This window comes from Grus americana, chromosome 3 (assembly GCF_028858705.1).
Source record: "Grus americana isolate bGruAme1 chromosome 3, bGruAme1.mat, whole genome shotgun sequence".
Lineage (NCBI taxonomy): Eukaryota > Metazoa > Chordata > Aves > Gruiformes > Gruidae > Grus > Grus americana.
In genome coordinates this window covers 60,745,838-60,890,016 of record NC_072854.1, presented here as the reverse complement: position 1 = coordinate 60,890,016, position 144,179 = coordinate 60,745,838, and the positions used below count along the sequence as shown (strand labels likewise).

The 144,179-nt window shown below is 40.2% G+C and overlaps 2 protein-coding genes across 15 annotated transcripts; one reads left to right on the top strand and one right to left on the bottom strand.

The window, feature by feature from the left end:
• Positions 1-13,405: 13,405 nt before the first annotated feature.
• SAMD3 (sterile alpha motif domain containing 3) lies at positions 13,406-54,748 on the top strand. Its single transcript, XM_054819614.1, has 10 exons — positions 13,406-13,493; positions 14,246-14,435; positions 18,883-18,993; positions 29,383-29,568; positions 29,870-29,954; positions 36,947-37,114; positions 51,709-51,912; positions 52,309-52,480; positions 54,149-54,231; positions 54,464-54,748. Exons 1-10 carry the CDS (start codon positions 13,415-13,417, stop codon positions 54,746-54,748), a joined length of 1,563 nt encoding a protein of 520 aa, XP_054675589.1. The 5' UTR covers positions 13,406-13,414.
• Positions 54,749-57,550: 2,802 nt separating this feature from the next.
• On the bottom strand, positions 57,551-141,015 carry L3MBTL3 (L3MBTL histone methyl-lysine binding protein 3). Of its 14 annotated transcripts, XM_054819610.1 has the most exons (24): positions 138,087-138,427; positions 137,223-137,446; positions 130,624-130,735; positions 118,402-118,513; positions 116,022-116,181; positions 114,877-115,015; positions 113,514-113,598; positions 111,117-111,208; positions 107,396-107,500; positions 105,615-105,750; positions 99,840-99,931; positions 99,136-99,287; positions 90,691-90,767; positions 89,177-89,262; positions 86,745-86,855; positions 85,016-85,130; positions 81,684-81,786; positions 76,513-76,545; positions 73,649-73,795; positions 71,630-71,794; positions 67,598-67,689; positions 62,087-62,250; positions 61,004-61,066; positions 57,551-58,578 (listed from the first exon to the last, which is right to left on the bottom strand). In XM_054819610.1, the coding sequence occupies exons 3-24, from the start codon at positions 130,723-130,725 to the stop codon at positions 58,435-58,437; spliced, it is 2,475 nt and encodes an 824-aa protein (XP_054675585.1). In that variant the 5' UTR covers positions 130,726-130,735; positions 137,223-137,446; positions 138,087-138,427; the 3' UTR covers positions 57,551-58,434. The 14 variants fall into 14 exon arrangements, with proteins under 14 accessions (XP_054675585.1, XP_054675576.1, XP_054675575.1 ...); XM_054819601.1 differs by lacking the exons at positions 137,223-137,446; positions 138,087-138,427 and adding an exon at positions 140,906-141,015 and having other exon boundaries at positions 57,551-58,466; XM_054819600.1 differs by lacking the exons at positions 137,223-137,446; positions 138,087-138,427 and adding an exon at positions 140,906-141,013.
• Positions 141,016-144,179: the final 3,164 nt, after the last annotated feature.

Sequence of the window (144,179 nt, the reverse complement as noted above, 5' to 3'; positions counted from 1 at the left end):
AGATATGTAGTTTAACTTTTAGGTTGCTCTGTGTGGAGTCAGGAGTTGGACTTGATGATCCTCATGGGTCCCTTCCAACTCAGGGTTCAAGTTTATTTTCTGAAGTAGCCATCAGGGTTTTACAAAGTTATCTAGATTTATTTTTTTTTTACTTTAAATAAATTTAATCCCTCCTCTGATTTTAACATAAGGAATATTTTGGGGTAGACATTATACATGTACTTTTTTTCAGATATAGAATTACTGGAAAAGGTTTGTGAAATATTAATTAAATATGCTATCCTTGGGCTGAAGGTAAATCACAATTTCTGATAAACGAGTAACTCAAAGCTGTAAAAACCCAGAGGCATTAGGAAGTCTGAGCTAGTAACAAATTGTTTTGACTGCAGTTGATGTCTTAGTATGCATATAAATAAATAAATGAATAATAGCAGCCCACTGAGATTATAGCAAAAACAGTTAATGCATAATTTTACATGGAATTAGGAAAATGTCAGTCATAGAAAGGATAACTGGCAAGTGTCCTGTATCAAAGCTTTAGCAAGCTGACAGATGGCTCAGTTAACATTTTCTTTTACCAGTTTACTGGACCAGTTCCCATGCCCCCCATGTATGTTAAGAACAAGTGTAACTAAAACTATTGCTTCACATATAGCTTTAACCATTGCAACCGATATAGTTATTGAACTAATCTCCATTCTTTCAAGTAACAGTTTATAGTCCTTTTATTGGACGAGCATAACTTAAAAGAAAGCTCTGCGCCAGGAATACTTAAAGTATGTGTATGTTAAAAGTTAGATCTTCTCTCCCTACTTACCCAGTAAGCATAATTATTGGGGCACCAGATACAGTTCATGCCACTGAAAGATTAGATTTGCTCTGATGCAGATTATTTTGGTGTGAGTTCAACTTTTCAAACAAAAGTAGGGGAGAAAATCTATCCCCATGGAAATGCTGTTATCAACTGCCATGATTTCACACTGAGGTGAACTAATTCACCACCACTTCAAGGTGTTACACACTTAACTCCTAGACAAATTATTGTGGCATAAAATCCCTAGTTCTGAGAGAGACATCCAGGTTCCCTATACAGTGAACATACCATGTTGGGTATCAAATGGGGGGATCTCCATAGACTGTCATCAGCAAATTAAAACCAGCAGCTTCATATTGCTCCTGGCCAAACTGGGCTAGCCTGACCAGAACGTCCCTTCAAGCAGTTTGTCTGTTCCTGACATTGGGAACTGCCCCAGTCTGTCTTACAGCAGAGTCTTCCCTTCCTCTTCTCTTCCTCCAGATCAATGGCATCTAAATGTACTTCTTTAGAGGTGTCTTGGGGTCCTAGGCAAGTGTCTGCAAGGCAGAAACCACCAATTTTGCCTAGCAACTAGAGCATCAGAGCCACAGATAAGATGCCTTGACACCAAGGTTGCATGTATACGCAAGACTGATGCCATTTTATTCCTCTTCAACTACAACGTGCAATTGCTACCAGCTCAAACCAAGCAGCAGAAACCAACCTGACCCTTTCTGAGCAGTGCAGTCAGGCTGCGGGAGCCCGTAGTCCAGGAACGGTGAGGAGCCAAACTGGAGCAATGGGAATACAAGCTGCTCCACGTGGTGCACGAGGCGCGGTCACAGGGACAGTCCCAGGGACTTCTTAACACAGCAATGTAGACATAGTCTTATCTCTGCCATGGAAACTACACGGTTTTACTTCGGTGTTGCCACACTAGAGTCCAAAGTCTCAGCTGTAATCAAAAACAGCCCATGATAGTGGTATTTTATTAAGAAGGAACCATCAGCTACACGCAGGACAGAGGCTAGCACAACACTTCCAGTCCTTCGCTCCCTTCTCTAGCACAGCTTTGTTTGAAGCCAGCATAGCGGAGCGTGGCTGCATCGCTGGCTTCAACAAGAGCTGACTGTGAAACATTTTGGCTAATTGACAGTGACAGTAACGTGGGAAATTTCACCAGAGCAATTACGCATTGTATTTTAAACAATATTTCTAAAATAAGGCCTGGTTTTCTGTCAGAAGAGGATCCAGCAGGCAGGTACAAGATAGTTTATTTTTTTGCTTGGAAGTCCGTGGAACCCAGCAGTTTATTATTGCTGTCACTTTCAAAAGACATAAGGCTGCCCTTCAACCATTTGATATCAGAACCTGAGGAAAATAGCTAGCAAGAATTCAATATCAATAAAAACTGCAATAAAACCCCTGTTTTGTTGCCACCTACATATGTTGAATAAGGCTCTTCGCTCCAACAGTGTTCTATGATACGTTTTACTATGCTGAAATTCTATAAAATTTGATTACTGTTTGGTCAAAACCAACAATACATGTAGGACATGCTTGGCACAAAGGAGCACGTTAACATTCTTGGCTATAAACTTTTAAAAACAGTTTTGCTCTGCATAGTTCTTGTAGTTCTTCTTTTTTCTTGTAGTTGTTCCTTTCATTCCTGTTGTCCTCAGCCACAAGCATTTCGCTTGTGCTATTTCAGCTCACGTACTAGGGTCAACATTCACATTCTCAGTCACCCAAAATTTCCTTTGACTTCAGTTCTTTCACTTTATCTTTCCAAATAGGGAACGATAGCCAGTTATTTCCAAAAACTCCTACTGTAAATAAGATTGTGTAACAATATTACATACACACACAAACACAGGCAGCTGGAGGGACCTTTAGGGATCTTTTTTCTGAAGTTTGCTGTCTGTACAGCAAATAAGGTTGAGGTGGTTGTGAAACAGTTCTTAAACTAACCCAGTTTATAGCTCAGTATTTTAAAGTAATGCAGAATTAACCGTGGGTTGCTTTCATAATTCACTACCCTAGCAGGGACATGCATTATAGAAATACTGATGAAAAGCTGTTAATCTCTTTGCAGCAGTTTGGTGTAATTCTTTAATGTCAAGAGATCCTAAGAGTCAAAACTAGGAATGTAGCTAATTATTTCCTCTCAGTAAAACTGGATTTGCAGACAGCTTTGCAAAACATAATTGATAATATACCTTGTATCTTTACAAGCATTTATAAAAATGAGATAATAAGTGTGATGGAAGTATTGCTCTATGGTAACATTTGAAACTTCATTTAGCAGTCACTGTGTTACCCTTTGATTGCCTTAATTACATAAGTAATAACAGTCAGCATTGATTATTTTTAGCCCTTTAAGATATAGCTGAGTTTTAAATACTTCATAAACTTTAAGGCTGTAAAGATACATTCAACCATCTAATCTTAACTTCTGTATAGCACTGGCAATTAAGAAAATGGACAACCTTTAATTGACGTAGGACAAGGCAATGTGAAGGGCAAAGCAATTCTGAGGTTGTCAGATTTTTCAATTTAAAAAAAAAAAAGAGGACCCAAATAATTGTCAGGACGCGTTTCGAGGCTGCTTGTGCAGCTGTGCTTTCCCCCCCATCTCCCCGCTCTGCGCCAGGCAGCAGGACAGAAGTGCTGCTCAGCTCTCCCCAGGTTCACCCCCAGAGCACGGTCTGGAGGATGAACCACGGCACCCATGGGTCATGCCAAATGAAGAGCAACCCACCTCCATATTCTGCAGAGACACGTACAGCCTTTTTACAGCCACGGAGAACCTGTCCTGTGCTATGCTAAGCTCTAGACACAGCCTTGCACGGTGCTGGACTGGCGTGAGCTATGACAGGACGTCTGAGCTCCAGCACCACAGCACCCCAGACCTCATGCTGTGGCAGGAGGAGGACTCGACATTTTGAGGATGTTATTAAGATCTTAATACGTAGGCAAGAAGGTATGAAAAAAGAAACATCTGTCTGCTCTTTTAAGGAATACAAGATTTGCAAGTGTAATGTGAGAAATTCCGAATACCAGCAGTCTTAAATAAATCGAGTTGCCTACGAATGTTGATTTCCCCCTTCTCCCCTCACCTGTTGCTAAAGATTATCTCATCCACATCAAAATGGTAATGAAACCTGTGTGCCCACCTTTAGTACATCAGTAAGGAGTCCAACAACTTAGATTAACAAAGAGGATTTAAGCCCTGACTTTTTATTAAAGTGGCCATGAATGCATTCTCTTCTAGTGGCTGTTTGAGACTGGGGAGTAATGAGCTGCCAAGCAGCAGTAAGACACCCCCGAAGCACTGACTTCCTACGTGACTGCCCCTGCCATTTCTGCTGCAAGCATGGAAAGGGAGCCCCACGGACTCCCATCGAGCCTGAAGACTGAACCTGTTCTGCTCTGAATTTGGATCTGATGAACATTCAGTTTTCACAAGACTGAGCCTGAGCAAACAGCACCAGCGTTATCACCCTCAGAAAAACAGAGAAACCATGGTACCAGCCATTGCCCAGGACTCCAGGAGCAGCAAGGCATGGATGAGATGAAATGTCTGATTTGTAAGAACTGCTGCAAATATGGAGATCAGTGTGACTCTAAAGATGACACTCACCCACATCAGAGTCATTGTGAAAAACAGCTGCGGTGATTTAAGGCATCCTGCCTACTGTGCCAGTGATTACCTACTGCATAGCTAAACTGGCATACAGAGTACCCAAACAGCTTCATCTTAACAGCCTTCCAGCCGAGAAACAATAAGCAGCTGGAGGTAACTTCACATCAGGGCAGCTCTTTCCAAAATGACTGTTTGTCTACATCCTTATTTAAATCAGGCACTAGTTCAATAGATATTTTAAGCCAACACTGCTACTGAAATGAAGAAGTCTTCCCCCATAAGCAAGCCTCTGGTAGCTCACTGCCATCTTTGCGCCACCACCTCCCTTTCATCAGCACAAGTGTGCGTACGACTGTACGATGGACCAGACGGGCGACCAGATGTGACAGAAAACTAACCAACTTCTCCATTTTCAGTGGTTTTGGTCTCCTGATCTTGTTTGCATGGCCAGAGAGCATTTGTGCTGGCAGGAGCGGTAGGGGCAGTGTGAGCAGGAGGATGAGGAGGTAGAAGAGGGGGCAGGGACAGCTTCTCGCAGTGGCAGTGGCTTCTCAACAGCAGCCCCAGTGCTTACATCAGCTGAGCAACAGAGCATCCAGAAGGGAGCTGCCAGCAAAGGGACTGCGTAGGGCTTTTGCTGTAATCAAACAATCAGAAAAGGGAAGAAGAGGAATTTTTTTTTTTTTTTTAATGACACAAATTAATATAAAGTTTTGGACAAAAAATCATGTTCATGTCTGAAAGTTTTTTTGATTCTATGGTTTCCACACCATATCATAAATGCCCAGTTTTAAGTATTCATCTAGGCTGTATTTGATAGCTGCATTAGTAATATCTCAATATATCCCTGAATAGTAATGAACCTAGTAACAGATACAGTGAAACATAGGAGTAACAAATCCCAGGCAGTTTACCTTCTTACATAAATTTAATATAGTATTTTTAATTAGATCTTGGGTGTTTGGGGAAATGTTTATTCTGCTCTTTCATTTGAATAGGAAAACAAAGCCATTTTAATAGGTTTTCTTGCATTCTGATCACAAATGCTACGATTTTACAGTGTCCAGAAGTACTTATTTGAGTGTGCATCCTACGTTTATATTACTGCGTCCATAAAAACTTACTAATATATCTGTGTGTGAGTGTATACGTACTGGCTGTGGGTAAGCTGTCTGTGCTCTCTTTTGGTATGATCCCAAGGATGATGCAAATGAGAAAACAATGGCTGGAAATATGAATACAACAATATTGTTGTATATTTATGGAAAGAAAAATTATTCAAAAAATTTAATTTTCCTGATATTTATCCAAGAAAGGCTAAATGCAGAATATAGCAACACTGACCGTCTGTCACAGAAGCACCCCTGTGCCATTTGCTGGGTAGAAAAGCCAGCCAATGTGACTTTTGGGGGAGAAAAAAGATCTTGGTGTACTGCTTATCCTAGACTGCTGAACCCTGTGTACCAAAGTATGGTTTTTTTGTATTTGCCCAGTGTACATAACTAAATACAGATAACTTGCAATGTGTGTAGCTGTTTTGGCTATGCATTTGCTTAAAATTATTAGCATTTTAACAGTGAAATGATGTTTTGACATTAGCACTCTACTTAAGACACATGCAGAAGAATTTCACACCTCTTTTGGTGTTGTATTGCTTCAGTCTGACTCTCTGCAATGCAAACAAGACCTACAGTCAGAAAAGATTTATTTAGAAAATGCGTAGGTTTAGGAGCCACAGAATGAGTGAAACAAAGCTACATCAGTGAACCCTTACATATTCTTATATATGTTGTAACCACCTGAGACTGAATCACAAAGCTGATTTCTTTTGGCTATTCTGGGAAAACAAGTTTAACTTCATTAATTCAGCATACAAGCATAACATGAACATTATGTGGCTGGTTTGAATGCACTATACCTACCTATCTTCAGCCTGGAGTGAGGCGTTTACTTTCCCTTGAGATCCTCACCCCTGGCACCTCTCCTGGAGAAGGCATTTAAGATGAGGTCCGTCCTTTTCTGATATCCCCTCCCCTCCAAACGACTGTCCCACCCCATTCTGTAATGGATGACAGCCTGAAGGTGTAAAGCATATTCCCAAATCCCAGCTCAGCCTAATCTGAAGACTGAGATGCGCGATTGTTTGTTGCAGTCCCTGTGAATCTGGAAGGACAGTGCAAGTAAGAAGTTCTGAGAGACAAATCCTCCTACACATTTTTTCCTGTATTCTATAGGGGAGCCAAAAGCCTCTGGGACAACCCACAGTGAATATCTCAAACTGAGGGGTTCCTCTTTGCATAAATGATTCAGAAGTCCTGAAAAGCGCAGATTACAGCAATCAACTAGAATGTCAGCTTGCTAATTGACAGACTGTCTAAGGATACCGTCTCAGTAGATCTTTAGACTGGGAAACTTAGACCCTTGTCACTAGAACACATGGTTATACATACATAGGTCCTTATGTGTTTGGGGTGGGGTTTTCTTCAAGGCATCATAAATTAGCATAGATGAAAAAGGGGCAAAAACCAGGATGAATCAGTCCTCTGAAGTGGGCTTGTGAATTATTTTACTTACATCATGATTACACTATCACAACAAAATAGGAGTTTACAGATGTTCAAACTTTCTCGTTCCCTGTCTCCATCAGGCACATAGATTATTGATTATCTTTCATTGGTGGTTTCAACTAATGTTCTTGTCTTGGATGTGCAGTGTTTATATGACTTCTTCATCTGGATGTGATGAGGAGACAGTAACACACAGGCAGTGGGCAGTAATGACCAGTTTGGTGTGGTAATATTGTAAGATACGGACTGTAAGATATGGCCCTAAACATCAATGAATTAAATAAATGCAATCACTCTGTAGGGCCATCTCTTTTGGATTAATATTTTATTACTTAGTTCATCCTTTAGAACACCTTGTACATAAAGAGTTAATGGATACCAAATTAGTTAAACTTCTGCTTCTAGTGTATAAAACAGGCCTATGAGACAGCCTGGTTTGTTTTTACCATCTAGCTCAATCATACCCACCTCACCTGGCTTCACATGCCAACACAATTCCTTAACACAAAAATCCACGATTGACTGGATCCGTCATTATGAATTAATAGTACAAAACAAAAAATGTGCATCATGAAATGTGTTAAAACTTCATTATTCGTCATCATCTCCATACTCATGTGATGGATAAACTGGAGGAGGAGTACTGTCAGTGGTTAGTAACCATATAATTCAGCAATCCTCAGTCATGCTAAACAGCAATCCAGAGGTGCTAGGCAGTGGTGTGCAAGACTGATTGGCTTTCCCAGACACATGGCCGTGCCTGATGATGGTGTGTTTCACAGAGACTAGTGGAGACCCTTCTCAGTGAGAGGTCAAATCCCAACTTTGGCCACAACTGAGTCACTGCTTGACAAAATCTTGCGTTGCTGCAAGACTTGTTTTAAAGAGATATGCAATTGTTTGTTGCAGTCCAGTGCAAGCAAGAAGTTCTAAGGGACAAATCCTCCTACATATTTTTTCCACTGTACTAGTGTGTTGCTTCACTGTTTAAACATGGCTGAAAAAAATTGACCACAGTTATACAGAATAAGAACAATTAAAGCATGTCAACAAAATTCAAGTGACATATTTTATAACACCTCTTGTGTACTGAAGGTGTAATTGCTGTGTAGATCACTTACTTGCTGGGAAAACCATGTAAATGCTGTGTATCACGTGGTTCCACGTGGAGCCCCAACTTCTGTCATAGTTCAGCTATGCAGACTCACTTAAAGATGTGCATCACTTTCTAGATGTTACCCAGGCTAAAAAGGTTTCTGTATCCATCCCCTAGGAACAACAGAGAGCAGCTTTGTCAAACATTAGCGCCTTTGAGGATCTGCCAACTGAACCACTTATAAATTGCCAACAACCCTTTTTCATGAGAATAGACTTGGTTAAGCCCTTATTTTCAGCTACCCTTACCCATTTTTTGTAAGGTCACTCTGACTGCTGTTTCAGCTCTCTGAAATGGTTTATGATTCTAAATCAAGAGTGGAGCAAGCAAATAATATAAACTTGCACCCATCCTTCTCAGTAATTAATGGATTAGCCTTGTTGTTATGAGTATTCTACAGCTTATTAGCATGAGTCTTATTCACTAGGAAAGCTTGAACGGGCTTTGAATGGGAGCAAGAGTAACCTTGCAAGAAGAAGAGCCAGTATAATTCGAGCAAAATGAGATATGGGATAGGATAGGATAGGATAGGACAGGACAGGACAGGACAGGACAGGACAGGACGATATGATACGAGGGACAGGATATGGGTTCATTTCCCAGGGTTTTTTGGAGGTGGAATAGTTGCTACTCACAGTTTGGGTTTCTGGCCTAACTTTACAAATCAATGCTCCATTATGATAGAAATTTTCATAGTTATAATGCATTGCTTATCTCTGTGCCTGCTTGATGAATCTGGGGATATGGTTCCACCATCTGCTTTCACCCAACTGGCCAGGGCGTTGGCTAAAGGCACTGATCCATCCAACATGGACCCATACCAAAAAGAGGGCTGGATTATGACTGCTGGGATTTAGGCTACTGTGGAATTGCGCTGCAGGGCTTAAGCGTCAGAGGTCTCTGTGCTGCTCAGTGACAGGAGCTGGAGTCCTTTGCTAAGCCGATGAACAGTGACATGATCAAAAGTACTGGTGGTCCTGGTGAGAAATTTGTACTTCTGGGAAAAAAAGAAAAGTGAGTGTGGTATCACTTACAGGAGGAAATTACTTTTTTGTTTAGTTTTCTGAAGCAGTGCCTGTGTTGTACTGAAGGCCTTCAGCCTGATTGCTTTCTTTGTGGTATATGGGATTTCATTTTTGTTATTCAGGAATTTTTAACCTTTACTTGATTTTTTTTCCTGTTCTCAATATCCAGTAACCTTGTATTTTTAATTTGACACAGTTTTCTTAAAGTTGAATATAAAAGGCTTTCATTTTACAGGAGCTTAATTTCCAGAAGTTGGGGTCTTAAAAAATAAAGGCATTTTCTTCTATAGCTAAATGTAGTATTTCAGGGCTTCCGCAGTTGCCAGTGATAGCAAGGACAGAGTCTCATCTGCATGACTATTAAATCACCTTAAAACACAGGCAAATTATCTTTCTTTTCTTCCTTTCAAATTACCAAATAACTTGTACAGCTGTCAGAGAGAGAACTTGGTACTTGGGCTGAATCTTGTTGCTGAAGTGGGACAGTTAATTCTTCCAGTAGCACTGTACAGATGAAAATATTTTTCAAGTTCATATAGTAAAAACTTGGATACTAGAAACAGCATATTCAATCAGAAGCACATGTATTAAGGAAAGAGGGGGTTTTTTGCATAATAATCTTCAGAGTTAATTCCTGCAGCAGAGGTATTTGTCTGCTTGATAAGCTCAATAAATGGGCATGTTCAGAACCTGTGATACTCCCCTTAACTCCCATTAACGTTTAGAAGGGCTGTCTGGCTTCTTTTTCTTTATCTACATCTGGGTAATGGTTGCGCATGTTTTCTTCTTATATAGCCTTAGTCCTAGGTGATACGGATTTTCTCTTGCATCCGCTGTACGTTTGTATGTCTCCTGATCTTGCTGCTGCATGTGTCTTACTCTACAATAGCACAGAAATGAGAAATTAAATGTGCACTTTGAGGTTTGCTCCTACACTGGTATTCGAATTTTCTTTCCCTCCCCTCACAGTGCTTCTTTCAGCTGTCTCTGTGAGCGTTCAGAGCAATGCTTCGTTCCGGCACGTGCCTGATAAATGTGAGCAATAAGCTGTTGGCATTTTCTTGCGGGGAGGATTTGCTCTCTTACAGTATTTCCCTATATGTTATAAAAAGTTTTGTGGATAACTAATGTTCTTTTCATGATAACTCAGCACTGGATCCAAGATGACATATTCTGCCTTTTATAAAGTTGCTTGAATATATTTTTAATTATTTTTAAAATAGGTTGGTAGTAAGTGGAAAGAAAAAAATAAAGTCTCTGTAATGCATACAAAGTTAAAAAGTTAAAACCAAAATATGATAGCATCAAAAAAATGCACATAGGATACTTTGCTTATGTCCTTGGTATGAACCAATTTCTACTCATCATACTTGCAACTTTGAGATGTGGCCCTGTACAAAATGCGCCACATAGCTGTGATGTATAGACATGCACACATCACATTCCTCACTCTTGTACTAAAATGTGCTAAAATTAACCTGAATTCCAACCTCAGTGACATCCATATAAAGGCCGGTTAAAGGCTGTTGTATTTGTAGTCTGTGATGCCATACACTCTTACACGCGTCAACATGTAAAGTAGATATAACAAGTCACTTTTCTTGTCAAAAATGTTTTGACATATAGGTTTATTCATTTAGAAGTGTCACTTCAAGTTGATGGTAGCTCATTATATCTTCTTGTAAAACAAGCTGCATGGTAAATTAGTGCATGCGCAGTATGGATCTGCCAGCACAGGCGTGCTGGTCAGGAACCTTGTCTCTTGCTATTGTGTAACCAACTACATCAGCAGAAATCTGTACCATAGATCGGTCTTTAGCTTGATCTGATTAAAAACCAAGATTTTCATCCTTCGGTGTTGAAGGATTTTACAGTAAAAGCAAGCGTTGCCCTGAGTCATCCTAGGGAAAATTAATTTTCATTAATTTCATTTCTTAATTTCATTAACCAGGGCTGGTTAAGTCCTAATGATAGACATTCACCCTAGGTGTTTGAAGAAATGGGTCCCAGTGATTGGCTGTATTTATTAACAGGCAGGGATCACTCACACTTAGAACTGTTCTGAATTTGACTTGAAGTTATGCTGCAAATTGCTAAAATACTGTCTGTCTTTAAAATGTTGCCATTGTGGGGTTTTTTTGTTGTTCTGACTTTTAAGAGGTGATTAAAGAATATAAATATTCACATGATTTACCACAGTGAGCACAGGGAACCCTTCACTGGATAGTCTTTTAATGGTACTACAATAGAATCATTAATGAAGACAAATATCAGCATCCATGCTCAGTCTTTCTTCCTGCCTCCATAATACTGCTAGAAGACTGGTCTGCTCTTTTCCTAGCTCCTTTATCTATAATATATGCAAGTAAGTGAAATCATTTTGAGAAGCATTTCCAAGTATTTGTGTGTAGTAACCCTTAATACACATAATCTGATTTTTTTAAAACTGCCTCTAAACTGTCGCTTCCTTCCCTCCCTCCCTAAAACGTACAGCCTGCATTTCCATGTGGAAATGGACATTTTGCTGTAGAGTCAGCCACACAGGGCTAAACGTGCATATTGCTGTGCATGGCTGTAGTTTGCTTGACACTTTTTGAAACATTGGTATCTGCAAGTCTGCATTAGCAGGACTGTTCTGGGATGCTAGTCTTATAGGATGAAGCAGTGACCTTGCCACCATTTGAATGTATATCTCTACTTTTACACTGCTTGGTTGTTGAGGCAAGTATCTTTCTGCTTTGCATTTGGTTTTATCCTTCAAGTTTTTTGGAGCTTTTTTTTTTTTTTTTGCCCCACTCTTTACAAGGAAGTAAGAAGTGTGACAAGAAGGTGTGATTTTTAATTTACACCAGAGTTCTCAACAAATAATGACTTTTCACACCCTGTTATTGCTGCTTAGCCTGGGGGAGGAGTTGTATGGCTACTGTTGTCATATCAAATTAAATCCGCTCTTGTAATTCAGATAGACATTCCTCTTAAACTTAACCCTTTTAAGTTGCTGAAGTCTACTGGCACAAAAGCATGAGCTGAAGTGCACTTATCTTGGGGGTCTCTGCTGCTGAAGAACGAAAATGGAAGTGTTTCTATTCAAGGATGGTGTGCGGGTTTTTTGTAGTGCAGTGGAACAGATCCTGATGAGGTTTGTGTGGGTGAATCCTCATGTTAGCCTGGAGTTCACCGCAGGCTCAGGGTATGTTCGTGGATGTATTTTAAGCAGGAAAATGTTTGGCCAACAGTGCCAGACACTCGTGTTCTCATCTGACAAACTTGCTCGAATAATTTCCTGTAAAGTTGTTTGCTATGGATTGCGAGCATAGCTATGCGGTAGCACTAAAACACGTTAATAAGAAAATCATCCTCGGAGAGAATTTTCTGCTGTCAAGGAGCTGGCAGAATAGGACAAGCTTTGTCGTTGTAAGTGATCTTCTCTTGAGGAGGTTGCTGTTGATTTTGGTATGCGATGTACCCTTTCGAGATTCCAGCCAGTCCTTCGGGGAAGGGGCCCACGGCACGTGCTGGACTGATTCCCCCGGGGGTCGGCGTGGCGTCCCGCCCCGGCCCCCGGGACCGGCTCCTGGCGCTGCTCCTTCCCTGCGCGCCCGCAGCGTCTTCCCGGGGAGCGCCGGAGCCGCAAGGAAGGGACTAGCGAACAGCAGTAGTCCCCTCCCCTCTCTTTTCCGGGAGCTTTATTGCCCCGGTTGTTGGTAACTGAGGGTTAAGCACTTGCTGGAGTACCTGCGTGGTGGTGCACAGAGGGTTAAGGTGCTTGATTTACTATGAGCATATAGTAGACAGGCTCTTATCTGATGGTGTGGTGGTTTTTTGGTTTGTTTTGTTGGGTTTTTTTCTTCTTTCTGTAAAATGTCAGCCATTTCCTGATGAGCGTGGTGGTGGTGAATTTCACACCTTTTTTCCTCTCTGTGTGGAAACCTGGGTGTTAATGGTAGTGGAGCAGGTCGTGTTTTATAAGGAATGAGGCTGCCTCTTGGAGCAGAGGGAAGGCAGGGAGGGGAGAGGAGGTGAAGAAAGGGATTCAAGGAGGTTGCCACTTGCAACAGGCATTAGTTGGATTATTTTGCACTGTTTTTATGCAGAGCATGTAAGTGTAATGTTATTTGCTAAGTGCATTTTTTCCTATGAAATGTTGGAATTCAGTGTAGAGTTCAGCATAAAAATAATCCTCTTTTCATTTCATGGTGAAATTTAGCATTGCAGTACCTGAAGATGGAAAATTGGTCGGTTGATCAAGTCTGCAACTGGTTGAGACAGAGTAATTTAGGAGAACTAGTTCCTAAGTTTCGTGGTAAGCATTTTTGTTGTTTGTGTGGGGTTTGTTTAGTGTATCTTTCTATGCCTTTAATTGGCACTGCCTACCTTGTTTTGGGACACGTATGTATATGCTAACTTCAGATTCGTATAGAAATTTATTAGGGTGAGAACTGCTGTGGATCTGATAAATCAAAATAAGTGTGCAGATTTATTATCAAGTCTCTGAGAAATGTTGGGGGATGAGATTAAGCCTGTATATAAATAGATGCACCTTGAATCAGAGCTGGCAGTTTAAAAGGGTTGACAGGGCCTATTTTATATTGTATAAATCTTTTGAAATAATGCAACTGTAGCCTGTAAATGTTTTATGGTCTGAGTATATAAACACTCTACAAAAGAGTGCGTGAGAAATGGTTAGGTGAACAGGCTATTTGTTGTGTGCTTTCTTAAAAAGCTTGCTTTCTTTCATTAACAAAGTAACAGTCTGCTGTGGTCTAAGCAAGGCCTGATTTAAAAGTATTAAAATAGTCAGCTCCCTGCTTCTATACGTTTCAGACTTGGCTTTTTGTCAGAGGAAGGTGTCTGGCCAGTGACTAGGGCTCCTGGCACTGTTTGGGAAAGGACAGTAGCTAAAACAACATCTTTCTAGCTGTTGAAGATCAGCAGCAGCAGAAAGCATCCTTGCCTTTGACCTGTCCTCCATCATAACGTTTTTTAGGCTTATAGAATGCTACTGTAACTATAAAGTTATTTTACAGTAATTCTTTAATCCCCTTCAATCTGCAGAAGAAGAAGTAAGTGGAGCAGCTCTTTTGGCTCTTAATGATCGTATGGTACAGCAGCTGGTGAAGAAGATTGGGCACCAGGCAGTGCTGATGGACCTAATTAATAAATACCAGCAACAAAAAAGTGGGCTAGAATCCCTTACATACTGCTGTGAAACAGCTTCTCCAAAATATCCAGAAGTAATCAGTGGGTGAGTTTGTACATGGCACAGAAAATATCGGTCTGGGTATAGTTGTATTCTTTTCACAGCATTTTAAAACTGGCATTTACTATCTTTTCAGCTGGAAGTTGTAACTAATTTTTATACTTTGAATATCTCTAACAACATGTGAAATGCAAAATAAGGTTATTATCTTGTGGTTTTAAGTGGGGCCTGAACAACACCATTAATTAATTTAAACTGCTTGTCATTTTCAGTTCTAGGACCTAGTCTGCATTTGCATGAAGCATTGTCAAACTTTCACTATAGCTAAATTTGTCTGTATTTGTGATATTAAGCTTTTGAAGCACTTTAAAAAGTTTGCAGGTCTTGGAGTAAAATAATGATTTAGCCAGAGATAGTGTTTGTGTCACAGGTGTATTTAAATTCAATCTCTAAGGAAGCTCTGAATTTGATCTAGATGTGGGCGTTTTATAATCCCACTGTGTGGAACTAGAGAGATTTTTTAAAAAACAAATGCCACAGAGAGTGTTTTCACTGAGCATGTTCTGGCTCCTGGTTGAGCAGAGTTTCTTTTTCTGTTTGTTTGGGGCTTCTTGTGGGGCGGGGGGGGGGGGGTGAGGAGAGGTTGATGGTGGGATTTTTTGGTTGGGGGTTTTGGTGTGGGTTGGTTGGTTTGGTTCCCCCCACATTCTGATCTATTGTAAGTCTTGCAGGATTACTTTTTCTAGATGCTCCCAGTAGTCTCTTCTAAGCCCAAGAATCCTGACAGTAGAGAATGGCTTGCCATGGATGTAAAATGCACTTTTTCGAAGGAGAAGACTCTAGCACTAAGCCTGCAGTAGTACACAGTAGTAGCCCAGTAGAAGTAGATCTGTAGAGTATTCTCTGTAGCATTTGCCTTCATCCAAAAGAAGTCCTGGTTATGTACTCTGAGATGATTCCACAGTGCAAACCAAAGCATGGTAAATGGTGATGATTGGGTTATTTCCAACCAAATTGCACTCATGAGCAGAACTAAGGTGTAGCCTGTTGTCTTTGTGGAAGAATTTATGAAATCCCTTGGGGAAACGGTCCTGCATCATTGGAGGGGAAGGGGGAGGGGAAGTGCAGGAAGAGGACCATGTCGGCACATGTGTGATTTGTCATAGACCTGAAGTATGCAATCACAGCCAGTCTTGGTTCTCTGCACCAGGGTCCTGCCTCACTTGATTTATAGGAAGCTCCCTCTTTGCAGGTGGTAGAGCAGGTGTCTGCTGTGAAGAAGACTACTGTATGTGGGCCCTGTACTTCATCCAAAGTGCGGCAGATACATAGTGATTTTAGCAGGGGGGTTCAGAAGAAAACATCCTTATGCTTAGGGCAGTTAGAATGCTGCTTTGAATATTTCAATTTCATCTTTGTCAGGGAGGTTTGGCAAGACTGGGTCTCAGGTGTGACTGTTCCCTGTGTACTTCTCCAGTCCTGCAAATCAGGCCTTACGGTCCCACAAAGAGCACACAGTAGTGTGAGGGCACAGCTTTTCTGTGAAGTTCTGCAGACTCCAGGAAATCAAATGCTGGAAAGCTCAAATATTAAAGAATGTAATTCACCTTAAAATCTTTCCCTGCCCAGTCTTCTTGCCTGGAAAATAAGATGCTGGTATTCCTCTATTTGTAGGGAAGATAGGTGAATAACCTGCTGTTTCTGAAACGTTTTCTGTGTCAGAGTCAAGAACTACAGAATAAAACTCAAGCACGTGTAAGAAATGCATTCAGTCATATATTTTAGGTTGAGTAAAAAATCAAGATATTTCATGCACTTTGGGGTATAGAATTGATATCTTGCATCGAATTTAAAAGTTAATCATGACTCTGTAGTTAAGGATGTTACAGATAGTTGCTAGGTACTGCTAAGGACGGCTATTGTATGGTCCTGCCCCTGTGTTAGTTGATGTCCATGCAAACAATGTATTAATTAAGGAGTGATTGTCAAGAGGTAGAAGCGTAACTGATGAACTGTTAGTTGATCAGCAGACCCTAAGGAACCATTTAGAATTACCAAAATTATTGGGAAACTAGGGGAAAGGCAATTCTGGCAGGAGGATCTGCGACCCGTGAGCCCCCTACCCCAATGATACCACCTATTCAAAAGATAAAGGCGGACCAAGAACTGAGCATGGGTTCTAGTTTACATGCTAGGCAAAGAAACCTGACCCAGTCATTGTAACTGGGAGCGTACTACCTTGTAACGCTTGTGTATAAATATGACAAGAGCACCGGCACTAGGTGCGCTTGATTTGATGGAAATCCACCGAGCACCCAGGCCTGAATAAAAAGCAATATCTCTCCTGTGTGTGTGTGACAATTGGCTTATTGCACACTGGGCAACGAATCTGCTTTTTTGGACTACAGAATGATGAAAAAGCTCCTACAGTAAAAATAGTATTTTATTATAAAACTAAAAGCTGTATCCTCATATGCAAGTAGCTGTAACTCAGCTCTCAACTCTGGAGTGCTTGTCTTAGTGATGTAGTTTGAAATGATTTTGTCTGTTCGATACACCTTGGAAAAAAAAACCCTGTAAGAATAATTTCTTTTGACTTAATTCAACGACTTATGACTAGAATAAAGCGTACGAGACACTGTTTTGAAGTAACATAATAATTTTTTTTAAGTTGCTTTGATACAGAGGAACAGAGTACGTGACAAAAAAATCATAGATCCACAATATATGTGAACTCATGTTTCCTTTGTTGCTCAGTGATGTTAGGCTGGATTGCAGTCTTGGCCATGTGAGCAGTCACCGCACTAAGGTTCACAGTAGCATCCATAGCTGGGTGCGCAGCCCCACGGTGGCAGGGGACAAGTGTGAAAACTGAGTCTGCGTGTTCCTAGACCTTTTCCTGTGGTGCTTGAGCCCAGGTGAAAACCAACCACCTCTTCTGTTTTGCAGAATGATTTCTCAGTCAGGCCATTTCCCACAACCAGCTCATCCTGCCATTACCTGTGCCAGGGTGGAGAAGGCGTTGCTCAGCCAAAGGGGCAGAGGACAAAGCAGCACCATAGCAGTGTCCTTCTGGTTCTGCTGAAACTGCTGTGGAGCTTCCAAGAGCTGCCAGTGGTATTTCCCTATGCGAATGCTATCCCCAGCGCTTGGTGCACTCCTGGCTGGCCACTTCTTTATCCTGGTGTCCTTAGCACACCTTCTAACTGTGTGTGAATTGTGCTCAGCTCACCCCTCTGCTAGGAACAGAAATGAAATTGTTGGTTGGACATGGAGTTTTGAGTATGGTAGGTGAAGGCCCTCTGTGTGGATGTAACGTGCTTTTGAAGGAACATGGAATGTGACTTAGATCTCCAGCCATCTGGACTAGGACATAGAAATAGCATCTTGTGTCTGTCACTGGTAAGGTGGAAGCATTCTGGGTCATGCGATAGAAACTGTGTTCATGTGCATATGAGGAGCTCACACGGAGATTTACCAGGTAAATATCAAGATGCTTTCCAATTCCAAGACTGATTGTTTCTAGGAGTCACATAGAGAACACACTGGGTTTTTCTCCTTTAACTGGATAGCTGAAAAAAGAGATGTATTGATTCATGAAAAGGGGAAACTCCCCGTATAAACTTGGCAAATGTTAATGTCGCTTCCAATGATAGCCTTTCCTGTGTGAGTGTAGCCGAGGCTGGAACAGTTTATAAAGCACCTTTGCAGTTCAGAGGCTCTGAAGAGATGGGGTACAGAAAGGAAGCTGTACCATCCCCAAAAAAGACTTCCAGGTGTCATAACTTGGTGGAGGCATAGTTCTTCAATGTGCGTTTGCATTTCCCTAAGCCTAGTTCTAGCAAGCCTGGAGAAGGCTTCGGCACCAGTGCTTGCAATAGTGAAAATTCTGATAATGTTACCTTAGTGGCCTGATTAAAAACATTTTTGTGCTGTTTCCTAATCGATTCAGTTAGAAGCTGGAGAGTCTGTTGGTAGAGTGAAGTGAATCAGCGTTCTTGAACCCAAAGGTTCAAGATGGACTTAACCCTCAGAGAAAATGCATGTTCAAGATTCTAGTTTAATAGAAACCACCTTACCATACTCTAAATCTCCTCCCATCCTTGCATATTTTAATTAGTTATTCCCAGAGATTAGGACGTGCCAGGCTATGAAGATGGCAGTTATCCTGCAATGCCGAGAAGGTTTATTTTCTCGGGGTTTGTAACTGTGTAGTAATTAGAATATCACTAGGCAGTATTATTTACAGTTTTCCCTTTAATTTGTCAGAGTTTGATACAATTATCAAATGAGAGATTGATTAAGAGACATCAGCATCACATAAAATCATGACTGTTTAATATGTTAATTTTTCTCCTTTTCTATTTCTGCCACCGGTATTCTGGAACCCTAAAATACCTCTTTTCTATATGCGGCACAAAACTTGACAGTGAAAATGCTTTTTTTTATTTCCTTTTTTTTTCTCCTTTTTTTTTCTTTTTTTTTCTTTCAGGGTTACTGACAGACAAATGTTACATTCTGCTTGTCCTGTGGAGCAGAAAAAATATCTGTGCTTGACTAAAAGTGAAGGAGGACTAATTGATCACAGAGTGCTAAAGCAAAAGTGAGTTTATAATGCATTTACTAAATTTATCTTACCATTTGAAAGTGACATAAACACTTCTTTTTGCTTTGTTAAGACTAAACAGATAATTTGTAAAAAGCGATCTTAATTATTGGAGGCCAGGTTCAGGTATATTTATAAAACATCCAATTTATTAGGATTCAACTCAACACCATAGTCTAATTTTTTTTTTTCTGCTCTCCATCCTCAGTCCTTGCTCATTATCTCATCTCGCCTCATGCAGAGGGCGAGATACAAGTTTATCTTTATTTGTCTAGTTTTTGAAAAACCTCTTTTACAGATGTGTTTTCAATAGCAATCTGGCAAATTAATCATTACAGAGGGGAATATGGCAATAAAAAAAATCTTGCGCTTGAGGCACCTTAAATATAGCACTTGAGAAGGTAGGCATGCTGGTTCCATTTGCACGCTTATTTTCCTTGGGTATCAAAATGAGTTGTCTTAAAAACTGGAGGCAAGGGAGGAGGTTTTGTTGTGGGTTTTCTTTTTTCTTTTTTTTTTTTTTTCAGCACGTGCTTTTCCCCTTTGAGATAGGCAGCTGGCGTTTAAAGAGTCCTGTTCCTCTTTCAAGGCAATTGTTTTCTTTTTTTGCAAAGCTTTCTCTGCTGGTCATTACCTTTCTTTATTCCCGTCTGCTGGAATTTCTCTCCCATAGATGTGACTGATGGTTTCATTATCAGTCTGATATTATGAGATAAGGGGAGGTCTTTCTGTAAAAATGTCTATTTTATCACTTTAAAAGAGGTAACAGGGAGTTAGGGAACAGAGGACAGGGCTTGGTGAATCACATAGTTAACGCTTTTAAAATAAAGTCCTGCTATGAGCTTCAAAAGAACAAAACAAAGAACCTAAACCCAAAGATTCTGTCAGCATCGTTGCCAACGAAACAAACCCAAATAACTTTAAACCCTGAGAACAAACCATTAAAATGATCTTGCAATGATGGTTTTTAGCCTGTACTTCTAAAGGATGCTCATTTTTAATTAATGATGAGTAATTTGCCTTGTGCTGTATAAAGACTTTTAAATGGGTGGTGTGATTCAGCATAACCCAGAATAGACACTGGCTTTAGGAAATGCTGTCAGCGGTAGCTTTCACAGGCCCTGCTAAGGGAAAGGGACTGGGAAGGAGCAGCGGCAGCTCACCTTGGGGCAAAGGAGCGGGAGAGGAGGGAAGTCTGCCGCTGTAAATGGAAGTGCCCCGCGCAGTGAAGTAGCAGATGCCCTAAAAGTCAGCGGAACTGTGATGGCTGGTAGTCTTGAAGACCTGAGTAAATTTTATGAGGGCTTCTCTTTAAAGGTCAGATGAGAAGCGGGCAAATGCCTTTCTCCAAAACAGCTGTTTTAATTGACTAAGACTGAAGAGCCCTTGCATCCATTAACTGCTGCACTAGCCTGATCCCTAGCTATATATTATTTTTGGAGGTGAATGCTGCTGTTTAGATATGTCTGTGACTTGATCCACACTGATAAATGCAATATTATAGAGTTTAGGGTTGATATTTTGGGTTTTTCTCCTTTTCTTCCTGACTTCCTTTCCCTACAGCACTCACTCACTGCATTTTCAACAACTGATGGAAAAATTTAATGTTCTATAGACAGCATAAATCCCCTCAAGCATATAAGCAGGTTGTGAAGGGTTGAACAAGATGTTTGTTTTAGAAATTTTATTATGGAAACAGAAAAAGTTGCTTTGACTATAATGTAATGATAGATTCTTAGCCTAGAGTATAAAAGTAACCCACCTGCCTATTCAGTTAATGTACTTACTTTCAAAGCTAGCTTAGTTCCAGTCTATGGATTTTATGTGCCATGGTGAAAAGTGTTTTTTTCACATCAGATTAATGGTGGCTATTTTTTGTATTTTGGCATAATGTTAATCTGATATTTCTGTTAGATCAAGTAGTGGGTTTTCCCCATTGCTTTAAAGTTGGAATGTTTAATGTCTATGCATTTCTCTTGCCTCCCTGCTGCCTCCCTTCCCTGCCCAGGGTCTCATCTTAACTAATGGGGAAGGGGAAGCTGCAGTTGTACAGGGAGGTGGTTCTGCAAATAAAACACTCTGGACTGTCATCTTCTGAATAAGAAGAAGGATAGGTACCCATTTCTCATCAGCCAGGCCAGATTTGGAAAAGCAGCTAAGAACAATGACAACTTCCACTTTTCTTTAGTGGGGGTTCCCACCTCACCCATTTATTTCGTGGCAGAGCGGTTCATATAAGCACTTCAAGAGGCAATTCTGCCAGGGGTTAGTTTAATTCAGTGGGGTTGGTTTAAATGTACAGTTCAAGTGGTTGATATTTGCCAGAGTTACACTTGTAGCCTCTTGTCTCCCCATTTATCCCATCTGAAAAAGAATTAACTTTTTGTGCTCCCCTGCCTCCCCATTCCCCAGACCCATGCAACTACAGCTTCAATAACTGGCATAGTTTTGCTTGAAATGGATTTGTGTGTGCTTTTATGGATTATTAGCACTGGTGAATTGGCTCAAAGTTTCTCTGTATCTTTCCTGTGTAGATAGTCCTAACAACAGCGTTAATGCACTCTTTTATATTCATATACTCTTCTGCATTACTAAACATCACAAAAATATCAAAGAAGAGTGTTTAACTACAAAAATAGACTAAGTGGATGCAGCAATTGTAGAATTTTCTTTTTCATGTATTGATATTATGATTATGTATAACCAGATGAGGTTTGCAAGTTACCTTAGTGGAATTACTCCCGTGGTTGCTAGCAAAAAGTTAAAACAGCCAGTCTGTTAATCTCCCAAGAAGGTTAATCTTGAAGCAGAGCTTTTCTGTGAGGACAATAGGATAGCTACAGGGGACGATTCAATAAATACATTTCCCTTATACCTGCTTTTCTTTATCGGAGTACCAGCAGTTTGATGGCTCCTGGCAGCCTGGTGTTTATCTCGTTGCTAAGACAGAGGCTGTCATTACTTGTAAATACCTGACACTGCTGTGAAAAACCAACCTTTTATTGGTTGGTTTATACATCTTGTCTGCCTTTCCTCAAGGTGCTTGTTTATCAAATGACATCCCCAACGTATCCCTTTCTCACTGTTTCCAATATGATGGTCCAGCTGTTTTCCTTCAAGAGTGATGTCCCGATACAGGTTTATTTGTACATTTATTCTTTCTATAAAAATGTGTTCTGTAGTTCTTGAGTGTTGTGTAACAGATTTACTGTCTGAACGCTTTGAAGTAATTTGCTCAGAGCAGGCTTATGTGCACAAGCAGGATAACAGATCTCCTGGCCAGCCTTGATGGCCTTGAACTTCTCTACGTGCTGCGAATTTGGAAGGTGTGGCGGTCAGCGTTCAACTAAACCCAGGCCTGATAAGCGTTCCTATACCAATAAATCTATTGCCAGCATTGGCAATATATTGGTGGTGCTGGTGTCCATGTAAATTTGGGCAGATACCAAGGCCAATGAATTGGAAGATTTATTTGAAAATAAACTTGGCTCCCATCTCCAAGATGGCCGTTCTGGCCTGCGTGGTTGCAAGCCATTCGTTTGCTCAGTGGAGCCAGCTCACCTGCCGTAAAGCCCTCTCGAGATCGGGCACCCGCTGGCGTGCACTAGTGCGACGTTTGAACTGTTAACACTCTGCTGATAGGGACTGGAGGTGAGCAGAGCACGGAACCACGTTAACGATGCTGTACATCTCCCTCGCTGGGGCAGTCTCACATCTAGTTCGGTCGGGATGCAGGCAACTGCACCGACTGCTGGGCAGCTGCACCTGAGGCCTGCTTTAGTTTTGACACGTCATTCTGCTAATCATCTTTATAGAGCTCCTTCCTTTGCTTCCCCGTTACCCATACATCAGTATTGTTGGTATGTGTTTAATGTGTCTTATCAGAAACACGCTTATGCCTGTGCTTTAAAAAGAAGGAAAAAAAAAAAAAAGAGGAGAGTAGCTAGTCTGAAAAATTGTTGCTTAGTCAATTATTTCATATTATTTTACTCCCTTTACACAAGAGAGCAAATATTACTTTTACATGTATATATACATACAGCTATAGTCCTACAAAGAAAATCTCAGCTGGACTGTGTCTTTACAAACTTAAGAGTTTCTTAGTTTCTATGCAGAAACCTTATTGTTGATAACATCAGAATTATTTCTAGTAGATGTGATGATTTTTTTCTTTTTCAGTTAGTTCATACGGACATGAAAAGCAGCCATAAAAAAATCCCATGTTAAGTTTTTGACAATGGTCAATAGTAGGAGAAAAGAAGTTCTGTCTGTTTTGCTCAGAAATCCAGACATCAGATGCTTCTTTTGATTATATCTTTTCAACAACTAATGTTTAGAGATTGAAACACCATAAATTGCATCTAGCCCGTTAAGTGACTGATTGAATCTTTCTTCTATGAATTTGTCTCAATACTTCTGAAGCTATTTATTGTTTCAATAGTAGATTCCCCTGTTGAATTATGTATCATAACAGAAAATAATGTCTTTTTTTTATTTTGATGATTCCTGATCACTTCATTTGGTATTCCATCTTCATAAAAGCTGTTCTATCTGTGGGGTTTGATTTCTGTAGGGTTTGTGGGAGATTCTTTAGAATTAGATTTTCAATTTATGTGGTTGCAAGAATTTCTGCCAACTTTTTTTAAGTCAGCATTTCATGTCTCTGTTATTGCAGCAGGAAGCTTAAGAATACTAACTTAAATTAAAAAAAAACAAACAACAGAACCTAAACAACCACATGCACAAAAAAACCCACCAAAAAGCCAAACACCACCCCCCCAACAACACAACACAACAAAATCAAAACTAGAGGACTCACAATAATATCTTCTCTCTGCTTGTTGCCTCAATGGAAGTCGAGGCATCTGGGCTGATGGTTTTGGAGCACTTGAGATCAGCAGAGCTGAAATTACTGTTACTGATACGGTGCTGTGAGTCTTCCACAAAAGTTGGGGGGGGGAGGAAGTTAAATCTCCTTTCTTCCACACCAGAAATAAGCCACGTCTTACATATGACTTGCAGGAGATACTAACTGCATTGCCTTTTTAAGGTCTAGCAAAGTCATAAAACCCAACAACAACAAAAAAACCCCAAATACATGAATTTCTTTGGATACAGTATAACACATCTTACATGGGTCAATGCAAATAAACTCTATTTCTTTAAAATGGCCTGATTTAGCTGGCAGTTCTGTCAGTCAGATTCCCCGAGGAACATTTTTCTCTCCCCCTGTGTGTAACCTACAGCTGCTGCCCTTCTATGAGACAGAAGTGCAGAGCCTTCGCTTAAGTGATGCAGCTCCTCAGAATGGAAGCTGTCAAAACCATCGTGACTCCCTCTAGAAGAAGGTTGTGTCTGCATCTCGCAAACTTTTTTTTTAAAGCTGATTAATTTTGTCTGTATCTTTGTGCTCATACTGAATGTGATGATTTCTGTAGGAAAAGCCGAAATGGGAGCTGCTCTGGGAAATGGGCAGCTACAGCGTGTCTGTCAGCTCCCGTGCCCTGGCCTTGCTGGAGCTGACGCTGCTGTGGGCAACTTCTCGTTCAGTCTAAAGCATCCCTGCCCCTACGTTTAGTGGGAACTGAGAAAGTAAAAGACATCATCGAGCCCCAGGTAGACTGCAAATCCCAGGTTCTAGGGAATAACTGGGAAACAGCGTTTGTGCTGGAAAGTAGGAAACGGCAGTGAAGCACATGAAAAGAAAGGCATGAAAATCTTTCAGGCACAGATCTCGGAACTGCGAATAGAAAAGAGAGCCCTATTTTATCCTACTATTGAGAGGGGAAAAAGAGTTTCTTCTGATATTTAATAATCTGTCATCATTTCTTCCTTTTGATGGAAACAACCTTTACAACCTTAAATATTGTCATACAGTTGAAAGCATATTATACGTGTGTTAGGGAAAAGGAACATTTTCTACAGCTGCAGACTTTTCCTTCCTTCACATCTGCAAGTTCTAGGTATTCTTTTCTCTTCTGTTTCTTCCTTGGCTTTGCAGATGTGGACTTCTTTTCCAGCCTACAAATCTTCAGACAGGAGTCTCTTGCTGATGTTTGGTGTAGACATGTGAAAGGCTTGACCTTCACCTGTGAAAAACAGGAATCTGTTGAGGCTCCACCCATGTGCCGAGTTCTGTCTGGACATGCTGAACTTGGAAACCCATTGATGTGAGCAAGGTTCTGCTGAACTCATGTTCCTCTGAGTTACCGGGACCTGAGCTGATACAAGATGTAGCAATGGGTACCACAGACTCATGGACTTCAGTAAAGTAGACGATAAGAAAAGCATGTGGCACACAGCCTGTTTATATGTGTGCTCAGCTGGCCTTTAAGTCACTTTTTTTCCTAAATGAACTAGATGCAGGAATCTGATCCTTCTTACCAGTATGCTCAGAGCCTTAAAACTGACAAAATCAATCTTGTATTTGAATCTGTTTCTAGATATCTACTGTACTTTGCACAGCTATCTTGATCGAGCTGTCTATATCGATGACAAGATTATTTTTACTGACTTGTCACAGCAAATTCAGTCTGCCCTGTCTCTCTGCGTGAGGTTGCACAGACACTGAGCTTGGAGACCACAATGCTGTGTTCACCCAACACTTCACTCCAGTGCAGTCTAAAACCTTCATAGAATGTTCTGGGTGATGCTGCAAGTATGTAAAATCTTTGGGTTTTTGACAGTAAAACAAGATATTCCTTGGGATTAGGGATCCCAGAGGTTATACAATTCAAATAAGTGGGGGGCTTTTATTGGGTTTGTTTGTTTGTTTGTTTAATTTTGGGTTTTTTCAGGGTTTTTTGCCAGCTGAAGAAGACAAATGGCTCCTCTGAAAATGATGTTACTTTATAGTTTCGTGTCTCAGTAAACATGCTGTGTGTGAGCAGTATAAGGTTGTAATTGAGCCAAAGAAAGAAATGGCTGTGTGAAACAGTGCTGTGACTTAGTACAGTAAGTAAAGTGGGCATCTACGAAAGCTGAGTGGTCAAAAGCTCCGTGACTAGTTGTGTCCTTACTGAGGAAACGCTTCTTAGGAGGCAGTTCCGTGTCGCAGCTGAACATAACGAGACCAGCTTGCTTCATCTGCACTGGTATTTGTTTCACCTCATGGGGAGCTATTTTGGGGACCTGAACTGTGAGAAAAATAAACCAAGAAGGAAAATGAGGACTTTCATCACTGTAGCTTCTTGAAGTAACTTGCTGCAGGGTTAGAGGCTTCCCAGTACCAGTAAGAAAGGGATAAAGACATGTGGCAGTGGGGGGAGAGAGGGACTGACACTTGGCAGCAGTTGGCCATCAGATTGATTTAGCTGCAGCATCAAATGTCTTGAGAGCTGAGAGAAGAGAAAAGATGTAGTAATCTGTGTTTTGGGATCTTGATCTTACCGCTGTCTCAGGTCAGCTAGAAGACCAGAGAGCGATGGTTAGAAACAGGCTCTATTGGTTTGTACCTAAATCTCTAGCTGTAATGCTGTTCTCCGCAATCGAGGAAGTTCGTGGCTATGTGCGTAAATCACGGTGCACATACAGTTTAACTGAGCTGTTCTGTTAGGTAAGCGAGTTTGCATGTGAGCATTTCTGGGGATAAAGTTTAGTGTGGAGTTGTGTCTCTTTTCAAACAAACTTGTATTTAATTGTAATATATGACTGCATGTATTTAACATGACTGCCCAACAGCAATGATTTCAGCAAAAGCTAGTAAAATATTTAATCTCTTGTACTGTGGAGACTAAAAGAATTTTTCGATCTTGTTTGGACAGCAAGGAAGTATTTTCTGTGTTGGGTAAGGCTGAAGAGAAATGGAATTTGTAGTATTTTTGTTGTGCTGGCAGATGTGAAGAGACTGGTGGAGGAGAGAGTTATCATGCCTCCCTGGCTATTAGCCATCCCAACTCCAAGAAAATTTTTATTTTCTTCAAGGAAATGTGTGCCTGAACTGAGCCTGCTAAGCCCCTCCACTTTTTGAAATGGCAATTCAACTTCACTGGTATCAGCAACAACAGGAATATCAGTGCTGCTCAGCCACAAATTACTGTACGTTTTTGAGCTAGTTTAAATGACAGCATGTTGAAAATAGTATACACAAACTTGCAGCCTGATACATCACTTTCATCAGTAAAGTTGGTGAAAGTACAGGATTCAAACTTCATAGGCTGCAGAGCTCCTCATTGATGAACATCTGCACTTTATTTGCATAGGAGGCATTTCTAAGCGATTTCAGAATCTGGATTTTATTTTCCCATTTGTGTATTAATTTATCACCAAAAAAGGACAAGAATGTGTCTGTGTGGATTGTTTGTCACTTCTTGCACAGATGTTCCTTCTTTTGAGACTGCAAAGTACTAATAGAAGTTCACTGAAGTTTGCACCTACTGTTAACCATCTGTGTCCCATAAAATCTGGTGAGCTTGGAGAGACAGCAGCCCTGCCCATTTTGTACGTGTTTTGCATGGGGAAACAGTAGTGCTGTGAGTACTGCTACTACTATTAATATAACTATGAGGATCAGATGACAGTTCCCAAATTTTTTTATTTTTTTTTCAGTACTGCATTGCAGTTTGTGGTAGTGCTGGGGTTGGTGGAGTTATGTCATGGCTGTAGAGCTTTTGCCAGCCTGAAAGCTACCAACCTATTTTAAAAGATACCGAGATGGTGTGGCAGCATAAACAGGTCAACAAGGTTATGAGAGTTATAGGCTAATCTATTCAAGAAGGTATTCAGGCTATAACTACGGCTACAGGGGCCCAAAATAATCTGACTCACAGATATATAGCAATCTTTCAAAGTGCTGTAAACAAAGCTATTGCAAATGTTCTTCCATTGGTCTTGCAGCTGATTTTGCCAGCCTAAAGATATTGGCTACCATGGGTGGGTTGGTTTTTTGATTGTTTTGGGTTTTGGTTTTGGGTTTTGGTTTTTTGTTTGTTTGGTTTTGTTTTTACTTCCTTATCTGAAAGAGGCTGGATAGCAAGGTCTTCATTGGGAGGTTTTGTTAAAACTCTTCACAACTCTTATTTATATACGTATTTGTTGTTTGTAGGCTACCACAGAGACCTTTAGGAGTGAAATCTTGTATGTTGACTGAAGTCTAGTAGTATTTTCCTCCATAACTTTCATAGACTTAATATCCAGAGCAGCTTGGAAGGGACTCCAGAGTGTCTCCAGTGCCTGGTCCAGCCACATGCCTTTGTGTGGGAGCTTTCACCTACCAAATGGCGGGTTCCTAACTTGGGATATATACGGTGTAGATTTCAACAACTGTGGTAACTGTCTTAATTTCCTTCATAATTAGTGGAGAGAAATACATGAGAGAGAACATCTGGTTTGATTTAGATGTCTTCTTGTTGTTCTGTCATCCTTCAGTGGTGTCGATCTCTCCTCAGTGAATATAAAGGGAATGCAGATGATTAATTCAGATATAGATATCTGTATATTTATACAATGTAAGCGTCTCCATTTGTCATTTATAATGACAGCATTTTATCTTAAAAATTCTTTTAAAAGTCTGCTAGTTGTTTCCAAATTGCTTTCTGCGATTTAAATTAAAGAAAACATAAATTGCAGTGATACCACCTACATAACAGGACTCTTTAGTTATCTTTGGCATCTCTCATTTGAAATGTCTTTACTGACTCTGGACGACTATGACTGGGAAGCTGCCTAGGGCTGCCAGAACCACTGCCATCTTTTAGGTGGCTCTTGATTGACTTCCAGCTCAATTTATGTCTACTTTTCCCTGTTTTCCTTCAAAATTAGGGTTTGGTAGGCTGTCTGGAGGTGGGAATGCCTTGGGTGGCCAGTGGTGGTATCCTGTCTCCGGCTGGGGTGTGCCCTTTGTGCGTGGTGCTGATGGTCCTCTTGGGAGAGGAGCTGCGGGCACTTACGGGCTGTGTCTGCTTTGTCTCCAGCCATCTTGCTGGTGATAACTGCCTTCATCCCTTCGCTGCTTTCCCCTTTGGGAGGACAGTCTTAGCTAATGTTGTGTATAATATTTTATTCAATTAAGCTGTTTGGCTTACTCTCACTAGTAAGTTAGCAGAACTGGTAGGAAACAAATAATAAATGATGACAGATAAAGTTATTTTGCAACAATAGCAAGTCCCCAGTCACTTCCTCTGCTCTGTCTTCTGCTTTCAGTTAGTGTCCACCTTATAGTGCCTGCTGATTAAAACATTTCACATTTGACATCTGGTTTTAACCCCATATGTTTTGGCTGCAGCGTTTGTGAGTGTTCTTTATGTAGAAACCAAGAGAGCAAGCCTTGAATCTCTATAGAAATAACTTTTCTTTGTGTTGAGTTTTGCTTCTGTTTTTCTTTCCTTCTGGCCTGCATTCCCATTGAAGAAGAATGTGATCATGATGACATAATCTTTTCTTTTACAGAAAAAATCTGAAATCATTTTTTGCAAGATACAAGACATTGCAGTGGACAAGTTCTTATGCTTTGCCAGACTTCCCTTATGATGTCAAATGCATATTAGCAGAAAAAAAATGCCCTGATCACAGTATGAGAATAAGGATTATTGAATTTTTGCAAGCAGACATGACAAAATACCTAGGAGGATCACTGTGAGTAAACATTGTTAGATTTATTTGGGGACATTACCTGTTGGCTGCAGAAGTAAACTTTCAAATGAATGTAAAGCCATTCTCTTCAATATGCTTGCTTAAATAGAGGAGGCTGAGGGCCTGAAACCTGTTGAAGTCAAACAGGAAGTTTTCATGCAAGCCTTAAATATTTGCTATTTGGAGGGGACTCGATAGCCTTAGAAACAGGCAGTTTAATGTATGTCAGTATAGACTCTAGGCAGTGTCCAACACTGTCTGGAATACGAACTATTTCTTTTACATCTCCATCTTGTTTGCACAGGTATCCGAACAGTCAGCAATATAACATTGTTGTCAATGCTCTGCTGCAGGCGTACCCATTCCTCGATGAAGATGGGAATGGCTTTGTAAGTATTGTAAAATTGAAAAATACGGAAATAATTTTTTTTCCCCACATAATCGATCACAAGAATATAACCTAGTTCAGAGGAAATCAATATAAATTTCTTATATACTGGCTCTATTCAGAGCTGTAAGCTTCACTTTGACATATTTGGCAAATCACATTCTTATTTCATTATATTAATTAAAGTTTAATCCAGTTACAGGCATTCCTCAAAGCCACTGTGAAATCATGCAGACCTGTACATGAAGTCCCTGGTTGCTTGTTAGGTACAGTTTCTTTCCAGACGGATTTTCCCCAAAGGATAAATTTAAGTAAATGTGACTTATTTTTGTTTTTAAAAACAAAGAAGGGAAACCTTTAGAAAATTGTCTGTATGAGGACTAGCGTATGAGCGATGCTCTTGCAATGCAATATGATCACTTGTATGTTAGATAACTAGCTTCATCAGGTAATAATACTACTGGTTTAGGTATGTCGGGAATCTAGGCCTAATTATTTGGGGTCCCAGTAGGAATACAACAGAAAGCAGTGGAAAGAGATAACTTAAATTTGAACTACGTTTTTTCACTCTCGTAACCCAGAATACATATCTGTGGTCTCAGAGGACAGTGTTCACCTTTTGACTTCACATCATTGCTTTGCCACGTGATACTTTTATAGCATCTTGTAAAAGCTTGTGAGACTCAGTGGGGATTGTTAGCTTTAAACATATATGAATATCTCTCTCATCTACAGTTCCTGCAGAAAGCAAAATAATTTTGAGAATAAAAAAAAAAGTGAGGCTTAAGGGGTGGCTAGTTCTCCCCTGAGCCAAGGCATTGTAGGAGGGAAGAGTCTAAAGAAAACAAACATCTCAGAAAGGAGAGAGGGAGCAGAAGGATCAGAGAGCGATGGTCCACCCTTATTTTCAATCAGGATTCCTCTCTGAATACCCCAGCAGGGGTCCCGGCCGGGGTCCTGGGTAATGCTACGTTTCGTCTGGCTCCCTTTGCCAAGGGGAGCTGGAATGACCTTCAGGGCATCTCCGAGGACCTTTTTACAGTCTTTACTTTTTAAAACTGTTTTAAAACAGAGGTTCTTAAGCTAGGTTTTCAAAGGGCTTTCAGTGCAGCAGAACTGTAGACTGAGTGAAACTACTTATAATTCCGTTCTTTGGGAAATGGCTCATCGCTTTCCAGATTGGTGCTAGAATTGGTGCTGGAAGAAACTATCTGGCAAGTTGCGTGATGGGGCAGAGACATGAGAGTTGTTGTTCTTTATCTTTTGATGTTTCTTTCACACTTACGAGAAAGAATGTCTGGAAGAAACCACCATAAGGGAGCGAGGAAGCTGGAATTAGCAGTTTGTGATATTGCAGTCTAACAGTTCTGAGCCAGCCCCTCTCCATTGCCTGGACTGAGGCACTAAAGGTGTAGGTCTGGATACTTAATTCATCCTCACCTCCTCCTCCAAACTTATTTTTATTGGCCCTACTGCTAGACATTCTGTTCTTCCTTCATGATCATAAAGGCTATAAATACTTTTTTTTTTTTTTGATCTGAGATAGTTCTGTGTTGCAGCAGCTTAAAACAAACCCTACAACATATGCACAGCTACTTAGCGTGAGGCTTGCAGTAAATCTGAATTCATATACCTTTAAGAAACAAATGAACATCGACAAAAAATGGCTAACCACCATTCTTTCATCTTTTCTCGGAAAAAGTGTCTTCAGCAGCTCACAAAAATGAAGTTTTTGTAGGCTTTTCTTTTAAAATTGCCTCAGGTTAGCATGGGACTATAAGAATTACAGCTTGTTGTTCCTGATAACAGTATTGAATCACAGGTCTTGTGAGTTGTAAACTATTGCTTACTGAGAGGTTTTGAATACCTCACACTTGTTTATTTATAATCATTAGACAGTTGTTATATTTTATTAATAGTACATTGAAAGTACTTAAGAAAACTATCATCAATAAAATAATTCAGAGGTAAAGCAGAAAGCTCTTTATTTGGGGACTGATAGCTAAATGTAGAAAAGGAAAACTGTAAAATGAGAGTAGTATTTTAAGCAAAAATGCTAGTTACATTAGTTATTAAATAACATATGTATAACCTTCTGGAGATTCGGTTCATATAATGTGGTTTTGGCGTCTACATTAGGAAGAGAGGAATAGCATTGCGGAAGTTCTTGTTTCTTCCTGCAGACTCCAAAGGGAGCCTGGGGTGGCCAGCTGTGCACAGATGTCTGTGCCCCCTCCTTTCGGTGTCTTGTAAGGCTGGAGAAAGGGACACACTGAACGTGGCAATTCAGCTGGGCAGGCCTCTCAGAATAATGGTTGCCAGGACCAGTAGACTAATAAAGCTATTTGAGTTTATTTAGAATACTAAACACCACATTTTCAAGTCTTTGGACTTTTAATTTCTTGTCAAAGTTACAGCAGAAAGAAATAGTCGTATGCATTTCAAAAAAACAAAAGGGATGAACACAGTTTGGAGTACTAAGTCTTGCGTTCCCTCTGGCATGCTGGAGCTCACTTTTGCCATCGGGTGTTTTCCTTTCTGCTACGCAAAATGCTCTATCCACTGTATTGTTAATGGCATTAATTTATTGCTCTTTACTTATTGCTGTGCTATGTCTCAGTTCCTAGATTCAGTTAAACTCTAAATTCATGCTTCAAAGGAAAGGAATTGCTTACCCTTTGGGGTGGAGGAGCAGCCACAGCATCTGCTGGGGTCCGCAGAAGGCTGCAGCAGTTCTTAATGCGATGCCCCGAGGAGGTCTGCCAGTGGTCTGATTTTATTTTTAACTCATGAATCTTGTGGTTTGGAGCCCTTCACCAGAAATGGATGCGTCTTGGCTGCTGGAAGGATGCTGTGGAAACTGTTCTGGGTTCTTCCGCCGCCAGTGTGCATGCCTGTGCGTGGCGTGGGTGGGCAGGGGCAGCCCGTGGGGCGTTCTGGCTGGGAAAAGGGAAAGGTCATCCCATGAGAGAGCTCCACATTCCAGAATTAGCTTTTTGCTTCTGACCAAGAACAGAAAATCAGAACATAAAGATCTTGATGGAATGAAAAACTTGGAGAAACTTTGAATTGGAAATGTCGGCACTGCTGTTGCAACATTTTCATGGAAATGAAATGGCTTGGAAAGGGGAAAGATATGCTGGAAAACATAGAGGAACAACAACAAGAAAACAAAGCTAAGAGTGCCTAAATTCACACCACTATTTTCAGGACAGGAAAAAAAATTACTTGCAAAACTTTGAACATGCCTTTTTTTTTTTGTTTTGTGTTTGGGATGTTTCGGGTTTTTTTCCCCCCCAAAACACTGGACACTTTATTTACAACTCTAAACTATTTTAAACAAGTAATTTAAGCAATGCGTGCATTACGTAGAAATGTAGTCTGGTATTTTCAATCATCTCATACAGTTGTGATGAGAGGTCATTAAAAGGTTAGTGTTTCAAGATTTATTGGTAGATTTAACCAAGAAAATAGAATTATGGATAAAGATTTGCTATTTAATTTTGCAGTAGAGAAAAATATGTTTTTGTGCCATTGGCCCTTGAAAAGGATATCTGATGGAATATAGTCTGAATGATGATAATGATCCTAAATTAATAAGTTTAAAAATAAGGTTACAAATAAGCTACTTATATACTATGAATTTAAAAAGAAGGTTATTTAGTATGTCATTATAGAAGCAGGAATTAAGAAAGAATTATCTGAAATCCTAAATAATAATTTAAAAAATTAAATCATTTTATACTAAGAGCAAAACTCATTTGAGGTCTGTGGAGCACTTGGAATGAAATTAATTTCCCCACCCTGTTCCAAGATTAGCTTTTGGAAAGAAGTGCTTTAAGGTGTTTACCTAAGGAATTTTTCCCATAATGTTTTCTTCTACTTAAAGAACAATGTTATCATAAAGTAACACATTCAACATTTTAAAAAATGAGTGTCAATTTAATCATGAAATAGATTATTAGATTTCTGGTCTATAACGTAACCAATGCAACATTTCTAAGTAGTTACAGACAAATAGGCTATATAGAAAAAGCCAAGATCATAGTTGCAGCAAAATTAGCATGACACCGTTTCTCGACCGCTTCCAAGATACTATTCTATTTGCATTTATTTCTTTTACAAGGGTTAAAACCAACCATTTGGAAAGGGTCACTGCCCTTATTTCATTTCATCTCAGACAACAATTGAAAATTGTGTGATTTCAAGACAGCCCTACACGAGGAGGGAAAGACGGGGCGCTCCCACCCGCACCGCGTGCCGGGGGGCTTTGCATAAGCTGCTCCCCTGAGCGCGGGGCTGCCGAGCGGTGCCGTGACGCCGGTGAAACCTGGGATCCCAGTGCTGACATGCCTTATTTATGTAACCGCTGCACGCAAAATGATTATTCGCTAGTAAATTACTGCTTTTTGTCTGCGTGTAATCCTTTCCCTCCTGTGTCAGACAAACACAGACTAATCCTGCTCTGTTACAAGCATTGTAAACCTTCCTGGAGTGGAAGTGAGCTTTTTTTTTTTTTGGGAGGTGAATGTGAATGAATAGAAAATAAAGTTACCAGCTCAAAAATGGTAATGAAAGCATCCTTTTTAAAAGATGCATTACCCACTAGGGAAACCACATAAATGTATGTGCTTGCAGTTTCATTCATGAAACAGGCATGTGTGAAGGGACTTGCATAAGCTTATGAGAATCCTATTACAGAAATAGATTTAGTTAAAACTCTTAATTTATCTGAGGACAAGAAGATGAAACAGCTGAATGTTTTGAACTTTGAGGGGATATTTAAAGCTCTGTATAGGTGTCAGCATATTCTTTCATGTGGAAGAATAAGCAAAAATGTCTCCTAGCCAAACAAAGGTTTTCAAAAGAAAGAAACTGCACAACACTCAACTCAGGGGATATTTAAATTGTCAGCTGGTAATGTATTCTGGGACAATAGTGTTTTAAAATATTTTAACATCTGTTGAACACTTCAGAGAAGCGTTAAACTAAAGGGTTTTTTGTTTGCTTGTTTCTTAACAGCCTTAAAATAACAATATTAAAAAAAAATTTTGCTAAGCACATAATGCTGGGGTATTTGCATCAGGGCCAGAATTGTAAATATATTTAGGAACCTTAATGGGATTTTCGAGGCATGTAGTCACCTTACTGCTTTTGAAAACAGCGCTGGGGTGTAATACTCAAACTGAGGCTGTAAATATGCCTTGTGAGTAGACCGGGTGAGCAAGTTGTGCTCTACTTCTCATCGTTACGTTTAGGTTGGTGACGACGTGACCCCTGCTTTGGCAGAACCCAAAGTCTGAAGTTTACATACTGGAAATGCAGATGGGTTTGTTTTCTTTCCAGTTCTCAGATGTTCACATGTGACTGGCAGTGAGAGGATACTTCTGTACGAGCCCGTAGGTGGGTGGCAGAAAGTGTCCCCCCCGGGGAGCACACCTGCCCTGGCCAGCCCAGGGCTGCCCAAGAAGAGCTGAGGTAGATGCCACAGGGGCTGTATTCTCATAGATCTTCTGCTCTCATTTTTCACCATTATTGGAGGCCTTGCTTTTAGGTTTGAGGACCTGTAAGTCAACCCTAGGGAGCTGGGAGGAGTATTTTGAGCAGGAGAAAGGCAACATAACGCTGCCCTCAACACCATCCTCGCCCTCCCATCCGTACCCTGTGGGCGAGAACAGCAGGTGTGTCAGGCTCGCTGCAAGGAAAGATACTGTACTACTTAGTCCACTTTTACTGAATTCTGGTTTACACTAAATTTAACCCTTAAAGTCATATGACCTTGACTAATAAAGGACATAATTTTGGTAAGAAATTTGGGGTAATGATTCTTCTGTTTATATCGTGCTTTAGTATGTCAGTGAGTACAGGCTTGAGTATAGTGTTCAGTAAGAGTATGGTATTAAGTGAGTATAGTATTGGAGTCAATTTTAGAAAATTAGGTAACAGATGTTTTGAATATCTCTTGCTACATTGTCATCTACAGTCACTTTTGTGACTAATTTTTGATGCCTCTGACTGTTGAAAACCCCTCAATAACTGAAATAAGAGGTTGCTTTTGAGGATCTGACAAAATATTTTCAATATTCACAGCTGCAGGTTTTGCCTGCAGACATGTTTAGCAGCCTCGGCTTAGTAATTGCTTCCCGGCTTGCCGGTAGTTACATGGCTGGGTCCCGCCACAGGATGCCCAGCCAGGGACTGCAGGCGACCGGCCGTCTGTCCATAAGGATGCACGAGGAAGTTCAGCTGCCAAGGAGCGATCAGCAGCTCTGTTAAACAGGGACTGCGTCCACTTGTTGTGCAGAACTGCCTTTAAGTTGCAACTTGCATGCCTTAAGGAGTCTCACAAATGCTAGGACCTACTTAAATGACCCTCTTAATTTGGCAGTTTTGAGTTCAGTTTAATAATACACTTCATCCAGTGTAACTGTAGGCTCCCTGCAAAAGGGAGCATCCCACTGTGTCTTTCCTGCTCCCTTGTGTTAGATGTAATAATGATACAACTGCACAACCAGTCAGATGATGTTCAGAGGCCGGGGAAAAATAATCCACTCAAAAAACCCCAAACCAAACATTAGTTTTCTGTAGCATCAGTGAGCTGATCTGATTCACTGTGTAGTTTCATGACCTGATGTCATGGTGGATCCCAAAGTAAGAGCTGAGAAAAGGAAAGCAAACTGCAGTTTCACTGACAGCTCTGGTTATATTGGATAAATCTGATCCTTAGGTTCAATTACTGCTATCCTTAATGAACCACACTGGTGCCAGTAGCCCTGCTGTTTAGTTGCCGTAGAGTCATATACCACAGGTGCTTATGTTTCCTTCAGTCCTGAAGCCACCAGTACACTGATGCCACCCTATGAATCTTTTTCTGCTTAGTGGCAAACACTTTTTAATAAAATAGGGTTAGATAAAACAAAGTGACCTTCTTTAGGAATGGGGCAAATTCTTGCAAGAAATTGGTAATGACAGATTTCTTTTTTCCCCATGCAGTTGCTATGGAAAAGGGCCCTTAAAGATCGTTTCAAATATGTGCGAAGACCCATTGAAGATGATGAGCAAGTCCTGAGGAACAAATGCAAATTTGGCCACAGGCGAGGACAGACCAGGAAATCTTCTTGTGCTGAAAACAAACCTGATGACGTCCGGGTGCAAGTAGAGGTAAGATTTTTGGCACTTAACTGAGTTCCATGTCTTTTCAGACAGTAAGGCCACCAGCCAGAAAAGGATCGAATGAAGTGATTTCATCCTACTTAAAGTCATTTTGTATAGAGTTTGTCCTATAGCCAGACCCTTTACTTTGTTTTGTTTCTGGATAACTAAGTATCAACAGCGGATACTGGATGCCTTGCACATTTGTTGCCAGTTGGACATAAAATTCTATTTTTTTTTAAATGCCCATTCTGGCATTTTTGAAATTCCCATTCTGCTTTAGGTTATACACCTCCAACAGAGGCTTACATCTAAGAGCTGAAACCTCTGTACAAATAAGAATGCAAAGCACTATTTGAACTGGTAGCAAATGGCCGTATCCTACTGGCACATTGCACTTTGTTATGTAAAAGCTCTTTGTGTTCATGGTGATGATATATATAGGGATGCTTATGAACGTATGCGTGCAGTTTCTGTATTTCCCTCTAGTTAGAGAATTCAGAGAGCCATCGCTGTTCAGCAAGTGTTTGAAGCATACTAGTTAATTTATACACTTTCATAAAAACATTAAGGTTCCAGTTATGCTTTGCCAGCACTCCTCACACTACCTTCAGTGCTGCAATTAAAATGTGGTCAAATTAAACAATTGTAAGAAAGTGATAAGATATTAAAGCAGATATTTGACTTTAGTTTACATATGTCCATCCTGCCTTTTACCAGACACATGTCTTTAGGGGAGCAAGTGATTTACTGGATGCATTTCTACATACATCTCCCTTGTGTTTGAAGGTAGCTGTAGTTTTCTACCCAAAAAGGAGATATATGTTTTTGGTTTGTTTTTTTAGAAGCTCTAGTAACTTCTGTTTATCCCCTTTTGATTAATATGTGCAGGAGTAAACACTTCCCTCTTTTTGCCTGCTTTAGTTGAACAGTTTGCAGAACGTATGAAGTAAGATACCTTTAATTTGGTTGAAAACAATAAACAGTCTCGCATGCAGTAAAGGAGACATGATAGACTCCTAGTTTTGTGTATGTATTGAGTTAGCCATTCTTTATCTGCTAATACTTGGAAAGAGCAAATGTGGGTCTTTTTTTTTTTTGTCACATCAGCTAGTTGAGAAGGGTTTTGTAGTGATCCTGTAGGGACTGCATGATCCACTTTTTTTTTTTTTTCTTTTTTATAGAGAAGGTGTAACTGCACTGTGCCGTGTGTCTGTAAACTGCATTGCCCAAGGCCATCACTGGTCATCCCTTGTTTGCTTTAGAAATTGAAGAAGAAAAAAGTACGTTCCATCTCTTCTAAAGTCCTAGGCATTTTCTGCTAGCCTTAAAGTGAATGAGTGTTAAACTGAAAGGAGCTGACAGGATGCTGAGTATCCCTGAACAACTTTTCCTTCCTCTCTTCCTCCGTCCCTCTCTTCCTCTCTTCCTCTTCTTTCTCCTTCTCTCTCTCTCTCATTTTTCCTGTATCCTGAACAAATATATAAATATAAATGCAAGAATTAACACATATGAAGCCTATTAAGTCTTAAGAATGAGTCCCACAAAATTGAGGGAATCATAACTTTCTTAGTTTTAAATGTGTTTCTACATTGAAAGCAGGTATGCCTGGCTCTGAGATCCTAAATTATGTCACTACAAATGTACACAGCTGAACAAGTCATTTAATATTCTTTTAAACAAATGCAGTGTGGTGTTTTTCATTCTGTATATTTAGGAACACACATAAAGGCACCTTTCTGCCAGTCCTTGGCACCAACTATTTTGTGATAAATTTAAACTGCTAAATGAAGAGTTTTAGTGTCAAAAAATAAATATTTGGTCTAGAAGTCAATACAGAGGCAAAACCAAATGATATTTGAATTACCATTAGGCAGATCCCCTTGTCTTCATCCATTTTCCAAGTTTGGAAGAACAGGTCAGCCTTATGTGAACTCTAGAAGCCAATAGAGTTCCAGGTTAAGGAGACCTTTGGAGAATGATCAGTCAAGGATTCCTAGCCCCTTTGTGTCTCCACACTCTCCCTTAAATAGGCAGAGTAGGACCTTTAGGGCATGATAGGTCAAAGCCAACTGGCAAGCAGTGCAGATGAGAGAGCACATCTGTTCCCAGCAGATGACCTACTTACCAGCCGCGCAGCTGACTTCTGTGTTGGGCTTTAGTTTCTGAACAGTCGTAAGATGTAACTCTGTCAGATGTGCTTTGCGTCAGTATAATCTTGGATTGTTAATGGTATGAAACTGATAAAAAGATTATTTACTAATAGGAAATGCCTTGCTGGTATACCTGGCAATTTTTAATGTAAAAAGAGTAATAAAGGTATTACTACTAATAAAATCCTTGACTCCTCTCCATTTCATCATGTGAAAAAACAGTTCCTTGCCAGGACAAGCTCCCTGTGATGTTTTGGGATGTGCTTAGAGCCACAGATGATGTCTGTCCAAGCCTGGTTACCTGCCAGCAGGCATTCCTCCTCCAGACACAGCAGGAGCGTTACTTGGCCTCCTATGCGGGGCACTGCTTCCAGATGCAGCATCTGGCTTTCTCCTCCAGTTTCTTTAAAACATCTGCTGATGTGTTGCTCATTACAGAGCATTATATTCAAGCAGGACTGAAGAGTATACTCATTTTAGAGTGGCTAGCATTACAGGAAAGGTCTTGAGCAAGTGCAGTGCCTGGGGCTGTAAAATGATGATGAAGTAAGCACGTAAACCCATGCTGGAGCTGTCTGTCACTGAAGGAGACTTTGCTTGAAATGATGCTCTCTACAAATGTTCATCAGGTTGAGCCACCATCAGAAAGAAACTTGGACTATGCCTGACATAGACATTAATATGAGCCTCCATGCCTGAGGGATATTCGGAACTTGATCAGGAAAGCCTCCTTAATTAACAAATTTTCTGGCTATGGAGTGAGAATCCTCCTCAGTCCTTTTCTGCAGTCAGCCAAATATCCTGGAGCTGCAGTAATCCAGGGAAGAGTGCTTTGTAATGGTAATGACCTTCATCTGCTGCAAATGGAAGATACTTTCCATGAAAGGGTGATCATAGCATGAAAATAAATCAGAAAGGCAAGCCAATCTCCCCTCTGCAGCCAGGGTGGGATTGCTGCTAAGGCAGCCATGTAGTGGCTTGTTCTGACTGATCTCCTTATTCTTTTTTTTAACATCAAAATGGCACCATAAAACCCTTCTTCTGCCCTAAGGAATTATTTGGCTTATGGTCCTTCAGGCTAAGAGAGAAACCATCTCCTGCAAGTTGTAACAGGAGGAGCCCTAGACTTGGGGGAGCCAGTAGGAAGATAGAACACTCTTGGTGTGCATCTTTGGCCAGAGGATTATCAAAAGGCAAAAGGTGATAAAGAGGGAAATGCAGTTAGAGCTGGTGATTGGCTTCCATATGATGAAAGCATGTGGTTCAAATACTAGCATAGTCATCGCTGAGGTGGTGACCAAAGAGCAAATTGTCCCCTTCAAGTTTTGAAATCTTGTCAGTCTTGAACAGTGCTGTCCATGGAAAGCGTGACATCACAATCAATTCAGCTAGCTGAAGACAGACATAAAAATGCCCACAGATGTCCTGCATGGCTCCACCTGCCAATCCAGAAGGGCATGAGTCTCCCATAGGTCCTGTGTCATATTCCACTACTTCCAGAGGTTTCTGGGATACCCTTATGACATCTCAAATGCCACTAAATAGCTATATCTATGCAACTGAATCAAGCTCCTTCAATTCATCCCAGCTGTTGTATGAGAAAACCTGTCAGCACAGGAACTATCTTAAGGATATCTTAAGTTACCTGAATTTTAAGGGAATATAACAGGCTAGAAGACTGTTAGTAGTTCATGATCTTAAACAGAAGTGGAGAGAAAGTACAGTACCTCTTCTAATGCCTCCAGCTTCTTACATCCTATGACAGCCTGTTTGTGAGGTCATCAGGGCTTCTTTGAAGCTGTCACACAAGTAAATTTGGAGTTAGGTGTGAAAAGGAGAAATAGGCTGTGACAAGACGTCAGTTAAGATAGCGGTTGATGTTTTCAGATAACTGGGTATATTTGTCACACCCAGTAGAACTGGGAATAACATAGGCAAGACAATTTATAAAGGGGGCACCAGCAGACCATCTCCTATCTGTGGGAAAGAGGTAAGAAATGTTTTGGTGAGTACTTTGAGAGAAGCAGAAGGATTCTGCAGAAACTTAAACCCATTAAGTTGGACATCTGCTGATATTATTCCTGTACAGGGAAGATAAGCAGGAATGTTGAAAATGGTCAATGTGCAAATCCTCTGCCAAGAGGACCAGATGAAAATCAGGGAAGACCTCTGTGCTAAGAGGACCAGATGAAAATCAGAGAAGCCTTCTGGCCCAGGAGGCATCCAGGTGGAAGCTGGGCACAATGTGTCTGCTTTGGTGGTATCATGCAGTACAAGAGCAGTGAAGCTAGTGAGAACATTCTTGCTGTAAGGCTGAGGCTGTCCCTTAGCTAAAGAAGCTCAGAGAGAGCTTGTCTCGGAGACAATGGATGGGCCTCCTGGCTTTAAACAGGAGGAGGGTTGTTGAAAAGCTGTGTGATGGGCTTCCTGAGTTTGGCCAAAATCCACGTTAAGATCACCTTGGGTGCCCAAAGCCAGATTTAATGATGAGGCCTGGAAGGCTTAACCTGCACAAAGTACCTGTTTCAGGGCAGATGTAGAAGACAGTCCCTGTACCAGCCAGCACGAGGGAGCTGATTGTTGAAGGAAGCCAGTCATTTAATGGGGTGAAGCAGATGATCTATGCTGTCTTTTGCCTTTACCCTTCCTCAGCTTGCACAACCTTTTGCCCAGGTCAGACTCATACTGAAGCTGGGAGTCTGCTTGAGCCTCTGCGGGGGGTCTTAGGGCTAGTTGTGAGGAGAAAAATGGTGATGGTGATGGAAAAGTTGCTGCTTTTAGGTGCTTCACAGAGGTTTACCCCATTGGCTTTATGCTCATCATGATCTGGAAATTGTCTTTGATGAAAGGAGGAATCAGGATTGAGTGATGGTTAACCTGTGAGCTGGAGTTTCTTTTTTCTCGAATTAGGTAAATTAGGCAAGTTAGACATTTAATAGGGATATGCTTTTCTTTGAGGTGATAACTAGTTTCATGTTTGTCAATGAGATTATGCCACTGCAGGAGTTAGAAACTTGGAACAAGGTTTCAAGGAGTGCAGACTGGATAGGATTTGGGAGGTGATGGCTGGACTAAAAGGGAGGAATGAGGAGGGAAAAAAAAGTCATCAGCAAGGGCAAAAGGAAACCAAATGAGTCAAATGTCTATAAAATTCTCAAAGGATGAACAACTTGGGCATGAGATGCAAAAGCTCATTTGGCTCAGTCTTGTGGTTGAGAGGCACTATTGGGCAGGTACGGCATTAGGTACCATCTATACTGTGAATGCTGTGACAGATGAAGCAGGGGTGATAGCCCCTTTTCCTCTAAGGTTCCAAAGGCTCCAAATCAAGTGCTTGAATGTCTGCACAGCTGGAATGTGAGTGTGTGTATATGAATGATCATTCAATGGCTGTACTGTTATAACTTGATTTTCCCACTAAAACTTTGATGTGCATACATAGTGTGGTGTTGCTTAGCCAACATTTTAAAATGCTTTTAGAGTCAAAGCAGAAGCTTTAAACACAAATTCCTGGTGTACATCTTATGCTTCACCTTCTTATTTATGTCATTCAGTATCTCTGTTGTTCTGTGAGTTAACATAAAGGGTGAAATATGGGTTGTCCCTTGGTAGAGGAAAATAGATTTCATCCATTTTGCTTATGCTGTGTGTTTGGCAGCTGACAAACCAGAAAGCAGTTGTGGTCAGAAATAAACTGACTTATGTGGCTTTGAAAGTTTGCAGTTAGCATTGGCATGTCAGTCTAGCTCTGAGAGTGTCTGCCTGGCTCAAAACGGTAATTATGTTTAATTAAAGCGGAGCCTGCTTTAATTAAACATCTCATTTGAGTCCCAGTCAGCATGGATCCTGCAGTAGGTTACATGCTCATTTTGCATGAAAGCAGTCTGCCCATGCTGTTTTGGCTGTCTTTGTGTTCAGTGTTTGGACATGTGAGGTGGCACAATTGCGATGCCACCTCAGTTCTCCCTCACCCTCTGGGGCGAGAAGATGGTTCCTGAGCAGTGTCCAGCTTACTGCCTGCCTTTCAGATTCAGACTTGTTCCAGTTCTGTCTTGGGTGTTTGGGTTGGTTTTTTTTTTTTAGCAAATCCTCGCTTTCTAATGATCATTATTTTGTTTGAAAGTTCCTCCTGATATAAATGCCCCAATGCCGAGCATACTAAAAGTCACCACAGAAAAAGGGCTGTCCCTTACAATTGTGGTATTAAAAACTGTTCTGTGCAGTGTGTTTTTACAATGCTTTGTGTCTGTATGTATTCCAGACAAAATAGGAACACTCACTTTTCACTACTCAAAAATCAAGACACAAGATTCAGATTATGCTCACTTAACTACCTGTGAAAGCTGGTTTTCATCCTGACGAAGTTACAAAACCCAATTAATGGAAAAGATTACCCCAAACAAGGGTCCCACCATACTCCCCAGTGTGAGTATGCTGGCATCATACTCTTTGTTTAGGCACAGAGAAGACACTAAAACTGCTACTGTTAAGCTTTCTTGCATAAGTACCTTGAGCATTGATGCCACCTCTGATGCAAGTCTACTCAGCAATCAAGAAGTGTTAGCAGCATCAACGCTCTAAGCAATAACATGACCTGGAGTATGCATGGGCATCTAGCAAGGCAAAATTGAAATGTTTTTCCAAAGGAAATATTAGCTGCTGCTGGGAGCTGACAAGAGCAGCTATAATCAAAGGCAACGCAACAGCTGTACCAACACTGCTACTCATCAGCAACCCAGTCCCAGTGCCAAAGTATGGTGTAAAAGGAACTCCCATTCAGTGCTGACACCACTGAACCTGTCTATGTGGCACTGCTGTTTCAGGAGATGGTTCTCATTACCATTGCATGGTTTCTACCCTTTCCAGCAAACATCCAAAGGAATTCCCTCAAAGGAATATTCCCAGAGCATCCCAGGTGAGGGACCTGAACTCATGGCTGGCAGTGAACAGACCAACAGCATGCAGTGCTGTGTCCTCATGTCCATCCCTTTAACTCTACTAGTCCTACTTGAATTAACTCTCTCAAACTAAGAAGTCAGTAGGTCCTGTTGGCATTCTTGAAAAAGAGATCTTGATCTTTGTCGTTAGCAACAGCTAGGCTACATTTACCATTCAGGAACTGGTGTAAAATCTTGTAAAGAGCAAGAGGTGCCTTCTGTCCTCACCAGAGGAGCTTTCATCACTCCGTGATTAGGCAGTCATGTTACTTTGGTGTTGACGTTAATGACTTTTAGGATTTATGATGCTGGCTTTCAACCGTAACTGAAAGCTTAGACCTTGGAGATACACATCATGCATAAGAATTGCTCCCTTCCTCCCCACAAGGAGATGTAGCAGCTTTATTTCCTTGGCCGTGGCAGTGACTCATAAAAGTGCCCTGCTAGCTGGGGCTTTTCACAAGAATATGGTAATATAATCGCTAGCTGCATCTTGGGAAAAATCAAGATCCATCAAGAGTACTTTAAGGATTTGGGCCTTTATTTAAAAACCTGTCTCCGACCAAATGACTATCTTCTTGCTTCAGGAGATGGGAGACATGAAGGATCTGGAGTCTAGTTGTTTTATGTATGTATGTATGTTTTCTTGCTTTAATGTGAGCATCTTAACACAACCTACTTATATATGGTTCCAAGGAGAACTGTGAATATCAATTGGGGGTCACTGTCAAAAGGCATCTGGAGCATGGGCAGAGAGCCCTACAACCTGTGTGACTCCTAGATCTAGTGACTTTAGTCACAGGTGTCCGAGATGCCAAGAAGTTGAGGGTAGTTGCGGTCACGCGCACTCAGGGATGGGCTCCCTATTCCTGTCACACTTTGTGTGTAAATCCAGCCGAAGGGCTAAGAGCCTTGGCAGGACCGTCCCTCAGGCAAGGTCCAGGTTACACTGACTTACAAGCACTGGATGTCCTCTGCTTACCTCATTAACTTCCTTTCTGCATCCTTTTGACCTTTTTCTCTGTTCTGCTGTATTTCTCAGGAGGTTGTGACAAAAAGGCAGCTTTTTTAAAGGCATTGAGGTAAATTCTTGTTTGTTCCAGAAATATTTTTTATTAATAAATCAAACTTTTATTATTTAAAAAGAGAGGAAATTCTTTACATGATAAACTAAGTATTTATATTGCTAAATAAGACAAAAACCTATATACAAAAATAGTTAAAGATCACCAATTAACATTCTCCTTACTGCTGCAAGGTAAATGGATGTTACTGGTGACACAATTGAAAATCAGGCCAGAGGAGGTTGGGTGACATCAGGAATGAAGGATTCCTCATTTAAAGAGGCTACTGTTTTAGATCTGTCCTGCACACATGCTGACCTGGTAGCTTTGGCTTCACTTCTTCAGACATTGATACAGAGGATACTGGTTTCAGTGGAGATGGGATTGCTTTTCCCCAGTATTGAAATAACTGAGGTTTAACCTCATTGTCAAAATTTTACTGGAATGTTGCTGTGCTGTCAATAGCTTTCTCACTTTGATGGTTAAAGCGGAGAGCATCTAGAGTCTTTCCTAAATTAGCACGGGGTGCAGTAACCAGCTTTCCAAACCCAGCTTGTTCCTGTTCACACCAGCAATGTCAAAGTTTGCTATAAAAGATTTTAAATCACAGTTGAACTCATTCTCCAATAAAACTTAAAATACATTGCAAAATGGTGTGCCCCTGAGATAATGTCTTTCCCCCAAAAGAAAGAAGCCAACTCTCAGTTACCTTTCTATCTACCTTAAAAATCAACTTGTTCACAAACTAAAAACTAAAAGGAAAAAAATGAAACATCAATCATGCATTTAGGTGTGACTGAGTTAATATTCATTGTACTTTACTAGAAAAAAGGCAAATTTGCAAAATAGGAAGAAGGTCTGAAGATAATGGGAATTGAGTTATAAAGCAAGTTACACACAGAACACATTCTGCTACAAGGATGGTATTTTTTAATTTTTTAATAAAAGCAAAAACTTCTTTTGCTGTTAGAATCTAATAAATCCTGAGGTCAGAAATGATTTGTGAAAAAAATCAAGTGATGCCAAACTTTCCCGCTCTATCAAAAACCTTCAGATTTTAGTTGAATGAAACTATGCTTAGAAATAATGAGCAACATAAATCAGAATGCTTTTACCCTTTGGATTTTCAGCTAGGTTGTCTGTGAAAACAACTACTCATCCAGAAACATCTAAGTTCACTATTCTCTAATTCCACACTGATTCTGCTAAAGATTGTCGCTGCCATTAGACTTCATGTACCAGTGAGGTCCCGTTGCTCTGTTCTGTTCTTGACCAATAAACGTACGCCACTTGCATTAAATCAGTTGGAATAGAGAAACATGCAATGATGCAGTAAATCTAACCTCCCAGTTACCAACTAATCTATATTTACAGAGCTCTATATACTACAGCATATTGTTTGTATTCCCCAGTAGGAAAGAAACTGTCCAGAGACAAAATGATGAGATATAAAAGGCACAGACCTGTCACTGTATATAGACAAGGAGTCACCCAAATCATAGCAACTTTGGTCGCTAATGCCTACCTTAGAACTTGGTATTTGCTTGCTCTTTCATTGCAAGCAGCATTGTTTTACAACACCCCAAGTGTTTTATATCATACTTACTATCGCCCATCCTCAAGGTACATAAACTTTATTTGTTATGTTTCCACTGCACTTTAATGAATGAGAAGTAATCTCTGAAAAAGTGATGGACACTAAGGTCAGTAGAAAACTGTCGTTAATTGGTATCTGAACGGTGCTACCATAGACTTGGTACATTTCTGGAGGTCTGTTATTTGACTGAAGTTTTAAGATGTGTTTTATGGCTGGGTACATATATCCATTACATAGACTGCTAGTTTAAACAAGCTATGTTAAAGAGCTTAAAGTTCAGAACTACCAACACCTTTCTTCAGCCTAGAAGTGCAGCTTAAAAAGATGAAAAGATTACAGATGGTGATTGCTCTAATCAGGCTGAACACTGCAAGAAAACCAATTCTGACATTGACTTTTGTTTGTTACTCGTATGCAATGGATGATGTACACAACAAAGTTTGGCCTTCCATTATTTTTTTCCTAGTAGGTAAGTATGACAGCAATTGTTCCTTATACCACTGCCATACTTCTATTGGTAGCTTGCCATTGATGCTTACAAAAATGTCAAATGGGCTCATTTAGCTAGTTAATAATGTCCTTAGCTCAACTAGCTCTCAAGGGTAGAGCTGACTAGATGGCGAGTGCATCAACTCGAGCAGTGTTTGCCTTGACAAGGGGGATGGAGATAAGCTGGAGTAAAGGTCACAACTTGTTCTCCTCGGTGTTTGTTTCTAAGCAACCCAGTCAGTTTGTCCGTGGTTACAGCACACTGGGTTGAGTTTGCTTTGCTTTCCTGCCTCTGCAAGTAAGGAACTGATGGTGATGGCCCCTTTGGAAAGGAGCTGCTGTGCTCCACATCAGGTGGCTGAAGAAGCTCCTGATCTACAGGCAGGAGGCTTGGAAGAACACCCACAGGAGAAGCCAGTAGTAACAGAGCTTCTTTTGCATCAGAGACTTCAAACTATCTCTTGCCCAGAGTATAAAACATAAATACAATTAAAAAACCCTCAAACAACAATCCAAGTTTGTGTGGGTACATGTGTGAGAAAGCATGAGCATCTTGAGACCGACTGAATGGACCAATGCTTGTTTTTGTGCAGTGGTCATGCTGAAGCAAGTCTGTCCAACTTAGTGCAAGTTAACAGGTTAAGGAACAGCTGAATGGCTCACTTCGGGATGGGTGAATACTAGAATGGTATTAACAGTCGGTAATCAGTATAAATTAGATACCAGAAAATACCAATTACTAATGCTTGCAGAGATGAGGTATGCCAGCAGCAAAACAGGACTCAGATGACTGTGAGCGATCTGCTGGAGATTTACACAGAATTGGTTTTGTGGTTTTTCTGCCTTTTCTACGCTGGTTATAAAGGCTTGTTCAAACAGATGAGAAGCAGGAAGCCTGCCAGAGCTTAGGGACAGGAGTGCTCAGGGTGCACTCTCCAGGTGCAGGAGCGCTCGCAGCACATAAAGCCATACGAGAACAAACAGACAGACTTTGCTTCTCAGACGAGGGCATTCACATTACTAGGACCGTTCTTCATAGGCAATGTCAGGGCATCCGTCTCAGATCAGTGCGTCAGAGCAGAGGTTACAGAATCATATACTAAAATGAGCAGTAGCAAATTCCCAAGACCAGATGATATTTGTGCAAAATTTTCAGATGTGTCCAAGGATAAAAATAGGTAATTTTCTAATTGTCATGTGCAATTTCTCTCATGAAACATGATACTAGAAAACTGGAGGTAGCAAATTTGATGCCAGTTTCTAGAGTTTCAGGAGAGAGCTAGGGAACACATTGACCCTCCCGTCTTTACTGGCCAATTGGCAAGAACTCTAATGCAGACCGAAGAGATGAACATACTGGGAAGGAATCAACAAAGTTCCTGTCAACAGAAGTAATTCTTCATAAATTCATTAGTTCTTTGAAGTATTCAGCAACCCTGAGGACACGGGAAATCCAGCTGATATAGTTTAACTTCAGAAGAGATTTCACCACATGCCTTTCAAAGGCTCTTAGAGGATATAGTCTGAGGGGATAAGCAGGAAGGTCCTTGCATGGATAAACAGCTAAAAGACAGAACAAAGAAGGCTAGGGAGAAATAGTTGCTTTTTACAGTGGAAAAGATTATTAATGCTTCGTTTATGCAGTTCAATATATTTCTAAATGATGTGGAAAATGGCTGACCGCATTTGGTGATGCTACTAAGGCTACTAAAGACAAACAATGAAGAATTGCAGAAGGATCTCATGGTACTGAGCGACAGGGCAAAAAAACCAGCAGATAAAATTTAGTAGTGATAGATGTAAAATAAGGCAAGGAGAAACACCAGTCCTAACAACATTCACACTATGGGCACTGAGCTTATTATTGCCATTCACAAATTACATTTTTATACTATGCCAAAGAAAATTTGGCACAATGCTAAGCAGCAGTCCAAAAAAGTGTATTGAATACTCAGAATTACTTAAGAAAGAAACAAAAGGGAGTGCGTTATTCAACTATATGCACCTGTGGTGTCCCAGCATCTCAGCTAGTATTTGAAGTTTTACTGTGCTCACTTCATAAAGGACATAGTGAAATTAGAAAATCATAGAATCATGGAATCATAGAATGGTTTGAGTTGGAAGGGACCTCAAAGATCATCTAGTTTCAACCCCCCTGCCATGGGCAGGGACACCCTCCACTAGACCACGTTGCCCAAAGCCCCATCCAACCTGGCCTTGAACACTTCCAGGGAGGGGGCAGCCACAGCTTCTCTGGGCAACCTGTTCCAGTGCCTCACCACTCTCACAGTAAAGAATTTCTTTCTAACATCTAATCTAAATAGACCTGCCTTCAGCTTAAACCCATTACCCCTTGTCCTGTCACTACACTCCCTGATAAACAGTCCCTCTCCAGCTTTCCTGTAGGCTCCTTTAGATACTGGTAAGCCGCAATTAGATCTCCCTGGAGCCTTCTTTTCTCCAGGCTGAACAACCCCAACTCTCTCAGCCTGTCCTCACAGGAGAGGTGCTCCAACCCTCTGATCATCTTCGTGGCCCTCCTCTGGACTCACTCCAACAGCTCCATGTCTCTCTTGTACTTGCCGCAGTACACCAGAGTGGAGTAGAGGGGCAGAATCACCTCCCTCGACCTGCTGGTCACACCTCTTTTGATGCAGCCCAGGACACGGTTGGCTTGGCGCACAATGCTGGGTAATGTTGAGCTTCTCATCAATCAATACCCCCAAGTCCTTCTCCTCAGGGCTGCTTTCAATCCATTCCTCGCCCAGCCTATACCTGTGCTTGGGATTGCGCCAACCCACGTGCAGGACCTTGCACTTGGCCTTGCTGAACTTCATGCAGTTCTCATGGGCTCACCTCTGCAGCCTGTCAAGGTCCCTCTGGATGTCATCCCTTCCCTCCAGCGTGTCGACCACACCGCACAGCTTGGTGTCATCAGCAAACTTGCTGAGGGTGCACTCGATCCCACTGTCCATGTCGCTGACAAAGATGTTGAACAGTGCCGGTCCCAGTACTGACCCCTGAGGAACACCACTCGTCACCGTTCTCCACTTGGACATTGAGCCGTTGACCATAACTCTTTGAGTGTGACCATCCAGCCAATTCCTTTTCCATTTGAGTGGTCCATCCATTTAATCCATGTTTCTCCAATTGATAGACAAGGATGTCATGTGGGACAGTGTCACATGCTTTGCACGAATCCAGGTAGATGATGTCAGCTGCTCTTCCCTTATCCATTAATGCTGTAACCCTGCTGTAGAAGGCTACCAAATTTGTCAGGCACACTTTTCCCTTAGCGAAGCCATGTTGGCTGTCACCAATCACCTCCTTATTTTCCATGTGCCTTAGCGTAGTTTCCACGAGGATCTGCTCCATGATCTTGCCAGGCACAGAGGTGAGACTGACCAGCCTGTAGTTCCCTGGGTCTTCCTTTTTTCCCTTCTCAGAAATGGGGGTTATGTTCCCCCTTTTCCAGTCAGTTGGAACTTTGCCGGACTGCCAGGACTTCTCAAATATGATGCAGAGTGGCCTGGCCACTTCATCTGCCAGTTCCTTCAAGACCTGCGGATGCATCTCATCAGGTCCCATGGACTTGTGCACCTTCAGGTTCCTTAGATATTCTCGAACCTGATCTTCTCCTACAGTGGGCGGTTCTGCCTTCTGTGACCTGGGCAGTGTGGCTCAAGGATTTGCCAGTGAAGACTGAGGCAAAGAAGTTGTTGATTACCTCAGCCTTCTCCATATCCTGGGTAACCAAATATGCAAAGACAAGGATAATTGAAAGTATGGACCAGCTTTTATATATGGAATGATTAAATAGCTTAGGACAGTCTTGGCTGGAAAAGAGGTGGCTGAGAACAGAATATGACATATCTATAAAACAACATTGGCAAGGAGATGGTGAGTAGGCTTTGAATCCAGTATGATAATTAGAAGGCAGAAGCAGCCGGAAAAAACAAACAAAAGGTGGCATTTCTTCTGACAGTGCATAGTTAAAACTGCTGAACTTAACGCAGGATGTTGTGGAAAGTACGATTTTATGAGAGTTGGAAAAGTGACTGGGAGAAATAATGGAAGGAAAAAAATCTACTGAAGGCTATTAAATATAAAGACATAACCCATGGGAGTCGACGAACACCAGTTCAGTGGAGTCTTACTTTATACTTTATACTTTTTCCCAGCACCCCTCTCAACCGGGTAGAGGAGGGTATGGCATGACATCGTGTGACCCACCACCTCTGTTCCTGTGCAGTGAGGAAGAGGACAGGAATCCCTACTCAAGCTGGTCACAAACAAACATTACTGTTGTAATACAATTAAGACTAGCTGATTTGTTACCGTTCTGTCCTTCATTTCTTGATAGGAAGAACCTGTTCATCTTGAAGGCAGTGCAATGGATGTGAACATTAAGTGGCTTAAGCAAGAATATATGAAAACTCAGAGAAACTGGAAAGAAGTGGATAACAGAATGAATGTGACAATAGAAATACGGAGGAAGATGATCAGCGATAAGGCACCTTTAAAAGACATTCTTAGACTATTTCCTTTCTTAAGATGCCCTTATCAGGTAACAGAGCTATTTTTAATAATGACATCATTGAATTCTATGCTACAGATGTGACACAACCGTAAACACGTGTTTTAGTGGATGTTTCCATTGAAGTATCCATCGACATTGTCCTCTTTAATCTAACTCATGTTTTTGGTGCTAACCTCACTTTAAAAGATTCACCAGTCCTGTGTTACAACATGCCACACACACCACCAGTGGGTTTTCTGAAGTGCTTTGGTGTTACTTGATGTATTGCTCCCCTGCTTTGCAAAGAAATTAAACCACCCCCTCTAGTTCATAAACTTATTTTACTGAGCTAGTCTTATCCTGTCTTCAAAGTGTGCACCTCGTGTTGTTTTCAGTTTTGGTTTTGAGGATTGCAGTAATACCCAATTTTTCTTTTTCTTTTAGCTTTTTAGGGAGTTCCAGCTTCTCACGCACATGGACATTTATAAGAAAACAGTTGAGATTTTGGAGATTTATTCGGAAAACATATTATCTTTGTATGCGGTGAGGAATAATCCAATTAACATTATGCTGCAAGAAAATCTGAAGCGGCACACAGAGGAAGATATTCTGAAATGTCAGTACAAATCTTCTATGCTCTGAATATCAGAGTTTTGTTGTAGCTAATTGTTCTTACTTATGTAACTAAACTAGCTCAAATTTACTGCAAAAACATTTTAAAAATGTCACAGTTGCTTGAAAAATATATAGTGATGGGGAAGCATTAAGAATAAAAGCTAATAAATTACTAGGAAAATTAAATCAGGTATTAAAACTATGTCTTTCCTAGTAAATAAAGAGTGCAGGTTTGATAAAGTTAGTAACTGCCTTAAAATAAGTATTGATAAATGAGCAGAATTATGTGTCTCTAGGTATGTAAAAGAGTGCCTATTGTTTTCTAAAAATACATGCAGAAAACTAATTTTCTGTTTTAGAAAGAAATAGTCCCATATAAAAGAGACGATTTTCCTTTAGAAAGACACTGTTTCTATGGCTGAAGTCTTCATCCCAGTGAAATAAAAGCAGCAGTTTCCACTAACTGTGTTTCACATCAGCGCACAGCTGGTGCTGCTGGGGAGCAGGTACCCCGGCCATGCGAAGAGGTCCACATACCTGGACGCGCTTGGCTCGCCGGCTGTGAGGGAGCGAGCGCCTGCTGCCGCTCAACTTCTTTCAGTCCCAGAAATCCTGGGAGTGCGGTTCTGCAGGGGGAAAAAACCTTTGAAGCAGTTACTCAGAATCATTTTTTCTTCCCAAACTGCAGCTGTCGATGCCTATGCCGGAGCTTAGCTCTGACAGAAGTCATCCTTAGACTGTCCTTCTGTCAGAGAGGTGTAATGCCAGGATGTCAAGTCAAAGGTGACACAGAATGAACACGTGTGTTTCCTATAGCAGTTTCACTCCTTTAATAACCAGGGTATTTCTTAAAGGAACAAGCAGAGTAGGTTAAAAACCTGAGGTTTTCTTTCTTTAAGCTTAAAAACATGGGTACTCAATAGCTCATGACAGATTAAAAAGTGTCAACGAACAGCTTAATCCAGAAACCCTTTATGACTTTCTACTCATACCTTTGGCCTTAGAAAGCTACGGACGTTGTAAGTAATTTCCCCTTTTCTTACACCATATGCCCACAAAGATTTTAACTCATACCTTAGTAAAGTCCCAAGGCCTTTACTTTCCTGTTTTTCTCTCACAAACAACTTGACCTGGCAGCTCGGTAATAAATGCCTGACAAGATAGGTTCAGTGAAACACGCCACCAGAAGCCTGATCTGCAAAAAAGATGCCAGGGTCAGTAACAGCTGAACCAGAGGGGTGACGGATACCACGTCCCAGAGGTCCTGCAGCACCAGCTTGTACCGCAGCCTTCAAAGTGGAGTCCTCTGGCACAGGGCTCCCCGGAGATGTCCGATTTACTGGGGACAGAGGGGTTTGGGGACAGGCTGCGGGGGTGGGAGGGCTACTCAGCTTGCAAACTCCACTAGAAGTAACACAAAGGATTGCTTACTTATTGTGAGACATTTAATTGTAATATTGAGTAGCAGAGTGTCATGAATGATTTGATTACTACTGCCCACTGCCAGGCACCTAAACCTTCACCGTGGTACAAACTACCCTTTGAAATGGACTGAACAACAGTTCCACTGCTGAACTGTTTCATAAGCCACAATCTGCTTTTCCAGGACGACACTGCAGTGCCAGAACGTTTTCATTTGTAATTTAGCAGAATTCCTTGCCTTTGACAGATATGAAAATGACTGCTGCGTGTTTACTCCTGCCAGATGTCTTTGGAGACGATTCCAGTCTGTTTGTTGCAGTGAATGAGGAGGTAGGAGACAGAGCACCGGCAGTCTTGGTCTCTCTTCCACATCACCTGGCCTTTCAGTGGCTCAGCTTAGTTCCTGGAAAACGATGACATTAGCCTGCCTTTTGGGGAGAAGGCAAATATTGATAGAAATACTAGCTAAATTCAAAACAGTGTTATTACACTTACTTGTTTGATCTGTTCACCAAAGCGATGTTGTGACATCATTTGAAATATCCTTCTTTTTTTAATTTAGGTGAAGGTGGCGACACCGGTGTTGGAAGTCAAAAATCCCTTCAATGTGAATTCATGTGAGTTTGCACTGTACATAGAAAGAGAAGAGCTAGCCCAGCTCGATGACTGCACCATGGCCCTGGCGGCGCTGGTGGCTGCATTCCACGTGTTCGACATCCCATGCCCAAAGAGAATCCACAGGACCCTCAGCTTCCTGGAGTCCCTGGTCTTTGAGGTGAGGAGCCCAGCATCCCTGCCCACCCAGGTCAAGAGAGGGCTGGAGGTACCCGTGCATCCCAGTATCTGATGGCATACATGACACTCCTCTCAGGAGCATCTGACATTTTGTCAAAATAAAGCCCTTTGTTGTGAAGATCAATCAGTGCCATTCTTTCTGGTGAAAGTGTATGTATATTTGTAACTCTATTATGTTAAATAATGCCCCCTGTTTTTATTGTACTGGCTACTTTTTAAAAAAATTTAAAACCCAAGTATTTTCATTATTGTAAATGGAAATTCTAGAGCAGTCTAGAGGCATTAGAGATAATAAAATTTTCTAGATTACTGCATGTGTCAAATTATTTTTCTATATGCAACATTTAAAAGATTCAGATAGTCTTTTGACTGTCAGAATTTAAACCCCACGCTTGTGAGTTAATGTGAGCACTTGCTGCTTCAGATACTAACACATTTAATGTTTTGAAGTGGCACAAATTAGAGATTTACTTGCTACCATCATTTCATTACCTCACGATCACTGAAAGCCAGCTCTAATAATTTTTGTGTTTAAAATGGTGGGCCTGATTTATAATTTACTATTTTCTCCATGCATGAAACTTTTTTTTTTTTTACATTAATCCTGAATTTGCTAAATAGGGATTCTGAGATGAGCTCTCAAAGTAGCAAGAATTACTTCTCTGGGATACTGCCATGTGCGTTTGTAACCACAGCTTTGGCAACAGGGAGAGAACTCTCACTCTGAATTTGTTCCCCCGAACAAATTGGCCTTCTCCACCTGGAGAATCTCCGATCTGCTCACACAGCATGGAGGCCCTCTCCTCTCTTCTTCTACAGCCTCCTCTTCTGCCTAACGCTCTCCTCTTAACTCCCACATGTCCGGAAATCCCAGGGATTGCTGTCTGACGGTGCACGACTTCGGGCAAGCACCTAGTAATGGACAGTAGCAGCAGCCAGCAAACATGACTCATTACATTAATGAGAAATTAAAATGGCTTTTTATTAAAACACTGCATTCTATTAAAGAGATCAACCTCCCACCAGTTCTAAAAATGCCCACATAGGAAAAGCAGCATTTGTGGTGACGACGATTCCTTAAACTCTCAAACACCGAAGTTTTGTTAAAGCCTGGCTGTGCGTGGGTGACTCCAATGCAGAGATTACGGTGGGAGCCCCTGCACTGTGAGGGGAGATCGCTGCATTTAATGGCCAGACTTTCTTGCTAAAGTCTTGGGATTTTTCATACAGCTTCCATGGAATCAGGGGACAACCTTTACCTGTGTGACAGCTGGGCTACCTCCAACACAACATACAAAACAATACCAACTATCATTTTAAAGATTTAGGAGGTCTCCCAAGTGTTTTTAGTTTCCGAGTGAATTTGTTGGGTCTAGTTTTTGTAACAGAAGTGGCTACACCCTGCTATCTCATCACACGGGATACAAAAGTAAGGATTATGCACGTCCTCACTGTTGTGAGTGATAGCTCTATGAATAAAAAGTTAGGTTCTGTAACGTTTAAGTGAGGTTTATTCTACATCTTGTAAACAGAATTAATTCAACCCCATTTATTAAACCACAGTACTTTGTAAGCAGGTAGATAAAAATTCAGGGACCTGCTAACATCCCCAAGTAATCTCCTGGCGAGCAGCAAATCTCTTCATTGGTTCTCACTGCAGACTACAGAGCTGGCACACAAGACAGACACAGAGGGCGAGGGGAAATAGACTACATGGAACGACTGAAGGAAAGAAAGCAGAAGAATTTGATGTTTTACTGATTTGCACGGGCAACTTCAGTTGCTGCCAGTGCCAAAATCCAAGTCCATCAATGGGATTCTGATTGTGACAGCAAGTGCCTGTGAGCCTTAGGCACAAGCGTTTTGGGAGAGGGCAGGCAGCAGTAGCCAAGCTGCTCTTTTATACTCACGGGCACATTGAGCTACGGTGAGGAATGACTCCACACCACCCTGGGGAACAGCCGGGTTCATCTGAGAATCCTGGGCACACACAAATGTAACAGACGGCTCCAGTTCAGGTTTTATTTGTATTGTAGTACAATAAGAGTGCAATTTGAATGTACAAATATTGAACAAAATGTAAAAATATTATTTATGCAATGCTATGGAAGGAAATTAACAGAGCAATGCAACTTACTTCATACTGACCCTGTTTCACCTCATATTATGGCAGGCACCAGTCACCTACATCATCTGGAAGGGGCACAGAGAATTCTTGAAATCTGAAGGAACTCCAGCCAAAGAACAGCCTAGCAAAATCTGTGGGAAGATGTAAAATTCTCCCAGCTCCGTGCAGCGGAAACGCTCTGTTTGTTCTCAGCTCTAAAGACTGAGCAACTGCCCACCGCAGCGCTAAGGGCTGCCAAAAATCTTGATCCAACTCTCTCTTCTTGCAAACGTAACATTCTGGAAAAGTCCTCAGTATACAGGTAGCTAGGCTTTCTCGCATTTAAAGTGCATCTGGTTTACATCTTACGTACATATACCAAGTACAATGACTTTCCCTGACAAATAGTTACAATAATCCTCCAAGAAAGAAGGATGCCTCACCTAAGTACCTGCTGGTGGCATCCCTAGTGAAACGCATGCATTTTAAACCTAGGATGTGCCGATGCACTGTACGCATTTAAGTATACTTTTCCTCCGTGCTTCGTCTTTCCCCCTGTGCCTTATTCATTTATAAATCAGACTTTCCAACTAGGAAGTGGTGGGTGAAATAATTCTCCCACCATTGGGCAAACAAACCTATGTTGGATATAAAGCCAAAGCAGCAGTCCTGACTTTAGCACACTGTTTTTCTCCACTGTTGTGGTAACTATACTGGAGACTGCATCTGCAGACATGAATGAATAGATTTTCTTTTTTGCTAATATCCTTACCTCAAAATACACACATTTTCCTTCGTGTGCTGAAGGACTGTAGCAGGCTCCCACATAAAAGGCTGGGACTCTATTGTGCAGCATGAACAAAAAGTATTCTATGAAGTCAAACTTTATTTTTCAGTTGCAGCCTTCTCTATACCGATCTTTTGGTAAAATACATTAAAGATGCTGGTGGAAAAACTCACATAACATTTTTGTAATCGTGCAAAAGTAAAAACATTCAGTTATCAAAAAAGCATTGTAATTTCAACCTCAACAAGGTTTGTTTTGTTTTGTTACAAGCAAACAGACAGTTTTATAATCTGTAAAGTATATGCTGTAGCATAAAGTGTCACGTATGTAACATAAAGTGTTTCATTTCTGAACTATGGCACAAATACGTATTAGCCATAACAGTCTCCTCTGGCTACCTGTAGCCTAATTTTTGGCTAATCAGTTTTTATTTTGATAGTATGAAGTAAAAGCTTCGGAAAAGTACAATGGATACATGAAGTAGAATTCAAGAATTCTTAGAAAATATTAAGGTTCCCTTATATAATACAGCATAAATAGGTTTTCTTGATGTCCAGAGAAAGTTAGGGATCCTAACCATCCATGGAGAATTAGCGCCATTAGTTTGGTAAATAAGACTTAGCTGACTCGGTTGTTACACAGTACATTCTCAAAAGCTTGAACACTTCCCAGAAGGATTCAGATGTGTACCGGCTCTAGGAGAATATAAATAGTCCGCCAGTGCTGAACATACGTTTCTTCCTTTCTGAGAGTCCTTACTCAACAGTTCCAGCGAGTCTTTGTGCTTTGAATAAAACATGAGCTCCAGTGGAGAAAGCTGGCTCGTACACATTTTCCATTATCTTCAAAGTTCATTGTGTGAGTTTTTCTCTGCAGCTTTGAACATCAGAATGGAATTAAAGATTTTTAGGGCTGGTCCCAGTTTAATGCTCATTATTTTGACTATGTCTGATTGGGTCATTAGCAGAAATGCTTCTCCATCAATTTGCTTCAGAAGAAAAAACACATAAAGCTATTAATAGGTCTGACAGTACAGCAGTATAGACGTTTCAGAAAACATGAAAAGAAAATTCCCAGCAATTTCAGACAGTGTAAAGGAATGGCTGAATACAAACATTTTCAAATGCTTTCAGGATAGCTTTGATTTCAACCTTTTAGACAGATCAGCTCGTCCAAAAGAACAGGATGATGATGATCTTTCTGCTTGAAAACAACTGTCTGGCTAATTTTTAGCTAACCAGTTCTTATTTTTATACTGACAGTATAAAGTAAAAGCAAAATGGGTAAATGAAGTGGAATTCAACTGCACTGCAGCACCATAATGCTTTTTAAGAACTTAGCTACTCCTTTCATGCAAGACTCCATAAGAAATCTTCTGGAGTTCACTCCCAACTGAAGAACTGGAACCCCCTTCAGGGCCACCCCTTTCTATTCATTAAATAGCAAATTAAAACAAATTTGGTCCCAGACATAAATGGGGGCCAGGCTACATAAAACTGCCATTTTGACACAAACCACAACTTTTTGAAACACTACGTATTTTTCCTGCCAGCTTTGCAGTGTTGCTATTTTAATAAACGTTACAAGTGAATATTCTCCTGTAAGCAAATCGCTCTGTCAGCAGGAGTGCTAAATCTGAACATGAAGAGCCACAAGGCAAGGCTCTCACTTCCAAGGGCTTCAGTGGGGCAAACTCTTCTCATGTAGGCTTCAAAGAACTTCGGTATCTGTAGTAAGTCTTCAATGTAACATAAGCAGGACAGCTAGGCCTAAAAGCTAACTATAGTTAAATCAGGAGCATTGCCTAGGCTTAAAGATACTAATTTGTAATTAAGTTTCTGTAGGACTAGAACACAAGCTTTCTGAATCGGACACGCTGCAAAGGAAGACACACAACGTCCACCCCAGCACTGTAAGTCGAGGGACACTGCAGTGAGAACAGCATCACGCAGTTACCACAATTACTTTGTACTCATGTCACGCACAAAGCTGGGCTGGGTGGGCTCACAACCAGAAGCGTGCAAACACGGGGGTACCCAGCTTTCTGCAGCATCTTAATATCAGCAGGATGAGGGTTCATTTCCACAGCAGAAGTTTGAATCAGTATTTTCTACCCACTGAAAGACCTACTCATGCCAGCCAGTCCATGCCGGTTGGCCTCGCTGGGAGGTTTAATTTACTACTTACAGACAAAGCATGAGAGGCTGAATCTTAAAGAGGGGAAGTATTTTCTTACACCTCTGAGAATGAAAGTGTTTAGGATTCATCCATCTCTGTGGCACTTCCCACCTCCTGGCTTGATCAGCAATATGCCAGCTTTTATTGATCTTAAATTCATTGGTGAGACACTCTTCAGTGACATGGGATGATCTAGTCCTGCATACCTGCTGCAACTCTAAAATGCCTAACATCTAAACAAGTGCAAAATGCCCAGAGATGCTGCTTGTCAGTCCTTTGATATGCAACTGTAATAGTCATTACAATCTATAGCACAGCCTGAAAACTTTTGTCACAGTAGATTAGCCGGGCCATCTGTATGCATTTTCCTCAGGAGGTCCCCTCTCAATGTCTACGTACGACAATTATTCTTCACTTGAAAGGCTGGCTGACTTAGGATATTACAGCATCAGACTCTGCCCGTTCAGGTGGTCTGGCTGGGATAAGCACCTGAACTATTCACTTCGACAATTTGTGATAAAATAGCCTTCTTGAAACTAAGCATTAACAGGAGTAACAAACCTCTGAGCGCAAAAGAAAAAGCCAACCCAGCTTATAAAGGAGTATTGTGCCTAAAAGCCTTATCACTTCCTAATGACAACTTTGTCACAATAATCTTCTCAGACACCAGAAAAGCACACCTGGCATGCTAACAAAGTGAGTACACACTCCTTTGAACCTCATCAGAAGCCTTCAGATTTCTCACTTCCCGCTCACTCAAATCACATTCATAAACTGGCTATATCAGGAGGAAGAGCATCAAGAGCTAAGTGTGATCAGGCAAGATGCAAAGAGTTTTAAGAGGTGGTTAGCTTGAACCACTGCTCTGCTTTATTTTACTTATTAACATCCTGCAGAACTACAATAACATACTTACAAATTTCCTCCAACCAGATTAAGAGAGAATAGTAGTAAATCACAAAGTTCCTCCTCTTCTATTGTTAGTTCTAAGTAATTTCAGTTGCAGTAACAAAGCCAGAGAAGCATGAGACCTGGCTGACCCTTAGCTATTTTTATCCTCTTTACTTCCTTCCCACTCTATGACCTGCAAACCAGCCTAATCTTTCATACATTTACGTCTGACTTTAAACACACACATCACCCTACTACTTTATAAGTATTTTTAATCATGACATAAAATTAATCTTTCCACCAACCTTTGTACTCTGTGTCTTTCTGAAATAAAATTCACCCACCTCATCTTTAAACACCTTGCCATGTTCTTCACATCCTGGTAAACTCCGTATAAATTCAGAGACCTGCCACCAAAGTATACAACAAAAGATTTAGTAAGACTGGTGTTTTCTCAAAACAGTCTTAAAGATTGACAGTTTTTTAGCTATTGTTTTTATAACTTTATATTCGGTGTTCCACCTTTTTCTCTAAGTGTGTGGAGTCATGCAGCTGGGTGTTTAAGGACAGGATTCACAAAATCTGCAAACTAATCTCCATGTGCCACTCTTGTCCACAGGACACCTAAGAGTGGGATATGGCTTCTCCCTCAAAATTACCCAGGTTATTCTATCCATGCAGATCCAGACCATGAATCTTCTCTTGGTGAATCACTTCTCACAAACCAAAATGGTTGCTGCCTTCCTCTTCTTTATTCTGTACAAGCATAGAGATTAGCAAATCCTTTTTCAAAGTTCATCCTTTTTCCTCTGATTAGAGATCTGACTGTTCTAGCTGCTGAAAACCGCCTTAGTCATAGTAAAGCAGGGACTAGACCCTGTCTGTCCAAGCATTACTACATACTTGAACAGTGACAGGGCTCTTACCTTGAAACCAGGTGTCATGGCCTGACCATATCCATACCATTCCTCTCTGCACTATATTCTCACCCTCCAAAACAACGTGACCCATCCAAACTATGCACCAGGAATAGTTCTTTGGTCCATGCTGACCCCTAAACCATTCCTCCAAGATGTCTGTGGGTGCTAGATGTTATTAGTGTAGACCCTGAGCACCTGATCTACCGGGCCACACATTTAGCACTTTTCTTTCCCTTTTTAACCCCAGTGAATATATATATACACACACACAGAGATACATATTTATATCTATGCCTATCTATACACATATGAATTAATACTTACTGCTTCTAGGGCTGGATGGCAGCTGAACGGGCATTTTGGGGATCTGTAACATTAGGTCTGGCTGACTTTAATCCTCTGAGTACTAATGCATCCTTGTTCATTTATGGGGTTAATTTAAAGCTCTGAATCAACCAAGTCTTCAAGGGAAGAGGCAGTGAGACAGAAGATACAGGGGAAACCTACCTCATCTGTACTCCACTTAGAAACTTTACTGGCTGGGATCCCAGCTACACTTGGAAGGAGCTTGCTCTGCTGTTCCCAGCGCAAGGGTAGGCCAGGGATTTGCAACTTGGAAGACACAATAATTGGTTGAGAAAGAAGCCTCTGTGTGTTGGGTTCTTCAACATCTTTAAAAAACAAGAATTAAATCCCTCAGTCAGCGATGAGATCAGTCACAGTAAAAGCACGCTCATTTCTATTGATATATATGGGCGTCCCTACACAAGCAGTACAGTTTTGGTTACACCAGAGTTAGAGGACTACCATGACTGTTCTTCCACTAGTGTGACTGTGATTACATTGGCTCTACATATATGTAACTACTCATACAAGGGAAGAATCTCTTCCAACACAATTCTATGCCAACACAACTGTTGGCATACCACACCATAGGTCAAATAATTTTAAATATTTTGATACAATAAATCACACCCACATTTAATAGTTGTACAGCAGTGCAAGAACTAACTTAATTTCAGGGTTGAACTGTTATAACTTCATCAAAAGCAGCACTGCAATGCTACAAAATTCCAAGTGAATCAGTTGTACAGTTCCAGCCCACACAACATTTATGCCTCATCCACAACAAAATGTTTTTCAGTTCTTCTGAGGAAAAACCACAAATGTCTGCAAATTCCCTGCTCCCACTTTAACCGAATGTTTTATTTGGAAAATAACATTTAACTTCTCTGTGGTGTTATGGGGGTTTTTTGCAAGGTCGTTTCTCTTTTTATCTTACTTATCCATAATGGAAGGAATGAGCTCCCATCCCACCAGCGTCAAAGGTAATGTACTGGTGGGAGGGCGGCTTCAGCCACATGCTGCTGTTGCTGCTGCTCTGGAGAGCAGCAGCAGTTGCAGATGTGTGTAGGTGGAAAGAGTGAAGAGGCGTGCCTCGAATGATGTCAAACTTCGTAAGACATCTATGTTCATTTAGATCCATCGCAAATGAAAAGCAACGTGCCTGCTATGAACTCAGGCCTGAATGCTTCCCAATTGCCGACTAAAATTGTGAAAAACCTGTGGAATTAATTTCTGAATGAAACAAACAACAAAAACACTATGCCCAATACTTCTTACTAACATGGCTTCATGCAATCACTCACGAGTCTCTGTGCTATTTTTGTTTGGATCGCTCACTTCTATTACAGCTCCATCCTATTTCCTTTTTTGGGAAGCTGCTATTATTCAGTTCTCCCTATCCTTACGGTTCTAGTTTTCATACATTTGTGCCCCACAACTAGGGCACAAATTCCTATTACAGATTTTTGCCAGCACAGTGGGACTGGTCTAGAATATATAATGTGGCCAATATAGGATGTGATTACATTTGTTTTGTGTTGTTCTGCTCCTCCAGTTTAAATTTTTGTTACTTTCAAGACCTACCCTAATTTTATATCAATGCCTATTATTCAGAAGTTGACTCTTAAGCCATTTAGTCAGTATTGTCAGCCCACTGATTAAATTTTTAAATAGACTCCTTAATCTTTTCCTAACATCATACTCTTACTCTTGGAAGTGAGTTCCCTACATGTCTGTTTACACTTCACTGTTGTTCTTCAAATGTTCCTTAGACCTTCTACTACTAAAAATCTCCATGAGAAAGGAGTCTTGTAAGACAGCAAGCGTGCTGAATGTAAAGCCTATTTTCCCAAATAGTATCTTGCTCACTGTTCCCTTGAATCTCCTCCTCACCCTTATCTCCTGATCTTTTCTTTCTAAAAGAGGTCTCTTAAGAGTTGAAAATGTAAGTATTTAGCTATTATTTTTGTTTTCCAATTGCAAAGCATGTGATACACTGATACTGTAATCTAAATAGCAGATGACAATACTGTGTGAAGAAAATTCCAAGCAAATTGCACTCCATTTATGCACGTTTAAGCATATGTATACAGAAGAGCATATTGGTACACGCATAGCGAGTAGCAGCAATGACAGCTAAGGTTACCTATCTATCCCATATGTCTCTATTTTCAATAGTTTACAGCTGTGTCAAATCCTAACAGTTCCAGACGAAAAATCTGTGCTGTGCATCTCTCCATGCTGTTTTCTTGGAAAACTTCAGGCAAACACAGGTCAGCTGGTTATGAATGAGGTTAGTAGAAAATAAGTTCACTAATGTGACACTGCATAATGCTAAACCTTGTACTTCATCTATTCACATTCAAGAGCTCTATTTACTGACACAGAAAGGAATTCAGCGCCTAATGCCTTTGAGGATGCGGGCAAAAATGCCTCTCCTTCTCACCCTGTGTCCTATCTGCCTCACAGGTAAGATGAGGAGCACAAAAATGAGCATGTAAAATGCTAGTTTACCCAACCAGATGCAGGAAAAGAAAAAAACAAAAAAAAGGCCTCAACCCCGCAGCAGGTATAACCACATCCCTGACAAAGGGAAGTTCAGGTTTACTGTGGGTAACCTCTTGCAAAAGACAGTGCAAAACACAGTATTTTGATTACAATCTATGTCTGTTGTATCAGACATCTAAAAGTTCTCCCTACCCTCATGTTCTGGTATTCCTTGTTCTGCAAGCCCTGCTTCCCATAGAGAGGCAATCTGTATTTGCGGGCCAGAGAAAATACGTGATGTACTCCAATTTAGGTCTCAATTTAGACATTTAGGAGAACAGTAACTGGAGGTACACCATGGGTTAGCCAGTTTCATCGCAGTGCCACAAAGAGCTCACTGAACCACGTAAGTGAAGAAACAAAATCTGCTTGCCAGCTCCACGTGAGATAGCAGAACCAGATGCACTAAGTTCAGACTCTAAGAACACTGATCAGTGTTCTTCTCTGCTGACATTTTGCTTCAGCTTTAGCCCACCTGCCTCTACATTCTTCTTCATACTTAATGCAATTTTGTTATCTTTTTCCCTGAACCATGTCTTCCTTAATTCACGTCTATCTTCTTAGTGAGTTACCTTCCAACAAAATACAACCTGAAGTTTCAAAGAAGCTAAATGGCAAACATTTTTCGGCGTTAACGAGAGACCATTAACACTGTTCATTCCCTCCCGCATGTTCTAGCTCCTAACACGTATCAGCTTTTTAAACACAGGTTTTGTGTCCGCAAAAAGAGCTAGTATGAAGGGGCCCTGATTTCAGTGCAGTTCTTTAGCTTCAAATAATCATTCTCCAAAAAAAGAAATATAGCAGTACACATTTTATGAAGTATCGGTAGAGAACTGGTCACATGAGTATGGCAAAAGTAGGTTGAAGAATAATAATGTGACATGAAGAAAAAAATAGGACAACAAGCACAGGTACCAGTAGTCACAGTTCACAAAAGTCTGCACAACTGCAATTATTTTAGCTTGAGCTTTCCATGACTATGATAGCAAGAACTCAATGATCCATTTCTATCCTGAAGATTAAGCATTATGGCACATTTAAACAAATAATGGCACAAAATTATGTGTATAAAAAGGAGGTAAAAAGGATAACTTTGTTAAACAATAACGCAAGAAAGTGTTCTAGTTTTATAAATCTAATTCTGCAAGACCCTACACAGAAACGCATCCTAAGTAGTAAGCAGAGCTCATGGTGAAACTTTATCCAAATAGTATATACTGACAAACTCAGAAAGCTTCACAAAATCAGGCTAGTTTTCTTAGAATAAAAGAAGAACTGCAGATAATTAAATGTTCCAAACTACTGGATTTTAATTTTGTTGTACTGTGTTAGATAATGCAAAGTCAACAACAAAACAGTATGTTTCCATTCTGCTGAAACAAAATACTTCAAATGGCCAAAAATTCTCTTTCTTTCATCTGCTTTAAAGAGAGTCTTCTTTTAATGCTTCATTTTCTCCAGAATTCTGAACATCATGTTTCAAAACACTGTAAAAATCTGAATTTTTTTACATCTTTTGCACAGCTCTTATAATAGATGGAACCTTTCATACTTCACAAGGTTTTCAGAGTGCCTCTTAGATCTATCTGAAAACTCCTGGCAGACAAACAATGTTTTAAGATAAAAAGAAATGTATCAGAGGTAAATACTTAAAAATAAAACATCACCTTAACTTTATGCAATGCTCTACTAGTCTAGAAGAATTTCCAAGGTTTTACAATGATGAACTCACTTAAAACTTAAGAAATGTAGCCCTTGAAGAACCACAGTTACTCAAGTCTCAAGATTTCTGATGAAAACCTTACAAATTTTGTTGCACAACAAACTGAAGGAAAAAATCTAGAAATTTAAGTAATTAAATTATGAAATTAAGATGTTTAGCTTCTCACTCAAGTTGCATGAGTTAATGAAAGTATTGCAGCAAAAGCTGCACTGAAACAATGCACTGACTCAGTCCAATAACTAAATACCCTAACATACTAAGTTTCACACATGCAAAATAATTATCAAACTTAAGACTGTGATGTTCTGGAATTGTGTTGTATTCTTTCTAAACAATGAGGATAAAAATGAATAATGAACAGCTACCTCAATCTGTCCAACTGGATCAGTGAACAGCCAAGAGTTTTGACACAGCAGTACGCATGACCACAGAGAATCACTGAACCAAAGAAAAGTCCACGTTGGAAGGTACTTTTGGAGACCCTATGATGCATTCTTCTGTTAAGAGCAGGGAATTAGACTAAGTTATCCAGGGCCCTGTCAAGCCAAGTCCTAAATATTTCCAGCAAGGGAGATTCTACCTCTTTTCTGGACAGCCTATTCCAGTTCTTCTCATGGTGAGGAGTTTCTTCCTTATATTCAGACAGAATTTCCCCTGAAGCAACTTGTGCCCGTTCCCTTTTTTCCTACCACTCTGCAGCCTGGAGGAGAGGGTGCCTCCATCTTCTCTGTAACTACCTTTTAGTTACTGGAGGACTGTGACTAGATTCCTCCAAGCCTTCCCTTCCCAAATTCCTTCAACCTTTCCTCCTATGTCAAGTCCTTCAACCACCTAATCATTTTGGTTGCCCTCCGCTTGACTGTCTCCAGTTTTTCAGTGAAGTACAAATTTCAGCCGTCCCTCTGTACCACTCATGAAAAAGAAAGGGCTCATTCTGCATAGGGGCTGCTGCAAAGTATCAGACTGCACAACAGACCGAGGTTGGGTTGAATAAATCACCTTACCTTTGCATTATGCCTGTAATGTGTAAATGCTAAAGTCTGCATCTTTAACTTCCTTTCAATACCCTTTCAAAGCAACAAATGAACATAATACCTTTACAACTCAGCCTGGTTTAATCACCTATTTTTAGAAGTCAGTGGAAAAATATTATTGAAATGAAACTTTTAATACCAGTATTCATTTTGCACTCATCTTTACAACTGCAATAAAGTTGTTGGCAAAGCCTTTGTTGATTACAAGATAAAGAAACACAGGGTTACTGTTAAGAAATTTGTGAGCACAAGTAGTGAATATAGAAAACACGTTGCAATGCAGTTTCATAAAGAATTTCAAGGAATATCGCACTTCTTTTGTTCTGCAGATTTTAATACGAAACAAATGAAGTACTGCCAATTTACCTTTAATTTCATTTGAAATGAGCAGCTTATTTTCTGTCTCCTCTTCCTCACTCTCTTTGTTCTTTATAGAGTCCTTTGTTTGTAGTACTCCACTGAGGAAAATAAGATGTTCATTTTTTATTAATACATCATAAAAATCACTAAGCATGATGACATCTCTTGCTAACAATGCTATTAACACTCCAGGATTCCCACACAAAGGATGCTGTATCATCATAAAGTAAAAAAGAGGATCTAATTTCTGACTTACACAGATGGCGTAACTACTGACATGAATTTTGCAATGAAGGCTCAAGAGTAGTGTAAAGTAAGATCACGTAAATTGTAGCAACACACTTGACTTCGTAACTGAAACTGGAAAATATACAAATGAAGGTAGTGGATGTATCCATGGCAGAAGATGGGAAAAATGAAAAACACATACATAGCTGCATCTGCTACAAAGCCATAATGGTTATCCAGGCCATTTTCAGGAGCTGTCTGAAACAACATCTACTCCCTTTTCTCTGTCTGGCCTTCATCTCCAACTCCTGTACTATACTGACACACTGTCGTGCAGCTGTTCATAATCCCAGTGAAAAAAATCTGTATTCTTTTGTTACTGTTTTCATGACTTCTTACCCAGCTAAAAGAGCTGCTCTGTGCCTGCTGCCTGTGGCTGCTCCCTCAGCTTTGCCAGCCCAAACATTTGCAAAGAGGGAACGCCTCCCCCCCATCAAGAAAAACGGGACAAGAGAGGTGGGAATAAGAGAACTTCTAACGGGGTGGGTGTATCTTCATCTTAAAGCCAGCCCCTGGGAAGTTCCTTTTCAAACTCCACCTTCAGAAGGTATTTCCAGCCTGGTTTCTTACAAAAATGAAGCTTATACAAACTCGCTGACATTATGTGTGTATTTATTTCCTTCTGCTTTTAAGAACTTGAGAACACACTGGCCAATTTTTACTAAACCATCACAGATGCAGAGCTCTCAGAGACAGTAAGTACATAATGAACATTTTCTAAAAATAGGCACCAGACAGAATGATCTTAAAGTCAAGACTACAAGAAAGCCCACTGCCTGAACTCATGCTTTACTGTCTACCAGCAAAGCAGTCAACAAGAATCCCTTTATAAAAGTCTCAAACACAGATAAAAAGCCAAACTAGAACTAACACCTTGCTAGACATCAAGATTAGCTAACCTAAAAACACAAATCCACAGAAGAGACAGCCTTGTTTAATTCCATTGTTTACATTTATAGTATTAAATACAATTTTTATATTAAATACTATTTATGCTACTAAATACGAGTAAGCATTTGGGAATAAATCAGCTAGGAGCTGCAAGGTCACTGACGTCAACAGAAATATATTTAACACACTATTAATGGTGCAAAATGAACACAACAAATCAGAAAATCCAGCCTTTGTAGCACGGTAGGACACACATAGTAACGGCATGAGAAGCAATGCCAGTGGAATGCATACGGCAGGCATCGCTTGTCATTGCAGTCCTTGCCACAAAGGACTGCTCCACAGTATCTTCCTCAGAAATATCACCTGCATTTTTTACTTAAAAATTCTTTGCCTAACCTCCACAAACACAGCAAACTTCTAAAGTAGGATGCTACAAAGTAGTGCAATTAATTCCAAAGTCAAAGAAAATGAATACTGTAATTCAACATAAGGAAGAGAGATCACCAACACCTGTGAGGAAGCATGTATCTTCCTATTTTCTTGAGGCCAATTTTCATAGTGACATACATCCAGAAATTTTATCTTACTAGTAAAGTACAAGATAGTATCATAAATTGAAGGGTTTGGGGAAGGGGTTGGAAGATAAATTTAATTTTCTTTCAAGAAGTAATGCCATTTGATTCCCAAGCCTGAGGGTTCACCTTCCTTAATTGTAAATATTTCCAGAGTGGAAATCCTATCACAGTGAAATTCTTTTGCTGCTCTGAAGACAGTATAAAGATACGTTCAAATTAAAATTGAATATGCTGTAGGCATGTAATTTTTATCTTGAATTTTAATCTCAGGAACATTCCAGAGGGACAGATTGTAGTGTTTATACACATATTTTTGCAAACCAAAATTTTCTAGTGCAATTGTTTGTATGCACAAGTATCTCTTACTAGTTTAAAAAAAAAAAAAAAGAAAGAAAAGGAGTAAGTGGAACTGGAAATTATCTGAGTACCACTTAGATTTAACACAACAAAATAATTCTCAAGGTTGGCTCCGTATGTGGTTGGTTCCTCAATCAAGGACTTCTATGAAACAAAAGATTACCTGGAACATGAAGGAATAGCCAACTGTAAAAAATAATTAAATCCATACTATGAGCTCAGTAGCTAAAGAGCACACAAGTACATGTATCTGTGTCTTCAATTATGCATGTGTACTTTGAATACACATCTAAAAAGATCCACTGGGTATTGCAATAACCAGATGCTCAATATTTTATAACTCTAGCAGTTCATATATACCTAATGTTGTGAATGCTATTTTTCATGCCTTTTTAAAAGGAAGTTTATTCAACTAAAAGTCCTCTGACTATGCTGGATACATAGAGAATGTGGAAAGCTAGATGATAAAATGCAGAAAGTCATCAGTGTATTCATACAGTTCAAACACAAACTGCAAAGCCTCTGGATAATTCAAAGTTAGCATGAGGCTGTTATTCTCTGAATAAAAATGACTCACTAGAGTGAACAGATAGCACACGTATTACTTATTTTAGGGCTTCATAAAGGTAACACCCTCTAAAAAAATGAAAGACCAATTAAACTGTTCTTCAATTAATTTTAAGAGATATTGTATAAAGTCAAAGTTTATTTCTAAAAAAGATTAATTTACTACAATTATGGTTAAAATGATAAATGACATCTATCATTTAACACAGGTTATTTCAGAATTATGCATGAAACTGTCTTCTGTCTTTTTTTGCTGTTTAAATTCACTTGAGTATGACTAGTGAATGCTATTTATTTGTGACATGGGAATTATATCAACAGTGCTTGATGCTCCTACTAGATTTTTTTCAATATAACTTTAATAATATCACCTAATTGAAATGTGAAAGAATGTTCTAAAGAAAAGCTGACCAATTTTATAATATGCAAAAAGCTAAACATTCCAAAAATATCTTTTGTATTTTGTTGCATATGTTTTTGGAATAAAGGAAGCAACGAATACTAGTTCATGAAAGAAAAAAAAAATCTAGTGGAAAAAGGAAGGGCAGTCATAATACACTGCTAGATCTGGTTAACCCAATTTGGAAAAAAGGTACAATAAAAAATCTTGTAGAGAGTTTACTGCTTCTTAATAAAAGTTACATTTCAATCATCAGGTTTACTGTGAGGTATTTACCATATAATACTAACTCTCCAAAGTCTCTCAAGACACTGTTATTACTAACACTTACAGTTCATGTATTATGAACACAGGAGGATGTAGCTGACATAAATATATAACAAATGATACTTCTTGTTCCAGGGTGTCTTCTATTTCTGTATGAAAACAGCCAACAAAATAATGCACTGATACTGTAACTAATTAAAAACGTAGGGAAGGCTATTGCCTCACATGTCCCCATGAAAACAATGAATTGTATCTTTTTAGTCTCAAAGATAGCCTTTTTATACCATAAGTATTATTTGTCAATGCAAGCTTGGGAACTCTCTCATGTAATTTTTTGTCAAAAAGATATTCCAAATCCTGAGAGTGAAGGAATTACTTTTCATGTTTAGATGTATGCACATATTTGCACATGTACAATAACATATTTGTACACAGAGGCACGGAAGAAGGATCCCAACTTCCAATAATTTCTCTGTTTTGTAGAATTTTTCCTCTCCTCTCCGATACACGTTTTTTATTTCTTAACTACATTATGAAACTCCCTTTACCCTCTATTTCTAATATAAAGACCGCTGAAGAACTTCCATCTCCTTCCCACTGCTTCCAAGAGCTGCACGGACAAATCACTGTGCTGCATTTTAAACTGACCATCTCCAAACAACACACACTTTGAAAGGAACCGATAGTTACCCAGGTGCCCTCTTTTCTTTCACATCGCAGAACAGGGGTTTCTTGCAAGGAGATTTGCTTTCTGCATCTTCCAGCTTAGTTGTTTCTGATACAGTTTTCCCAGACGATCGATTGTGAGCTGAAGATTTCATACTTAGGTGACCAGGGCTGGGGCATTTTCTGTCACTGTTTAAAACAAATTAACAAAATGTTTAAAACTGAGAGCAGCTGAGGAGTTGTTCAACTTACTTTCTCTGTCAGTAAAGAATCGTTAGTGTAACTGAAGAAATACATGGTTTTTGTTTGTTTTAAGAAATGCACAGAAGTTTCTTACTTGCTACCAACAAAATATGAAGCTGACCAGAGGGCTGGAGCACCTCTCCTATGAGGACAGGCTGAGAGAGTTGGGCTTGTTCAGCCTGGAGAGGAGAAGGCTCCAGGGAGATCTAATTGCGGCCTTCCAGTACCTGAAGGGGCCTACAGGAAAGCTGGAGAGGGACTGTTTATCAGGGAGTGTAGTGACAGGACAAGGGGTAATGGGTTTAAGCTGAAGGAGGGTAGATTTAGATTAGATGTTAGACAGAAATTCTTTACTGTGAGAGTGGTGAGGCACTGGAACAGGTTGCCCAGAGAGGCTGTGGCTGCCCCCTCCCTGGAAGTGTTCAAGGCCAGGTTGGATGGGGCTTTGGGCAACGTGGTCTAGTGGAGGGTGTCCCTGCCCATGGCAGGGGGGTTGGAACTAGATGGGCTCTGAGGTCCCTTCCAACCCAAACCATTCCATGATTCTATGAAAATTGTATACCTGGGATTTTCAGAAATCACAATACAGAACTCTCTTCTCCATGAAATCAAAGGTAAAACTTTTAGGCAATTCAACAGGAACGGAATTTGCTTAACGTTATTTCTGATAATAAGCTATCCACTTCAAATATTTGTAACACAAGAAAACTCTGAAGCATTGTTTGCCTCCTATCCCTTCTCTCCCTTTCACAATATACCGTTATGCAGTCAGGACCCTTTAAAAATGTTATGCAGTCTCTCAATTAGGACAATGAAAAAAGTAGCACTGGACACAGTTCCTATCACAGAGAACAGTGCTCAAACTGTTACTGGCTTCACTGGGACGCTACCTGGGCTGCCTGTCAGAGGGTGATTAAGTCACTTCAGATTTCCAAAACCCTACACTTACAAGAACAATCGAACCAGGCAGCACTCTCTGACAGCTGAATATTTTTGTTTGTAAAGCATGAAGCTGAAACTGTCTCCAAGAATGTAATTTAAAATACCATCTATTGAAAATATGTGTTCATTACAGCAGGAACTGGAAACCTTCATTACAAACATTCGCATTTTCACATTTACATTAATGTAGCCCTTGAAAAGAATGGAAAGCCGCTCCTTTTTTCCTTTCCTTCTTTAATTCTCTACGTATCGCCACAGCCCAAAAAAAGCACAGGAGTTGGTGTCCACAATTTCTGATAGAAAATCATTATCTGAAAATCATCACCTTGCTATCACATCCCTTTGTTTTTCCTAGTGCTCCTGCTAGAAGCTTCAGCTACAGACGTTAGCATCATTCTTGCAAAACTCACTCCCAGTAATTTGATTCTCCACTCCCACAATTAGAACAGAATTCACAGTGGCTATTCTTCAGAGAGCAACATTAATTTACAGTCACATCAACAAGGCCACCCCAGCAAACAAAAGAAACACAAATAAATCATTTTCTTCAGTGAAACCAACTGGTAAACAATCCATTTCAAATTCCAATTAACCACTTAGTCGTCTAGATAGTTACACGGAAGATGAAACCGAACTCTTGTTAAGTCATACATAGTAAAATCAGTATCAGTCTTTGACAGCTTGGTGACCTTTTCGATAAGTGCTGATGAAACCATTCCTTCGCTGTAAATGAAAATGGAGATAAATAGGCAAGCCTTTCTGAAACCATTCAGCCATGACACAACTGCAAATTACACTGCAGCACACTGAAATAAAGTACTACTGTTAGTCACAGACATCGCTTCAATCATTAATTACTTGATTACTGGAGAGGTGGATCTTTCATTTGCTTCCACTTTTCTGTTTCTGGGGACAGGACTGGCTGCTGGCATCTCCCCACTCAACCGGTCAGGTAAGAGGCTTTCTTTGTTCAAGTTCATCTCTGAATATGGGCAGCTGACTGCACTAGAAGTTGAAGAAAAGAAATGCCTCCTTATTCTCAGACACTTTACTGACACAGTTCAAATGAAATGACAACAGAGACTAGTTTTCTAGAAGCAGATGCAATCAATCAATATGAAGAAAATTAGAAAAAAATGCAATAAGTAGTCATGCTTTTAAATGTTAATAAATCCACTAATTAAAAACCTCAACCTGAATGTTTTTCGCATTTCCTTTTGACAGCAACTTATGTAGCACAAATTGTATTAATTTATATTACAGTATACATTCTGGAAAACTGCTTGATGAGTATTTAGCTTGTTCTCTCATACTTTTAATGGTATTTTATAAATAATATACAGGGTGCCTTTGACTATACTTACCTGTCTCCAAACAAAATCATATTCCCACATTTATTTTTCCAGTAAAGGAGAGGTACTCCTACTATGTATGTAATGCCCACACAGAAGCTGCATTGCAAGGGCAGAGTATGAGGAACAGTGCACATCCTCTTACTGCAGCGAATGCCCTCTCTTTGCAAATGCCGTTTTGTCATATTCCATTAAAAGATTGTGACATTTTCAGTCCTTCCTATCATTCAACACTCCCTATTTGACCACACTCCAAGTAGAGAGAGAATTTGACACCATACTTTGATAATGACTTGTAACTATTACTCTAACAAATGTAAAAGTCATACCTCCCACAAGAGGTAGGAAAGGGAAGAACAGCAACACAAAACATGCTGGGCTGAACTGGGATTTTGTCTTTACAAGAATGCCATGCAATGTTCAACTGATTAGTCAGGCCACATACTCACACTTCAAAGGTAATAACCCAAATTCTGAAAGGTATACATTTGCCACAACAGTGAATAACAACACACTCAGTTTTCAAATGTCTATTTAAGATACAGGAGAGGCTGTACTAAACATAATGGTCTACTTGTGGTTTGTGAGCCATGACTAACTATGAACTAAAATTGTGATTTCCTACTCACTGGTATTATTACAAGGACCTCTAGAATGGTAAAATGTAAAAACCCCATGTTCTGGGATTTTGTGTATTTTCTTTTCAAGAATGTAACTATCTGCTTTTCCATAAACTACTGCAATGTTGTATTTGTTTCACTGATTGTTACATGCAGGATTTCCAAATACAACTGTCTAATATAAACAAGTCTACCCTGCCACCTCCAAATTACAAAAACTAAATAGAAAACCAGCAGACTTCATTATCATGTTCATTTTACAAAGCACAGAATAAAAAAGGCCTTTTATTCAAAATATGCCATACATTTGCCTTTTCCCTTACCAATGAAGTTCTGGATTCACAGTGTGTATGTATCAACTCCTACAAACAAGACTGGACCAATATTAGTAATCTAATTTTGGTCTTTCCAACATAAACAAGAGCTTGGTGGAAATTTACATTTCTCTCAGCACTTAGCATAAAAGGAGAAAACTCCTCAAGGCTACACAAGCTGAGTCAGTCACTCCTTGCTGGGGTTATCGACACAGGAGTCCAGCAGCATGTCTGATTTTGTCAGTCGATTCATTGGAAAACAAGACAGTATCAACCTTTTTTTTTTTTTAATCCTTGTATAGCTGTGCTGAACTTGAATTATGGAGGAAAAACATGCCCGCAGAATATGATTTCTGCTTTTCTAATCAAGATGAGGTCCCTGTTTAAGGCCGTTCTAAGGAGATGGTGTTCCACAACAGCCTGTACAGCGTTTGCAAAGGACATACAGCCATCCACCCCAGAGGATCTACACAGGACAGTTATCTTTGCCTTCTTCTGAGGAACTGGGTGGTAGTTCCAGCACCTCCTCTGAGATACAGGCCCGGAAGTTCTCTGCCATGAGAACCTTCATACCCGAAGTTTACATAGCAGAATAAGATATAACCAGATGGGTGGCTGGACACTAAAGCGCTACACTTGAAATAGGGTATTTTTTTGTTAGCGAAAATGTTTTAAAGACATGGAACACAATATACAAAGAAAAAAATAACCTGGAATATTTAACTTCTATTTCTGATTTCTCTTAAGCAGAATTTGGCATTTTATTTTAGATTTATTTATATTACCTCTACTTACATTTATTTTTCAACCTACTAGTTTTGTCTGGCTTAGGACTAGCCTCTGCCAGCGTCTTAAAAGGACAAAAAAACATGAACTGAAAGATGGGGAAGAAAAGAGGAACACTAGGAAAGATAGGCAAGTGTTTTTATATTCTCAGTTTCTTATATTGTTGCATCTATCACAATGATGTCTTTTTTTTCCCTTTCAAATTAACTACAAGATAAAAGATACTGGCTTCTATTCAGAAAAAGGTTTTAAGGAGCCAATGCTAGTGGGATTTAAGTTCTTGCTGTGACAAAATCATACCACTGTGATGAAATACAGTTATCAGACACTCAGGAATATATTGGTTAATCTCAGTTCTGCCACTGCTATAAGGCAAAGCATGTAATCTTCTTTTGGCTTCCTATGCTCACAGAGGTGTTCTGAGGCTTAGTGTTTTTAAGCTGATAGAGGGGCTGTCTCAAGGAAACACTAAACACTACCAATGAGGTATTTAACTTCAATTGTGTATTACTAAACAAGCCTTACACCACAATGAAATCTGACAATACAATTTCATCTCCAGCAGGTCTTCTGTTTACCAACACCATTAATATGTTTGAAATTAAAAAATACAAAAAAACCTCAAAATTCAGTCCTTCATCAGAACTTGCCTGTTTACATACTGCTTTTTCCTTTCGCATTTTCTAGAAAACAGAAGTTGAATGACAATTTCAATCAACAGTTATAATATTAATGATGCTTTAGAACACTAAATTCCGCTGAGTTTTTCCTTGCGATTAATTATTCAAGTTGTTGTATCATTTTTAAAAACTCCTTGATAGCCCTTTGATGTTACTATTACTTGGGGCAACAAAAAGAACCCTCATGGTTTCCACTGTTGGCTTTGTTTCAACAAAACACGGCATGAATGAACCTGTGCATGAGTTACATGGTTTCGGATCAATCAGTAAATCCTCCTGAACCTCAATGCCTCCAGCCTTTAGTTCAGTTTAGCTTGCCTACTACAAAGAATAAAAATTTAATCTTGTTATCCCTACATAATAGAAGTATTTGATTTATACAGGACTGTAAGTTTTAGAGACAATTCATCTCAAGGGCTCAGAAGTCTTGATGTTTAGGTTATTTAATATTAAATTACGATTTTTAACTCTTCTGTCAATTTAAACCTGGGTTTCTGCTCCAGCTTGCAGTCTACCTTAGCAGAGTATTTTGAAAACAGCAGAAGTTCAGAAGCCAGTTTCCAAAATGATCAGATGTCCTTGACTTGAGGGTACCAAGGTCTGCCAGAGGCACAGGGAGTATGGCAAGAAGCAAAAGCAGCAGCAGCTACCCAATTTGAAACCTCTACTATACATCTGACAGGGCTGTACACCCTCCAGCGCTGCTTCACAGCTTTGAAACCAGTCCAACACAAAGCTACTGAATTATCATCTGAGCTGCCTCAGTAGGCTCAACCCATGTTTCAGTAAACAAATATTCACATTAACGCCACCCGACCCCCCCGCACAGGAGAGTAATCAGCCATCTCTAAACGTTGGAGGATCAACATAGCACAGCAATTAGCTACCTGCTGTACACTTTGCATCCTACTGAAATGGCAGCTGAGTGGTTGGCAATACACGTGTCCATAATGCAGTTTTTTGAGGAAAGGGAGCCACTGTTTCCAGAGTCCTGCATAGGCTGAGTAAAAACTGAGCATTAAAATACACTTCTGTTTTTATCGAATCAGGAAAGATCAATAAAGGAAAAACCCAATGCACCAATTACTACTTCTTGTATACCATTCTGAAGAATTCCAAGGACCACAGGCCTGGGATTTTCAAGTCAACAGAGGTTTTACATAATCAGCTCTTTCCAGAACTGCCCAATGGAACTAAAGCATCCAGACAGCGTATCCCATTTGTGGTTACTTTGCGACTGCTCTTCTATCACTCTCAGGATCTATCTCTAGTACGGTTACACACATATCTTTTTCTCTGACGTTCAACGGTAGCAGGATAAACTGGGCTACTGATGGGCAGGCATGGAACTTAAGTCTTCTTCAGACATCCGGAGATGCTCCTATCTTCTAGTAACATGCAAAGTTTCTGAAGTACAGAGTCCAACTGGATTACTCAGCCTCAGCTATACCTAATGTCAGACCAGAACATAAGCCAGGATTCTCTCTTAACCTGAAGAAGACGACTAAGGTGGTACTCTATTTGGTAAAAGAAAGTTAATGCTAAAGTATTTTTTAATATAGATTATTAGGCTTTATGGCTGCTAGGAATATTTTGCAAACCTGTGTGAAGCCACAGACAAGTCTCCTGGTTTAGCTGTACTGATTGGAAACGTTACCAATGCCAGCTCCTCACTGCCTTTCAGGTGCAGGTTAATGCCAAGGGATGAGGCTGTATGGCAGCTCCAGGAAAATTCACCCAGATTTGCTCAAACTATCTTCCTTGATGGGTTAAAGAAACAGACTGGACTAACTCACGGATTAGACTTTATTTAGAGCAGCCTATGTCCAGATGACTGCATCTGCTGGTTGTGATATGTGATTAGTAACAAACCTCCAGCAAAAAGGTCCTGACAACATCTGCGAGATATATGCTTTTTATCTGCTTGATTTTTGTTGAGTGATGTCTTTACTTCAGTTGACTTTAGGAAAACATTTTTAACTAGTCTGGAAACAAGTGATACAAATGTTCTCTTTCACAATTTACAATGCATGTTTATCATCAAAGTAATTCTTTTTTAGGAGAAAGCTCCTTCAAAAGTCTAAACCTGACTTGAGTAGCTTATAATGGATTTGGCTGGGGCCAATGACCTTACATAAAAGATAAAGTGAAACTTGAGACTGGCATCAAAATCAGATGAGAATTACTTCAGCAGACACCAAACAAATAGATGTGACATCCCGCTGAGCTGAGGTTTCCTGCGTTTCTGCACTGTGGTTCTCTTACAGCCTCCACCACGGCACATTCGGTTCACTTCAACTTAAACCTAACACGTGTAAAGTTTCTGGTAAAAAACTTTATTCATAGTGAGTTGACCCAAAACACTAATAACCTGTTTACAACTGACCACTTTGTGTTACTGCTTGAACTTGAAAATTAATGCATGCATTGAACATCAGACAGCATAAAATCCACAATCATAAATATGCGGGGATCTGCATAATGCTACCAACCTGCACATCAGTCTCAGTTTCAACTGCGCAGCACAAAACTCTACATCAGCTGGTGATAGATACCAAGTCCTTATTAACATGAACTTTTCCAAAAAGTAAATGCTTTAACCCCACTACATAATTAATCACCAAGGCTTTCATCTGGTTCCTAAGGAACAAGCTCTCAAAATTACTTCAGAACTACTTAGCATTTTAAATTACCATCTTTTCTGCACACAGGCATTTATGCTGTAGATAGACGTTGTACCTCATCATGAAAAAAAGGATAAGCATAGTTAAATACATTTCAAGGTTGCCAAGAGCCAAGGGACTGCTACCTGACGTGGATAATTATACCAATTTCAAAATGTCTTTGTTAATTCAGGAGAAAAGTGATGATACAGTGTTAGAATTTTTGGGGTGACCTGGCCCCTCAAATCTGTAGACTCCAGATAAATAACAAATCTCATTATCTTCCTCAGAAATGCTCAAGAAAAAAAACCCACAATATCAGCACAGAGGGCAATCCAATATAGTTAGTGAATAAGATACTTAACAGTGTTAATTTATTTGCTATGAAACAGCGAATACCTGTCTTATGATCAACAAAATCTCTTTGGTTATATTTTCATCCCCTAGAACTATCAGTTAACGTGCAAATAATAGGATTGCTAAGACCGTAGCAAAAATAAACCACAATAGAGTGCCATGAGTTTATTTCTTTTCTTAATATTCAGGATGAGTAAGTGTAACAACTTTAAATACCATGGAAAATCTAGTTATAAAAACAAAGGCTACATGAACTAACTAGACACATAGCTCTTACTCATCCCTTCCCTGTGAAACATTAGAAGTTTTAGCGCCAAAGTTTACTTAGAGAGAAGATCAGAAATGAAAACTTCTGACACATTCACTTACAGTATCTTTTTTTTTTTTCCCAGGCTTCAGCCTTGGACTAAGAATGGGTATGCTCATCTGACTCCAAGTAATTGAGATCCTCTGAATTGGAAGTCATTGCCGTACAGATCAGGTGCATTAATAAATCATGTAAGACTTAGTCTACCAGGATATGAAATACAACGGGTTTGAACTAAGCAACCAGGAAGCTTTTTAGGCAAGTCTGGGTAACTTCACATTTGCAGTGGACTGAGAACATGAATGCAGTAGGTTACCATATCCTAACTGAAGGATGGTATTGTATCCTCTTAAATACTAACTTGACTTTTTAAGGAGTTATCCTACTGACTGAGTTCAACAAAGCTCACAGGGGAAGGTAGAAAAAGTGAAAAAAAATAAACCAAAGAAAAAGAACATGGATAGAAAAAGGCAGAAGGAAAAGGGTGAGAATAATCTGAAAGTCATAAATGCAGCATACCATGTCATGCTAGAACACCACCACAACTCATACTAAAACAGGTTTTGTCACTGGAGCTATCCTAGCCACGTCCCTCCCTAGAGATAAAGCTTGTACTAGCACTGTTCTGCTTCCTCACAACACAACCACAATGTCTCTGTTGTAGACAGGAAAGAAATTCTTGCAGCAAAAGATGCCTTTTGCACATTAAACATGTAACAACACAGTGAGTTTTGCTGGCAGTTATTTTGTTATGGATGAGTCAAGGCTTCAACCATCGCTAGTACGCCATCAAAACCCTGTAGTGTAATTCTGGCCAAAAGGACATAATTCTGCCACCAGAAATATAAAGAGATTGCACAGCTAACTCTTGGATCATGCTAGTTTAATAATAAACTTAAAAAACATCAGTAGACAAATTACCAAAAAGCAATCCTCTTAGCCATATGACAGCAGAAAGCACAAAGTGCTTCGAGGATCATATGACTGTGTAATGGGAAAATTCCAAGAAAATTTCTGGAAGCCCTAATTTGCAAAAAGGTTATAGGATGATATTTATGGCACTTAGTTCTCAACTTAACATGTTACATTAATTGTATATCCCTTACTTAAATAGTCATATTGTAAATGTTTTTAAAATAATACCTTTTTGACTTAATAAATGTTTCCCATTTATTCTGTCATTGCCTCTCTGCCCCCACCCCATTCCATTCTCTCATGCTACTGCCCTCCCTATGTCAACTCTCCTCCAGGAGAGCCTGGGATGTCCAGATTTCTGTATTATATTTCTGAAGGTGTTCAATAAAAGGATCAGCAAGTTGTTCAGGCTGTCATTTGGGAACACATGAATTGAATTTCCGTTTTAGTATTTTTCCAAGCCAACAAGCAAATCCGCACCCCTACCAACCAAGCAGAACGAAAACACCCAAGCCATAATAAAATTAGTGCCCTCATATTTCAAAAGGTTCAAAAGTTATTGCTTTATACATATCTGTCTGTAACATTTTGCAATCTGAACAGCAAGTCGAGGAATCCTCATAGGAACAAAACACAGAGTAGCTGAATCTATCAATTGTGACAAAAAATGATGTTCGACAAATCTTATCTCTGCACACCCTGGTGAAGTGAAGTTACAGATTGCTAATGTTTATTTCAGCATGCTCACCATGGCAACTGAAATCACTGCATATTTAGGCTCACAAGATTTCATATTTTCTTCCAGCTTGGATGTGTTTTCTTGTGAACAACAATTAAAAAAACCCACATGTACACATCACTCAATTGAAAGCATAAACTCACAGCTTCATAGCACTTACCTATGATGGCCGATATGTCTTGCTCTTTTAATGTGCCCAACTCCTTTACATCCTGCTGTGGGACACCCTCCATGCTCTAAAGCTTCCACCAATTCCAAGGGACCTGCATGTCAGGCGAAATTACATATGAGATTAAAAAAAAGTATCTAATCTTTACAAGTTATATAAATATGCAGGAATACCAGAGTATCATGGTAAACATGAAGAAGTAGTAAGTGAATAAAACCTAATTTTAAAGTACTTTAGAAATGCATTCTGCAAAAGCATGATGGAGATTTAAACAACCTAATCCACTGGAGAAATAATTTTATTCTGTGTGAGTAAATCTCTGCAGGAGAGCTACATCTATATAAAGAATGCAAACCTTGGAGGAACTGTATGACTTCAAATTTCTCTCCTATTAACTACCTGCAGTTGGAATCTGGTTGTTTCGCAAGAGCACAAAGTAAGTTACCCTGCTGATCCTCTGTTCGTAATGGGTACTGATCTACTCCATTTTTAGCTCAAGTTTTCCAGCAGACAAGGTGGTGAAATCAAAAGCTGAAACTACTACTAAAAAGAACAAGCCATCAGGAGATTTTTGACATTTTTACTTATCTGAATTTATGTGTCTATCTGATTTTCATCAACCTGTAACAATGATGCCTACAGAGACATTAAAGCATGGAGCTGTCAAAACTAGCTTTGACACTCAAGCAAACATAGTATATAACCCATAGTTTCATAGCAAGTGAGAGACAGACCTACTCCAGTATATGAAACTAAGAACACCTCCTGCACATCTGCAAACATGCACTGTCTCTCTAGTATGGGTTTTACTTGAAAAGTACATGAACTTCTATCTCCCCCTACAGATAACAATACTGACATAAAAAGGTCTATTTAAAGAAATTTTCTGAAATGAAAGATAGCTTTCTTGCTTGCAGACGGATAATGAAAGATGGAGAATTATGTAAAATTAGGACAGTCCAAAAGCATTTTTTAACAAATGTTATGCTAATGTTACCACACTATGGCTACACTGAAGTCCAAAGACTTCTATAGGTTTTAAAATGGTGTCATGGATGGGAGAACAGAGAATTTTATCTTTTCTTCCTTTATGGAAAATTGATCCCTGTAACATAACAAGTTAGTGGACTCAGAGGAAGAGTTAACTTAATAGGGACAATTTTGTAAAGGGAAGTCCTGCTTCACCGATGCTTTGGTTTTGCAAAAACTAGCTCCCTACAAATGTTCTCTCTTCACTTAAAAAAATTCAAACTCTCTAAAAATGTCATTTAAAAGACCTGCAACTGGCTGTCCATATTTATGCAAGAAGCTGCTGTTTGCGTCACTGTGAAACGATATTAAAATCGATACCAATGCATGGTTCTTAATTCCCTAACTGCTATCAAAAAGGTCATAATCCATCATGATGACTTCACTGCATCTTAAAACACTAAGAATACATAAATACTGGGAGCATAAGACCATTATGATGACTGTTCTAGACTGATATTGCTAACATTGTGCAGTGTTCACACAGAGCTTCTGGTGTTAAAAGACAGGGATCTGGACTGCATCATGAAAAGGACCATCTTACTGACTGAAGAAAAAATACTGTGTCTTGCAAAGTATTTTCTTTTCTCCTGAAACCCTTTCACAAAACTTGCAATGCACTTTACTGGGAAATGATATTAATATTTGTATAGTATTCTATATCCTATACCATATTCTACAGTAATAATACAAAGTCATACTGTTGGAAGAATATATTACTCAGTAATCATCCTATTTTAATAATATTTGTGCTGTTAATGAATCTTTTCCTATTTAATGGATGGTCACTTTCCCTCCTGTAACATTGTCCATTTTGGTTGTTACAGCTTAACTAGTAGCAAAAAGTCAGTTCCACCAGTCACATGCTAAAAAGAGATGCACAGTTCCACCTACGCCACCACCTAAAGGAGATCATGTGTTGTATGTGATGGGCATCTGTATTTTGTTTCTTTTAATGCCTTCAACAAAATGAACTTATGTATTTTATAGTCCCACCCAGGGGATTTTTCTTTTCAATCTTAGGTAATAGAAATGTTGCAACCTTATTTGGCTCTTTTGCCATATGATACAATTTTTATTTATATGGTCACAGGCTACTTTTTCCCACTGGACTGTTCCTTCATTCAGTACGCAGGATGCACATCTCTGTTTAAGAAGCGTATATGCAGCATCCGATCTTCTCATTATTCACTTTGTGCTTTGGCACTTATGGCACGCTATTCAGACTCTGCTTTGAAGGCAGAATGATTAACTTCCTAGCAGGCAGTCATCACCGTATCACTGGAGTGCTCAGAAAACTAATGAATATACTGCGATCACGCTCTTGATAAGAAACATTTCTTCTTGACATTTTAGAGACGCTGAATTGAGGTACAGAGATTTTCAGGTAACACATTCACACAATCTGCGTGTGTCTTATCCCAGTTATTTTAATTTTTCAGAGTACTTAGCATTGCTCAGCATTTCTTATTTTCCGAGCACAGCTCCTTCTGATCTCAGTTACAGCTGTGAACACTCAGCACTCGTGCAAACCATACCTCAGAGTGACAGTATAAAACAATCCCAGAGAAGAGTACTCTATTAAAAATCATCTGGCTAGTGATTTCACTACCATTATCCAGAAACACAATGGCATAGGCAGGAATATCTTTACCACAGAAGTCTCTTCTCCCTGCCACCATTTATGACAGACCTCCCACTTCTTCAACAAGTAATAAAAAATCCCCGAAGAGGGCAAGCTGATAAATACAGTGTTATTCTTGGTACCGTGACTGTTAGATTTATCTTCAATGTGGGCAGCATTAACCCCTCTTTGCTCAGCTGAAAAAGAAAAGGACGTTAGCTGATTTTGAGGATTTGCCACAGCATTTGAAGGGAGTGCCTCTTCAGTGCGGTCTGGACTCCACTGAGCTAAAAAGCACACTAACTTTCAAGGGGATATGGACAGAAGATTTTTAAGAGTGATACCCTATCCCTATTGAGTGCCACAGCAGCTTCATCACTGGCTTCCAAAGGGCCAGGACTTTACGCAACAGATCTTTATCATTACTTCAGGTTTTGACTGTGGTTCTTCTGCATACAGAGAAACATTGTATTGCCATTACAGTAAGGGTCAATAAAGCTATCTACTAAAAAGTGATTAATTACCGACTGTTGATTTCGCACTAAATGTCACATTTACATTATTTTGCATATCCTAGTCGCTACTCTTCCTTGGGCGGCACTGGAGGAAAAAAGAGAGCATGGTACGCATGCCTTTTAACATCGTTACATTATAATGTGATTTCTCTTACTAAGTGGGGGCTGAAGAGGGTGTCCAGTTTTTGTACACCAGCCTGCAGGATGGATATCAGGGCTATCTACATCAGTCCAATAATCATAAATACTATCCCAGCCATCAAAATGGACCTAAAATCAAAAAGGAGAACAACAGATTTTAGATCAGAAAAATTCTCTATAAAATCACTTTCCCTAAGTAATCTATAAAAATGACATGCCCATTAGAGAAGACACTTCAAAAGAACTATCGATGTTACACAGAAAATACATGTACATTAGATTCTGGACTCAGACATACTCTGATTGAAGTAAAGAGAGAGGTGTCATTTTGTTGTTTACTATGTCTTGCATCAACAGGCTCAAATCCCAGGAATAAAGCAGGATGAGTTTAGTTCTCATATTAATACTTAAATTAAGCATGAATTTCTGCCTTTTGTCTCTCTCAAAAAACCCCAAAATCCAAACATTTTTAAATCTCCTGTTTGAACAGGATTTAAAAATAGCAGAACAGTAAATGAAGGACTAAAAAAGGCATTTATCCATAGAAAACAAACAAACCCCTGTAACACACAAGTAACAATTTTAGTAAAATGAGATTACAGAGGATAAAGAGTTGAAACTGATGAGCAAATGAAGTATGCGACTTCCCAGAAAACCACTAGTACGGGCTATACATGCATTTTTTTCAGGCAAAAGCTAAATATCTTCAAATCTTACTTGACCTCTGTACTAGTAAATAGCTCAGATCTCTCATGCGCATGTGGGGATGCATGTACACATAGATAATTACAAGCAGAGCTCTTTCAACATATGCAACAGAGTCAAATTACCACTCCAGAAGCTACAAATCCTGTAATTTTAATAAATTAGACTAGAGAGGGGTTTTTTTGTGTTTTGGTTTTCTTTTTTGCATGACCAACTTAAAGTTTAGACAGAAAATGTGTAGGTGTGAAGATATTAGTTCTGTTAACTCCCTACCACCAGTTAATTCAGATTCAAAATGAAACGTCAGCTGCATTTCATGCTGCATTTCCAGGTATGCCTAATAAATCTGTACAAACCACAAACACAAACATCGTTCACATCCATCTAACTGGGCACCTGGAATATGCTAGCCGTTCTAACAGTTAAGGGCTACAGAGCATAAACTGGTTTTGTACAATAAAAAATAGTATCATTCAAGTATACAACTTCTGGAAAACTGGAATTTCTTAAAAATACATTATCTGAGATTAATCCAATCTGAAGTCTATAATTAATATGAAGTTCAGAATTGCAGAAGTCTCTGACAAGGCACAAGAGATCAGGGTTATTTTTCATATCTCACATCTCTCTCCTCTCCCTTGAAGTTTATAGAGACAGATTCAATTAACCCAGGCCAAATATTTTATGGACCCTAACACAAATATCATAGCAGCCCTTTGACACTTGATATTAAATCATTCCATTTCTTGATAGAATAGACAACTTTGATCAACTATTCCCAAAGCTATTTTCCCACATACTCAACTCTGCTCTCTAATTACCTATGTCAGCAAATGTAACTAAGAGGATAATAAAACAACTCCTTCCAAAGGAATTATATGCATATTAATCAGTGAAAATGATGAGCAAAAGCTTAGCAGGACACAGCATATGACTCATTTCTTCCTTAGTGCTTAGTTTTACAACTATAAGATTTTGGTTTTCAAAGTACTCATCAGTCACTGAAACGGGATAGTACAGTAAGACAGAGAAACTTACTTTTATTCTATAGTCATCAGTATCTACAATAGTTGCTACTCTGATAAATACTGGATTTCTCTTATCAACCACTTCAAGTTTCATGTTTTTCTGAAAGCCATGAGAAGGTTTCTAGAAAAGAACAACATTATTTGTGAAACAGAAGAAAACCTCAAAAATCTCACACAATTGTAAAGTATATAAAATCCATAGAAAACTTTCTGCCTTCATTTTTTCAAATCTGCTCTCTCCCTCCAACAAATCCAACCATAAAAACCTCATTCAAACCAGTGTTATTAAAGTAGAGGAATAAAGTAACTACTTTGGGATTCCAGATTCTCCATTCAAGCCTTCCAAGCAGGTAATTATGGATCTTTATTTTAAATCAGTTGGGTTTTTTCCTAAATTCTCTAGAAAAGTTTTCCCAGAGATTTTGACCAACAGTATTGAATGAAGTACCTACATAGCAGCAGCCTGAAATGTCTATGAAATTGTCTACAGGAAACATATTTGTGGTTTTTTTAGTATGTGTTTTCACTTTGTGGATCAAACACTGTTTTTCAGTTTCCTACTGACAACATAACTAATCCACGGTATACCAGTAAATACTGACTTGGAAAAACCAGGACCGAATACCTGTTTTGTAATGCTATTTTGGCAAAAAGGTCTCTTTGTTAGGAAGATCAGATTTTATCTTTGTCATCTACAGTTAAGAAACTTAAAGCACAAATTATTTCTATTTTAAAGGAACATGTGCACAAGACATGCTATGCTTGTATTTTAGATTTCTAGGAAAGCAACATATCTGTCCCTCTAAGACTTCCCTGAACATCGGTGGTTTTTCCTCAGCTGCAGCTTAAGAACTCTATTTTCTCCCAAAATACAACATAAAATACTGTGACCGTCTCAGGAAGACTTCACCCAAACTCCAAGACAATCAGCATTTTATTCCCATTAGATGTGCTTTCTTATTGTCTGTCACAATTAGCATTCTATGGTTGCCATTGTATTAGCACAGCAAGCAGGGAGGGGATTTCCTCTGGCTGTGAAACAAACCAGAACGCAGAGCACAGCTGACCCCCATGCAGTCAAGCTCTCCTTCCTCTCCATCCTCAAAGCCAGATGGCCTTGTCTAAGCTCCCTTTTGGGACCTACACCATCCTCAGCCGCTCTCTGCCAGCATGGTTTCTGGAACAGCGTTGAGCCATGCCAGCTAGTGGTCTCCCAGTTTAACGCCATCCATGCCTGCACACCTGTGGCATGTCCCGGTCAGATTCCCGGTGCAGACACAGCCAGACGGACCCTGCGGGCCACTGGTGGGGCATTCCCAGTGCTGAGCACTGCAGGGTGGCTGTCCCCTGAACCCCACGGAGAGAAATTAAAACATGGATGCTCCCAGAGAAAAAGAAAATGTTTGCTTTTATCTTGACGTAGTCAAGGCCACAGCCCTCCACTGTTTCACCAAGGACTATACCTCTCAGGTATAACGAAATACCTTCCTAATCCTTGCTCTTTTTGGTGAGAACATAAGATTGAGACATGCTGTTGAGCCAGACACATTTTGGGGTGATAAAGTGCAGGTCGGTAATAAACTCTGGTGATCTACTGACCCCAGGAACTGCTATAAGCACCACATTTCTGCTGTTGTTATTCCAGCTCTTAGTAAAGTGTGATTCAGAATTAGTGACCTTAATCTGAACAGCCGAGGCAAACCAGCTTCAGTGTGCTGTGAGACAAGGGGATGGGAGCTACCAGCCATCTGATGCTGGCTCCCAACACCAATCCTTTCTGCGTTACCGACCAGTCCACTTTCCTCACTGAAATCCTAAGAGCTCAAGAAAGATAGGTGCCCCTGGAAGAAACTACCAAGTACAAAGCTAAAAGAAAAGGATGCTGTAACCAAACACAACAGTTAAGCTGGGGAGCTGCCTGTGGACGCTGCCCATGTGCCCTGCTTGCAAACTCGCAGAAGAAAAAGTCTACTGAAGGATATGAAACACAAACTCTCTCTTGGCCACTGCCAGATACGATGGACCAGATGGGCAGCCTGACCACCTACAATCATTTTTACATTCTCCCTGTATTTATTGGGCCATTTAAAATGTACGGTTAGAAATACATATGTTCAAAATATGTTATGATGACTTGGTAGCTATCTCATTATTTCTAATAACTAGGCAGTAATTTCCCATAGCAAATTACATTAATTAGTAACATTTGGTAACATTTAATCGCATTTATAACAATTAAAATAAGAAAGTAATAGTGATTTATAGTAATAATTACCTGTTTTCTAACAGTGAACTGCAAGCTTGCATAAAAATAAACCACCTATTTTGCAACTAATTAACTGGATACATTTGGAAACATAGGAACACCATATATGTATTCTCTTCTTAAACTAATTAATTATATGCACTTAAAAGCATGAAGAAATATAAGCATTTTCTCACCACTTTAAAAGCCCTTGCAGGTGCAGGTAATGAACTGGTTTCTTCCAAATACTTCTCCCAAGAAAAATGCTTAGCATGTGGATAATCTGGCACAGAAGAAATATGAGCAGAATTAAACATTGCAGTGCAAAAAATAAAATTAATGTCTAATTTACAGAATGCCTAACGCTTTTATAATACTGTTCTGATTTATGCTTCAGATATATGAAATAATTACAAGAAAGGCTACTCTAAATTGTCTCTGACACATTCACCATGTAGGTTAAAAACCCCAACAATCTTTTCATATACAATATCGAGTAGCTATCAGAAAAAGTCACAATTGCTTTGGGTATGGGAATATAAATAATGTGGACTGGAAAAATCTGTCCACTTAATTCAAGGAATTCATTCAAGTATTGTAAGCCTAATCCTGTATTTTATAAACAGTACATTACTGGCTAACACAATCTAATCAGTGATAGCTTTGTACCACCGTAGAGCACACGTGACTACTTGCTATTCTCTTAGTGAATTCGTTTTAACTACATTTCTAAAAAAACCAGCCTGGACATTTACTATAAGAATAATTTACAGACATCATCAAAAAAGATGTTGCCTTTCTCAGAAAGTGTCATGTTTGCATGAAGTGTTTGTACGAAACACAAAGGCAGCTTTGCTCTTGAAGAAAAGGCAGTGCCTGTCCTTTGCCTTTCATCTGCACCAGAAGTTTAACCTGAAGTTTAAATATTATGATTCATAATCTAGAACAGAACGAAAGCAATTCTGGTATGTTTTAAAAGGGATTTCACTGAATAATAGGCTGTAATTAACCTCCTGACAGACAGATTGGTTACGACTTTTCAAGATTGCTGGCTATTAGAACTTCTGTCAAAGTTGGTTTTAACCAATTAAATTTTTCCATGTTCTCAGATCACAGATGGCAGTTTCTGCAACAGGGCATTTAGATCATCCAGCCATACACAGCAGTCTTGAAAAACCACAGCGGTCTTATATTTCATACTAATGATGAAAACACTTTCATTTTTCTGTTTTGTCTCTCTCATTGTGCTTTCCTCCCTTCCAAAGAGCCCCTACAAGTTTGATTCCTTGATCACGTAAGGCACTCTGCTCATCAACCCATTACCTTGCAGATGTAGTTCACATGAAAATGCTTTTCTTATGCAACGATCTCACACACCCGGAATCTGCTTTATCAGCATTTTCACAATGTAAGTCTTCTAAGTGAATACATTCCGTCAAAAATACAAACTTGTTCAGATTCCAAGGGGCACCTTTCATGGACAGATGTCTCCTTACTAGAGCAGCATATATGTGCGTACTTAACACCTAATGTCTACTATATTTCTACTTTCAATATATTATGTCCTCTAAAAAAATTTAGAACTCCCCAAATACCAATTCTTAATTACAGAAAGAAAAATTCAGGAGAGGTAACAATAAGCTTATGGTATAAGCTTTAATGGTGCTAGCTGACTATAACCTTAAATCTTTCAGATGTGTAAGACACAAACCTGGTGGGGTGATGAGAGTTCTTTTATGTTCTTTACACCATCCAACAGGATGAATATGTGGGCTAGCTGCCTCACACCTGGAGGAGGGGGAGAAAACAGGGGATTGACGATGCAGTTCTTCAGACATTCTATTATGCTTAGAAAACAAGACATACAAAAAAAGATTTAACAAATTCTGAATAACCTATGACACCTTCAACTTACACTTAAACTGCAAACATAACCTGAAAATATGAACGAATCCAACACAGACTTGTAACCACCGAAAGCAGCATAAGACTTTATTTACTATTTCACTGGAAGATCAAAAAATCAAGACCTTCAAGTCAGTGGTAGATCTCCACTGAGAAACTACAATGCTGTACCTGAAAAATTCAGGCATAGAGACTCTTGGTAGAAACATGTTGGCTGGTTGCAAGAACGCAGTAAACCCATCAAAGATGGGGCTTTGCAATGCCAAGATTGGAACTTTAAACCAAAAGCTTAAAGACCTTGATTAATGATCCAGGTTGCACCTGGAGACAGATTAGAAAATCATGCAAAACTGCAATGCATTGTCAATAATGAGTAAAAATTCAAAACCAGATTCTGAGTGGTTTGAATGGAGCTATAACCACGTTATTATAACCCAGCAGCACATAAGCAAAGTAATCTGAGGAAAAACCATCAGCAAAAAAGAATAAAATAGCATTTTAGGCCCAAGCTGCCTGAAAGGATCCAGAACTAATCAGTGACCCAAGACTGCAAATTGCTCTAAAAAAGCTGATCAAACTCTCTGACTCAAGTGACTAACAACTTCCCATATTTTCTGTCATGTGCATCAAATTTTGTACGAGTGCTGTTGCCTGTGGCATGCCACAAGAACCACAGGAGACTAACAGGGGCAGGGTGAGTTATACTTGACATGTGCTGGCATCGCTCTGAAGCAAGGAGAGATCGCTCTCACTGTGCTCACTGGTTCAGTTACGTTGTGCTTAGAAGAAAGCGGCAGTGGGTGCTGGCTATCAAGTTCTGTTAGCAATACCAAAAAACATGACACGCATTGCAAAAATGTAATTGACACCAAAGCAGGTGAGAGAAAAACTGTTTAAACATGCAGCATTGTTATATTATTATAGAACTAGATAATTTTATTACATATTGTTATATTATTTCATAACAATGTATCATGTACAATATAATATATGGTTTATATAATATATAATGTATATACTATAATTATTGTATTATTACTCACTATGATTAGGAAAGGCAAAAAGTAAGACTGATCTACAGGAAAAGTAAAAAGTCATCAGACTCTGCTGTGAAACATGCACCATCCCTATGTCTGCATCGATACTTAATGATTGTTTTTGAGCTGGCTGAACAATTAACAGTGCTTTTTAAAGAAGTAGATACTACTTATGTAGTCAGGGTGACTAAGGAACATCATGCTGACACAAAAAGCTAGCATTATTCTGCACGGCACTGCAGTATGCTGTGTGAACATACTGTTTTCCTCTATTTAGCTGGAAACTCAAATATAACCATGTAATCCCCACATAGATCCGTCCTTAGGGACCTCATTTCTCTTAGGAGCCTGTCCCACCTAATTTCTTTTTTAGTTAGATAAATTCAGTATTACAGCGAACTCTCTCTCTCTCACCGTTTCCTAACCCTAAAGGTACTTCAGTAGCTGACATTAAATATTCCCAGCTACGTGCCCTCTCTCTTCTGGAGAATCCCATCAGCGCTTCCATCTCTCTAGCGGCCACGAGCCCAGTGCCTCACTCGCTCCAAGGACCCGAGGCCAACACGCTGCAGCCTGAGTCAGCTGAAGTAGCTAAAGTCTTCATTCCCCAGGGAGGGATCAAGAAACCAAGCTTAAGTAGCCAAGCAGCAGTCGAGATAGAAACACCATCTCTCCCTCCTGCTGAAGCAATGCTGCTTTCCCAACACTTTTCAAATATTTAATGAGAAAAGAAGACAAGCAAAGAGCATCCATGCATGAAGACATATACTTCACATACAATAATCATTGCATAAAATGCTGAAACACTCATTGTGATCCAGTTCCTATTTAATCCCTCTCTGAAGTCAATGCCTCAACCATCAGGCTGGAGGGTAACATGTACTCTTCCCCTTTCCCCTCAACCCAAGAGTTACTAATATAAAATACCTGAACAGTGAGTCTGCTCTCCCTGATTGTTATAAAATTATCATTATCTGTATCTACTCAGAAAGTATTAGCATACTGGAAGTTATATTAATTTTCCTTAATTAGCAGTACAAGTTTATATTTTTTTTTAAATATCACATATTGATAATCTGTAATACTTCAGAGGGTGCAATGAACTGTGCATGACAGAAAAAGAAGTTGAAGGTAAATGGCACCTTAAAGTCTTAAGGCTCAGATCAAAATGCTAGGTCTGCAGATCTTGAACACAAACATGTTTTAAGGATTGCAAAAGGAAACACAGCACAGAAAAGACTGTAGACTGAATCCTGGGCTACGGCCACATTGCAGTTTTGAACCTGTGCTGCATAAAAGAAAAATGAAGGAGCACATCATATTTGGAATACACAGAATAACACTAATTTTTTTTTAAAATCTGAAAAGTAATTTCACATGATGTCAAAAACTCAGTATGGATGTACTTCAACAACGGAAATGCAGGTTGGGTGTTTCAGAAGCACTGTCTCACAACAAGCACTCCTCTAGCCTTCTACTTAAAAAGAGTCAAGCACTAATGATGAAAAATATTGGCCAACCTACTGCAATTATCTTGTGGCTTTATGTACGAAACAGCTCTGCTAGTATTTCTTTGTCATGATGCCAAACAGATCAATTTCTAGCAGATAAAACCTACATTTGATAGACTCTGTAATGGCTCTGACAATAGCCAAGGATTCAACTCACTTGAAGAATACCAACCTTTTGTCCTACTACAATATAGAAAGCTATACTGTGTGTAGTTAGTATTTATAGAATCACACCAGGTACTCTCTAAATCACTGAAGTTGCCATTAATAAAAGGAAGCAAAAGGACTTTTGTGATAATTTTGCACTGTTAAAACTCAGCATCTGATTCCTAGAAATGCTTTGCTCCAAACGACCCAGAGAAAAGGTGAGCGCTTCATGCTCCCTCTATCCTCTTCCCTTCTCTTTACAGTAACGGTGAAGAGAAGCCAACGAGCAAGGGGGGCAGCACTTCTTTCTCCCATCCCTCTCAAGTTAGAGTTTCACTTGGAAGGATTTTACACGGATGAGGTATCTTCCTGCACTGGAAGGACATGTCCTCTTACTTCTGAAATGTTTTGCAGTAAAGTCCACAAATTATTTTCAAAAGTTTCCTGAGTTAAATTTGGGAACAAGATCCACGATCGTGCGTCACTATGGTATTATCAACACTATACTTAAAATAACGAGGTAGACATGTAAAAGCGCTTACCAGGACAAACCTTCTAAATGCATTTGTTCTGTTTTGCTTTTTCAAGCATAGTTTGAATATACATTTTTATAAAAATCTGAAAAGTAAATGCCACTGCACACATTTTTTGCCTTGAAGATTCAAGAAGCAAGTGACCGAGGTATGTCACAATGAAAGATGCACTCCTGGAAGATGCTCTGACATTACAGCAATGGGTGCGAACGTGGAACATGTAGCAATGAGTGCTACACAATACCAGAGCACTGCAAAATAGCACTACAAAACATCCACAACGTTTTGATTTGCTTTAAAAGAAAAACCCAGTCATTACAGATGAGCCTATAAGAAACTTCTGTGACCTCAGGAATAAAAAATATCCCTGTGCCAGCAAAACCAGGTCATATGGTCCATCTTTACCTACTGATTTCACACAGCCTTTTAGCTTCTAACAGTCCATTTAACAATAAAAAGTAGAGATCAGTAAATATCACACACTATTTTAAGTAAAACTACTATGCTTCAATGTGTGTTATTTCGTGGACATACTATCCAGTTTGGAAGAACAACAATAGTCTATCAGACTAAGTCCAAGAACTGTCAGCTGGAATGCTAAAGGCTACTCTGAACTCTCACAATCAATTTGCTGTGTCCCACAGCTTTTTTTTTTTTTTGTGTTCCAAAACAGATCACCCAGCTCACATGCTTCATAAAAGATGATGATCCATGAACTGTGAGGATGCTTGCTAGGCCGAAAAAGGTTACTGCCACTAGCAGGAGCTGAAGAATTTTGCACCTCCAAACCTACCTACCCCTGGATCCCAGCAAAGCAAAGCCACCTTCCACCAGGCAGTGGAGTGGTGACACGCGCACACTCAACTAATAAAGCAAGACTATAATGTTCATATAGTTCATGCCACTTGTGATCCATTCTTTCTGTCGCATAAGAACATGCGGACAGAAAAAGACATCTATTATCAATACTGGAAACTGAAGCTAATCCAGGAAGCTGAAGTGGAGCCAAACCCAGCAGAATGCACCAGCTGAACCCCTAAGAGAGCCACACAGAGAGGGCTCAGAACAAGTGGCAGTTCCCTGAGTTATGCGTAGCTTAACTACATCTTAGAAAGGACGTCAAAGCAGGGAAGAGCTACATGATGTAAAAGGTCAGGAAGAAGTTCTGCAATAAGGAAAGTCGAGGGCAGCTGACAACGTGAGCCCCTGGAGCGTGCACCACTCTGCGTGACAGGAACACGTGTGCAGTTCAACAAGCCTTAACTCACGGCAGGAGAGCACGTCGCAATGGGAGACTCAGACATGGAAGACGATGTAGTATTTTTCTTTCGGTTGCTTTCAGCTGTCCTGTTAGTTTTTCCCAGAAATCTGTTTCATACATACAGCTCATTAAATTCAGATCAAGAGAGATGGATGATAATGCTTGCTGTTAAAAAAATGAATATTCCATTATTTTAGAAAAATATTTTCCCAAATGGGTCTCCACCTGAAGATGTAGACAGAGTTTTCATTTAGTAATTGGCATTTTCTTTAAAATAAACTGTATGTGTTATACGAATTTTCTGTTTTGAAAGAGTTTCTTATTTTCACTTTTGTGAAAACAAACCTTTTGGCAATTTGATTTTCACTTTATTAAATGTAGATACAATCTGTAATGAAAATCTTATCTATCAAAAATCTCTCATACGCACATGCATTATACCCACAAATAATAATATGCCCTCAAGAATACTACTTATACAACTTCTTGATTGTGAGATGTCATTCACCTAACCGTGCATTAAAAAAAGAAGAAAAAAAAAAAGAAAGAAAAACACAGAAACCATCCTGCAGCCCCATCTAGTGCATAAGTGAGAATACTTCATCATTGCTGGTATTATTTTAGGTCAGGACTTCCCAAAATGTGAGGTTATGGTATGTGTCCAGAGGTGGTACAGCAAGCCATGTTACTGTATTTTCTATTGAAAATCTGGTAAGACAGCTGCTGCATGGTAATTTGCATGGAATTTTAGAGCTTTAGGGTCAGATAATGGTCTATTATCCATTTAAATAGTTGAAAGCATGCACTGTGACTCATGGTTCTTTAAGATTGTTTTATCTTCTTTTTCACATAGTACAACCCCTTCAAAAAGACTGTTCCTTTCAAAGAGAGAGTGGAGCAAAGTTAATTATCTCAAAAACGAAACAAGCAGAGCACAACTTTTAAGGACTTTGCTGTTTAGCAAAATAGCAGATGCTGGTGGAGAGCAGAACCGGCCTCTTACTTAGTCTCACACCAAAATCCAGTCTGTTCCAAAACTCATACAGCCAGAGAATGGTTCAGAAAATCAAAAGCTGATTTGTCTTCACGAGGCACTTTAGATATCGTTTTTTCTATGCAAGACGGACAGGAACAGAACGGTGAGTGAAGCATGTGACATCATACTTTCTCACACTCTGGTAAGCTGATTCCAAAAGCTGACTGTAGCACCTTCTCTGCAGGGGAAGTTCAGACCAAGCCAAGGAGGACGGCAGCCAGAGCCCTCCGACCCAGCGAGGTTGGGCTGCGGCACGTCCAGCACGGCCATCGCTCCATCTCTCCTGTGGCCAAGCGGCAACAAGCTATCACAGCTCCACCTCCTGCGCAAGCTCTGGCCATGTTTGGGTTTGGTCACAAATAAATTAGGAAGCTGAGGTGACATAAATCTGTGTGTAAGCATAACAGGTGCAAGAGAATGGAGAACTGAAAGCCAGTGTAGTTAATTCATAGTTCAAACATACCCAAAGATTCCCAAATTCTATTTCCAGATTCAGACAACCATAAGAAAAATTTGGAAATTCCACTCAGAGGGAACATCTTGGCTCTCAAGTAAGTATTACTTGTTCATCAAAAAATATGGGACAGATGGAAGGACCTGATGGCTTGTGTCATATAGGTCAAAATTCTCCTTCCTGAGGAACATCTTAAATTTGTCAATTTTCTTCACTTTTCTTCCCTCCAAAAGCCACTGCCAAAGGACAAGCTAATGGGCTTTATAATACACTGAAAGTATCACCACCATGCATTAAAGAGCTGTAGTAATGACTAATTCTAGCTAGAGTTCTTATTTTCAACCATTAACGTATTTTGTAATGCTCAGGAAAAAGTCAGGAAGAGGATCTTCAGGCTCAAAGCCTGAAGCCTAAAAAAGCTTAGGCGAAGGAAATAGATTCCTGTTGCCTGAAGTCCAGTAAAATCAATCAACTGTCTTTTAGTTATCCAAGAAGAGGAAAGACTTTTTATATTCAATGAAAAAGTTCAATCTACCCAAACTAACTAAATCACAAAAGATATACAGAAAAAAAGGTACTTGTTTGTAATAATCAGCTACATACACTAAATATATAATTTCTCCTTCACTATAATTCTGAGATTGACACTTATACCAGGCGCAGGGAAACTATGAGGCTCCACTCTCAGTAATCCCAACTGAACTTTGCATTTTTAGTTACAAACACCAGTTGGTAGATGTGAAACTTATGCACCTAAGATATTTTAAGGCCCCTACAAACCTGGTGTCTAAAATTAAAAATATAATAGGATGCATTTTCAGGCTCTTTTTTGGTTGGACATTCCACTGCTATTTTTATTTGCTCTTCTTTTCTCCTATTTTCTATTCTTCCTCTTCTATTCACTCCCATTCTCAGTCACAGCAATGCAGAGAGGTAGGCCCTGCCTCTCAGAATTTAATTTCCATGCACGGTATTTCTGGCAGCATCTTCTCGCTCCTTCCAGAAAGGTATTTTACAATTTCACCAGAAGAACAAATTGTGTTTGCACTAAAAGCCTTGCCTAACTGCTGTTTTAATTATTAATTAATGGCATAACTGTTATTAGTGAGCATTTAAACATCAGGAAATTCAGAATACCTCTTCCCAGTCCCCAGCTTCCTCCTGCTTTGTAGAGGAAATGTATGTTCTGTGTTACTTCTTCACAGAAATAATCACTAATGTTTCTGCTCTTTGACTCATATATCCTATTATCTTGATATTTGGTTCCTGACTTCACTGAAACACCTGTTCACCAGTGGTTCAATAATTTAATTCTCCTACAGCTTATTTGTCATGTAGCCCGTACAATTATTATTTCAAGAGACGGACTCACAGAGTTTTGAACTTACATAATAGTTTCACATCATTCTCATTGACGTAGTGCCTAAGCAATCATTAAAAACAGAGGAAGAAAACTTCTTCCATTGCTTTTACAGGCCGAGCTATACAATTACATTGCCACTGCCAAATCCAAGACGAAGGCTTACAATGCTCTACCTGTTCTGCAGTAACTTACTCTTCAAAGAATGTAAGATATATGACTTTGCTCTAAACGATCTGCCAAATGAAGATGTAAATGCAAATACAAACCTGCTCTGTGACAGCCAAAGCCTGAATTTCCTTCAGGATCTTTATGCCTGTAGTACACCCTGCTCCATCCACTGACTTTTGATATAGATACACAAAGCTCCTCCACCACCAAAGGGTCATCTCTAGCACAGGTCAGGATACCAAGATCTCAATTTCAGAGGAAGGTAGAACACAAAACGCTAAAACCAGGTTTTGCCATTATCCTGATACCTTACAGAAGATGGCTCAGATTTGGTCTGAACAACATAGAGGTTCAAGAACCTTGTAAGAAAATGCAGCCTTTCTTTCAATTTTCAGATATATGTAAACCTAATTCCAAGTACAATCAGTCACATTATAATGGTGCATGTTATTCACTAAAGATATCAACCTCAGCCATAGTATGTAATTGAAATGAGAAATTAATCCACATGGGGACACTCATTTAGCACAATCTCCGGAGATTTTTTATGTTTAACCTGGTATGTAAACTTTGATTCCTCCAGTCTGCCACTGAGACACACTTTGGTGGCCACAATTACATATCTAGCAAAAGTTGGTATGGTAACTGTATCGACAGTCTGGAAAGTATCACAGAAAATACTGCTTAAAGCTAACACATTTCTGATATGTCTCACTAGAACACAAAACAAAAACATCATACCAGTAGTCGTAACTCTCATCCCAGTTGTCAAAATGAACCAGAAAACGATTGTCCACCATGTCTGTTACCGTAGCAACACAAATGAAAGTCGGGTTCTTCTTGTCTACGGCTTCCAGCTTCATCCCCACTCGAAATCCCGACGGAATCACTGTCTAAATACAGACATTTAATTGAAGATAAATACTATAAATCCAGAAATCTCCCCAGTGCCCACAATCAATATATTCATGTCATTTTTAAGTTTCCCAATTAGCTGACCCAACAGAGTGGCAGCAGCCTAATTAGTTGACATGAAAGATGCTCAGACACAGAGACTTGTGGTTTATGAAATAAAAAAAACCACTAAACTTGCTGCTAAATTAAATGTGTTGGTTTTAACTCTTAGATACTCTCTCTCTGAAAGACTGTGCTTGTTCCACAAAATTATGGTGTGAGACACAGTACTACTAAGTCTTAATTTTCATTTAATACACTATTTCTGAATGTGTCAGATCAGATGTTTAAACAGATTAGTAAAAAAATTAATGGGTCAGAATTGCAGAGAGGTGAACTGAAGTGGAGATTGTTATTGAGTTTCTTGTAAATATTTTTATCTTAAATTTCAGGTCTCAAGTCTGCCATTGCTGAAATGTGCTGTGACTCTCTACCACACACACAAGCATACTAGCAGCTTTCCACACCATTAGTAACAAGTGAGTACTTACTGCATTCTGGTTTTCAAACAGTGATTTAGGAGCAGCTTGAGCCTTGCATGCCTTTAGGTATGAGGGCCAGCTGAATTCTTCCTCCTTATATCCTAAATGAGGGTCAGAAAAGAAGGGCAAGAAATGACAGCCATGAGACAAAAGGTGCATGCAGGTGATTTGATCATAACTGATGAAATTATTTTTTCTATCTAGTTCTGAACTGTTTCCTACAATTTCAAAACTGAAAAGCCTATGCACTGTTAACTATTTATTCTAATTTTATATAAACTACACCGGGAAAATTTACTTTAAAACTACTTGTTAATTCTACCTCAGTATAAACAAAATGAGTCTCTGAGGAAGTACTGGTTTGGATTATCAGAAATTTTAGCAGGACACACTTTAGAGGAGCTTATAGAGTTCAAAAGAAAGTTGATGAAGCTTTTCTATTTTTATTTGGGCATCTGGTATTACAAAGAGGAATCATGTTCTTTATTTAGGGCTGGCTGAGCTTCCTTACCAAAATGTCAAGCTTTCTTTACACTAACTGAGCAAAATACTCTGCTTTCTTGAGCTGCACATTATTAGTTTTTTATAGTTGGCTAGGACTGGCATTTGAACTGTTCCTAATCTTCATGTGGGAGGAAGAATAGTCATATAAATAAAGCACTAGGCAAAACTCAAGAGATTTCAGCTGAGTTTCAATTTCACCTTCAAAACAAGCTGGTGTCATGGTTTAGTCCCAGCCGGCAGCTGAGCACCATGCAGCCGCTCACTCGCTTCTCCCCCTTTCGGTGGGATGGGGAGGAGAATCAGAAGAAAAAGGTTAAAACTTGTGGGCTGGGATAAGAACAGCTTACTGGGACAGCAAAGGAAGAGGAAAATAACAACAATACTAATTAAAGAATATAGAAAGCAGGTGATACACAATGCAATTTGCTCATCGCCCAGAACCCAATGTCCAGCCTGTCCCCAAGCAGCGATCCCCCCTCCCTGGCCAGCTCCCCCCCCTTATATACTGAACATGACATCATATGGTATGGAATATCCCTTTGGCTAGTTTGGGGCAGCTATGCTGGCTGTGTCCCTTTCCAGCTTCTTGTGAAAATTAACTCTATCCCAGTCGAAAACCAGGACAGCTGGCAAGCATTTCGTACAAAATCACCGTGCTATCCCTCATCTGTGACCTCCAAGGGACCCGAAGGTCCTCAAGGGGGAAAACATCCAGGGGCAGCCTAGAAACTAAAATTCGTAATTCTACAAGGTATCAAAAAATCAGTCTCAGTAAGATACCAGTTTTATACTACAATCTCCCTCCCTCCAAACAAATCTCTCCAAGCGGCACAGGCTAGAAGTCCTCTCTCTCTGTACCCAAGAAAACCGCACCTTACCACCTCTCTGCCTCTCAGGTATCAACTAACTTCCCTTTGGTGATCTGACTGACTCCAACACAACCAACAAGCTTGGGGCAAGTGCTCTCCAGCTGCTTTTCAGTCTGTTGCTTCTACTTCAGAAACAGCAAAGGGCCCACAGGCCTGAAAGCTCTTCTCACTATGCCAGTCAGTCTAATAAAATAAATTCCCTCCTCCAGACTACCCCTACTAAGTCTTCAGGTTATCACCAACACAGCATGACCACTACTAGCTTTAAAACAAACTCCCTGTATCTAAACAGTTGCTCACACCATCAATACCCCAAGACCCCTTATGCATTTACAGTGTGAACTGTCCCCTGCATGGACTTTCTGCATTTTTTATTCTATGCATACAGCACTTGGAAAGAAATCTTTCCAAACAACCTTTTCTTGGAAAGAATTTCTGTTGATAGTTTGCCTCCTAGTTTCTTAGAGAAAAAACAAAATAATTCATAATATACTGAACTGCATAAAATAATTCAGAAGAAACTGTTTGTACTTCTAATCTATAAAACAATGCTAAGAGTTGTAAGCAAATAAGTCTTTTTTCCTTTATTCACTTGTTAAATAATAGTTATAGGAACATCTATTTTAGTTCATGCATTAGAATCCAGTAAAACAAGACTAAAACCACCACCAAATTCAGTGTTTGCTTTAACTACTGAAACATGTCACCTCTTGACTATCTGGAGTGTTACTCAAATATGCCACAGATAACAGCTCTGTCTGACCTCCTGAGAATCTCGTATTTTCCAAGGAACCAGAACTAAAGAATCCTTTAACTTCACCATCTCCATATCTGCCTTTCTCAGTTTTCATTTTAAGAATCAGCTAACATAAATTAACCTCCAAGTCCAAATGATATTTTTCTTTACACTCCAGTTGCTTCTTGTCTTGATACACTATAGCTGTAGACCACTTGCAACCATTTTTAAAGGAATGTGGTACTGAGGCTTTTAATTTTCCCTTTTTAATTCTAGAGGATATTCAAACCTAACTCAAAGCTCACAGTAGACAACAGAAAACTCCCACCTACTGCATATGTGATGGGATCAGGTACTGGTACTGGGACAAAGTCCATGGGAAAAAAATTGGTTTCAGTAGACTGTGAAACAGTTTCTAAACAGCGTGGGTCTTCCTGTCACCAAGTGAGAACGGAAGATCTCTATTTCCTACCTCATCTCTGAAAAAGGAAGATCTCTGTCTCCTACCTCATCTCTCAAAAAAGGACCAAAGGCGAATTTGATTTAGTCACTGTAGATACAGAACAGTCAATGCAATTTTTACTTTGGGACCTTCAGTGACAGACAGTTTTCAAGGCTCTTCCCTGCTCTGCTGACTGCAGAGCAACTCCTCTGAAGTGGATTCAAAAGACCAGGCAGCCTCTGCTGCACGAACTTCCATCCAAATGATTCTTGGCTCGATCCAGTCAAAAGCCCAGCAGTATTACCATGGCGGAGCCCATGATAGTTCTGGGAACACACAAACATACACCCCTCCTCTGCAGGTTTCACACCTCTGTGAGGCAGAAAAGGGACCTCCTAAGCACACAGAACGAACAGTGTCCTGAAACACCATCTGTTTTCTTCCTGGGAAGCCCAGTTCTGTTTTGCAGCTCTGTGCCCCTGTGTCTACTGGAAGCCCAGCGGGAGCTGCCTGTTGCCTTGGCTGCCATGGGGATGGGAGACACCCTGCTGCAAGGCCTGTCCTGCCCAGTGCCTCTTCTGTTTTAATAAACAAGGATAGAAATACATATCAGAAAACTTCTATAACAATATTCTTCCTTTCTCATGTCCCTCACACCCCTCACAGTTCCCTCCCATCACAATAAATAGCTTCCCATCCCTCCAGAGCCTCCAGACCTAACAAGGAAAGATGGACTTAGGTCTGTTTGGAAAGTTACCGTCTTTCAACCCTCTCAGAAAACAAGGAGTCACTTACCAGGCCCCCAAATCCCCCTGGAGCACACCCTCCTTACAACCCCCCTCCTGTGAAGCAGGACACTTCTGACCAAGCTTGCAGGAACAATTAACTGTGGCTGCACTACACAGAAATATGGCAGGAATGTCTGAGAAAGATGGCTCCTTTCTCAGGCCACCACGTTCCAAATAGTTTATGGTTTACACCGTAAAGGTAGTAAGTTTGCATTGTATCTGGAAAAAAAATGGCTACTAATGCAAACTTTTGAGTTCTTCTGTGAGGTGGTATTTTATATAAGGTGCTGTGCCCTATGTCATTACTAGTATCAGCTTTAGTGTCCAGATGATTTGCAATGGGCACTAAAAAGAAATCATTATTAAAATGTCATACCACAGCAAAACATAAGCAATCTATCCAACCCAATAAAAATACACAAAAAGCCCCAACAACCTAAGACTGGCATCTTCTCGCTCCCCTTGGAATAACAGAACTCCACAAATATCAGTAAAACACAGGTAGTGAAAGCCCTCCTGCTGAAAAAGTAGAAAAAAATATGTTTAACTGATGAACAGCTGGCTGCTCTCAGCCTCCTTTCAATGCATGATTCTACCACACTGCTTGTTCTTTCCTTTTCCATCCCATGTACAAGCTAGGCTTCTACCGGGACAAAGTCCCACAAGTATAAGGGCAGGTTTCAGCAATCAGACCAATCCTCATCAATGGTGAAATGGTTTACCACTGAGGTGAAGTGCCAGAGCCAACCCATGCAAAAGGCAGAGCACTTTCCAGGTCTTGGATAAAAATACGAGAGAACAGCCTTGCTATTCAAAATCAGGAATATGTCTTGCGGATGATAGGAGTACATAGCTGTGCAGGATGACAACCAGAACCCTGAGAATTACCACCCTATATCCTCCTAACTTGTCTCCCTCAACACCTCTGATAGGCTCCATGATTGTGTTAAGTAAAACACCTTTCCACTGCTTCAGTATGGTGAAAAAAATAAACACAGAAGGACAATCTTCCCACCAACTTAGAACTAGAAAAGAAACTGAAGGAACTTTTCATGAAAGTGGCTGAGAGACAGACAGTAACTTTCCTCCAGCAGCAATATTTCATTGTTAACAAAAGCTTAAGCTTTCTAAACCAGGCATTTAAGATGGAAAAGATGGCAAACCTTCATCACAGATACAAAACTTACTCAGCTTGCTATAATAACATCAATAACTCTGTAACTGGGGACTACTCATTTGCTACATGTAACTTACTACTTCAGTGGAGGCCAATCTTCTGAGAAATTCTGATTTCCATTCAATAAATTGCTCTTTCTGCACAGCCAGTTATGCAGAGCTATGCCCGATGAAATCTCCTGTACTGGAGTGGCAGCACAGAGCACTCCTGCCTGTAGCCAGAGCGGAGCCCACAGAGCGCTCAGAAGAGCAGCACATCCTCCTTCGTACTCCTCCAAGGCTCAGTTGTAGAAATGCCACCCTCTCCCACACTGGCAGGCCCTCCGCCTGTTCACTTTCAGTGGCTTTACTCTCATCTTGCACACCCCAGCAGTGACATCCACAGTTTTTTAATTCTCCATAATCCAGCCTCTTGATTCTGTACACTCATCATTTTGCAGCCTTTCGAAACCACATTATCCTACCCTCACTGTGTATGTCAAAATATCACATTCGTTTGTTTCTTACTCTCCTGTCTTCAGGACTTGCTCCCTTCATCCCCACATACTCCCTTCCTATCCCAAAAGGGAGCCCATTTATCCCTTTTTTAATGGTACAGTTCAGTGCAGATGCCCTCCACCTGTCAAATTCAAGAAGTTACATAATCTGAAATAGAATAACTAAGCAAGCAAATTACACGTATTTCAATACATGTATACCATTTACATAAGCTATGCACAAATTAATGCTTTCAGGCTCGTAATCTTACCCTTTTTTCTCCCTCCTTATCTGTTCATTCCTCTTTTGCCTCTATTTCAAGCTTACTTTTTGTGGCAAGAGCAGAATCTTTATTAGTCTGTGCCAACACATGTACAATAATGGTGATTGCTATCTAGTAATGAAAATGTCCTAAGACCTTCCACTAAAGGATTCTCAGCTGCCTGTGAGACCTCAGCTTAAGCCTACATGTCACCAGTATGCTGCCATTTTACTTGCAATAAGCATTCACTTGGGGTCTAGGTCTGTTGCTTACCTTTCTTTACTAATACCTTATAAATTACTCTTACAGTTCATTTTGTTTTCTTGTCTTCTCTGAATTTCCACTGAATAAAAAGGGTAGGATTTCAACCTCAAGACTTTAGCAAGAGTTAAAAAAGTTTAATTTGCCACGTTCAAATACTCTGACTAAATGAACAAAAAAGTTTCTGCCAAAAAAATAATTACAGCATTACACAGATAGTCTCAATCTCAGAGCTATGGAAAACACACACATTTCAAACTAAACAGTACCTTTAGGTGGATGAAGCTTGTGACCAGTTTTTTCACACCATCCAACAGGATGAATGTCTGAAGAATCAGCGTTCACCCAGAAATCGTAACAATCTGGGTATCCATCAAAACGGAGTCGTACTCTGTAGCCACAAACCTAAAAGCAAGAATGTACAACATACAACACTATGTTTTAAGATGTCTGCCCTACATATAACAGCTTCTGTTCATTATTATGTATATTAACAGTGTGCTTTCAGTCAGCCTTTTACTTCTGCTCAAGCCAACACTGGATGAATAGATTCATTTCATAAAAGGAAAGAGTAAAAAAGGAAAGCTATTCTCAGTCTGAGTGCCTCCTCTTCTGGTGAAAAGAATTAACTAAAAGCTGGATATTGCCATTAGGGCTCAAAAACTTAAAAACTGTTCAGCCCAACATCAGAATAAAATAGAAACCCTACAGTAAGAGCATGAATACATCTGATATAATCAGGGAGAAAGCGCAGATAATGATGCTCTCGAGCTATCCCGATTAATCAATATGCAAGAGAGCACTCAACAATAACTATGTTCAACAGGCTCTCCAAAGAGATACTGAGAACTGCTATTAAAGATGAGAAGTCAGTGGAGGTACCCCCCAGAACTTCATTACTGCATGAAGTAATAAGTTAACCACTGAGAGGAAGAGAAAAACAGGACATACAATCTCTCTGTACAAAAATTCTCCACATGTTCCTGAGTGCCAAATGCTGTAACTTTCCTGCAGTCATCAGTGAAAATCTCTTGACATCAAGGTCTCCCTATTTTATATTTAATTTATACTCTGACATAACTTTCAGTTTGCCATCTCAGAATTTTGTGGAATTCGTGTCATCCTGCAGTAAAACATAACCCATCACTTAGTGCTGAGCACAAGATACACAGGAAATACTCAAGCACTGACACACCATCCACAAGAAAATGGAAGAGACATCCACAGAGATGGCATATGACTATGGGCCATGGAGAGATCCAGAAAGGGGAAAACAAAAGGCTAGGCTATAAAAATATAAACTGCAAAATAACAGCTGCTTAGAACAACAGCGATACAGAGCAGAACACCTACTCTATTTCTGTTTCCTCATTTTAATTCACAAAACAACCCCCAAAAAGGATCTGTGGTAAAACTATGTAAAAATTAATGTAAGGTATGTTTGAAAGACATAAAAAATGTAACTGAGAAATGGATTCTCATTTATATTATTAAAAGGAAACTACTAATAAAAAAAAAAAATTCATAAACTGCAGTAAAAAGACAAACGGAGTTTATATGGTATACTAATCTGTAGAAGTTGCCAATACAGACAATTTCTGAGGCCATCAGCCTGAAAAAAATGTAGCACCACTGCAACACAAAAAAGTGTGAGGTTTTTGCATCAGTATACGGATAGCAACTGTAAATGCTGTCAAACCTCTGTAAAACCACTGTAAATCAGTCATCACACTTATGCTTTTTCTACTTATTTTTTCTTTAAAATATAAATGACAGGATTACAGAAAAAACATCTCATCCAACTAGCATAACCCATTTTCTCCAGCGCCATACATTAAATGTATGTGAACAGTCACCGTTGCACGGTACTGGACATAGTCGTCATGTGTTTGTCAGGTAGATTTAATAGGGCATTATTCATTTAAAAGCTATCTTCCCACATACAGTTGCTGTCTGCCTGGTAGGGAAGAGCAAGCATTTTCAGCTGCTACTGTTCCAGTTCAGTCTCTCCCGAAATCCCGCGCCAGGGCTGCTCGCAGCCTCTACTGACCTCAGCCACTGTGAGAACGCAGTATATCGACTGGTGCTCAGGATCCACGCCCTCCAGTTTCATCCCTACTTTGAATCCGTTTTTGTTGTATGGGAAAGACTGATACTGCAATGGAAAAAGAGTTTCAATACTTCTGAAAGTATGTCAGAGAAAGACAGAATACCTTCATAAGGAAAACAACGCTGATTATTTATTATTCATGTTTCTGAAAAAACTAAGAAAGTGCTTTAAAATAAGTTTCGCATTTTTAAAAACATACTGCAGAAAAGAGAAATTGATGATTGTTTGAAAAACGTGGATACTAGAATGACTTTAAAACTTGAGAGTACTTAAAAAATTATAAAGAATTAGCAAAAAGGTTACCCAAGGGAAAGGAGATGGCGTGATTTCCCCTCAACTTTTTTCACTAATTGTCAATAAAATATTTCAACAATGAAATTATTTAATTTTCAGCCTGTACAGTGACACTTTGACCTGGTGGTCCTCGTTCCTGTAACAATCACAACAATGATGCTCTATTTTTCCTTTTCATTTCCACATCTCAGGCAATCAAGGATGAACTGTAAGGCAGAAATACACAACAATGTTTGTACACAGGGATGGCCTCTTTGATGCCATTTGCTCCTTTGTATGTTGGGTCCCAATTAGCTCGTATTCCAGGAATATTTTTGCATCACAGGAACATGCCTACCCTTATATCACGTTACAACGAACCCAGAAGAACATCTTTCAAAAAAAAGAAAGCAAAACCAAGGCTAAGCGGAAAGGATGTTTTCAATCAGAAGACATCAGCATCCCACGTTACATGCTCGACTTCTGTTAAATAAGGAAGGAAGCTAGCAAATACTAAGGTTAAATTGGAGGGAATACCAGAAACAAAACTGAATAAAGCTGAAGAGGGTTTTTCCACAGGTTACCAAATTCACAGCTAGACAGTTTTTATGTCCCAAATGGTTACAGACAAAACACAGGAGAAGCATCTTGCATACTCTCCCTTCCCTCCGTTCCTGTCTAAAAGCTACACATGCTCCTGAGACCGCAGAGGTACTGCACATGGCAATGGAAATGGAAGGGTACCAAGGGAGGTACTCAGGGAGGTCTCACCTACTTGGAAGGAAGGGAATCCTCTCTTTGGTGCCTTTGGCTGCAACTGATATAACTGAATAATAAACCCAGTAGAAAAAAAACGCAGTCCATGGCACAAGAGCCAGGAATATGCGGTCAAGGGGAAGGGAAATGGAGAACCAGACCAGTTTAAATCAGGCTAAAGTGGCCAGCTAACAGATGTCTAACCACAGCTCTAAGTCCCTATCTAAAAGTAGGTTAGATCATTTTGTAGACCTCATTTAAGAGATCAGGATATCTGATCGTAGTACATACATTTGAAAAGTTATTTCATCCTATCATCACCACACTTAACATTTTTATTATCAATGAAAGTTTAATGAAGTCACATTATGCATAATTCTGGATACTTCCTCAAGAGGAATGTAAAAGCAGAGCATTTCTTTTAAAATCAATAAACTGAAATTTTTGAAGTACATCTCAGTGCACAGACTTGCAGTTAATGCCACCTATATCATAAATATCTTACAGATAAAAAACCTCAACGGAAAACTGAAATGCTAGAAATACTGACACATTGAGGAACAGTGGCCAAAAATGTAACAGATTTTTTAAAAGCAAGCACAAATAAAATTACAAAGAAAGGAAACAACTAAAAATTCACAGATCTGTTTATTTTTTCATTATTATAATAAACATTACTGTACAAACAGCACAAAATTCTATAAACAATACACTAAAAATTAAGCAATTATCACACAGATATTTCCTGAAATTTCAGACATGAATTATTCGCTATTCTTTCCATTATCAAACTTAAAACTTCTAAGGCAATACAATCTTTAGTTTGGTTTCCATTACAGCAAAGTAACAGGCAAATTTTAGAAGACTAATAACTTTAATACTATTTAACAGATTTCAATTTTGTGCATTATACTCAATACATCACCCAAGGTAAAGGTATGTCAAACTTAGTAATTGCACATTATCAAGAAACATTTAAAGATACTTTGTTAAGGAGAGATACAAGAACGAAGTAAGAGTAAAGGTAAAGGGAATCAACAAGTGAGCAGATGGCAGACTGAGGATTAAAAACGTTTATGTATGGTGCAGGAACATAGACAAAATGCAAAAGATTACATCGGGGGAGTCAGAGATTGAAAAAAAACCAAATTCAAGGGTCAATAATTTTGTTTTACTGCTTCTGAACTGGAAAAAAAAAGAGAAAAAAAGAGTAATTCTCATAATCCAAATGGAAATCAAGGATTCAAAATTGGTGGTGATGTTTGGTTTATTTTTTTAACCTTACTGTTCCTGTGGCTTGCTTGTCCATCTGTAAAATGCAGAAATATTACCTGGCCACTTCTGAGTGCTATTAAGAATTCTCTCTCTGCTACAGACTTTAAATATTGCACACTAAATAAAGCCCTGGAGTTACCCAGGGGCTAAAGACTTTAAAAGAAAATATTAAATAAGATGCATCGAATGAGAAAGGTACACTGTGGGGAAAATAAAGGAAACAGTATGTCATCGTGTAACTCCAGACTTTACCACCAAGTGCAATGCCCAGAAAGGCTGGTCTATGCCTGTGTGTCACCAACAGCATTTCATGGAACTTCAGACAGGCAGAGCAACGCTTCGGAAATCTACCTTCCAGACAGAGATGCTACTTACCTGGATTTTTCTCTTGTCAATTTTTCAATCAGTGTGTATAGCACAAGGGGATATAACTAAGGATGATCAGGTAACTGTTGTTCTTGCACCTACAAAGCTATGGATTCTGTACATTACAACCCTAGTTCTTTACTTTTGTACCTCAGTAATGTCTAAAAGCACCAATTAAAGGTCAGCATCACACGCACATGTAAGTTGAAAAGCTAATCCCTGCACAAAAGATTTCATAGTTGAAGTAGAAAGCAAACAGAAAGAAATGGATGCAAGAAACAGACTACAAGTAAAAATAGAATTATCAAAAAATAATACTGGATGTATGTAAGAGAAGTTCAGCAGCAGAGACATGTTTTGCCAGGTTTTGCAAGAGAAGGGAACAGCACGGAAGCTTCGTGTATTTGCATACAGAGCTCTCTTCCAAGCAAGAGAGACAGCACTAGAGAAAGCACTGAAATGACAAAGACTACCACAGCAGGCAAAGGACAAGCAAGACTTGATGATGTGACGTCCAATCAGATGACAGGCAAAATGGGAACAAGCCAAACTAGTTTCTGATGTAGTAACAAAACATAATGTCAGCAGGAGCTGCAAAAAGGTAATATAAAGCAACAAGCCAAAAGATGACCTTTGTACCACCTTTCTAAACATATTTAAAGAGAATGATATGGCATGAAAAAACAAGGGTACGTATTAGATTTTTAGCTTCAGAGGTTAGAAGGAAAGGCTACAACTTGCAGGTTTTGGAAAAGCATCTGCTTTCCGTAGTCTCAGTTGACAACATTCATCTACAACTACAGTTCTTTGAAAAAGCAGAGAAAGATAACTAATTTCACATGTTCTGACTATCTTGATGATTGCTGACGGATACCATTATTTTAATCAAGTAGGTTTCCCCCCACAGAAGTGTAAAAATTTCAAATTTTTTTTTAATTGATTTCCTAGAAATTTCATGATATCAGCTGATTTCAACTACAGAAGGTCATACCTCTTTAAAAAGCTTAGTAGGTACTGCAACAGCCTTTTCTTCCTCCAGATAGGATGCCCAACACCACGCTTGCCTGCCTTTAGAGGGTACAGCTGTAAAGAAGCACACAATAACAAAACAATTCTGTAACTGTTAACTTCTCAAGAAAAAAAAGCCAACGAACAACACCCTGAAGTTTGTAATACACCTATCTCAAATCTAGAGTTTATTAAATGCATACATGGTATTTCTCAGCACTTACTTCAGGAAAAGAAGTAGCTCTGTAGCTTTAATGGTACCAGGAACGTGAAGGTTCCTGGTTTGTATAGGAAGTCCAGCAGTTCAAATTTTGATTAGTAACAAGAAAAAGCTCTTTTAGATAATGAGAACAACTTTCAAAGTCTTGCCCCTGTCCCTTTTGCCTTATTGCTTGTAAGAAGCATTAAGATACACAATTTGTAAATGTGTAAAAAGATCAGTTCAAATCACAAAGTAGCTTGATATTTGAATTTTTTTCCCCAAGGATTTTTTTTCCTGGATAGCACTGGTGATGTGTTTTTCTAATCACAGTTGAAATACTTTATTCTTTGACAGTATTCAGAATGTTTCTAACCTACTCCATCACTTTGTAGTTTGATGGTTTTGGGTGGAGAGGCAGTGATTTAACAGTAATTTCTCCAAGCCATCAAAACTGTCACCAGTGCTTTTTTCCCCCATCGTGTCATTAGCGTATGACAGAAACCTCCAGTTTCAGGTTTGTTCATGTAGTATGAGCGCTCACGTACACTTGCACAGTAATTGTAATATTGACTACAGTCCGTCTTAATATTGGTTACAGTCACATCAGTGAGTAACAGTTTCTTGGCCTTGAAAATAAGGCACTAACTGCACTAGCAAAAGCCAGGAACTTCAAAAACAGATGGCTTGTGAGACTGGCCATGTATGTATCTACTTTCATATCTCCACTTGCTCTACTGATGTTCACCTAAAATGCCTCCTCTGCACATGCAGCTTAGCATTTCAGACCACAAGCTCATGCTGCCAGGATTCCTCACAGTCCCCAATATGATCCTGGCCTGATCCTGACTGTGGGCTACTCACAAGAGAAATAAGCCCCTTAAGTAACAGTCTGGCTAAGTGTTTTTATGATTAAAACATGAACCATAACAATAGCAATGCCAAACTCTCCTAAAGAAACCTGATAATGTAACCAAAAGATAACAAATTTCAGAATCACAGCAATTGTTCCACACTATTTAAGCACATTCATTTTATATGTGATTTACCCAGTTTTTATCTATTCCATTTAAGAGATGTGTTGCTCAGCACAATAACACACAGTTATGTGCTTGGTTCTGAATATATATTGGTCTTTTATACCAAATCTCTTGTGCTGAACTGACATTTTCCCAAATAAAAAAACCCAACAAAACACACAGAAGAAATCTGTACAGATAATTCTGTCAGTGGACAGCACTGATTTCCATAAAGCATCAGCTTTGTGCTTGTATCTCACACACTTCTTATCACCTCAGCTTTGGAAACAACTGTAGAAATAATATCTATATTTCAGGAATAATTCTATCTTGGGAAGGGGATCTTCCGTAACTTTTGTGTGTTGCAGCTGCAATCAGTATTTCATCTGCCTGGTGCACAGCAGAGCTACTTGGAGCTCTGTGCTGATTAGTGGCCCAGCAACGTCTGGTAATGGCTCCCAGTTTACCCTAAGAAGCACTTTGGAGGGCAAGACATAGGTTTGTGCTTGGTGTATCACTGAGGTGTAATAGCTGCTGATTCTCTGATTCTTCCTAAAAGTATCTATCATACAAATAGCTTGAAAAAACAGTACTCATTTAAAATATGTTTTATTATGCTGCTTGATGCAGCGTATGTCCCTTTGGACTGATTAAAGCAATTATTCCTAAAGAGTTCCATAAATGTGTCTATTTCCAGCACATACTGTAGATACAAAATTGATCCCCGAGGAAACAAAAGTAAACTTTCACGTCTGCTTAATACATGTCTTTCAACATCTGGGAACTCAACGGGTCTGATTCCCTTTAATATCAGCACTCTATTTAGAGGGATGAAAAAAAAGAAATGGAAAGTGTGCACCAATTGCATTTACACTCACTGTATCCTTCTCCACACTGCCAGAGGTATATAAACTAGCTCTTTGTAAAAGGTAATCAATTCCCAAGTGATGGGGTTTTTTCCCAGTTTTCACTTGACTCCCTCAGTTCTTCAATCCTTAAAACTTAATTGCTGTAAATAACACTGGCACTGTCTTTTTACAGAATTGACAAAAACGTACTCCAACAGGGAATACAAATTCAGTGAAACAATGCTGGCAATTCACAATAAAAGACGGATATTACCTAAAGAATTGATAGGGTTTTGTTTCATAATCTAACTTACTTTGTCTCAAAACTGTTATTTCCCCTTTTCTTTTTCTCCTGGCTCTCTGTGAGACTCTCAAGATCCTTCCTTCAGGTTTGTCCTCCTAAATTAAAAAGAGTACAGGAACCTCATTAGTTCAGAAGTCTAGTACAGAAAAAATGGTGACACCCAAGGTTTAACTGTGACTCCATTTAAATGGCTACTGACAGAGCTCTCTGCTATCTCAAACAAATCTGCAGATGTCTTAAAAAAACCAAAGTGAGCTATCAGTGACAAATGAGAGCAAACATGGTGAAAATGACAGACGGAAGGACTCTCAACAGCCAGCACTCAGCCAGCCAGCCCTGTCTAAGCCAGGGACAAATCATGAACCCTTCAGCAGGCCTGGCTGAGCCGGAGATAAATAGCAGTATCATTGAGATGTTCATGCTTCCAAAATAATTTAAAGGAAAACCTCTCACAGGTTTAGTCTGGTTTTTTTTTTCAAATGTACAATTGCTTTACTAAATACAAAATGGCACTGATCCTTTTTATTTATTTCATTGTTTGTGTATTAACAGTTTTGTTAGCACCTGAATAGATGAACAGAAGTACTCATTTGGGAGGGCAGATCCATGGAAGCAAAGAAGGTGTGCCCTGACTTTTGCCTCAGATACTGCTATACAGAGAGCTATGAATTCCCTTCCAACAACTCTAGTGTCTTCAGCCTTCTGACAATTCTGCAGTTGCAGAGCTCTCCCCTTCTCCCTCGAAACTGTGCTCCTCCCAGCAGTGTTACAGCTATTGTGGAAAAAACAAGTATTACAGGAAAACAAACGCTATGGGAAAGTACTGTGATAAGTTTATTCTAAAATGAAGAATAAATCCAAAAGGAAAAAAAACAAAAGGTGCCCCAACATTACACTGTAACACAAACCAAAACCAAATCTTTAGCTTTGATTTTCTAAGGCAAATTACACTACGAAAATCAAAAGTATTCTCTTCTTAACTGTAATGTAGCTTTCTTTGTAAATAAATTGGTCTACAGTAATTTGTTCATGTACAGAGTGACAAAGTGACAAGTGTAGGGAAATACATACTCCTATTTTTCTATACCAAAGACATAGCAAGTCTAGGTTAGTATCATTTTTCCTTTAAATTCTTTTTGTTCTGTTCTTAAAAAAAGGAGGGAAAAGAGATAAAAAACAGCTCTTATTAGTTCACTGTCAAGAATTACAGTTTACTGATACGGCATTATTAAACTGGTAAGTTGAACCAACTACTTATTGTGGCTCTGGCAGAGTGATGCCGTCACTTCTCTTTGTAGACTGATGAAGTTACTGACATTGCAATATAAGGCAAAACTCCCACTTGCAGGAATGGGTTTATGATGCATACTAACAGTTTCATCAGGATTCTCTTTCTTCTCCCCATTATCCCTGGATTCTTCTTTGAGAGGTAACTTTGCTTTTCTTTTTCGAATGCCTTTGGAATCATCTTCCCCATTGCATTCCACGCTGGGCTTTTCCTCCTTTGGTTCTCTATCACAAGAGTAACACAATGACACAATGCCAATATTATTTCACTTCTCATATAAAATAAGTAAAAAGCAAGTATATCTGAAGGTCAAGTGTTTGGAGGTCCCAGGGTACTATACCAAATATATTCTTAGAAATACTACTGAAAATTACATCTGCCAAAAAAATTAATCTGGGAGACACACAATAGCAACTGCAAAAGGAAAGCTGTCAGCTTACGCTGAACAAGTTCTGCATGTTTTAAACACCGTGTCTTTTCCCATGTACCATCAAGTCTCACAGAGAAGCAAAATGTGAAATGTTTAGGACTGCAGGGCAGTTTACAGAAAGGAAAGCAAAGGTAGTTGTTAAGAGTGACAAATCCAATTGGAGAAAGCTGGTATGTGACTGTACAAATTGCTAAACAAGCAATCAGAACAGAAAACTTAAAAGCCATTAGCTAAAAATGAAGGAAAATGCACAAAATCATAGATGTTAAAAACTGCCATAATGCAGTAATATGCAATACAGAATGGACATACTATCGAAAAACTTCTTTTATGATGAGATGAACTGCACTAGCTGAAAGAAAAGGAACTCAGAAACTACAGTATGCTCATGTTTTTACTCACTGTCATCTATAACACAGCTCTTGCACTTAATTATAATTAACTTACCACACCAACCATCTCATTACCGATTATCTTAATTCCAATGATTATGAAACAGGGTGGGAGTCTGATACTGATTCATGTATCCCATAGACTCTTTTATTGCTTGCATCTGACAGCAGAACACGCACACTGAGCAAAAACGACTGCCTTCAGTGTCAGTGTTAGACATAACCAAACATTGTTAATGCATTTACATGAAAAACAGTGAAAGAATATTATGTACCGATGGAGACTCACCAAAGCACGGCTGCTTAGTATCTCCTTTTGCCCCACTGTTAACGTTTTATCCCACCACTTTTATCTCGTGGTGCATTTACATCAAATTCTTTGTTTCTATGCTTTATAATAGCACCTACTTGTTTTTTACTTGCTGGGCACATTTCTGGCTGCAAAATTTCCCTTCAGGAACAAATTCTTCTATGGTACCATAGCGATAACAGTTTTCACAGAAAACAAGTCCATCCATTTTTGCAGTTTCCTTCAACCTTGTGGGGATCCCTGTCTTTTCTGAAAAGGCTGCACAAATGAAAAAAGGAACTTCATTTAGGTAGAGGTGATACATTTCCAACCACCTTCAGTAGGCTGTGCCAAGCAAACAGAAAACCAGAAGTCACACCACTCTTGTTAGCATGAAGAACTGGGAGTTAGCATCTGTGTAGGGTCTGTATTCCTCACATGCAAGCTGGGTTTTCATATTGCAACACTAGAGAGAGGAATCCACCGATGTCATGCCTTTGTCATCAGTGGCACATCGACACTGCTTCATGTGGCTACTCGTGAAAGGAGTGAATTTTGTGACAGGCACCATGCTGACTGCCCACAGTCATCACTACACAGAGTCCACATCTCACCTCCTGCTGATGTGCCTTATTTTTGACCTATAAGGGTCATTTGGGAAAAAGGTTTGAGGAGCAGTTATCTTTCAATAGGTGAACTTATTTCTGGAAGTAAATCACTGACTACATTCTACAGTCTCTCACAGCAGTAGCTATCGCTCAATGTGCCTGAGGTCTACCAGAAGTAAAAAATCACTAATTTGCAACAAAGAAATTTTCAAATACTAAGGTACTCACTCATCCTAAGCTATAATTTCCCTGCAGGAGGCGTGTAGCCTAGGAGCGGATGCTGTTTCTTTCACTCACAGGCAAGTATGAAGCACTGTGAAGTTGTCCAGCTTCTAGAGCAGGTTGTTGACTTTACACCCCCCCAAAAGACAAATTTCAAGTCAAACTATTTCTTTTACTTGAGCACTGTACTATCGTTGAAAGTGGAGTCAAATGAACTCTTGTGTGCAGACTCTCTCCACTAGAAGAATATATAATTTATGTGCTATATTTACACTCCAGCATCATCAGTGGTTCGAAGCAACTACTTCCTCTCACAATGGAAAATTTTAGCAGTATTTTTATCTTTGAGGAGCATTAAATTAATCAAGGACAGCGTAAGGTAGTAGCAGGATGCTTAACTGGTACATTTATGTGTCCATAAACCCACTTTAATTCAGTAGCAACATTATTTATTTATATTTTTTTTTAGGTTAACCAGACTGCATGGGATGAAGTTGTATGCTTTACTATCATCTCTCAGTCTAAGGAGAGAACCTGTTGTGCTACTATGCTATCACACTGTTGCCATTCTCATCACAGATTTGAACCTTGAATAACTAGCATTGCTTTGGAGACAGACCTACAGAACAGAGTAGCTGTGGTCCTCACAGCTAAGGCTCAAACTACTTTCCCACTGGTGTAAATGTTTTGCTTATTGATAAAATTTGTCACATGACATTAAGATTTAATGGCGGGGCAGTAGCAAAGGAAAACTTTCATTGACTTTGCTTATCGAGCTTATACTGATGATTACTAAACCAAAATTTTGAAGTCTGCTTTTCAAACGACTTACAGAAAGCACATTTTAAAAGAAAATTGATAAAATATCAACAAGGAAAAAAACCCACTAGGTAGTTGTAAGTAATTGCAAAACCAGTTGTAATACTCTCTTTCATGCTACTCTGTCATTGTTGGAAACAGCGTATCAAACTTTTGAGAATTTATGACCATGTAAACCAACTTTCCTTAAACAAAAAAGCTGTTTCCTTACATCAGTATTTTAAATCCAGGAAACACCTTATTTGGTAGACAGATACTACAGCTATCAGAATTTTCTCATTCAAGATAAACATAAATGGTTACTACACACTAATTTTAATGCTGCAAAAAAGCATAGTCAGCAGGAGCAAGGCAGCAGAGCAGACGTGCATCGACATCGGTGGTAGCAGCTGAGCAGCAGCCAGTATCATGTGAAGGCGGTTGACAGTGCACGGTACATCGGTCACAAATGAACTGTAGGCAGTTAGTAAAGTCTGTGGGCAGTCCGGAGAACCAGCTCAATAAAAATAACATCTAAAAAATTCTCAGTAATTTAAAGCAAGAAATTGACTGTTTCGCAAATAAAATAGAGGGAAAACACTGATTCTAAACTAGAAAAAAAATACTGTTAGAAAAAATTGTGGCTGTAATTGAACTTCAGATGTTTAACGGTCAAATTACTTCAATTTAAAATGCATTTATTTTCATACATAATCATGACACCCCAAGAAACACATAACATCATCATAGATACTCTGCATTAAAGCATGTTAAGTTCGGTTTTTATTTTGGGGGGCAACCTTTAAGAAAAAAATGTATATTAAACAAAATACAGTCTACCACAGAAAACGTTTACCACCTCTTAACTGACCTTCTTGAGCAGTTGGCACCATCCAGGTTGTCGTAGCAGTTGCCTTTTTAACACTTTCCATCTCAGTTTCATCTGTAATCACTTCCAGGGCCCCAAATTCATTCACTCTAAACTGTAAGACAAAACAAATGGCACAGAGTAGAGTAAAAATGTACTAATACTCTCTTATGGTGTCTTCTTTTATTGACCAAGATAGTTATTACATGGTGTCCTTACAGTAGTATCTAATTTCTCTGTGTTTCTGCTTATCCCCAAGGAACTGGAAACAAGCCTTCCTTGTTTCTATTGAGCAAAATGCAAACTCATTTTGTTATCTAAAAATATTAATTTGCAATAGATATTGATATAGATGCTTCCACATGCAGATCAGTATCTAACTTACACACAAAACCCAAAAAATCAGAAACAGAAATTCAGGGGAAAACCTCCTAACCATATGCTTTTCATCGCCAGCAAAATAATGCACTCCAGTCACTATTTTTGTCGAGAAAAAGGGAACTGAATGTCAAATACAAATGCTTCACGGAGTACAGCATCCTCTGAAAACACAAGTACTTCTCCGCTGTAAAGCGCACATAAACAAACATCTCAAGGCAGTTTATGAGCTGTTTAATTACACGCTGAACATGGTATTACTGTCAGCCAGAAGCAAGGCTCAACAATACCCCACATGCTGTGCTTACACAGGAGCACCGGGAGTTATATCCATCCTGCTGCCAGCAGAAAAGAGTCTTCCAAATGCCGTAATGATTCCAGCGCCACCAGATGAGAACAAACTTCAGCTTCCCAGTCACTACTCGGTTCGCAGGCCCAGCTGGTTTCACGGGTTGAACTGAAGGCAGCCTTTTGTCCGTGACAGCCTGCTCTGAACAGCGAAGGGGTGCAACTCTGAGCTTTGCCACAGAGGACAGGTCTCTAGCGCTGAGGTGCTCTCACCAACAGAGGGCAACAGGAAAAATTACACCCAGGAGAGTCTTTCCAAGCTCCCCAGCACCCACCTGCAAAAATATTCCTTCGGGGCAGTAGCATGAAGCCCATTTCTCCTTCTCTGGTCGGGTAACTTTACCTTGGGAAAACGAGCAGGGGAACAATCGCCTGGCACTACACTGATCTTCTCCATGCCTCCGGAGGCTGCAGGATGAATCCCTCCCACTCGCCTTGGACCCTGATATGGTAGACTACCAAAAATAAGCCATTCTGACTGAAAGCAAAGGTGAACCCCATGACGTGCACACCACAACAGTGTGCTTTCACTAATACAGTCCTTCCAGCCTCAGGATTTGCAAAGAGCCACCAGGCCCTAAGGAATGCGGGCAGCTCAGAAATAATAAGCTGAGGGGAGGGAGGGGAAGAAGAGAAGGAACACAGTCTGTGTGGAGCCAAGACTTCTGGAGCCAAGATTTTTACTTGCAAACAGCTACGCTCACAACAGATATGCAAGTGTGGACAAACTCGATAAATCCATCTGGACTGAAAGACCAGGAGTTCAGCTTCGAAAGGCAACCAAACGCAGTAACACCACATGCTCATACTCCAGTTCGTGGACAGACATTCACACTCTTCCATCCAAAGAAAAGCAGTGGAGTTACCATTCAGAAGAGGATCCACATGTCTTACGGCTGACTTATGCACCCAGCCTGGCTCCTATTTTGGTTGAGCTCATTTTTGCTATTGGTGCTTTGCTGCCTCTGCAATGTCAGAGGGAAAACCTTCCTTGCTTCCAAGAGTTGTAACTCTACAACAGCTGGCTCAGCAAGCACGCTGCGAGCACAGACTAAAACACGGTGCCACAGCCCACGAACCAACAGGTGACGGGAAGGTTATTAACAAACTTCTGGAAACACTCTTGCACCTTCATACAATACCACCCAGAACACATGTACACCAAAGGTATTTCTGAACACCCTGAGCTCACCGTAGCTGACTGGAAAAATGCCTCAGACCTGGGAAGTCATACTCTGGTTTTAGCTGGGAAGGAAAAGCAATGAAAAACTTGACAGAGGTCAATTGCTTAAAACCAGGATAAACAGATGTAGAGAGCAGCATGCTGCACAAAGCCATCACAGGATAAGAGCTGCCAGAGCAACGTGCCAACTAGTGTCTACTGTTGGAAGCATGACAAAAAAGGATCTAGATTAATGGTGGTTTATGTGTCCATGAAAAAAAAATCACCACTTTCGTAAGCCTGTCCTACTTTGAAAAGTGACAAAAAAAAATACAGGTAAAGGTTCTGTCACGTTTCCTTTATTTTTGGTGATCCAAGCGAAAATATAGTAAGAGCAGTCCTCATATACTTCTCTAAGTGTCTTGACAGTCTGGAAGTTTGCAGCAAGTGATACAGTTGGAAGGAAATGAAACCACTGAGCTAAGTTCTGAGGATGGATCCATAGCTTTCTGAGAAGTAAAAATTCATTCTTAAGTCACAAAACTCCTTTAAGTAAATATATAAATTTGCATTGGATGAAGGGATTTTCTGTAAACCTGTTTTCATTAAAGCAAACAGTAAAATTTCCACTGATGGAAACAAAGGCCATTATCGAGTACTTTTTAAATAATCTCACAAAGAAGCCTGATTTTTGTCACTTCAATGTTTAAAAAACTATAAATTATAAAGCTTATTGGGTGTGAATTTCATCCACTTGACTTTTGTCAAATGCCTGTTTAAATTTTAAGTATCCTCTTAAGAAGTTAATTCTCTATCCCACTCAATGGAGCCAATGGTCTTAAAAGATCAGAAGGCAAAGAAGAAGAGAAGAAACTTCAACAACTTGCATGAGTGAATCCATAGTAAGATAAACAGAATCAAATATAACATTTGGATAGAAAATTTAACTTTCAAAGTTTCATGCACAAGTGAGCAACAAGGGCAAAAATACACAATTTCAAGTTACTGCAGTTCTTTTAATACAAATATATCATAAACTGAGTCGGCAGGATGAGTACAACTGTTAGTGGGTAAGCATATAACACAGAACTTACTTAGCTGCCTTGTTTAGCAATTTCCACAAGGATCAAAAGGGAATTAAAGAGCAGCTTCCATCTAAACATCATTAGAGATACATTTTCACTTTCTCGGGAAATGATGCCCTGATATACCACGACTTCATCTTATATGACTGTTAATTTAAACCCCAGGAACATTTTAATATTCATTCAACAAATAAAAAACACAGTGAGGGAAATCAAGGCTTAAATAGATAATCATCAAACATTATAAATACTTTCTGAACCATTTCTGTCTGTCTACATGCTAAGTTCTTCTACAGGGATCAAAATTACTATCAATAAACATTTTTTAAAAAAAATTAAATTGCATTAAAATTTACACAGGACTGGAACAGGTATCATAAGTCACTGAGATGAAGTCTTTGTTTACTGCAGGCAATAGTATCACACAAACTATTTCGTGTTTCAGCTACAATGGAGAAGTGGCCAGATTTTCTGTTACCAATGCCTCTACTCAAAGTCCATTCCTGAATTTCTTTCTCAAAAACCCTTCTTCTAACTTTTCATTTACATCTATTCATAGTCAGTTTACACCTATTTGTTCTTAATGCAACATTGCCCTATAGATTACATAGCTCTAGTACCCTAGCACTTACTCTCTGGGTATTCATTTGAAGCAAGGAATTATGTACCCCCAAACTTAATTTTATTAGGCTCAGCACAAGCTCCTGTTCTTCTTGTGAAAATGGTGCTCTATCTTCTTGATCAGCCTGTCATTCTTTGCCCAGCATGTGCCGGGCTCAAGCATGGAAATTCATTTTTTCTCAGTGAATGTGACTAAGCATAACACCACAAGTGGACTTCTGCTCTCCCTCCTCCAGTGGCTTTAGGACCTTTCAATTTCTGATGGAAGTTCTTTGCCTTATCACCCAGGCTGGAAGGCACTCCGTAGTTTTATGTAGGGGTAATTATATCCTAAGAGGTCTTTCAGTTCTTTCTCCACATTTCATAAAAATAGTCTGTGTATTTGTCACTATGTGGGATAAATTTGCAAACAATGCAAAATGTCTACCATATTGCAGATGAATTAGAAACTCAAACCTATTGGGAAGAAGTACATATGATCTAGTTTCAAATTAAGTGCCCGCTGTTGCACGTGTTTGAGAGCAAAGATCAGACTATCTCCGTTTGCTGATACTTGTGCCCTTTTGAGAGTGTGTAAGACCGAGACCTTATCAGTACCCACAGAGATCAAATCAGAATAAAGACTACTATTGTTTTCTATAAGGTAAAAATATTATTTGGGAGGACAGAAATAAAAAGGAAGACAAAGGAAGATCAACTGAAGCAAAAAGGACAAAAAAGAAGAAAAAAACCCATGCATCTTAATGTATAGCTTTAAAATAAATTAGAAAAAACAGCCAACACTACCATCTACTGGGGAAGATAAGGACAAAGAGTTCATGCAATAAAGACAATTGTTGCTGCATTCTGACAGTAACTTCAGGAATAAAACTCATCTTGAACACACAACAGTGTGATTGTGGACTAGGTCAGAAGAAACCTGCAAAATTTATATTATCCAAAACAAAAGTAAATTGAGTAAATGCTTTTTATGCCTATGAAGTAACTAAAGTAGTAGAATTATACAGCAGTCTGTCAAGAGGATTGACATCTGAGACTCCAGTGATAAAAGTCAAAGAACTAACTACACTCAGATCTCTGGTTAGCAAACAGTTATCACCACTCTTGATTTTAATTACCGTTTAATCACAGTGATTTCAGTGGGACTGTTCAGATAAATCAGAGCCTTTCTAGTATCTTACAGCTCCTCCTCTCTTTAAAGCAAAAGAATTGCCTATAGACATTGTATTGTCCAACCACATCTTGCTACATGCCTAACTATTTTTTACATATTAAGTTGAGTAAGTTAGTAAATGCCAGAACTTGTCCATTCAACCATTCTCCGTGTGTGTGTGTGTGCGTGTGCATGTGCATGAGAGAGAGAGTGTGTGTGTGTGTGAGAGATACAGTCTTTGCATGCACGATCACATACTATTTTTTCCACAGAACCCCTGCCCCAGGCAGGGGCTGGATAGCATTCAGAAAATGAGGCAGCTGTTGTGTATTTTTATACTCTTTCTTCAAGCAGTAAAGCCAGTCTTATTTACTCGACAAGGTTTGAAAGTAGAATGACTGTTTATTTTCTTTTTTTTAAAAAACCCCACTGAAATAACAAAAAGCATGTATCTAAAAAAACTGTAGGCACTCTAGCAATTAGTGTTACAATGCAGTGCAAAGTAATTCCTTAAACAAAACCTCTGTTCTCAGCCACTTACAAAAGAAAATAAAAATATCTCTTCCTAGCTCTTCATCCTTTGAGTACTCTGCTCTCAGCTTATTTCAAAGCAGGCAGTAAGCATGTCAGCCCTGATGCTTGCCTGGTCACAAAATTTTGACTCTTTCAGGGATGCTGAAGGTTATGGGAACATGTTCCTGCACCTGGCTGTTCCCTTTCTTTAATGATGAGGAGGGATCTTCCCTGCATGCTCCTGCTCTGACAAGTACAGCAAAAGACAAACAACTGAAGTAGGATCCCGGGCTATTTAGGACTCCCTAAATCATAATCAGCAGAGATTAAATTCCACACCATGACCACGGCGCACGGCCAGACCCCCTCTCACTGGAATGATGCTGTCAGCAAGAAAGTCAAGCACTTGAAGCAACCTTCAATTGATTTTAAGATGCTTCAGTAACATTGCAATAGGCTAATCCTGAAGAAAAGAAGAAGAGACAACAATTTGCATCCAAAAGGAAAGTTTTCTTCCTATCTGGGCAGGCACAAGCAGGAAAGGATTACTATCAAATTACAACCTTCCAAAAAAATTAATAGAAGAAACATTCTCTTGTCACTTCTGAATGGAAAGCTTAGGTACCACCGAGACCTCAGTCTTGTCTGTAGTAATGTTTATCTACTTTATTCTTAGACACTCCTCAGGCTCTTCCAATCCCCCCCTCCGCCCCGAGTGCTCAAGAATTATCTTAGTACCAGAGGGCTTCTCAGTTTCTCTCCACTGCAAACTCAGTCTGCCTTATTAGCTCCACTTGAGTAGGAAACTGCAGCTAAACAGACTTTCTTAAGGTGACACATGAATCAGTGACAGAGCCAGAAGTCAAGGCCTGCCAAGATGACACTTACTGATCCAGAAATTGACCTACAAAGCAACCCTGGCTCCGAATTACCTCAGCCGGGATATTTCTAAACACGAAATGCTTATATCTCATGGGAAACCCAAGCAAGTGACAAATAAAAAAATGACTGGCTACCTGCCAAAGTTTTGGTTCCAGCGCATCGTTCGGCACCGCACAGGAAGGCTGTGGTAGAATCAAGTGCAGCACTAAACCTTCCTGTGTGGGATTTACCTGCATTAATCACAAAACTATTCCTTCTCCTTCCTGAAATCCTCTGCCCAGTTATTTACAAGTCTAACAGCATCTACAGCAAATGACATGGTATATTTTGAGGTAAAATAACATATGATCACATAAGAGAAGACTCTATCATGACTACACATGAGGAAGCCCAACGAAAGATCCAAAGGCAAACCTAATTCCAGCATTTCTTGGCTTTGGAGTTTCAGCAATTTTAATAGTGACGTTTCCTTTTTGGTCTTTCCTTCTTTTAAATAAGGTACAATCATTTGCTGACAATGCAAAGGTTTAACCAGAAATATATGGCAATAAAACACAGCACGAGATAATTAATTATGCTAGATTACAAGAGAAGAAAGTTATCTCCACGTGGAAAAGACCAGGCCACTAGGTACATCTGCAGGGGCTCACATATGGTCAGAGAAAGTCTATTCTGCCTTCCTTTCTCCTTCCTGCATTAACTCTTACCACCTTTCCTGAAGGGAACCCAGCTTCTCTCTAGAATAACATCTTCCCAATGGAGGCAGTGATTTAACCGTTTCCCGGTAGACGATGTTTCCCGCGGATGCTCTCCCCCGAGAAAGAAATGGCTCCCCAGATTCAGTGCAGCACATGCCACTGCGTGAGGGCAGAACTAGCTTTGCACTAAAAAAGCACTGTAGTTAGTTATTCCCTAAGACGCTACCAGTATTTCTGCTGTATAATCAACTGAGAAAAAAAATAAGTTGTTTTCAAAATGTTAATTATCTCAAGCAAACTCAAATGCAATTTCAGAATGGGCAGATGAAAGGGTGCACTTTACTGCCTTGAGCTGTTGCACCTGTGCATACAGAAACACAGTGCTCTGAATCACTGTTACCTTCTTCACAGCGCAGCTGGAAATACTGATCACCACTGACCATTATTCCACCATTCATGTTCCACTATTATATTTGGTTTCCTACGATATTAACTGCCCAACTTTATTTACAGGTTAATTCCTTCATCATCAAATTTATTTGTTTTTTTTTTTTTTTTTTCAAGCACAATTTGCAGGCTGGAAATAATGACCAAAATTCTGTCCATGCAGTATACAACAGCTCACTTTCCAAACACAAGCACTAGAAAACTCATTATGAAGTACTTCATAAACTTCTGTCACTGCAGTAGGAAGTGACTGTAAATTATTACAGCTTTTCCAATTTAATGAGTACATTTAAATCTTGAAGTGATGGTGTTACTGCCTGCACTCAGCAGAGATTAAAAAAAAAAAAAGAGAAAAAAAGTATTTCACATTTACATTCACACCATGCAGAGTAACTGGTAAGCACTGATGCTTTTCAGATGAGCATACATTACTTAGCCTGCCACATGAAGGCATTCTGTAATTTGTAAACTATTTTAAACTCTACTGGAATTCAAGTTTTCTGTTTTATTTAAACATCTTGAAAGAACTAATATACGATGCTACAATTTTTGTTCTCAGTCTTCAGTGCATCATACTGTACAATTTTTAATTTTCCCTATCCCCTGTATAATTTGAAATTCTAGCGTTCTCCACAACCACTCACTATTTAACTGTCACATAGCATACTCAAAGCAGCATTGAAGAAGTATTAACTATTTTACGATTATTTTTCTTAAAGAATTTTAACAATATCTGTATAAGAGTGTATTTCCATAGCATTTTCCAACTATGGGTGACAAAACTCTTAACAATTAACACTGCACAAAATTATAGGAAAAGAACATTTTCAGCATTTTACCGATGTGGAAACAGATGCAGACATAAGAGACTGTGGCATGGCTGAGAGCGGCAGAGGTTTGGTATCTGACTCGGCTCCCTTGTTTTGATTAGGCTGGGAAGTGAGTGCCTCCTGGTGCAGCCTATCTGAGTGAAGTCTGGCAGGCATGAAACTGCCCATAGGACTTCGTAACAAAAAGAAATAATGCCATTTCCTATTTCTGACTTGGTTCTTCTTCTACATCATAAGAAAAGTTAAAGTTAAGCAATGATAAGAAAATTCCGAGAAAAGTTATTTGTAAATGTTTCAAGCATTTTACACTACTTAGAACATTTTTTTACCAGCTTTTATTCAGAGAGGAACTTATGTTCACAAAAATGAAGTGGTTCTTAAAAAGAATAGTTGCTCAGATATACTTGCCCGATAATCTGAGGAGGCTGGACATCAATATAGCACACAAGAGATTTCTTTAGAAGTGCATATGTAAAAATAAGCATGAAACCTCATCAAGCAAGCAGTAAAGACAAGCAAATGCCATATGACTTACATGACTAAAAATAAGGACTTCAAGCAGGTAACTCCCCAAAACTTCTATACTAAAAAACAGCACTTCAGCATTTTGGTATACATTTAACTTAAAACATGCTCATGCAATACAGTTTACCAAATCTGAGTGTTCAAAGACAATCTCCCCAACATTTTATGAAAAGACTAAATGTGAGAATGTAAGCAATACCCTGTCTGCAATGAATAGTTCAGCTATTCCTTTTTATTTATTATAAAAAATCCAGACATTCTAATCTTTTACAAGCTGTAAAAATAGAATCTTTGGATTTGTGCATCTTGCTACCACTGTGTTTTCACCGGATTTTTCAATTGCATTTCAACGTAAATACATGGCAATGGTTTGGTATCTTTAGTGGAACAAGTCTATTATAATTTTTGAAAGACACATGCAAGCTTACAAGAAGTAACTGCTATGTAAGGCCATTTTCTTGAGGTTCAGGACACAGTATTAAAATACTCTGTTATCAAGACAGGTCAGGTAAACCATCCACAGTAACCCTATTCTGAGAATTCCACAAAGAGCATAACATATCTTCCATGATCACATTTACAGTTTCAAGGGATTAGTCACCCTTTTAACCATCAGTATTTAGAAGCAGCCTTGAAAAATGAGTTGTTACAATTATCTTGAGAGCTTAAAAATCCTTGCTATCCTAACAGCTCAGATTGTTTTGGTATCTATATAAACGCCGAGTCTTGATGCTCGTGATGTCCAGTGAGCTCCTCAGGCTAATTTTGCATTGTTAGAAAATATTCTTCCTCCAGTCAGTGTTAGAACAGCTCCATATCAATTTCATCTAGTAATGCCTCTTGTATTTAAAAAAAAAAAAAAAAAAGATGAGAATGAGCTGCCTGGCCAATTCCCTCTGTCATCATTCTGGGTACATTACCATTGCACCTCTGACTGTGTCATCCCTAATGCCTGGACCAAAGAAGGAATCTCTGTCCAAAAATCAAATACCTGTTTCTTTCCAAGTAAAAATAAAACAAACAAAACCAGAAGAACAACCTTAAAATGAAGCTCATGCTTTCCTGAACAGGACATACTTAAGAATCTTCTTAAATGATTTCTTGAAGTAACCCTCAGCTACACCTGAGTAGCTCAGTCCTTTCCCTCGCTTTCAATGGAAGTGTTCCTATTCCTCTACTAATTAACGACCCCACCTTTGCTTTGTTTGTTTCTCTTAACATAGGGTAACCAGAACTGAACAAAGCACGTACCAGTGATTTATACGAGATTATTATATCTTCCTGCATTGTTCCCTTTTGTATTCCTCAAATATTTCAATATTGTGTTTGCCTTTCACACAATGTTGCTTATTAAAATAGAAAGGAATTTTAAAAGCCTGGACATTTTTTAAAAAAATACAGGACTGGTGGGGGATGTGCAGGCTGATGATAGCCTTGGCAGCCGTGACCATGAGATGGTGAAGTCTGAAATCCTGAAAGAAGCAAGTAAAACAAATAGTGAAATAGCAGCACTGGACTTCAGGAGAGGCAGATTTTGGCTTGCTCAGAGATCTGCTTGGCTGGATCACACAGGAGACTGCTTTAAAGGGTAAATGGGCCCAGGAGATCTGGATATCTCTCCAGGGACCTCGTATCAGGAGAATGACGCATGCCAATGTGCAAGAAGTTAAGCAAATGTGGATGAAGACCAACATGAATGAACTAGGGACTCAGAAGGTGAACTGGGGAAATGTTATACATTTTGCTGTAATGTACAGTGATGGAATTAGGAAACCCAAAGCACAGCTGAAGAAGAAACTAGCGAAGGCAACAAGAAAGGCTTCTATATGTGTACAGGCAGTAAAAGCAAATTACCAAATTGGAGGGAGTGGCTGATAAACTGAAGGACAGGTTTGCTATTCAGAAAGACCTTGACAGGCTGAAGAGATGGGCTAATGAGATCTCATGAAGCTCTACAAAAGCACATGCAAGGCCCTGCACCTGGGATAGAACAGCTGCATGCACCCCGACAGCCTGGGGGCTGACTATTTGAAAGCAGCTTTGCAAAAGACCAATGAGTTGAACGTGAGTCAGCAACGTGCCCTGGCAGCAAAGGTGGCCACGAGCATCCAGGGCTGCTGGTCAAGGGAACTGACTATCCCTCTATTCAATTCTCATGAGACCATACACAGATTACTGTGTCCACAAGAAAGACAATGACATGCTGGACCAAGTCCAGCAGACATCCACCAAAACAAGCAGGGGCTGTAGCAGATGACATTGAAGGAGAAGCTGAGAGAACTTGTTTGCTCTGTCTTAAGAACAGAAGGCAAGATTTCACTGCTGTCTTCCGGTAGTTAATGGGCAGATATGGAGGGGACGGAGCCAGGTTCTTCTCAGACGTGCACAGTAAAAGGACAAGAGGCAACGAGCACAAGCTGCAATAGGAGAAATTCCAACTGAGTATCAGTAAAAGTTAAAAATCGCTATGAGGGTGGCCAACGCTGGAACAGGCTGCCCAGAGAGACTGCAGTATCTCCAGCCCTGGAGATAACCAAATCTGTATTGGACAAGGCCCTGAGCAACCTGATCCAAGGTGGCCTGAGGTCTGGGGTGGTCAGTGGTGGTCCCCTGAGGTCCTTTCCAAAGCAAGTTATTCTGTGAGTCTATTCTATAAGTCTGTGATTTTAAAACAAACAAACAAAACAACAGATGACACTCACAACATCTGTATCCTGAATTTCAAACATTTTTTGACTCTTTACTACAACAACAGAAATTGTACCAGGCACCATGGGATATAAAGTTTTTTAAAAAACTAATTAATTTCTGAGATTCCATTCAAAAAATAAACTACGAGAAAACACCGTCAATGTTAGTCTAAATGGAATTATATGAAAATATTGACTATAATCAACAGGAAATAGGTGCAAGAAAGTCTCTAATATTGAAATTGTATTTTTAGCTAACACAACAGAAGACATCTTCTGAGGACATAGTAAAAAGTATCAAATAGAATAAAATACATAGAATATTTTGAAAACAAAATTGTTGTAATTTACTTCAGTAAATACAACCAGGGTGGAAAAAGTAAATAAAAGGACTATTCCAATATCATTTAAATTTCTAAACTATACCAAGCACAGAAGCACTCACTTTATTCATTTTTCTAGGCACTCGCATGACAAAAGCAAAGCAAAAATAAACTATTTGTAGAAATAAAACAAACTAAGAATATGAGACCATGAGAGTCAGTGACAGTATAAAGATTCTTAGTGAGACAAAAACATAATACCCTAAGTGTACTGAATTTTCACACTTTTGAGATTTCTTTTGGATTTTGTGCACTTGATTACTTCTGTCTGTATAGTGAGGCAGTGCTAATTTATGCCTTCCTATGGGGATGACGGCTGTCTATGCCAGCACCAGAAACTGAATCAAGAAACTCCAGAGCTAAAAGCTAACAGGCTACAGTCTCTTAACTCAGAGCTGCAGATTCATGTTTTATTCATAAAAGTAGATACCTACACGCCAGCTTGTGAAATACATTCTTTTTGGCATTTAGCAATTTTATTTTGCTTATTAAAAAACCCACATATCTTACCTTTAAGTCACTTCCTGGCAAAGTACCTATGCCATCCTTCCAGTCCATAGCACTAAATACATCAAACTCTTGACCATTTCCACTAGAGGCAGATTCATTCATGATGCATGTACTATTAAAAAAAGAAAAAAAATAATAAAAAGATTTTTCTCTGCAAATGCTGGAAGTGGTTTAATGCTTATATCATCAGACATTTCTTCAAATGCACTTCATAGATCAGTATCAAACGCCTCCCTCAGCACATTGGCAATGGGGACAACTGATGACAATGTTGATAATATACATTAATGTAATAAAAACAAGGAGAAATCTTTTGAAAACTTTAAAAAATAGTATCTATTTTATATACTAGGAGGCTATTAATGAGGCTGTATTGGAGAGAAACAAAGAATTTCAAAGTGCAAATAAACTGACATGGGGAAAACACACCTTAAGTACATCTAAGAAAAACATCTGTCCTAAGGAAGACAAGACGTGAGTGCATACCTATAATAAATACATTAAGCACTGATTAACAGAACTGCTTTTCCTTAATATGGGATAACATGCTGATGTGAATGCTGTACCCAAGATCAAATTAAAATTTCAAAATGAATTTGAAACTGTATTCCATTTTCACTGTCTCAGGATACACAGATATTCCTTCTGTTTCCATACAGTTTCACCAAATTTTGATTTGCATTTGTAGAATTTATTTACATGTAGAGAAGCACATACGCACCAGAGAAAACTACTGCTTTGCAGGACTTTATTTTGCAGGATCCCCTTGTTTCAGAACAGTGAAAGGAGAAGAGGAAATACGTGTTTTCAGAAATAGTGGATTTGGACCTCCTCTACTGTGGTAAGAGTTTATCCCAAATAATTTGCAGAAGCAACAGAAGTATACAACACGTGCCCCTGATCCCTGGCTTTGGCCCACCGCTTGTCACTGCCACAAAGATGGCATCAGTTGCACTGAGCTGCAAAAGTTTTTAGCAGCCACCAACTTCTTCCTTTCCACTTCTGACAAACACAGCAATCTTCAAATCTGTGCCCTGGCACCTAATTTATTATTTGTTCAATGTGAAATCTGACTCATTTTCTTTCTGAAGAACTTCAGCGCTATGCCTAGCAGCTGAAACAATTTGCGGCAAAATCAGCTCTGTCTTCAATTTGTGAGCTATTAGCAAAAGCTCGTCCCTTCTCAAATTTACACTTTCTGAACTTTTTAACAAACCCTTTCTAAGCCTCATACTCCATTTGTAGACTGAAAACTTTTGCTGCAAGTATCAGTATTTGAAAGTCAAATAGGTAGAGAGCTTCCTCACTGCTTGACCTTGTTTTCTAAAATCTAATTTCTAACTTGGGTCCCACTCTTAAAATCTGCCAGTATCTATTAGTATTCTCTGGAAATCTGGAATTTCCACCAAAAAAAAAGACTGAGTGATATTTGTTCACTCACAGATACAGAAAAAGATGTAAACCAAGCAGAAGTAAACTCAGGTCTTCTAGAAGTTTTTTACTGAAAGTTTGAGTAGAAAAATGCCTAGCTAGTTAACTCTGTTGAGTGAAAAATAATCAAATTTACATTTTTTCATCAGAAAAATTGTACCAATCACTGTAACACCACCACTACAGACAGATACTACTCTGGTTTTGGGTCCACAATGTGGACTCCCTTGTATTTCTCCTTGGTTTCCTCCTCCTTATTTCTAGCAGAATTCTTTAAAACCCTGAGCAACACCTTCCTCCACGAGTATTTTTGTTACACTATAGCCACTACATAACATCAACAGGGTGACAGGAACTGGACCTCAGTCAGTAACCACTGCTTTGAGTGAAAGCTTCTGCATTCACCTTCATTTCATACGTCATGTAGGGTTCACAGAAGGCTCCTCGAGAAAACCTCACCTATTTTGCATAAGTTTGAAGTAAGAAGAGCACATGATTCAATGTGTCTTCTCCATCTCTAATTTCAGTAATCCTCTATGAGAAGGTATTGAAAACCATACTGTCAATGCACAAAAATTAATTTTAAAATACGTCAATAAATCTAAACAAATTCAGTGTAAACTGAGAAATTCCCCAAAGCCACAGACCTTGTCTTTCAAAATCACTCCCTGGCAAAATCCACCACCCCACCTCAGGGCAGCTCCTGCCGTACAACCCGGACAACCTGTGCTTGACCCGAGAGCACGGTATGTCGCAGGGTTCAAGCCCACGAGCCTCCAGCCTTGCAGAGCGCTGCAGGCCAACTCAAGCAGCCCAACACCAAACCAAACTGCAGCACGATGGCAGCGGTGCAGGCCTTCTCTCAAGAATGCGAGACCCCAAGCTGCTAAGGAGCAGCTGAAAAATTGGATCTATCCAGAAACCTGTGAAATTTTAAGGACATGAAACATACTAGTTTAAGGACATCGGTGTAATGAGCTCCCTGCGATTAGCCTGGCTAAGCAAACACAAAGTTTCTAAGTGATCTTAAATTACCATCCTATTTAGAGGACACTTCACTCAACCCGCCAGTGGTTTATTTATTATAGAAAACATGTTCCAATGGTTTCTGCAGAAGGCAGGACAGAAGATGGGAAGACACTTGGGAGGCTGTGGGGAAATATTTCCTCACAGCAGCCACTGTCCCACGGAGCGAGGAGCAGCGGACAGCTGCTCCATCAGATGCTGCCATCTCCGAAAGTGCCACTCTCCTTACAGACACGCTTTGTAACAAAACCAGTTGGGAAAAAAATGACATGGGGAAAAAAATCTTAAGAGCCTAGCCTACTTAGGTAGGATGTAAACTGTGAAAATAAAAAAATTAAAGAAATAATTGGTAACAGAAATGTTCAGGGCATACTTCTCTCAAGAAAACATACAAATTTTAACTTAATTACACCTAACAAAGTTTCCTCAGGTAACAATCAGCAATAAGATATATTCTATTGTTTGATAAGGTATTCATTATTGTTTTCCTTTCAAAATTAACTCAAGATCAAAGGCACAATCTGTACTTTCACATTCTGCAGCCTTCAGAAATGTTCTTGGTGGGGATGAAAAGGTCATAGGGCAATGCAGATAGAAATGAATTTACCAAAAGGAATTACATGTAACAAAATATCTATTTCCAGCTTTGCTGAGTTTGAACAGATGAAAGATAGGGCTATATCCCTCTACTAATGATAACAAGGAGGGAGATAGAGACCAATTAAATTGTTACAGCAATGAGGTACTAAAAAAAGGATGAAATCATCGCAATATATACATCTAAACCACAGTACAAAGAAAACTACAGAATGTCTTATCTACTCATTTTCATTTTTGTTTTTAAAGCTCTGATGTAGTTCTTTGAACTAGTATGACTCTTCCATAATGATTTCACTTGCTATCATTTCTGTTGCTACACTTCCTGAAAAGTAGTAAAAATAGTGGATGAATAAGGGGCAAAGTAACTACAGTACTGTCCCTATGCCTGTCACTGAATGCCATCTGATGTGAAGGAAAGGACATAATAGCAAGAACTTGGAACAGTCACCTTACAAAAGCATCTCTAAAATCCACTATTAGGGATGTAACTGCATCTCAGTCTTCACAGCTGTAAGCTATAACATTTATAGAGGAGTGTGCTGCATGTTAATATTTCAATATTAACTTTGTTTTAGACAGATGTAATAAATTCATTAAAATAAGCAAGCATATAAAATAAGATTAGACACATCCTTTAGAAAAACCCTCATTTTTACCAACCGGTTCGACAATAAATGAGTACCTCACGGAGGAGATATGTAATGAGAATAACAGCACTAAAAATGAGATAGTTTCATCTGGTGAAAGCCTCTCTAAAGATGTGAAGCAAAGAAACAGGAGAGAATACGCCAATTAAACTTACAAGTAGTTTTTTAAATAATTATAGGGTTATGTACTGAATACATCAAAAAGTAATAATAGAAGGATTCTTTCTTTCAGTCAGCTTTAAAAATCTACCTGACACCTACTCAAATTTTTAAAATCTAAGATGCTACCTGTGAAATGTCCGTATGATTTCTCACCAGCGCGGCCAACTCAACACCAGGTCACTGGGCAGCAGACAAGAGGAGGGTTCAGCAGCAAAGTCACCAGTCGGCAACACCAGAGTGGCATAACCTGTCTGCGACAGCGCGTCTTTTCTTTTTATGCATCCCTGCATATTTTTATTTTTACTTTTGAGTATTTCTGAAGGCACCGTGACAGGATAGCCTAGCAGATTTGCCCTGTACTGGTCCTCTCTCCGGCTGACAGCTCCTGCGAGCCGGAGGAGGAGGTCTCAGCAAGTGGCACCAAGGATGAGGTCCAAGGGAGGCAACATCCTTATGGGGCCAAGCCACGGTCCCTCTTCCCCACAGGGCTAGGTGATACCAGCACTGACAGATGTTCAGAAACAAAGGCAACAGGTGAGGTTTTTTTGTCCTAATATTGTAGATGGTTATTTTGGGCATCTCCAAGGAGGAGGCTGCTTGGTGTAGCATGCATGGGCCAAAGGGACACTTTTCCCTACACAATAAATCAGGAAAACAAAGTGCATCAGAAGGTGACAAATACACTAAGCTCTAGACACCAGAAGACAAATGGATACTCAGCCTCAGCTTTATTTAACGTGCAAGAATGCGAGTACTACCAGGGCTGACGTTACATTGCCGAAGCCACACAAAGCAGAATTACCCCTCGCAATGTTAGCTCCCTCTATTTCAGACAGACTTTGTATTAAGGTAGCTTCATAATGACAGCAAAAGCAGAGACTGTAAACCCACCGGGGTGTGCCCTGCTTTTCTCCTCGCAATCCTCTCTTTGAGCTGCATGCACCCCACGCTTGTGTCTTTCTCACCCTTCATCTTTTAGCATCCGATTCTTCACTTAAAGAAAAACAACCACAACAGGAACAGTGCAGGAAACGGTAAAATGCTTTGAGGCTATCCACCACATTTTAATATGTGCTTTGTTTTGTACCTGTTTAATGGCTGAACTATTTTAATGTGTCATTAAAAGAAGTATCTGCATATTACACATTTCCTTCAAAATCCCATTTTTTGTTGTTTAGGAACTACTTTACTAGTTCTGCCATGTTTCTATTCTGTGTGTTGAAGAGCTGTTTGAGTAAATTCCACTATTTTGTCTGTTGCTCATGAAGTTTATTACAAGTTATTTTAAAGATGAGATATACAGCTCACAGATGTATTCACAAAGGGACCACAGCTTAAAATTCTTTGCCATTCTTAACACTTGTAACAGAAAATGGACCAGATTTCTTATTGATGATGCCCCTTTAGCATTATTTCCTCTTCTTTTATCTGTTGCTACTCTTCTGCCTGCTGAATTCTCCAGGGGTATTGTGTATGTTTGTTCCTGCTTCCCAATACATAGGCTTAAAACCTTTTTCCTCACAGAAGGAAGGTGGTCACAGATGCATTGCAAAATGCTGTGAAGCCTGAGCCTGCACCAGTGCTAAAGGAGGTTCATGCTGTCCTCACCCGAGTCCGGTCTCTGTCAGCGAGCTAACACAGGTATTGCCATACCATTGCTAGAAACTGGGTAACACAGTTACACACAGCCTTCATCTACTACCTCATTTTCAAATATCCACAGTACAATAAGAATAGTTACCCAATATCAAAGCTATCCCATCATGTAATGAAACTTACCACTAACAACTTTCATTTTGTTTACCTGTGCCTCACACCAAGAAAGTATTTCCTCTGCAATGCTTTCATGACTCTTTTACTTCTGTTATTGGCTGTGCAGTCCTGAGTAGAGGTTTAACCTACTCAGATAGTAAGACTGGAGTACAACAACTCTGAAATCCCATGTCTTAATTTCTCTTAATTCTTTGAACCAGGCACAGAAAGTTACAAACAACTTCTGCCTTTGTTTACTTGTGCCTCCTTCCCTCCCCTGTGCAGACAACTCCTTGAGAAGAACTGTGTGACGCACCAAATCTTCACACTGAATATCACCTGACCTAAATCAAATTGTTATTTTTTCCCCGAGTTAATTTGATACACATCTGAACACTCCTGTTGTCTGACTCGTGTCCTCCTCTTCTGCCAGTTCTTTGCAGCTTCCATAAGCTCTGCTGTCCTTAAACAATTAATTCACCTTTTTCTTAGCTCCTAAATGCACTCAGCAGGTTACTGCATTTATAGACTTTCTCCTCTCTCTCATTCATAAAGAGCTCGTATCTCTCATTGTGATGAGCGGTCCTACTACTGGAGCACGAATAAGCTATGACTACACACACACTATCATTTTCTTCAGTAAGCCCCATGCCAGGTAATCACTGGTTCCTCACACTCATCACTTACAATCCATCATCCTACTCACCAGCGGTATTAAAAAAACTCAAAGAGTAAAGGGAATAGCCCACAAAAAGTCAACCATCTCTCTTCACAGAATAGGTGATGCCCAGTAAAACTGAGGAAAAGGACTCATCACGTAATCATTTTCTTAAGTTATTAGAACTCTTAAAAAGCAACACTCCAGAAAAACTCATTAAACTGAAGGTGAAACAGACACCACAGCAACAAACAAAACCAGAGTTCACTGCAATTGCCCAACTGACAACAAAAAACATCCAAGATGACGATTGCTTCAGCCACCTTCATTAGAGCACCAGTTCCTGAGAAGACCAACTGGACCACAGTCAAAGCCGCTGAGGTCACACCAGGAAAAAGCGAGTACCCGGCACCACCCGGATCCAAGCGGAGTGCTTTGCTGCCTTCAGCCGCTAGTTTCAGGGAGTTTCTCGCCTACGGATGTTCATCATATAAACTTCTGGGAACCTGGTAACTTCCTTGGTAAAAAGTAGCGGTTTCCTAAACAGCTTTTAAAATTGCATTAAGAAAACTGTGTCACGATCCTGAACATAGGCTATTTCCTAAAACAACTCACGCTGAAGTTTTTGTAGCTCGAGTTTTATTTACACTCACCACCTGATTTTTAGCGCCCACGACTGAGCATCCAGTCATGAGTAGAAACAAACAGCAAAAATGGTCAGTCCAATGCTACTCAACTGTACAAGGCAAATTAAAAATAAAACAGAAGCAAGCTGAAAATATAACTCATGCTACCTTTCACTGTAAAGCTTACACACCCCCTTGCTATTAAGCACAGGTAATTAAAAGAAACGGAAGAGGCTGTGACCCTCCCCACCCGGGGAGGCTGCTGCACCTCCAGGGGCCTCCTTTCCAGGAAACGTTACTCATTGGGGCTCAAACCGCGCTCGCGAGTGGGACAAGTGACACAGCCACGGAGCGCGTCCCCGGCCGCTCCCCACGCAACCCGCGGGCCGGGCCCACCCGCGGCGGCGCAGCTGGGAGTCGGCGGGCCCCGGCAGCGTCCGCCCCGGAGCCGGCGTTCCCTCCCGCCCGCACGGCGCGGCGGAGCGCGCGGCAGCCAGAACGCGGCGGCGAGGCCCGGCGGGCGCGGCCGCCGCTCCCCGGCGCCGGCAGCCCGCGGCCTACCACCAGAGGTCCCTCCTTGGCCAGTTTTGCGGCGTGTTTTTGCTGCACTTGAAACTTTCTGGAGAAAACCCGGGCTCAGGTCCGCGTCTTCCCCAAGCTCGGGCAGAACCACCGAGACAAAAGCGCCCGCCCGCCCGTCCCGGCCGGCTCGTCGCGGGGAGCGCTCGAGGAAAGCGGTTCTCAAGTTGCTCCGTTTCTTTCCTGAATTTGCCTTTTTCTCTTCTCCCCCCCCGCCTCGGGCAATTAAATCGAGCGGGGGAAGAGTGCCCCCTGCCCCGGCGTGGGGGCGGCAGGGGCGAGCGCGCTGCGGGCGGGGGTGGGAGAGGAACTGGGTGTTAAGTGTTCCTGAGGAAGTTGCACAACGAGAGAGGGACTCTGCTTGTTTACCGGGTCCTTTTGCTTTTTTTTCCCTCCCACCCCCCCTCCACCCCCCGAGCGCGGGATCCGGGAAAAGGAGGCTGTCTCCGAGTGGAAAGAAAAAAAAACCCTAAAAAAAAAATGTTACCTTCTCCTCCCTCCTCCCCTCCCCCAGCGCGGAGGAGGAGGAGGAGGAGGGGGGCGAGCTCTCTTTTTTTCTAGGGGACTGCGGGGGTGAGCTCCCCGGCCGCTCGCAGCCGATCTCCGGGCATCCCTCGGCGGAGAAGTCACCCCTTCCCGCGGGAGGGGCCGGCACACGCCGCCTCCCCGGAGGGCTCGCCCCCGCCCGGCCCCGCAGCCTCCAGCGCCCGGCCCCGCGCTGCAACTTTTTCTCTCACGCTCTCGTGTGCGCCCGCTCCGACGGGGAGGGGGAAAAAACATGGGGGTGGGGAGCGGGCTCCGCTGCAGCCCCGACGCGGCGCCCCCCCGCCCCGGGCGCTGCCGCCCCGGCGGCCTCTCCCCAGCCCCGGCTGGGGGCGGGCGACCGCTCCGCGGGAGCGCCTTCCCCTCGACCGCCGCTACCCCCCACCCCCCCAAAAAAATCGCTTTCCCCCTCCCCCCGCCGAAAAAAACATCGCCTCGCACACGTTAGCGAGAACAAGTGTGCCTATATCCTGTTGTTACATGCACCGGCTGCGGAGACGGCGAGGGAGAGACAGGCGTGTGCGCGGGGGCCGCTCCCCCACCCCGGCCGCACTTCAGGCGAGAGCGCGCAACTTAACAGAAAAGCCGTGTCCTATTCCCTGCCCCCCCCCACCCCCCCCATCCTCAGGAAAATACGCACTCACGTGTATGTGCACTCACATACACCGCCGGCACCGCGGGGGCAGCCTCCGAGAGCCCCCCCAGGCCAGCCCACGGAGCCGGCGGCGGTGACAGGCGCCGGCCGCCGCCGCCGCCGCCGCACGCAGCCCGGAGCGGGCAGGGGCCGTTCCCCCGCCGCCTCACATGTCTGCCGCAGCGAGCGCGGCGCACGCACCGCACAGAGGCAGGAACTGAGCACTCGAGCAAAAGACTTTTTTTTTTCGCCTCTTTAAAAAAAAAAAAAATTGCTAGGAGCTTTTTTTTTTTTTGGTATGTGTATGTGTGTGCAAACTTTCCCCAAAATGGCGGAAATTGGGAGATGATTATATTTTAAATATCTCTCGCACACAATCACACAAAGTGCAGGAGCGACGGAAAATACAAACTCTCTCCGCTGCGCGCCGACGAGGCCTTCGCACACGGGGACACACGGCACATTCAACCGGTATATCCCGGCAGCCGCCACCTCTCGCCGCTTCCGACCAAAAAACGCGGGGCTTTTTCACACCCCTCTCCGCTGCGCATTGCCCCCTCGCAGCCCGCACTTCTCCCCGTCCTTCAGCCTGTGTGAACAAAGAGCCGGGGCTGGAGAGGGGGGGCTGGGGTGGCAGCGAGCCCCCTCCCTCCGCTCCGCTCCCTCCCCGCCCGGCGCTCACACGCACACGCACACCCATGCACCCCCCACGCCCCCCCCCCCCCAGTCACCCCGCCGCCCGGCCGCTGCACCCGCATCACATTGTTCCCAACAGCGCGGCGGTGCCCCGTAAGTGTCATTAAATGGAGCCAACTGACAAGCTCATTGGTGGGGCAAGTCTGCAAAATGTCTCTCCCCTTCCCTTCCCCCTCCCTTCGGAACCACCTCCCCCCCCCAAAAAAAGCCCCCCCCAACACATTTCCACAGCTCCCTCCCCGTATATATATATGTACATACACATACGTGCGTGCGTGCCTGTGTATGTATATAAATATATAGCGCACATAGATATACATGTACTCCCTTCATGTGTTTGGGAAGAGAAAAAGAAATACCAGGCACCTCTCTCTTTCTTTTGTTCCTCTTTCACACTCGTACACTTATGATTTAGTGAGATCCCCGGTGCCCCAGCCGCTCCCCAGCACTTGCGAGTCACTTGCCCACTTTCCCCGGCATTAACTTCCATCCTTTCTGCTCGAGGTGGTGGGGGAGAAGCCCCCCTCCCCTTCCCCAGATACGTTTCGTAAGGGAGGGAGAGGAGGTGCGTCTCTCCCTTTATCTCTCGCGCTCTCTCTAACTTTCATCCTCACCTAGGGGGAAAATTAAAACCCATCACCAGCCTTTGCCATTGCAGCTCCCTAAACGGCTTGCGGATTAGATCGGAACCCGCCGCTCCTTACCCCCCCAAATTCTCTCTCTTTCTCCGTCTCTCGAGTAGTCCTGACAAATATGGTCCAGGGCTGCGGGCACAAGTGAGCATGCGCCCGCGGAGCCAGGGCTGGGGAAAGGGGAAACTGCCGCCGCCGCCGCCGCCGCGGCTGCTCTTCCTCCCTCGCCTGCGCTGCCGCTGCGCCCCAGCCGCCGGCAACCGGCAACCGGCGGCAGCGGCAATCATCGCCCTTACCAAAAATACAGCCGCCAACAACGGCGCCGACGGAGGTGCATCATCTCCTCTGATTTACTGCCGACGCTGGAGGAATAATAAGGAGACTTGTGCAGCAGCCGCGCGCTATTTTGGGTGCTTTCAAAAATAATGCCTTGCACTTTTCGGGGAGTGTGTGTAGGGGGGGGTGTCTGGTCCTCGGCGGTCCCGCCAGGTGCTGGTGAGGCTGGGTGATGGGCGCGGGGAGGCCGGGGAGAGCCTCCCCGCGGCTCTTGGCCCCCGTCCTCCCCATAAACCCGCCCCGAGGCAGAGGTAGGACAGTTGCGCACCAGAAATGAAAGTGCGGTCCCGCGGGCTGCGGGAGCGGGGCAGCCCTCCGGCAGCGGGGCAGCCCTCCGCTGCTGCCAGGGCGGGCTCACCCGGGGAAGCGCTGAGGCCGGGCAGCGCGGAGCCAGGCTCCTCCTGCGCTCCAGAAATACGGGGTTCGTTCAGCACGGAAAGGCTCCCTGCGATGGGCCTCGTCTCATTTAAAGCTCAGCCAGTTTACAAATTAAAAGTAGTTTCAAATGTGCCACCTGCCTGAATTCTGTCCCTCGTTGCCCTGTGTTCGCAGAGAACAATGCTGTCTTCAGCAGTTATTTTCTGTCACTTGTTCAGAAAACAGTAAAAACTGAAGGCCCTTGGTATTTTACGGGGTTGGCCAGGGTGGGCTTCCTTCATCTACAAGATCTCTTAGGCAAAAGAACGTTCAGCAAAATGGACCCACACGAGGCCTAACTACCCCGGGGCAGACACAGGATGGAGGGTCGCAGTCCTTCGTATGTATGATAGTCTAAATAGTTGCAGGCAAAGTATAGAACAACACAGAACATAATTATACTAATCAGAAATATTTTTTTCAGACCACAGAATATCTCCCGAAGGTGACTCTGTCCTTAAGGCAAAAATTGGCAAAGTGAATTTTGAATTTTTCATAGTTTGGCATATTATTAGATATCTCTTAAAATAAGCCTCAAACCTTGATACATCTTTTGTTAATCCCAGTAATTATCCACATCCAAACTTTCCCTTGATTTTATATACACTTCCTTCTACAATTACAGTGACAACTTTGGCCCCAATTGCTAGAACAGAAAAATAAATACCCAGGAATAAATATCAGCATTAAATGCCAATAGAAATGAATACATGGCAAAAATGCTCACCTACAGAGTGGGAATAGGTAATACAGTGGTTTCTACAAGACCAGATACAACCTTTTTGCTATTAGGGATATATGCTGTGTTACAGTAGTGTCCCCATGGCGGGGACAGCATTGCACTGGACACAGGATAGAGGTGGTCCCTCTCTGACGGGAGAACTTCTCAGTCTCAGTTTCTGTTCATTAGAGTATTTACTTAAGAATGTGTATTAAAATATTTAAGGATCAAACTTTACAACTCTCCTCCCTTAAATTATGTCCATGATCAAACAATTTAGAGGTGACTTTACTTAGATTTTACCATACTGCCTTGAGAGTTTCTATTTATTTAAATTAATTTTTCTCACAGCAGTAAAATGGGACTCACGCCTAAGTGTTTGCAGGACCGGTGCCTAAGCGCAAGGCATAGTAGTTATTTTATGATGAATGTTTCTCGCACCCCTTCAGCTCAAATGGCATTGCATATAGGCGGCAGTTTTCATCAATGAGCATATGTTCATTAGAAACTAATTACAGAAAACAGTATTAACCTAATTGTAATAATTAGTGATAACATACATTTAAACTCTTCTAAAACACAGATGCAAAAAATAGTAAAGGATGAGAAAATTCCTACTTTTTACCACTGAGCTCTTAGTTGAGGAAATTTATGGGTTAGAAACAAAGAATAAAATGTAACTGAAGTCATTCTGTGCTTTTCTGAAAATCATTTCCCAATGTTATTGAAATGTTTTTATGCAGATAGTTGCCTAACAACTAGATTATTCTATTGTAGCATTAAATTAGCTGGGCTCTGCAGAAGACACTTAAAGAATGATACAATTTGGTGCTACTTAAGACTCTCTGGGATGCTCGACCTGTACTGATGATTTCTCCAGATGACACTGAGGTTTTGGGGGAGGGTGTACCATACCCTGTTATGAAGGTGCATTTCTAAGAATACAAATGCTGACTTACCTGCAGTTATTTTATTTATGCTTGAAAGACCTTGTCCCTTTCCCTATGAAAACCTTAAAGGGAAAAACACAGAACTTGTAAAACCTTGTTATGTTCTGATCCATCTAATCTACTTGTGGAAGTCATAGGAGTGTAGCCCCTTACAGATAATGATGACACAGGTGGAAAAGCTCCTTGAAGGATATATATTGAAAGTCGGAACTGAAACCAAGTATTTGAACTAGAGCATAGCTGCTTTATTGGATCAGTAGTTTCAAATGGATAGCTCTTTGATTAAAGTAAAAGGACCTGGGAAATTAATAAAGGTGCCTTCTGTTCTCTGTCTCTTCTTCGATCCTTGCCCTAATCACATTGTGGCAGCTCATGATGTATAATAAACCCATTATTTTGTCAATACAAATTTATTGAGTAAAAATAGATTAAACGTTATTCAAATACGCTCTTTAAACATTAGTTCTGTTGCCATTTTATTTAACACTAGACTTCCATCTGTATTCTGAAGACAGAGCATTTTGAACACTTGTTTTCTATATGTAAGTATGGCATTTAATATGGTTTTGGCAGTATGTTTAATGACAGATTTTGGAGCAGCTAAATTTGGTCTTTCTGTGAGTATTCTTGTAACTCGTTGAATAGGTGTTTGTGCTGTAGCCAAATACTGATTATTTTTCTAGGAGCATGCGCATGAACATCCATACACATGGCTTCCAAATCCCAAATCTTGAATACCATTTAAGGTGGTGAGAGGAAAGAAATGTACATTATCTATTCAGTTTGCGTATTTGGTTTATAGCATCATGTGATCTAATGGCTCCTCAGCAAATAGCTAAAAATAAATTGACAAAAAAAGAGAATCAGTGTTTACATTTTACAAAATTACTTAGCACTTCTGGGGTCTTGATTTTTGGAATACAGACTAAGATGCCTTAAAGATGGCCTTATTTCTCAAAAATAGCCTGCACGTGACATTTTATCACCCTTCTAGCAACCTGTGCAGCTCATTGTGTGACCTTTCTCACCAGTGATAGTCATGAGTCTGGCATGTGATTCTTCCCCAAGCCAGACCAGGAGGACAGGAAAGAAGGCTTGAGGGCAATCACTGGCAACAAAAAAACTTGTATATGATACGTAAAATCT

What these genes read in the sequence shown, in the direction of transcription:
- L3MBTL3 (XM_054819600.1), bottom strand. Translation starts at nt 140,949, where the DNA reads ATGATGCACCTCCGTCGGCGCCGTTGTTGGCGGCTGTATTTTTG. An exon ending in CAAGCTTCATCCACCTAAAG is followed by an intron (nt 99,932 to 105,614) that starts GTACTGTTTAGT and finishes ACCCTCATTTAG; the next exon opens with GATATAAGGAGGAAGAATTC. An exon ending in AGACATATCGGCCATCATAG is followed by an intron (nt 76,546 to 81,683) that starts GTAAGTGCTATG and finishes TCTGTTTTCTAG; the next exon opens with AAAATGCGAAAGGAAAAAGC.
- SAMD3 (XM_054819614.1), top strand. Translation starts at nt 13,415, where the DNA reads ATGGAAAATTGGTCGGTTGATCAAGTCTGCAACTGGTTGAGACAGAGT. An exon ending in TCTTAAGATGCCCTTATCAG is followed by an intron (nt 51,913 to 52,308) that starts GTAACAGAGCTA and finishes TTTTTCTTTTAG; the next exon opens with CTTTTTAGGGAGTTCCAGCT. An exon ending in AGAGGAAGATATTCTGAAAT is followed by an intron (nt 52,481 to 54,148) that starts GTCAGTACAAAT and finishes TGCCTTTGACAG; the next exon opens with ATATGAAAATGACTGCTGCG.